Below are 144,179 nucleotides of genomic sequence, written 5' to 3'. Positions count from 1 at the left end.
TTCAACTAATGAAGTGACAGAATTGCAACCCATATCTCAGTCTTATGTTCCACCCAGGCCTTATTCCCATAATCCTATATATTTATCCTGTTATTCCCCCTGACAACATTGCCAACCTCGCTCTCACATCTTTGGACTGTGGATGGAAACCGGAGCACCTGGAGGAAAGACACGGGGAGAATGTGCAAACTCGACACAGACAGAGACCCGTGGCCGGAATTGAAGCCGGATCCCTGGCGTTGGAAGGCAGCAGTGTTAGCCACCCTGCCACCGTGACGCCGTTTATATGTGCACTTTCTCTTGGCCACTTTCAACGAATGAAGTGACAAAATTGCAACCCATATCTCAGTGTTGTGTTCTCTATCTGTATGTCTGTCTCTCGGTTTCCCGCTCCTTGCTCATGGTATAATAAAGGATTCTTCCAATCGGGCTGGTGAATTACTCAAGGAATGTTCCCATAATCAGTAATCTCCTCAGCAGTTAGCAATCCCTGTACCTCAGCATTTAATAGATTGTGCCCTCCCTACCCTTTGGGATGGATTGATTAAATGATTCACCAGACTCTGAATGAATAAATGTGTCCCCGTTACTCATTATTCTAAATGGCAGCGTGTACGCACTCATTTCACTTAAGATTTCCGCATAATCCAGGAATGAACCTGTGGATCACACTCATATATGAACATGTTTTACCATCTCAAACGGAAGTATTCCTCCTCTGGTTAAAACGTCGAAAACGAGTCTTATATGCTTCCTTAAAAGAAATATCGGTCTCAAATACGAGATACCACACACAATATTCAACATGTGCTCTTGCCAATGCTAACTGAAGCATGACATTCTTACTTTAATCTTCAGTTCCTCTCGAAATACATTAACCTTCTTGATGTGACATTTGAAAATAGATTGCGGATGTATCGGTGTATGTATCTGGAGGGTTGTGTGTGCACCGATGTGTTGCTTCTCGATCTTTTAGCGTTTTTGGAGTATTGAAATACTAGAGAAAAATACATAGGAAGAACAAATAAAACACTTCAAATAAAATCTGGCCCAGCCAAATCAATGAACGAGCAATAGGGATGCTGTTAAATCGAAATGTAAGTAGAGAAAGGCTTGAAATGAATTTACATCCATCACACAAAATCAGAAGTATATCTAAATTACTTTTAGCCCGTTCATTACATTTATCATGCTCTCTTAAGTTTCCCTCATCATCCCTTTGTGGTCCAGTGGTTAGGACTTAGTGTTTGCATCACCCTGCCCCGTGTTTCGTTTAGGGAATTACATTTTACAATATTTTTGATCAATTACGAGTTTTCGGTTAAACTCAGAGAAACTGCTTCCTCGGGCGGGAAGAATGGATTGGAATTTTAGTGGGTTTTTCACGACTGATCCGCAGTTAAAATACTAACCAAGTGTGAAGATACATTACACACAAAGACAAGTTGCAAATCTAGAAATAATCCTTAAACTGATTGTGATCATTGTACGGCAATTTGGAGGAGTTGGAACTATTCGCAAAGGGAGGAAATAACTAATTCAGGAAGCATCTGTGAAGGCAGTCTGACTGAGTGAACGATTCCGGCCGATGGCTTTTCCTGAAAAAGGAAGAAAGGTATAAACCGAATATTCAAACCAGCGGATTTCGGGAGAAAACGGGTTGTACGAAAATGTAGCTCGATGAGGGAGGAGGAAAGAAGATAAATTGATTTATAATGCAAAATCCAAACAGAGTTGTAATGTTTATAGCGAAGAAACAAAAAAAGGTATCCAGATGAGGTTCTGAATGTTTGCATTGCAACCGCCGCAATGTAACATGAAGGAGTACAGAAAATACAAAACGTGGCAAAAGCCGAAATCCGTAAAGAAAAGCAAGAAAATACATGAAGACAGCTGTTTTGAAGTTTAAATCAAAGTAACAAAGTCGAACTAAAACTCTGGATTGACATTCCACTATACAGAAACCAGACTGGATCATTAATACCTTTGGCTGGTGATGCTTATGGAAGCGCTTTGAATTATTGCCGCCGATCGCTGAGGACAAGTGAACGAATTGGCTAATAACACCATGATACTGCGGATGCAGCAATCTGAAACAGTTGCAGAAAATGCTGAGAAATCGTGTCAGGTCTGACAGCATCTCTGGAAAGCGAAGAAAGCCAAGCTTACGTGTCAGGATAACTTTTCGTCAGACCTCCAGACATTTTTCATCATTTTCTGTTTTTATTAAGGAATTGGCTGATTGGTGTTACTCGACATTACACAGGAAAGAGTGACGAGGGACAAATGGGATCGCACTTTACTACGACAAGCCAAATATTCAATAATTTTGCAATTCGTGAAACCAATATCTGACCATTTTATCCTTCCCACTAATATTTCTACAATACAGTATGTACCATCAATAAAGGCAAAATTCAAAGCAATCCAAAACTTTTCAGTTACAAGCTGCGACTTTACGTTGGCGCTGTGGCTTAGTTGGTTAAAGCGCCTATCGAGTAAATTGGTCGATTCTGAGTTGAAATTTCAGCGGTGCCTTTTCAAATTTATTCGAAGAATGGCGTCAGATCAAAACAGCGACGTCGAGAAAGACAGGAAATGCAGCATCAAGGCTCTGGGGGCCCATAATCGGTTAGTATCAAATCTGTTAGTTACTCCGTTACTTTTTGAATCAATTTGGTCCCAATGCTGCCCCTTCCCCACAAGTACATCTGTCGCTTGTTCTTATGTGTTGCTTTCACAGAGCTCTAACCTTTCTTCTCCTATTCACACATTCTCTTACATTTACACTGCTAACATAAACTTCAGTTTTTAATACTATCATCAAAACTCCCTTTGGCTTTTGTTCCGTGACATATTTGTTAAAGCTTGGTTAGCTGCCATCTATGACTGCACATCTATTTTGCTCTCTGACTCCACACGCTCTTAAACAATATAACATCCAGCACGTTTCTCCCTCGCTTTAACGCTGCAGCAGTCATGAGGACGTGTATCGTGAAATATTTTCTTGCACCACAGATATGCTTCAGACTTGCTGAGATGTTTTATCCCAGCACTTTTTTTTATTGACAATTTCCAGCATCCTTATTATTTTGTTTTTATTGCAGGTTTTTTGTAAATGCAGAGTCAACATGTTGAATGGTTGCAGCGATAACTGTGTGAAAGGATGCAACAACTTATGTTACTGTACATTAGGCAGGAAAGACTCGGGAGGGATAAATGGCGGAATTTATTTGATTAAGACCTCGGACTGATGGATCTAATTACACCCCTACACTTTGCGATTCACACAATTTAGAACTTTACCAAATACATTTTCTTGCATTGACACTCAACCCCATCGAAAACCAAATAAAAACCTTTGCGACACGCGCAATCCATCTCTGATTCTTTGTCACTTCCCAGCAATATCTCCCCAAAATTAATGCAACCTTCAAATCCTTTGAAGATCCAGTGCACATAATGGGTAACAGCAATTGTCACATCACACGCTACTGGCAAGGAGAACGTCAGAGAATTCTGAAATGAAGCCAAAGGGAGGCTGCCAGTCTGTCTGTGAGGGAAATGCGCTGGAGAGGGTAAATTATCAAAGAACGGAATGCGAAAATAAAAGAGGGAGTCATGCCTTTAGTCAAACAGTGAAGGCAACCATGATGCTTTACATTGGCCGGAAAACATTTAGCCTGAGGGTCCAATGTTGCACTCATTGCATGGGCTTTCAATTTCAGGAAGCCACAAAAAATGAGGAATTTATTGGGTCATAACTTCCGTACAGAATCGCGCCGTACGGAGATTGTGCGTCGCACATGCGCGTCTTGACAATGTGGAAGTCCCATTGTGTGCTGTAAGGGCGCCAAGTTCAAACCTCCGGGTGGCTTGATTTAATAGCTCTCAGGATTGGACCGCTCCGCTGAAGTGCCTGAAAAAAAGTGATGGGACAGCGCGAACTTCTCTTACTGAAGGAAAAGTGATAGATGAGTATTTATGCCTGTTAATTTGCACTTTTATCTGCTCTAGCTGAAGCGCACGGCGACAGCACACATGTTTCAGGTCAAATTCTTTTGGTACATGTGTTCAAAGGAAGTTTGAAATATCCCCTCCCCTCCTTTCCCTACCCTAATTTCACTCGCCTCCATGGCCTCGGCATGGAGAGACCAGAAGAGATTGTTGATGATCTGGTCACCTCGGAACTTGAAAATCACGACAATTTCCAGTTCGTCCCCGTTGATGTGGACAGCGGCATGTCCTGCATTATGCTCCCTGAAGTGGGTGATTATCTTCTTCGTTTTGTTGACATTGAGGGAGTGATTATTAGTCGCAACAGTTCACCAGATTCATAGAAACATGGAATCACTACAATGCCGAAGAAAGCCATTCGCCCAATTGAGCCTACAATGACAACAATCCCACCCAGGTCCTTTCCCTTTGTCCCCATGTATTTAACCTGCTCGTCCCCCTGATACTAATCTTTGGAACGTGCGAGCAAACCCGAGCACCCGGAGGAAACACACGGAGACACAGGGAGATCATTCAAACTCCACACAGTCAGTGACCGAAGGCTGAAATTGAAACTGGGTCCCTGGCGCTGTGAGGCAGCAGTGCAAGCCACTGTGCCGCCCAACTCCATCTTTTACCTGTACTCTATCTCATTATTGTTCGAGATCCAACACAATACGGTGATATCATCAGCAAATTTGAAAATCGAGTTGGAGGGGAATTTGGCCACACTGTCATCGATCAATAAGGAGTATAGAAAGGGGCTGAAGATACAGCCTTGTCGGGCACGAGTTGAGGATGATCGTGGAGGAGATGCCGTTGCTTATTCTTACTGATTGTGGTCTGTTGCAGTCTTGGATCCAATAGCAGAGGTAGAAACCGAGTGCCAGGCCACGGAGTTTGAAGATGAATTTCGTCGGTATAATGGTGTTGAAGTCAATAAATAGGAGTTTGACATAGGTGTATTTGTTATCCTGTTGTTGCAGGGTAATGTGTAGGATCAGGGAGATCGCGTCTGCTTGAACCTGTTGTGGTGATGGGCGAACTGTGTGGATCCAGATAATCTGGGAGGGTGGAACTGATTCGTCCCATGACAATCCTTATTGAAACATTAAATCAAAACATTTAGATATTTGATCATCATAATGGAAGCAAACACGGCCAACGTATACGAATGATAAGCATATGGTGGTTTAGATTTTCGAAATCCCAAAATGTGACTTTCCTTTTGTCAAATACATTACACCAACTTCCTACAAGTAAAAGATCGAAACTGTTCGTTAATTTCTAGTCATTTGGAACAAAATTTTCGTTAATTTCTCGTCATTTGGAACAAAGGTTGCTCAGAAGACAGAGAGAGAGAGAGAGATGCATCTCTCTCTCTCTCCTGGAGAGAAGGGACACTGGATAGGTGCAATCAATTACAACACCTTGTAAAAGCAGAAATGTGAATTGACGAAGGAAAATATAAGTAAAAAGCAGAACGCAACAAATTTAACAATCTGAAGTAAAAACAGAAATGTATCAACTGGAATAAACTCAGTGTCTTCCTGGCATTATCAGAGACCGCTGATCTTCCCGATCCAGGACATAAAATGAGAAATATCATAAAGGAGTATATAAGAAAAAATACGGACCCAGCTGGGTATGTGTAATCGAGCAGCAAATGTGGCAATGCAGTGGATTGTTGCACAATATTTGAGAGATTTTTAAAAATCCTGAACAGCAGCCTCTTGTTTGCACGCCTCAGAATTGCGATTATATAATTATTTTCTGTTCATGTCTACGAGAATGTACCGAGCTTTGTACTTGAAGACCAATTGCCCTTTGCTCCACTGGTCCTTGTTCCTCACTTCCGAGAAAATATTCGTTTGTTTATTAGCCACTGCCTGCAGTACCTGTTCTTTTTGTGAACCCCACATTCTTACTGACGGGCTCTGTTTCAACTTTTCAATGTGCTTCCCTTTCGGCCCCTGTGTCCAATACAGCGACAGTTCCAGGAAAGTATTTTTTCCACACACCCGAGAGAATCCTCCAGCCTTCTTTCTTTCTAACTTCTTCAATTCAAATGGCACAACAAATGAGGGTAATTATCGAAAAGAATAAAATGATTCTCTTCTTGTTTTCAGGAACAATAATTGACATTTAGACAACGCTTTTAACGGAGCTGATGTGGCGCCTCAGTATTACTATTAAATCAATTTCGAAATCTATGTACATCCAAATGGAAGAAATCGGAGCTGGAGTGGCAATTGGCCCTATCTCGCCTTTCAATTAAAACATGGATGATCTGTTTCTGTTGCCTACCTCCAATAAACTTTCGCTCATTTGTTCAAGAAGATCCTATATACCTCCGCCTTAAAAATATTCAGTGAGCCCGCGTCCAACGCCTTCAGAAAAGAGTTGCAAAGTCACACAATGCTCAATGAAAACGAAAACTCCTCATCGCTATTCTATAAGGACGTCTCCTCATTCTGTGCCTCCAGATCTGAAGTCACCCACATGTGGCCACATTCCTGCAACGTCCACTTTGTTAACGCCGTTCAGGATTTTACATACTTAAACAAGTCATGACTCATTCTTCTAAACTGGATTGGAAAGAAATCCAGTCTTTCCTAATGAACCTCATAAGATTCGCCCGGCCATTCCTGGTACGAATCTAATAAACGTGATCTGAACTGTCTCCAACATATTTGTATCGTTCATTCAATAAGGAGACGATTGCTGCACTCAATATTTGAGATAGAGTCTCGCTAATGCGCTTCATAAATGAAGAATAGCATCCTTACTTTTATTTTCAATCCTACGTGTCATGAATTAGACTTCTTTGTGAAAAAAAATGTTATACTTACAATTGGATTCTCTATGCATCAACATAGTCTTCTAAAGAGCGACATGAGCACGTGTGCATATCTGCCTGTTAGTTCTCGTTGCACTTGTGTTTTTGGTGTATTGAAATACTCCATATTTTTTTCATATGAAGGACATACGTCTATTTCAGGACATCGATCCAGAGATCTCAGACAAGAATAATAAATTTTCCAAGGACATGTAATCTGTCTGTCAGAAGAGAGAAGCAATGATATTGAAATTAAGACACAACTTAATTTTGGCTTACGTATTAAATTGGTAGAACTAAGGGGAGTGCTGTGTGACAAACGATTATCACTGAAAGTGGAAGGGAAAATCTTCAACACATTTGTGAGCCGAATTCGTCTTATTCTCCACAAACTTGTGTGACAGCAAAACACAGGGACCATAATTGGATAGTAATACGATTTGGATGCTGTGTGAGATGAGAAAAAAAATGAATAAGACCAGGAACCAATGTACCAGATGTTTATTATAAGTATGAACATATCAGAGAATCAAGCTAAGAAGACATTGAAATTGTATGGTGATATCTGCTAAGAAAGAAAGGGAAATTTAATTTGGTGCTTTTATCAAGTATATTCGATAAATGATTGCAACTAATTTCAGTGATGATTAAAACTGTACAACTCCTTGGAGGGTTGAGGCGTGCATAAATATAGATTCCCTTCAATTGCTTCACCATTGCATCAGTCATCCACTCTCACAGAAAATGAGGAAACCAGCCATTCTGCTGGTGAAAGAGATTTACTACCCCATTCTCGCAGCCGTCGGTCTTCCCGGTGAGCCATTGTAACCCGTTTGTTGTGAATCAATGTAATCTGTTTCTTTAATTATATCACTTGTTGGATAGGCTCCTATTTTGATAATCCCATGGAATGAATTCAACCAGTTTCAGCGGGCATCTCCATGTCTATTTCAATCAGGCACTGAACTATTATTTACCTTATCTCGTTCTGTCTTACAGCCAACCTAATGACAATTGTGATCCTTTCTCGAAGCAACTGCGGCATGTCCAAATGCCTCTCTACTTATATGCTAGCTATGGCGACATCAGATCTACTCACCGTTATCATCAATGTAATGTTATATTATATTTTCAGTTATCACTTTCCACTATCATTCTTGTCCCACACTCCTGTGTGCAGGATCATTCTATATATGACTGCTGTCAACCTTGATTGCTCTGTTTGGTTTACTGTCTCCTTCACATTTGACCGATTTGTGGCACTCTGTTGCCAGAAGTTGAAAACAAAGTGCTGCACTAAAAGATTTGCAATAGCGGTAGTAACAACCGCCTCAGCCCTGATCTTGTTAAGAGACATTCCAGTTTTGTTTGCATATGAACATGAGCAGATAATTAATAAGATGCAATGGGGCTGCCGATCAAGTGTGACTTTCTTTTCGTCATCACCAGGTATAGCATTCCTCTGGCTTTACAGCGCCTGGGTCGTTTGGCTTCCTTTTGCTCTAATTTTCATGTTTAATTTTTTAACAATCCGGCGTATTTTAGTAGCCAATAGAATCCGTGCTGGACTCCGGGGTCACAGGAGTGAGAACCGCAGCGATTCGGAGACGGAGAACAGAAGGAAATCTATCATTTTATTGTTCACTGTATCGGTCACTTTTATATTGCTCTGGTTGACATATGCCGTGAGTTTAGTAACTACCAGACTGACAAACAGTATCTATTACCGAGCCGACCGCACAGACCCTGCATATATCGCGACTGAAACCGGAGCTTTCCTGAAGTTGCTGAGTTGCTTTCAAAATCCATGCATTTACGCAGCGACACAGAGAAAATTCAGAGAGGAGCTGAAGAATGTGGTAAAATCTCCATGGATACGAATTCTGAGATTAGTTGAAAAAGTGCAAATAAATCATTAATGAATAAGTTTTTTTTAAATCAATCTTCTCATTAATCTGCCAGGAATATCAAACAATTGGAACAAATACTCAATGAAAAATAAATGAGTGGTGGATCTCAACATCCAATACTAAGGTTCCATATTCGATGCCCAGAAAGTTCATCTGCAAGTGGATCATTCTGTAACAAGCAAAGACTTAAGGGGTGTTTTATAAACATGTCCATAGATCATAAGTTTAAGCAAGTGGTATTACATCTTTTCAAGTCATCATTAAGGCCAGTGATGAAATATCACATACAGCTCGGACTCCCCTGCTGTCAAATGACAGAGGAAATAAATGGATAATCAGATCTTTCGTCACCGCGACAGGGACAAAATTCTCCCAGAAACGCTGGAGAACAATTTGCCCAGCGAAATCCAGGAACAGAAATAAATTAGCGTAAGCACTGGAGAAATAAATGGGACTGAACGTTGATTAATCCCCTTGACCTAATGATCTACCTCCTGGAGTGTTGAATTAAGTGGCTTTTTTGACATATTGGTGGGCATATTACACAATTCTGTACTTTGTGAAACAGTTCCTGCAGATTTTCAGGTAAAAATGTAACCCGTTAGTTAAGAAAAAAGTTGGAGAAAAAATGAAATTGCAACCTGACATTAGTATATGGGGAAAATGCTGGAATCTGTAATAAAGAACCTGAAAATTGAGCACTTAGAATGTAATGGGAGGATTGGGCAGTCAAAATGGATTCATGCATGCAAAATTATGTGCGACAAACTTTGCTGTTTTTCTGAAGGATGCAGCTACCTGCATAGATAAGTAAAGACCATTGGATGTGGCTATTTTGATTGACAGATGGCTTCGGGTAGGGTGTCACACAAGAGTTTGGAAAGAAAATATGAGGTAATGAACGGGAATCAACTGAGAATTGGTGGGGGACAGAAAACGTAGAGTAGAATTGAACAGGTCATTCTCAGTTTGGTGGCCTGTGATTAGTGGGGAACTGCAAGATCAGTGCTGGGGCCTGAGCTATTCACAATTTATATCCGTGATATGAGTTTGGGTGTCAAATATAATATTTTCAGGTTTGCAGATGACCCAGAAACTTTGTGGGAATTTGAGTTGTGCGGAGGATGACAAAGATATGTGGGTCAGGTTCATTGGCCATGTTAAATAAATGGGACTGAAATCAGCATTAGTAGAAACATGGTTTTTGAGATAGTGATGGGATTGTAGGCGGATTGATCTCCAGGTCCTGATAATTTTCATCTCAGAGTACTTAAGGAAGTGGCCGTGGAAAAAGTAGATCCAGTGCTGGTTATTTTCCAAAATTCTTTGGACTCTGGACTTGTTCCTACAGATTGGAGGGTAGCTAATATAAGCCCGCTATTCAAAAAAGGGATGCAGAGAGAAAACAGGGAATGATAGACCGTAAGCCGAACGTCGGTGCTGGGGAAGTAGCTAGAATCCATTCTCAATGATTTCATAACTCAGCATTTGGAAGGCAATGACATTAGCAGACAAAGTCAGCATGGATTTACAGAGGGAAAATCATGCTTCACGAATCTTTTGGGACTTTTGAGGATTTAACTGGTACAGTTGAACGAGGAGAACCAGTCGATTGTGGTTTATTTAGATTTTCAGAAGGCTTTCGACAAGGTATCGTATGACAAACTACTATGTAAAGTTTAAACACATGGGATTGCAGGTAATGTGCTGAGATGGACAGAATGCTGCTTGGCAGGTATGAAGCAAAGTGCTGGCATAACGAGATCCTTTCCTCATTGGCAGCCATTGACTAGTGGAGTCCTGTCGGGATCTGTGCTCGTACCTCAACTGTTTAACATTAGATATGATAGATCTGGAAGAGGGAGCTGAATGTACTCTCTCCCAATTTGAAGATGACACCAAGTTGGATGGGAGGCTGAGCTGTGATGAATCTGCAGAGATGCTTCAGCGTGATTTGGACAGGTTGGATGTGTTTGCATCTGCATGGCAGATGCAGTATAATGTGGATCAATTTGATTTGATGAATTTATTTATTATTGTCACATGTATTTGCATACAGTGACAGGGATTGTTTCTTGTGTACTATACAGACAAATCATAGCATTCATAGAGAAGGAAACGAGAGAGTGCAGAGTGCAGTGTTATAGTAATAGCTAGGGTGTAGAGAACGATCAACTTCGTGCAAGGTAGGTCCATTCAAAAGTCCGATAGCAGCAGGGACGAAGCTGTTCTTGAGTCGGATGGTGCGTAGCCTCAGACTTTTGTACCTTTTTCCCGATGGAAGAAGATGTAAGAGAGAATGTCTAGGGTATGTGGGGTCCTTACTTACGCTGGCTGCTTTTCTGAGGCAGCGGAAACGTAGAGCGTCAAAGGATGGGAGGCTGGTTTGCATGATGGATTGGGCTACATTCACGACATTTCGTAGTTTCTTGCGGTCTTGGGCAGAGCAGGAGCCATATCAAGGCTTGATACAACCAGAAAGGATGCTTTCTATGGTGCATTCTGTAACAGCTGGTGAGAGTCGCAGCTGAAATGCCAAATTTTCTTTGTGTTCTGAGAAAGTAGAGGCGTTAGCGGGCTTTCTTAACTACAGCGTCAGAGAGGTTGTTGGTGATCTGGATACCTAAAACCTTGAAGCTCTCGACCCTCTCCACTTCGCCCTCGTTGACGTAGACAGGGGCATCATCTCCTCGACGCTTCCTGAAGTCGTTGGCAATCTCCTTCCTTTTGTTGACTTTGAGTGAGAGATTATTGTCGCAGCACCAGTTAACCAGGTTATTCTTCTCATTCCTGCACCCTGTCTTGTCATTGTTTGTGATCCGACCCACAATGCTGATGTCGTCAGCAAACTTGAAAATCGATTTGGAGGGGAATTTCGCCACACAGCCATAGGTGTACAATGATTATAACAGGGGGCTGAGAACTTAACCTTTCGGGGCACCAGTGTTGAGGATGATCGCGGAGGAGGTGTGGTAACTGTAGGGTTATCCCCTTTGGAAACAATAATAGGAAGACAGATTATTACTAAAATGGGTGTAAATTGGGAGAGTTGGATACTCAGCGAGACCTTGGTGTCCTCGTGTATCAGTCACTGAAAGTAAGCACGCAGGTACCGCAGGTAGAAAATAAGGCAAATGATATGTTGGCCTCCATAGCGAGAGGATTTGAGCATCTGGATAAGGATGCACTGCCAAAATTATATCGAGCATTGGTGAGGCTACATCTGGATTATTGCGTGCAGTTTGGTGTCCTTATCTGTAGGAGGGATGTGTCCTTTCTTTAGAGAGAGTACAGCCAAAGTTTACCAGGCTGATTCCTGGCATGGAAAGTCTTTCATATGAGGAGTGACTGAATCAGTTACGGTTACATTCACTGCAGTTGAGAAGAGTGAGGGGGGTCTAATAGAAATGTTTTATATTCTAAGAGGATTAGACAGGAAAGATTCAGAAAGTGGGAGTCCAGAACTAGGGGTCATAGTTTGAGGATAAGGGGTTAATCTTTTAGAACTGAGGTGAGGAAAAATGTCTTCACCCCGAGGGAGGTGAATGTGCAGAGTAGTTGAGGCCGAAACGCTGTCTGAGTTCAAGAAGAAACTAGATATAGCTCTCGGGGCTAAATGGATTAAGGGATATGGGGAAGGCGTGATCAGGATTTTGAATTCGATGATCAGCCATGATCAAAATGAACGTTGGAGCAGGCTCTGAGGGTTGAATGGCCTCCTGCTTCTCGTTTCTAAATTGCTCCTTAATGTCAGGGAGATTATCATGCAAAATAGGTGGGGTTACAGTGATAGGGCATGGATGGTATTGATATCGTTGCAGGCTCGATGGGCCGCATGAACTCTTTCTGCAGTGTAGGGATTCTAAAATTCTATGATTCTTTGAGGATTCAGTGAAATGTAGGCAAGGATGGGCAAGGACATTTCAGTTGGATTGTATTCTACAAATATAAAAATACCCAAGTTAGTAGGCAAAAATAAATTCACAGTATTTCTTCAACGCTGAGAGATTGGGAGCAATTGACCTCCAAAGTTATGTCACTCACATCATTCATGATTCATTTAAATCTAATATGCAGATACAAAAAACGAATTAAGAAGTGAAATTGCATTTTTGCCTTCATTGCAAGGAGATTTGAGTACAGGAATAAAGAAATGTTGCTGCAGTTTTTCAGAACCTTGATGTGACCGCAGCTGATGTATTGTTTACAATTTCGCTCACATTAGTCAAGAAAGGATATACTTGCCACAGACGGAGTGTCACGAATGTCCAGCAGCCTCTTTCCGTTCTCCGTGGAGCAATCCAGTCAGGCTCATTTCCCTTCTCCATCACAGTATGAATTCCTTTGGTAAATTCCTTTGATTAATTCCTTCAACTGCCTACGTAATTTCTGTTTCAAAATAATCACTGCTCTTCAGACCGAACACATAAACATCGTCTTCCTGGTCGTTCGCATTCAAGATCGAAAAAAAAACACCGTCATGTTTGAAGCAGGTGACGAGGCTAGCTCATTGCGCTTGCGATGAGCTCGCACCCGTGTGAATGATCAGGGTAACTCAAGAAGTTGCACTGAGGTTTCACCTGATGTAGTTTTTCAAAGCCATCTCCGCCTTTTGACGAAAATGAAGCATTTGATCAAGCCCGGAAGGGAGTGTAATGCTTCATTTCGTCAGCTTGGATCTTGCTTGATCAAGCCCAAGATGGGGTGCAAGGCCTCGCTTTGTCGGATTGGATCTTGTTCGACCTTCTGGTGTGGACCATGAATTGGATTCAATTTGATTTTTTTTGACGGAATCAAAATGCTTAAATAAAAGTGGTTCGCCCAGGACGAGGCTAGCCCAACGCACTTCGAATGTGCCGTCGCCTCTGGTGTTCCTGAATGCGAGATACGTGATTGCAGAATGAAAAGAAGCATCATGGAGTTTGTTATGTCAAAGAAATTAGTACAGGTAGAAGGGATAGAATGACCCAGCTTGCAATCTTCAGGCTAAAATCGTCTTTGGACAAGTGAAAATGATCGGACAGACGAACTAGCTAGGAAGTTCGTGACTCCAGTAATAGTCAAGAGTTTTATATCTTTGCAGAGCCTGGGAAGTGAAGTTGAAATTAAATATCTAATTTCAAACATGCCGATGTGGAGTTTGAAGACCCCTGGTTTAAAACAATTCAGGCTGCCTTCAAAGTTAATGGTTCAAGGATACATGAAATAGTAAGGGCGATTTTGAGCCACAGGGGAAAAAATATATACTTCATCTGAACGAATGGTTAGCACCGCAGTCGCTTTCTAATGCTTATGGACAAATTAGGATCACAGTCAGGTACAAAGACACGTACAACAGATGTTGAGACCGCGTATGGATCATACCGTGAATGCTATTATTATGCCAGTCTCGCAGTGTTCTGTGTGATTTCATGTTCAGTGCTAAAATGTCCCAGGCTTTATCCTGCACCTCATGGCCCGTGATTACACTGGCTCGTTTCAGAGGACTTGGAAATGTAGCAACACACTCCGGTGATAATTAACTTTTTTCTCTGCACAAAATGGAAAAGTATTTATTAAGTACATTTCCCGTCATTGAGAACTGCTACAGAAAACCAGCTCTGGTCTATGGATTTACTTCGCTGGTTAGACATTAAGAAGTACGTTATCTCCTGGACACGTAGCAAAAATGTGCTATAATCAGGGAACAAAGAAGAGGAGGTCGAATATTTGAAACTCCCGGCCTGGGCGAATAAATGAAAACGATCAAAAACACAAAGAAAATGCTTGGGCTTGGAGATGTCACCAGCTCCAGAAGCAATAAATGTTGGAATATCACGAGGGCTATAAATAAACATTTCTCTAAGACAAAACAGCGAAGTAGGAGTTATCGCATTGTCCAGTTTATAGACACCACGTCTGACATCCAACAACATATTAATAGGCAGCAGCAGTCTTTGTGCCTGTATTTTTTTTTACCGCCCTGTGTAACTTTCTACCCCCGAGACAGCAGGACGTTTCCTCTCTGAATTTTCTCAGGTGAAGTCTTAATGAAGGACAACATGGAATGATATTGCAACGTTTGTTAGTTTAGCCATTTGTAAGGACTCCTGAATGTTCTTCTCAGAATATCGCTTAAGTTCGAACCCTTATGCTGAACTTAACATGGAAAAGTGACTACAAATTATGTTAAAACAACAATGTTATTGTCAGACCGGATTAAACCTGTGCTGGACATATGACAGAATTTGGTCGTTCTGCTTGATTTTGCGACAATGCCGCGACTCTCTCTGTCCGAGTGCTGATTACAGTGAAAGTGCTCTGAATCCGGTTCCATTGCTTGAGAATAGTCATTGTGTTGCAACCCTCTGTCCTCGTGTTGATTTCAATGTATGTGTTGTTAAACCGGTTTGGATTCCTTCCTAGGATCAAACAGTAAACTATGAGGATCAGAGACTCAATATCATGAATTGAATCAATTACCACTCATTCGATCGTATCATTTTAAGTAGACTGAACTATTCAAATTACGTTGTAGAGTGATGGACTGGGATAGATTATTGTGACTGCAGATTGCAACTTTCAGTTCCATCATATTTAAGCTCAGAAAACGCTCTTTGTAGCGTCACATCAGTGTAACCGGACAAATAAGAATACAGAGCCAATTAGTGACGAACTCTGACTCGTGAGCAGATGTTGCTTTTATTGATGGTTTTAAAGGAGACGGGACAGATTTTGAGATAATTAGATAATTAGAGATTATAGATCCCAGACAACTGAAGACCATCAATGGTGAAGTGAAAACGATTGGGAAAAAACAGGAGGCCGGAATATGAGGATTACAGAATTCGCTGACAGTTGTAGGGAAGTACAAGATTGGAGACGATGACAGGGGCATGCCCGTGGATGGGTATGAATATGAGTATGAAAAAAAATGAGACTTTGTTGAACTGAGAGGAAATGCTAATAGAAATTGTCGTTGTGTGAATGGGGTTCAATGCCAGTTGTGTTATAAGCAGCACAGTTTGTCTTATATTACGTTTTTGAAGATTGGTCGATGGAAACCGGTCAGGATAGCAATATATAAGACAAGTGGCACGGTGACACAGTGCGTAGCGCTGCTGCCTCACAGTAACAGAGACTGGGGTTCAATTCCAACCTTGGGTGACCGTCTGCAAGGTGTTTGTACGTTCTCCCTGTGTGGTTTACTCCCACGGTCCAAATATGTACAGGTTAGACGGATTGTCCGTGCACAAATGCCCCTTAGTGTCCCAAGATGTGTAGGTTAGGTGGATTAATCGGATAATGCTTCGGGGTATGGGGATAGTGTGGGATTGGGTCTGCGTAAGATGCTCGGCCAGAATGTCGGTGCAGACTCAGTGGACAAATATCCTTCCTCTGCACTGTATGAATTGTGTGCTTCTATGAAGTCTGCTGTTGATGGAAACACAACAGTTGTTTGTGGTTAGCAAAGGAGATACGGAGCTGGGTGACATTGTCATCCATGCATTCGAGATTATATGTGTTTAGGCGCTCATTCATGCTAAAGTGTTCTACAGTGTGACTTCCACAAACACATCATTTCATTGTTGTGGGGCTGCGTTCTCCAACTACATAATGCAGAACCACAAGCACAAGAAATTTAATTTTGAGGAAGCTCAACATGAAGGCGCTCAGGAGCATGAGATGTTCATATAATCTACAGTGCAGAAGGAGGCCATTCGGCCCATCGAGCCTGCACCGGCAACAGTCCCAACCAACTCCTACCCCCCGCAACACCACATATGTACCCTGATACTCGGGTCAATTTAGCATGGTCAATTAACTTCACCGGTCCATCTTTGGGCTGTGGGAGGAAATCAGAATCCCCAGAGAAAATCCACAAAGTCACGGGGAGAAAGAAAATATTGTCGCGAGAAGAAATGCTTCTTTCGTAACAAGTCGGACCCAAATTTGCGCTCGAACAAAGACTTGAACCCTGGACATATCAGATTAAAAGTCTGATGCTCTACCGAGTGAGCTACCCAGCCCCGGATTCGCCTGCTATCAGTTACCAGTTACCGGGATAACCATGTTACCAGTTACTCTCAGATAATAAATGAAACACATTGAAAATGCCACTCCGGGTGCTTCAGTCAGCGTACTGAGCATTGGGGTGAATCATTTTTTATTCATCATCTATCGCGTGCTATTATACATAACCATGCAGTTAACAAGGCACGTATTACAGACACACTCATGATTATTGTATGTTTTTTGTAACTGATGCGTGTAAATTACAATTAGAATATATAAACAGTTCATTGTTACGCAGAGCCCTGTCTCACGCTTCGCCAGCAAAAACATAGTTTTGAACAACATAATTACGTCATTCTAAAAGTGTACTTCATGTTGTGTTCTCTTTTCCCATATTGAAAATTTGCTTGAGTCAACAAATTATTGTATTCCCATTTGACAAACGAATTAATTTGTTGCTCGAAAGATATTTTAACTTTTGATTAATATGATTACAATTGAACCAAGTGTTGTGCTCTGAATCTTGCTCTTCTCCTTTATCGTTGCTGTCAATTAAACTTGTTTTTGTAAATCATTTACTTTGCAGAAATTATCAAACGATTAAGTTTCTATTTATGAAGTGCATGCATCAGTACGAAATGCCATATCTTTGAATACTGAACTTTGATGCGCTGAACTTTGATGCACTGTTCGCTCTGTATCCTGTTGATTTAAAGTGAATCTTCTTCGCTATTTAGGCGAAAAAGGTGAACGACTAACAATACCACAAATTGAAGAAAAAGCAATAGGCATGTTATTGGTAAGTTTTAGGAGTTCTGTTTTGCACTTGGCATAATAGAATTGTAATTCAGTAATAGTAATCCAGAAATCAAGTGCATATTGTGGGGTGCTGAGTTTGAACACTGTCAGCTTGCGGACTTCGAAATCAGTAATTTTTCAAAAGTGACCTAACTGGATATTCGTAAATACCCGTCTGGTTCATGATGATGCCATGTACGGAAATCATAGAAACCCTACAGTGCAGAAGGAGGCCATTCGGCCCATCGAGTCTGCACCGACCACAATCCCACCCAGGCCCTACCCCCACATATTTACCCACTCATCCCTCTAACCTACGCATCCCAGGACTCTAAGGGGCAATTTTTAACCTGGCCAATCAACCTAACCCGCACATCTTTGGACTGTGGGAGGAAACCGGGAGGAAACCCACGCAGACACGAGGAGAATGTGCAAACTCCACACAGACAGTGACCCGAGCCGGGAATCGAACCCGGGACCCTGGAGCTGTGAAGTAGCAGTGCTAACCACTGTGCTACCGTGCCGCCCCACTGTGCTACCGTGCCGAAAGAAACATGCCAGCCTCACCTGTTCTGGTATCCATGCCATTCTTGACCCACAGCAATCTGGTTGACTCTCAAATGCTATCTGAGGGAGGATTTCGGATGAGTCGTAAATTAGCAGCGCCCCCATCCGAGAAATGAATAAAAACGGTTCCCCTTGTTATACGAATGAACCTTCGTATATATATATATATATATATATATATATATATATAACACGTGGCTCTTCCTGCGGGGTTGATGTATGTACTCACCCTTTTACCGATATTAATGATTTCTTGCAGTGATGTTGCCCACATGACTGAACATGTTTTTGAGCAGTTGTTGAGGACATCATCATAAATATCATATGTTGGTTCTTCATGTGAAGCTCAGGAATTAAATACGCACAAACGGTTAGGTTGCCCCGGTATGCAACATTTAATATAAGGCATTTATGCATTTTTAGGCGAGCTATTCCATATGGAGGAGTCCCAGATGTTTGACTGGTATCTATCCTGGATTATCATTGTGATTACTGCAGCTTCCAGCCATATAAAAACAAGCATTCTCTTCTGCTCAATAAATGTAAATACACAACAATCTCGTACAGGAAGCTTTTAATCAGCTGGTTGAACTTCAGCTCTTTGACATTTACTGAATTCTGAATAGATATCAGGCTTATTAATTTCGGCAAGTTGTTACCAACTGATACTATACAAGAAGAAGTGGAAAAGGATCGGTAATGCACAGTACTTCGATGAATTTGCGCATTCAAGACAAATGGCCGCAGAGAGAATGATCAAGGACATTTTGAATTCTTACATTTGGCATTAAAAAAGGGGGTCACATTACACCACATTAAGCAGCAGGCAGTACCTGCCATGTACGCCAGCATCTGCAGTTGGGGGCCAACTGCGGTGAAATGCGGCAATTGTGGTGTAAGGAAATAGCTGCTATGTTACGCCACAACTATGGTTTAAGTCGATACCCCTGACATAATGCAGCACCTGTGGTGCAGGGCAATTCTTGCCGTTTAAGAGAAAACCGTCGTGCAAGTTAGTATCTGCGTTGTAATGTAGTAGCTGCGGTGAAAGGTACAACCTGTGGTGTAAGGCAGCACTTTAATTTAAGGGGAAACCAGCAGTTTCAGAACAGAACTGTGATATAAGGCAGAACGTGCGGTGTACGGCAGTATCAATGGTGCATGGCACAACCTTTGGTGTAAGGCAGCACCTACGATGCAAGGCACATATTTCAGTGTAAGGTACTACCTTCCGTGTAAGACAGCATACATTGTGTAAGGTGGTACCAGCTAGATAAGCCATAGCCTGTGGTATTATGCAGCACCTGTAATGTAAGGTACTTCCTTCATTGAAGGCAGTTCCTGTGGTGAAGGCAGTACCTGTGGTGTAAGGCATTATCGAAGGTGAAGTCAAGTCTACACTTCTGTGTACACTTCCCGCTGCCTCTGCAAAGCAGCCAGCATAATTGAGGACCCCGCGCACCCCGGACATTGTCTCTTCCACCGCTTTCCGTCGGGTAAAAAATGCAAAAGTCTGAGGCCATGTACCAACCGAATCAAGGACAGCTTCTTCCCTGCTGCCATCAGATTTTTGGAAGGACTTACCTTGCATGAAGTTGATCTTCATCGACACAGCTACGACTGTAACATTACATTCTGCACTCTCTCGTTTCCTTCTCTAAGAACGGTATGCTTTGTCTGTACAGCGTGCAAGAAACTATACTTTTGACTGTATCCCAGTACATGTGATGTAAATCAAATCAAATCAAATTAATTCCCTATGGTGTAAAGCATTACCTTTGGTGTTACATCATTACTGCGCTGTAAGGCAGTTGCTGCAGAGAAGACATACAAGCGTTTGGAGACAGTACCTGCAATGTAAGCCAGTGCTTCCAGTGTAAAGACGTGTGTACGTTACAACACAATGCCATTGGTGCAATCAGTATCTGCGTTTTAAGAAGCTACAGTTGCATAAGGCAGTACTTGCTGTGAAGGCAGTACCTGTGGCGTGAGGCAGCACTTACGGTGAAAGAAGTAACTGCGGTGGAAGCATATAATTGGTGCTATGCAGTAGCTGCAGTGTAACAAGCTCTTGTGGAGTAAGGAGGTATCTGCGGTCCAACGCAGTGCATACATTGCAATGCTGTATCTGTGGTGTAAGAAATTGGTTTCAGTCTAAAACGTGTAGTGTAATGTAACATCTGTGGTTCAAGGTAGTACCTGCGATGTATGCAATTTTAAGCCAATACCTGCAGTGTAAGTTAGAACCTTTGATGTCAGGCATAATTCTTTGTGGGCAGAAAATGTGGGGAATGTCTGTGCCTGTGCTGTAGTCCAGCACCTCTGTTGTAAGGCAGAAACTTTGGTGTAAGACAACACTTGCAATGTGTTGCAGTATCTGCGGTTTCAGGCAGTAGCTGGTTTGATTCATTGACCCGAACAGGCGTCGGGGTGTGGCGACTAAGGGATTTTCACAGTTACTTTACTGCAGTGTGAATGAAGGCCTTACTTGTGACTAATAAATAAACTTTAGCGGCAGTGTAAGCCGTCACCTGTGGAGTGCGGCAGTATCTGTAGTGTAAGGAAGTAGCTTCAGTGTCAAACAGCGCCATTGTGTAAGACAACATCTGTGGTGTAATGTAGCCTCTTGTAGTTCAGCGCAGTACCTGCGGAGTAAGGCAGTACCTACGGTGTAAGGAAGCAAACATGGTTTAAGGGAGAACATATGGTGTAAGGCATTTCCTGCAATGTATTGGCCATCTCCGTGATGTGTTAGGAAATGCCTGCAGTTTCAGGCAGGAACAGCAGTATAAGACAGTAGCTGTGGTGCAAGGTTGTGCCTGCAGTGAAGGGCGGTACCTGTGGTTCAAGGAAGTCCCTCTCGTGTAAGTCAGTATGTACGGTATAGTCAGTACCTGTGGTGTAGGCAGTACTTATGACGTAACATTGTTCCTCGGGTTTAAGTGAGTACTTGCGGCGCACGGTAGTATCTGCGATGTAAGATAGCACCTGCAATGTAACGCATTTCCTGCAGCATGAGGCAGTGGTTGCGATGAAAGGCAGCACGTGCGATTTATGGTGATACTTGCTGTGTAAGAGCGTCCCTGCACTTTAAAGCAGTTAACGCTAATATACATCTATTTTAATCCACTGTTAGAAATACATCATGCCTGTTCTATGTGGACACCGATTGGGAGTGCGCCGCGACAGAAGGAATCACCGAGAATTGCTCGTGAAAGAAATAGGCAACAAAAGATACAACAACGAGTGGAAGAGAGTTTCTGATGTCTGTTATTAAAAGAAAAGCAGTACATTTTCTTGTTGCAGGAAGGCCGGCATTTAAACTCGTACTTCACCGTAGCCTGAACAGGAAGTCACGAATTCATTTTGCATATTTTTGCAATATCAGAATTATTGTCCAAGGAGATTTCATTATCTTCTTCAGCTCCTTCCTTAATTTAGTTTTAGTAGCTGCATGAACTGAAATGGATGAGCAGTGTTCCGGTTTCAGTGGCGACATGTTCAGGAGATTTATAATCCGTTCGGACATGAATTACCATACTGGATAGTAAATATCCTTGAGCTGCATAATTTATGAGTGGGCCATTGTAATTTTTGAGAGGAATGCTGGAGTTCTCCTATATTATCTGTTTCATCTAAGATTCGGAAATTATCCCCTTAGTACTTCAATTCGTTCCCTGGAGCGAAAATCGAGCTACGCACTAATTGCGCCAGTTCCAGCCATCTAACGCACAAGGAGTCCCTTTCCCCTGCAGGGAATCAAGGTTGGCCAGTAGAGACCATGGCAGGACATGAAGCTCCGTCAATAGACGTTATTGATCAGAAAGGATATCGGAGAGAATGTGTTCTGAGCAGGTTCCCTGAAGATAGAAAGGGACATCCTCATTGGCACAATGTTGGATTCTTCCGGCTTCATCATGCTCTTTTGCAAACTCACGCATCCAACGCATAATTTAAGTGTATTTGCCGCATACTTCCATAACTTGTCATTGTTTGTGTATTGTGATATTTAGTCGTAACTCGCCGATTTTATTACTGGCGATTATCCTGCACACCATGTTTACTCCAACCAGAATTGTAGCAACTATATTATTAAGTTATCATTGTTGTTCATCTTCCATTATCAATGGTAGATCCACTGACATGTTTTTGGTGTCCTACTGAATCATTACCGGAGGTGACACTATTTCAGAGTGTCCCGTGACGGCCCGTGAAATTTTATGTTGTTAATGGGAATCTGTCTTTATTGACACCAACCTGATTGTGGGATAGCTTGCCTGGCTTCCACTGAACTCAAAAAAGGTAAAAATACCACATTCCTGGCTCGGAAATTGCATCGTCAGATGTCCCTCGATTTCAAGATTGACGCCTATTCGTGTCGATTAGGCTATTCATGTCTTTCTGCCATGATCCTTCATGTGACTGAACAGGCCCATCTGATCCGCAGATATCTGCGCACAAATGACAAGAGGTAGTGGAGCTCAGAAGCACAGATTGGTTCAGTTTCTTTCTGACATATCAGTAACACATTTAGAATCAGAGCTTGACGCAGCTTGATGGACACCGTACGCCATTTTGAACGAATGGCAGGAAGCTACTGCTGGCTACTGATCTCAATGCATCCGAGCTTCAAAGAGAACAACAGAGCACTTTGAAGCATTTTCTTGATCTGATCTGGAACATTGCCTATTTGAGATTTCAGATAAGGAGCGAGCGTAGAAAATAGCTTCCAACCATTTGGACACGGAATTCCATCCAGTGGAACTCATTTGACATGAATCTTGTCTGATCATTTGGTCTGTTTTCCATTTAACCCAATGTTTGCTGACACTGGACTGGGAATTCCTCCAATTTAACCTCCTCATCCATTAATTGAAATTCCCCCCATGGCTTCGCTGCTGCATTTCTTCATAATACCTTCCACCCAATGAATCTTGTTCAGCTCTACTATTTTGTTATTTTGGAACGTTTGGATTTTTCAGGAAATTGACATCGGGGATTTCAGCTGACTTGTCCTAAAATTCTTCATCACGAGCTCCCTCGACCCCTTAAGGTCCTATCTTAAGCATTCATCTTTCACAGAGGCTTTGTCGTGGGACCGGATATCTCCTTCCGTGGGTCAGAGTCAGCGTTTTTACAATGTTTTCTATTGAAAACACTCTTAGCAGGAAGGTTGGACAGTTCATTACTTTAAATCGCTTCAAAGGCAAGTTGCTCTTGTGAAAAGTAATACCAGTTATGATTTAACTCTAATTAATGACTACATGCGAAAAAACGAATTGAGACCCGGAGTAGGCCAATCGGCCCCTCGAGTGTGCCCCGCCATTTAATAAGATCATCAGAACATAAGAAATAGGAGCAGGAGTGGGCCATCTAGCCACTCGAGCCTGCCCCGCCATTCAATAAGATTATGGCTGATCAGAAGTGGATCAGTTCCACTTACCTGCCTGATCCCCATAACCCCTAATTCCCTTACCGATCAGGAATCCATCTATCCGTGATTTAAACATATTCAACGAGGTAGCCTGCACCACTTCAGTGGGCAGAGAATTCCAGAGATTCACCACCCTCTGAGAGAAGACGTTCCTCCTCAACTCTGTCCTAAACTGACCCCCCTTTATTTTGAGGCTGTGCCCTCCATTTTCAGCTTCCTTTCTAAGTGGAAAGAATCTCTCCACCTCTACCCTATGCAGCTCCTTCATTATCTTATAGGTCGCTATAAGATCCCCCCTCAGCCTTCTAAATTCCAACGAGTACAAACCCAATCTGCTCAGTCTCTCCTCATAATCAACACCCCTCATCTCTGGTATCAACCTGGTGAACCTTCTCTGCACTCCCTCCAAGGCCAATATATCCTTCCGCAAATAAGGGGACCAATACTGCACACAGTATTCCAGCTGCGGCCTCACCAATGCCCTGTACAGATGCAGCAAGACATCTCTGCTTTTATATTCTATCCCCCTTGCGATATAGGCCAACATCCCATTTGCCTTCTTGATCACCTGTTGCACCTGCAGACTGGGTTTTTGCATCTCATGCACAAGGACCACCAGGTCCCTCTGCACAGCAGCATGGTGTATTTTTTTTTCCATTTAGATAATAATCCAATTTGCTATTATTTCCTCCAAAGTGAATAACCTCGCATTTGTCAACGTTATACTCCATCTGCCAGATCCTCGCCCACTCACTCAGCCTTTTCAAATCTCCCTGCAGACCTTCTACGCCCTCCACACGATTCACTTTTCCACTTATCTTTGCGTCATCTGCAAACTTTGTGACCCTACACTCAGTCCCCTCCTCCAGATCGTCTATATAAATGGTAAATAGTTGAGGTCCCAGTACCGATCCCTGCGGCACGCCACTAGTTACCATCTGCCAACCAGAAAAGCACCCATTTATTCCGACTCTCTGCTTCCTGTCGGAAAGCCAATCCCCAATTCACGCTAACACCCTACCCCCAAAACCGTGTGACCCAATCCACTTCAGCAACCTTTTGTGAGACACGTTATCAGGCTGAATTGATTGTAACTACAACTCCACATTCCTCCCTGCACCTAATTACCATTTGCCCCCTTGTTAATCAAGAATCTATCCCGCTCTGCTTTAAAACTATTCAAAGACTCTATTTTCTTTTGGACTTGGAGGAAAAGAGTTCGAGGGAGTCACGGTCCACTGAGAGAAAAAGAAATCTCATCTCAGTCTCCAATCAGCAACCAGTTATTTTTAGTTATTGGCCCTTTGTTCCAGATTATCCAACAATAAGAAATATCCTCTCCACATCTACTCATTAGTGCCCCTCAAGATGTTAAAGGTTTCGATCTTGTCATTACTTACCTTTCTAAACTCTAATGGATAGAAAGCTAACCGCTCCAATCTTCCAAATTGGAACAAACTGACCATTCCTCGAATTAGTATAAATTCGTTCATCCTTCAGCATAGAAGATCATTTTCATTCTGCATCCAGGCGTTGCGCTGACTGGGCGCGAATATCGCCAATTAATCCTATCTTAGCGCGTAAGGTCCTAGTGCAGCGAGGACAGGGTAATTTGGCTGGCCTGTCGTTGGGCATACTATCCTCATGTTTTTCGATGTGCTTTGCCTTTGGCACTATCTATTGCTCCCCGCATGCGAATGTGCCTTTGACAATTGCACTCGGCCAAGCTGAGCGGTCCTGGGCAATTGTCTCGCATGATGCAGTGTCAGTTTCGACTTCTGCAGCGCGGCTTTCAAGGCATCTTCGAAGCGTTTCTTCTGGGCACCACGGGAGGTGCTCCATGCCGCAGTTCAGCGAGAAGATTCGGTTAGGGAGTCAGTTGTCAAGCATTCTGGTGGTCAGCGCATCTGGGTAGGTATTCTCATAGCATTGTGAACATGTTGACCACACTGAGGACCTTTGTTTCTCGGAATTTGTTTTTCCTCCTGATTTTGAGGTGCTTGCGGAGGCAACAATGTTGGAATGCTTGATTTTCTCTGTTTGTCAGTTGGAGCCAGTCCAGATCTCACTCGTGCAGAGAAGAGTGGAGAATCCGGTTGTTCATTAGACTTTGAGCTTGACATTTAGCCTCACCCCTTTACATTCCCATAATGAGTTGCAAAGGGTTCAGATGGACATGCTGATCTTGCCAATTACGGCAGCGTTATCGTCATTAATATGAAGACAATGTGAGAGAGTTCTGCCATGGAGAACTTGTCCATAACTGTCAGCGGTTGAAGAGCCAACCTTTTTGACGGTAATTGGTGTCTATATCTGGGTCTTCATCCTGGAAGGCATCAGTGCACATGGCTGAGAACATGATGCTGAAGAGCGCCGTGCTCTGTAACATTCGATTCGTGACATGAAATGTGGCTGAACTCTCATTGCCATCAAAGAGGCGGGCCTGCATGCCATTGTGGAATTGTCGAACCATCTGAATTTGTCTCGACACGCAAACTTGCTCAAAATCTTCCAGAGCCATTCACTGCTGACAATATCGAAGGCTTATTTAGATTGACAAAGGTAGTTTATAAGTTAGCATTTTGTTTCGGGCACTTCTCCTGGAGTTGCCGAGCAGGAAAGGTCATGCCGATGTTTCCACTCCCTATGTTATGAAGCAGACTGGCTCTCCTGAAGAAGACACTGCTCAGGATGTAATTTGACTGGTTTAGAAGTATTCGGAAAAGGACCCTTCCAGCAATACACAGGAGGTACATTTCCCTGTGCTTGTCACAGGACTGGCGGTTGCCTTAAGTTTCTAGATTTGACCAACGAACCCGTTTTTGAAGTATCGTGGCAGGAACCCATGCTCTCAAGTGAACAGGAAGAGCTCGGTTAACTTTCTGAGCAGCTGTGATCCACCAGATTTATCGATTTTCGCTGAACTTCGATCGGTTCCAGAGGATTTGCCACCTGATATTTGCTCTACAGAGTCCTCTGCTTCGAGCAGTTTGGTGGAGGGACTAGAGAAGTGGTGCTGTAGATCTGGTGCCGTCTATGTATAGCTTCTTCAGTAATATGGGATGGTCTGTTGAGGACGTTGTTGATATGCACAACCATCCCCTGCATCTGAATTTTCACTGTGAGTAGCATCGTCCCAATAGCACTGAGTAGCTGAGAGGAACAGGCTGGTTGAACACCAATGAACTTCCTGACAGAGTCCAAGGACCGCTTCATTTCACTTGCGTAAGCATAGGCTTGAATTCCATCTGTCTTTTGTTTCAGCCAATTGTCCAGTTCTCACGCATCTGCGTTAGAATCTCCTGCAAATGTTGTTATCAGCAACTTTCATTTGGCTGTGAAATTGGCTGTGAATTTGTCATTTAGATGTTCTGTGTGTAGTTTGTTTTTGTTTTCAAAAAGTGCTGAATTTCCGCACTCTTGGTGACATCAGTAACCCTTAACCTGTGGCGTACGCAGTATCCCGTCGGGGACCCGAATTTCCTCGATCCTTTCTGCGGGGGAATTGGAGGTCACTTCACCTGTTTAGATCGTCAGTGAACTGCTGTTGCCTCTGTTCGATCTTCAATATTTAGATATTCAGGTGTTGAAGATTCTTGTTCCCTTGAGGGCGTCGCGTTGACTGAATGTTCAGACGCATGTTAGAGGGAACCAGTCTGTGCTTAGTCCAATAGTCACTGCCACATATGTCCTTCGCCACACTTAGATCATGTCTATCGTTCTTCCTGACATTGACCTAGTTAAGGACCGAGAGCGATGGTGCTTCCAGCACACCATAATTCAGCATTGGAGCCGAAAGACTGCGATGTTGAGAAGGTGCTCATACTCAGCGTAGCCTGCAGGGGTAGAAGACCATTGCTGTTGCGTTTCCCAAATCCGTTTTTTATTATTGCACCTCCCTAAGTTCAGCTATCTGTACTGACTCTGGGGTTAAAGACACTAACTATGTTCAGTTTGTCTGACTTTGATATCGCTGTAGTCAGGGAGTGGAGACTTCATACAATTTCTCCTCGATGACTCCAGGATTGGTCATAGTGGGGGAATATGCGAATGATGGCAGCTTGCTTCTTGTCTGTCAATGTGATATCGAGTTTCATTTAAACACTTTGGAAGGCTGATTAGCTTGTTCACCAGTTCATGTTTGACTGTGAAGTCTAAACCAACCTCGCACCTGTCCTCTTTCGTTCATATACTCCAGAAGAAAACCTGTGCAGTTCCTATTTCGCTCAGTTGACTTTCCTCTGAGGCGCGTTTCGCTGAGTCCGGCAATGTCAATTTTGTTTCAGGCTAGCTCTCTGCCCAATAGAACAATTTTCTGTTCTGCACTATCATTCTGGGCGTTGTCCATGCAGCAAAAGTGAAATTTATCACGTTTATTTTATTTATTTTTGATATTGCTGCCACAAAATTAGGAAACGTGAGCTGCGGTTTTGGTGAATCGGGCAACATTTGGGGCATTTTTCTAACCCCTTCATCAAATGTGAGCAGTACGATCCTGAAAAGGGCTGCTTCGGTTCCGTGAAAGACCATTCATGGACTGAGCCGCCGGCGTGCAGTTTCGAGGCGACAGATACCAGTGAGTCATTCCTGCTGCTTCGTCGCTCACTCATCGCCACAAGACTCGAGTATTGGATGACAGATATATGAAGCTGACTTGCGCGTGATTTGGATTTAAGTGAAGGGGAGTTACGCACCATCAGCCTCGCTTTCTATTTCCACGCCCACCTGTATCCAGTGGCAGGACAGAGTTCAGATGGCTGGAGGTGAAATAGGGCACAGTCGGTGAACAGGGATCTTCTTGTGTCTTGTTCTGCTCTTCGTGCTCGTTATGGAGCACTTTGCTGATTCTGCCTTCCAGTCTGCTGAACATGATAGTCGTTGCCTGCACGCAGTCGGACAGGCTTCTTACGGTCGGGAAGGATAGCTCTGTCTCACAGAGGGCTTCGACTCATGGGTCACTCTCATCTGGTTCAGCTCACCCGCAGAGATAGCCGACCGAGGTGTTGCGGCTGTCACATGCAAATAGCTGCTTGCAGCCTCAGGTGAGAGCTGAGTGTCCGATGGCGTCCAATGCAAGTGAACTGCTCTGAGAATAGCACGTGTTCTCCTGACAAAGGTATTAACCACTGTCAAAAAAACCATACAGCCCGTACGGAATTAGAGTAGTAAACCTTCTTTAAACCGCTTCTAATGTATTCATGTTTTCCTTAAATAAGGACACCAATATACACCATAATTGCGAACTGATTCTGAGCTGCAGGAAGTTCTGTACAAAGTCCATTTAGTAAACCATTTCTGTTCCGCCCAAGTTGTTTCTTGTCGGATTTTGCAGGTGAGGGTTTTGTCGCTTTTCTTTTTTTATTCCTTCATGTTACATTGGGACGATTTCTCTGCAGCCATTCAAAACCTTATCTGGACACAACTTTTAATTCTTTCCTACAAATATTTGGATTTTGTTTCATCCAACATTCTCGTGTTCTCCCCTTCAGCCTCAAAAATTTTCGCTTTTGTGCATGTTCTTCTTTTCAGCATTCCATTGCTTTAAAATCTTATATTCTGATATCTTTCTTCAGTGCGGCCTGAAGTGTTCGCTCTGTTTGGCCTACCAGGTGTTCCCTGACGACAGAATATTTCCAGGATTTATTTCTCCGTCTGAAATTTGCGTCATTCTACTTTCCTTGGATGTTTGAATAAGGCTGAAAGAGAAGTATGTACACGGTGACGAGGCAATACTCCGCCGTCTGCTTTTAGCATAGCCGATGCACCTAACCAATACGTCTTGCGGACTGTGGGAGGAAACTGGAGCGGCCAGAGGAAACCCACACAGACAGGGGAAGAATGTGCTGAATCCGCTCAGAGAGTGATCTATGTCGTGAATCGAACGTGTGTCCCTGGCGCTGTGGGGGCAGTGATAATCACTGGGCCACTGTGTCGTCATGTAGCCTGTACTCCTGAATACTACAATTTAAATTCCCTTTGTCTTGTATTCCACGACATATTTGTCACATCTTTCTGAGCTGCCACCTATCATTGAACTTAACTTTTGCTCACCTCGTCTTAAATAGTTTGAAATCCAGCATATTTCTCTCTCTCTTTAACTCAGAGCAAGAGTCATACGGACTCGAAACATTAGCTCTGTTTCTCGCTTGACAGATATCCTCATACTTATTGAGATTTGTTTTCCAGCATTTCTAGATTTCTACCAGATTTCCAGCATCCGCTGTTATTTTCCTACTAATGCAGGATAAGATTAACATCTGGAATTGCAAAAGAAACATTTTAATGTTTGCAGCGATAACTGTGACAAAGGATTAATTGATTGATGTTGCTCCACGTTAGTCAGAGAAAAAATAATGGGGTGGCGGGACGGACTGGCGAACATTAATGGTGGTGTCTTACTGAGGACCAATTCAGCCCCTCGAACGTGCTCTGCCGTTCAATATGATAATCGTTGATTCCCATCTCCGTCTCAACTCCACTTTCTTGTCTTTTCTCTGGAAAACTTCAAACCATAATTAATTAAAAATCAGTCTGCTTCCTCTTTAATTTACTCAACGATTCGAAATCCACCACACTCTTGGGTAATGAATACCACAGATTCACGATCCTTTGAGAGAATAGAATGCACCTCATCTCTGTTTAGCTTTGCTACCCCTGATTCTAAAGCTACGACCTCTCGTTCTCGATTGCCCCAAGTGGTAACCTCCTCTCCACGTCTACTTTGTACATCCCCTTGATAATCTTGTATACCTCAATTTGGTCTTCTTTGATTTTTCTACACTCTCGAGAGTGTAGAAAAATATCCCTCCATATGACAAACCTCTCATCTCTGCAATTAATCGAGTGAAGCACCTCTGAACTGCTTCTCATGCAATTACATATCTCATCAAATAAGGGGATCAAAACTTTGTATAATACTCCAGTTATGGTCTCACTCATGCCGTATCAAGTGACCTCAGAACTTCCCTCCTTCGATATTCTATTCCTTTAACAATGAGTTCCAAAATTCCATTTGTTTTCCTTTTTGCCTGCTGTACCTGCACTCTGGCTTTCTGTGATTCACGCATAACGGCCCCTAAATGCCTCTCCATTGAAGCACTCCGAAGTTTCTCTCCACTTTAATAATATGTTGCCTTTCTATTTTTATGACCCAAGTGGATAACCCCACACTTATCCACGTCAAAATTCATCTACAAAAGTTTAGCCGGTTCACTTAATCTATGCACATCCAAATCGATATATAGTTTTTAAGTTATCGAAAATTAATAGCCCAGATATTTCAATGTCATCTACAAACGTGATTCTCGTACCTTAAGGGCATCCGAGTCATGAATGTATATTTATAACAGTTGGGATCCGAGGAATGGACGCTTTGGCACTCGACGAGCTACATCATGCAAAGCAAAATCAGACCTACTTGTCCCAAGTCTTTGATTTCGATTGGCTAGCTAGATGTCCATCCAAGCTAGTAATTTACCCCTAACCACATATGATCTAACCTTGTGTTTTAACCTTTACGTGGCACCTTACCAAAAGACATCTGGAAGTCCAGATTATCCAACATTTACAGGATCCCCAAAATACAATTAGATTGTTACATCTTCGAAGAATTTAAGAAATTAGATTTACCCTACTTAAACAATGCTGACTCTGCTGGACTGCGTTTTGACTTTCCAAATTTCCTGTTATTACTTCCTTCATCATGGATTCTAATAAGTGTTCATCAACATATGTTAAACGAACTTCTATGACCTTTCTCCGATCCTCCCTCTTTGAATAAAGGTGTTATGTTCGCATTTTTCCGATCCACTGGAATCTTTTGCGCATCGAGAGCATTGTGGAATATAATAACAAACGGATCCCCAATTTGTGTTGACACTTCCTTCAAGACACGTGTCTGTTGGCCATCAGCCTCGTTGACTTGTCTGCCTTCAAGGTGAACTGTTTGCTCACCATTTGTTCCCTATTGATGATGTTTGTTCGAAGTTCCTTCCTTTCTATTACCTCTGTAGCTATTGAGATTATACTTATGTCCTCCACCATACGGCAACATACTCATTAGCTTCTCCATGATTTCTGCATTCCCCACAATTAACTCCGCATTCTATTCTCCAAGGATCCAACATTCAATTTAGCTGCTCTCTTTGCTTTTATACACATTAAACCCCATGAATTGGATGATTGTGGGACCCCTGATCAGAGAGGTGTGAGTAGTGCTGGACAAATGTCTCGTCATGCGACAGGGAAACCTGAAATTTTGTTACTTGTCAGGTAGTGTTGATATGAACCATCTACCAGAGATTCACCAGAAGGGATACTAGGATCTTGGACTAGTTGTTTATTTTGCAATTTGTTTCAGCGAAATTATAGAGGATGGCTAATATCATTAACAACTGGAAATAGATACCCTTGAAATAAATCAGCTGGTATGATTAAATGGATCTGATAACAATAACAAGAGAAAATTTATTTTATTGATCGTAGTTCGAAATGTTTAGCAGGCCCTGCTTGGAGTGAGGACATTGGGAGTGGGTATATGCCATAGTATGACCATCAGGCAAAGTAGACTCTGGGCATGACAAGTGGCAACGCCTTTGAGGCGCTGGAGCAAACTAAGAAACGATGAAACAAGAGCTGAATTCCTTTGCATCTTCATCCCTGAAGGGATTTTTTGGGATGGTTCAGTTCTTCTGGAAATTGAATTGGGGTCACTACAAACGCAGCGGTCAATTATATCAATCAAATTGTCAAACATGGGGTCGGGATATTGGGAACTGATTCAATGAAGACACACAACATTGTAGAAAAATCTTGTGGACACTGTCTGTGGAGCATTTACATAAGGGAAATGAATTTTTGCTCCACCACTCGTAATACATAAGCAGAAGGGAGAGATTGGAAGTTTGTGATCATACAAGTTGACCAAGCCATTTGATTCCCCTCATCTTAGTTTTCAGGAGAAAATAAGAAATAATGGAAAAGCTTGAGCCCACAACCAAATGGTTTGTGGGCTAACTCAAGGGATAGAAGCTGGAATTGATGGAAAGTCCCATGTCATGACCTTAAATACAATTTAATTTCCCACGGGAGGCAGCGGCAGATCTGACTACGATGTTCGTTTTGTTAATACAACAAACAGCATTGGGAAAAAATAGTCAGGTATCGCAATTCTATTTAGCCTGCTACATTATGGATAGTGACGGAGGATTATACAGCGTTTAATAAGATCAAGATCCTTTCTGCCTCGCACCCACGGTAGCTACTTTGGCCGATTTGATGGCAGTCATAACCCCAACAACCATCGTGTTTTCTGTGCGGGACAGTTGTGATGAAATTCCTTACTTGGGGAACATGAAATTCACCTTCATCAACAATAGGCAACATTATACATGGCCACGCCTTCATCAGAATTTCAAGAGTCGTCCCTCCATATTCCATCAATGTATAGGACACGAATTATGTCTTCAGCCCTGCTCAGTACTTGGTTGAATATGGCGATTATCTATTAATGCTCACAAAGAATGAGTAGAAACATGCCGCCCTATTAACAGGGCTTGTACATTTGCTGGACACAACTCGGCTGCAGGTGCCCTGCAACTATTACCTTTTGTAATGCTCTATTTTCCATTTCATTTTTGCTCTCTTCTCGACTTTAAGCCAATAGTGAACATTGAAGTCATTTGATACTAAATTGTACCTGGTAGATATTGACCTCAACCTCCCAGTGATTGTGAAATTGGTTACTGAATCAATAATTGCCAGTTGTGATGTGTTTTTCCACAGCTAGTTTCTTTAAATAAAAGGCAAACACACCCGGATTTTAGACTGCATCTTTGTTTTCAATTTCGCAATCTAGAATACTACAGATAAGCTGCCTTTAATTAGAAGGCCGTTTTGTCCAGCCTTCAGTTTCCCTTGGGCGACAGGCGAGGACAATCCGTGTATATGGTGGTCACTTATTATGCAAGATAGGAAAATGAATTCTGGCTGATGGATGTAACACCTGATTGACGGCAGATGAGAAGACACCTGCAAGCATGCGTAAAAAAATTGGATATTAAGCAGCCTACATTGCCATACAGTGCGTGCAGGGAAGAAATATTAAAACATGTGATTTCTTTTCAGTGTGCATGCAACAAGCGTCCAACGGAAGGAACAGAGACCAAACTCGGGATGAAAAGGGCGTTGCTAAGAGGTTTCGATGCTGCAGACATAGTGGAGGCACTACCAGTGAATCCAAGAAGAAGAACCAGGAATGGAGTGACTGGACGTCGTCCACCCCGGCGCCGCACCAGCCTCCAGCGGCAGAACATTATTAAACCACTTGATAACGTAAGTGCCAAAGGCACGGTAACCCATGTGTCAATTTTGGGAACAGTTGTGGAAAGAGCAGATTAATGTTATTGTTTGGTCGCTCATTACCGAACATCAGTGAGACCCCAAAAGGGATTCACGCAACTCGGTACAACACTATCATTAACCGTTTCACCATTACCTCCATGGCTTTGTTATACTTCTGGTGCATTGTACTCAGTAACCGAACCGCTTCCGTATTTGCCCTGCCTTAAGTGCGATTTCAATCTGTCAATTTAATCAGTTGATGAGTTGACGGGGAATTTATCCTGTTCAATGTAATAGGTTGCTCAGACAAGAAGATTTTTCCCTCCTTTGCAAACGTATCACGCATATATTATAATTTATTGCACAATATGAGCTAATCGTCCTTTCCCCAATGTCCAATTTGAGTTTTGCCCCAAAGGTGCATAATTTCATACTTTTCATTATTGTTATTCATTAAAATCGGAACGACATGAGTCTACTCACTGCTCTTGTCACTTGGCTGCCCAGGTAGTTTCAGAATCCCATCTGACTTTATTAAAATTGAATAAATATTGCTGCCACGGTACAAAACACCGATGTCTAATTTTATTATAATGTCTACCATCCAGCATTAGTGCTTCCCTAATTTCTAAATAACTTAATCTATCCTCCGATTATCTGACAGTACTTGCGCAAGGAATGGTTGTCTCGTTCCAATTCTGTTCATGATTTATTTCAAGCTGAAATTAGAGAGAATAATGCGTGGTATTAAGAGTTGCTTGATTAACACAGTTACCAATGCCAATTGTATCTGCAACTGCTGCACGTTACGATGAACTGGGACCACAGTTTTAACTCCCAATGTTTATCTCCGTTTCTAGAACTATACAAAGGCAAGGTGAATGATTTCAAAGTACAACACTTCATGTTTCGTGTCATCCATGTTACATTGTTCAATCGAATTTTGTGATTATTCATATGAGCTGAGTATTGGGCCTTCTGCAGTGGTTAATTACTTACGTTGATCCTATCCGTACAGCTCTCAGGACTGACACGCATGCCTCCCTGACAGGGACAACTGGCATGACAGATTGGTCACCACCCCATTCTCAGGAGGTCACAAATGCAATTTCCATGGCAAGAATCATATCACCGTCTGCATCTGTTATGTCAATCAGTATTGGGGTTCATTTGATCGACCAAATTAGAATATTTTTCTTTTGCTATCAACTTCGGGACTCGCGACCACTACCATCTCAAAACAAAGGGCAGCAGGTGCATCAGGAAACCAACACCTGTACGTTCCCCACAAAGTCACACACCATCCAGACTTGGAAGTATATCGCAGTTCATTCACTGTCGCTGGTGCATAATCCTGGAACTCCCTCCCCATCAGCACTGTAGTTCAAGAAGGCTGCTCACCACTATCTTCTCAACGGCAATTAGGGATGGGCAGCGCCGACCACGTCCTGCGTTTTTGCTTGTTTTAAATTCCTTCTGCTTATAGTTGAGACCTAGACTATGGTTCATCAATATCTTCTTCCGTCCTCCAGAAGGAATCCAGAATAAACCAAACATTGTGATATTTGGCAGATCCGTTCTTGATCCAAGTAAACACGATCAAATTGACCACTAATTATTCAGGCAACCGACGCATTGTTTTTCATCGGTTTTACTCTAAACATGTATTGTCCGGAAATACAAATCAAATAGACTTCGATAACTGGTGCCCGTTGATTTGACTAACCAAACCGAGCAGTCCAGTAATAAATCCGAGGAAAATTATTGTGCATCTCAGCAGACGGCCCAAGGCCTTTGGAAGCAAAGATCACTTGAAGCTAGTTCTCAACCAGCCGCTTCCTGTCAAAGCAGAATATTGTTCGTGCTGTAGGTGCTGACACTGACTGCGGGAGACGTGTCTGAACTACAAATGAAGTGAATCTTTCGCTAAACATCAGGAAATGTGCCCGTTATTGTTTCACACAATAGCTCAGGTATTGCTGCCCGGCGTTTACAGAAAGAGCCATCGAAAGTCCAGAAAAGCCATCCATCGAGAAAGAACTAGGATTCCCTCCAGCAATCTTTTTTTGAAGACAAAGGCTGTCAGTGTGGCGCCAAGGACGCAGCTGCATAGCAGGCGACACGGTGGCAAGGTGGTTCGGACTGCTACCTCATAGCCCCCACGTGGGTTTCCTCCGGCTGCTCCGGTTTCCTGCCACACTCCAAAGATGTGTAGATCAGGTGGATTGGCCATATAAAATCGACCATTAATATCAGTGGGAATTGCAGGATAAACATATGGGGTTGCAGGGATAGTACCTGGATGGGATTGATGTCGTTACAGACTCGGTGGGCCGAATGGCCTCTTTCTGCACTGTAACGAGTCCGTGATTTTATGAACACCATTGCCAAGAGAACGCGTTGCTGCTCTGCATAACAGAGCTTTAAAGATTTGCCACGAATGTTAAATTGTTCATTGTGGTTGCAGTCGCTGGAAACACTATAAGATAGGCAGATTGTGTTAAACCAGCCAGAAAGGATATGCACTTGTGGACAGCCCTCTTCCGTTTACTCCTGCTGCTTATATCACCCTCTTCCGACTTCTCCTCCGCATCGTCGCCCTACTTTTCCACCTTTTCCTTTCCCTCAGTTGCACACCATATCTGGTTCGCAGGTCGTTCACGGTGGCGGGGCCGAACAGCGTGCAGAACACCAAAATAAATCGTGGGACGTGTTCTGGGATGCTCCGCAAGAGTCGTTCAGAGCTTTTCTGAGACCAGAAGGGTACATTATGCATAGGATTGGATATTTTATTTTCCAAAACGGCTGAGAATGGGACAGAATTCCACTGCTGTAATTGGTTCGCCTTTCTTTGCCACGAATGCAACACCCAGAATGCACCACACTGGCAAATCTCTGTACATGTTTCACCTTGATCTGGAAAGAGGAAGAACAATTTCCATCTGCTTGGAAACAGCGTGTCTGTCACCTCCCTTCGTTTTACAGTACTGAACAGTGAGCTGCGAAATTTTGAAAATATCTCCAATCATCCGTTAGGAATCCCAAAGCACTTCACAGTAATATCATCACGGGAACTACTGGGAAAGAAGGCAGCTAATTTTTGTACTGCAGTCATTCACAAACAGCAATCAAAAAAGAAATGACAGTTCACCTGTGTTAGTGAGGTTTATCTTGAAGAATGAGTATTTGTACTTACACCATGGAGACGTTCCCCAACCTTCGTGAAACAGCTATGTGCAGTCCATCGTGTTCATCTGAGAGGGCACATGAAACTTTAATTTAATATTTGATCTAGAAGGCAATTTTATTTTTTTTAATTTGTCATTATCAGAACAAAAATAATTGAAATTAGAGTTGATAGCTGTAGACAAGGGAACGTTTTGGACAGTAGGCTGGATGGTTTGAGGGAATATGGAAATATGTGAACGAGATGAATCGAAAAATCAAAGTTAGATAATGGGGCTAGAAAGATTAGAGAGACCATTGTGGATACAGGGCTAAGCAGCCTAAATGGACATAATGCGTACGGGCTAGATGGGTTTTGTGCCTGTGATTAACTTGGATCGATTACCTTTGTGGTATGCTCCAGATAGCTGGGCGAGATGGGCTGAGTGAATCACTGTGGGTAATTGAGTTATGATGTGGAGATGCCAGCGTTGGACTGGGGTAAGCACAGTAAGTCTCAGAACACCAGGTTAAAGTCCAACAGGTGTATTTGGTAGCACAAGCCACAAACTTTCGGAGCACTGCCCCTTCATCACGTGAGTGGGAGTTATGTTTACAAACAGGGCAGTTGGACTTTAACCTGATGTTGTGAGACTCCTTATTGTTAATTGAGATAGACATGAAGACGGACTCATTTTGGATAATCGGGCTACATGGGAACACAACAGATCTACGGGTTGCATGGAATGCAGAAAACAACTTGATATATGAGATGTACACATAAGGAACACTGTAGACTGGTGGGCTGGAAGGTCTGAAGAGCATACATGGAAAACTGGAATCGATGAACTGACCGACAAAGTGAGTTTCCTGGACAAGTGGATCAAAGGAATATTGGGGATACATAATTTGGATGGCTTAAGGTGTTACTACACGTATTTAGGCTACGGAAGCATAAGGGATAACTATTGGTTGTTTGAACACATTGACTAAAGGAAAGATTATGGATTTTTAACTAAATGGCCTGAAGGAAAGCCAGTGAACAGGAAAACAACTGGGCTGACGACAGCATTAATGGTGAGTGATCACTGGACTTGAAGGGAAAGCTATAGTAAAGAGGTTTGATATCCTGAATGGAAGAATTGTGTCGGTGGGCTCGGTAACTTCATGCAAATACAGAGGGTCACTGCCTAGATGATGTGCAAGGCATTTTATGGAATATTATGCAGAGGGTCTAGACGTGCTGAATACAATTTTTTGGTTGAGGACCAGATGGCCTGCAGTGGAAATTGCGTTTATTTTATCTAAGCAGGCTAAAAGGAACAGAATGAATAATGCACATACGACGTAAAAATGGATGGGTAGAAGGGTATTATAGGCTGAATAATGCAAATAACAGGGCTAGATGGGGTGGGAGGATCACTGATGATGGGGAAGTGGGGTTGATTAGAATAGAGAAATTTCATGGTGTGCGACTCAGCTCTTGACTCATCAAAGCATCTGCAATCACAGGAGCCTAGTGGGGTTCTCTCCCGTTCCCTGGGTGAGTGCAATTTCAACAACATTCAAGAAGCTCTACACAATCCAAGACAAAGGAGCCGCTTGTTAAACATTCTCCCACTACCTTATACCTTCACTCCCTTAACCATCGATACACATTACCAGCACTGTGTACAGTGTATCAGGGATGCATTGCAAAAAGCCTCCTTGAAAAACATCTTCAACACCGCCTAACTCTATCAAATAAAATGGGAGGTACATCAGGTTAGTCGGAAAACCTGCATGTTCACCTCCAAGCCACACAATATCCTGACCTGAAGGTATGCCACCGTTCCATCACGGTCGCATGGCAGAATTCCTACAACTCCCTCCCTAGTAGCTCCGAAGATATTTGCGAAACACACGGACAGCATAGATTGAAAAAGGCAGAACACCACCAACTTCTCAAGGATGGATAATTTCAATGCTGGCGTAAACAGCGCAGCCTACATCCCATGAACAAACATTCAATACTTCGACATGATGGGCTTCAGTTGTTACAATGGATAACAGATGAGATGGGCAAAATGTCACGTTGTTAATGTGTGTGATCGATGAGCGACAGTGATAATTCTGGATGGAGGTGCTCAAGGTGAAGTTAACACAAATTCTGCCTTTTCAAGAAAATATTGTAATCATCATGCTTGGAGGGGTGAAAGGAAAGTTGCAGCAAGCTGCAAAAATTGACTGGCGGAATTTCTTTGGGTCAGTGGACGAGGTGTATTGAAGACATTTCTGTGTATATCAGGCAAGCTGTGCTGAAAGGCACACTGAGAAGTGGGATTAAATGGATTGAAGATACCGGTACTTCGTTATCCATTTAAACTTAAAGGAACAACCAGATAATGGTAACAGATGAGTCAAAGTTATCACGGTGGATTTAATTTTTAGAGGGATTGATGGAACACAGTGGGCAGGTGGGCGAGATTAACTGAATGAAATGGGTTGGAATTGTTGATGAATATACATGACTCGCTGGGCGGTATTGGCTAGTTATATCTGCTGAACGGAATGAAATTTGTTGCCGGGAGACGAGCTGAACAGAATTTTGTGGATAGTCGATACGAAAGGCTATGGATACAATAGATGTTTTGTATGGAAGGCTGAAGGTAATGCTGTGGTTAACTGACATGACTGGTGAAGCGAATAGCTTGGCAAGATTGCATGATAGACTGTAGCAAATACTGTGGTTGGGTGGTACGAATGGGTGAAGGGAGTACTTTGAATAGGTGAACACGACAGGCTGACTTTAAGACTGGTAAGGTGATATGCCTGCTGAAGGGAATATTTGCAAAGGTGATACAGCAATTTGAAGGGAAAACAATGGATCTAGATGAAAGAGTGACGTTCACCTTCCTAAAACAACGTTGGAGCTCTGCCACCAGTTGCGATACAATCACTCTCTTAAATGGCAAACTGTGGCCAAACTAATTTTGCATGCCTGGATGTTCACTTGCTCAGACTCTAATTTTGAAACCTTTCACCAACTTTAATGAGTTATAATCATTTCAAAAAGCAGGAACCAGTTTCCGTAGTGTTCATGTCAAAGTTCTTCTGTTAAGCTGTTTAACGTGGTGTGCACGGACCTCCTACAGCATTACGAGTGCTCGCTGCTATTCTCAATTAAAATTGAAAAGGTGAAATATTCGTGCTCTTCCTAAACACCCGTCTATGTGTGCTCAGGTGGCTGCCTTATGGGGAAGGAGTACAAACCCTCAAAAATTCCCCTGTGACCGGGCAGCATTTATTGTTTCTTCTTGTTTCATCTGCTGAAGTTCTAATGCTCCAAATTCGTGTTAAAAATTATTTCAAGACATTTGTCCTGAAACGGTGAAGGAACTACGATAGATTTTCATGTCAAAATGATGTTAAATATGATACTCCAATTTGTTTCAAGGGCCCAAATTATTAATGAACTGTTAAATGTTCATATATCAACGTAGAGAGTTGTGTTATCGAGTAGGACCTTCGTCCGGTTTCTACTCACTCAACAGTGCGCCTCTCACAACGGTTGTGTTACTACCAGCACATTTGTTTTATTTTTTTAATAATTGTGAAACAATATCATCATCGTTAACTTCGTTTTTTTCTCCCTAGGCTGTTTGTTAAATCACTGTAACTAATCCTTTTTAAATTATGTTACAATTGAAACAGTCTCACCGGGGCGTTCTCTCTCATTTAACTATTGGCTCATTCGAACACGCAATGATATTTAATCAGTTGGAGCCACCATTATCCTTACCTCACAGATAATGGGATACTCACTGATATTTCAGATAGAATGCATCTACTACCCTGTTCTCGCAGCCATTGGCATTATTGGTAAGGCGTTAATTCTAGTCGTAATGTTGTTAACCAATGTTGATTTCTTATTTACTGTTCCTCCCTGCCTTGTACCTCAACATTTTTCTGTTTTTCTCTGAGTGATGAAGATGTAATTCCGTGCTAACGTTTAAACGAGGAGTAATTTTATTTACAAGGATTTTATTTTCTTCAGTCTTCAATAGTTTCAATCTTGTGAGAGCCTTCCCCTTCATTGATTCTTATCCATTTTCACCTGAAGAGCAAATGCTACAATCGGTATCTAAATATCGGTGGATGATTTAATTTCCCCGTCATATGCGGCAGCTGATATTTACGACCATTGCTGCGAATGCGAATAAATGGCGGGTATTGTTTGCAATGGACAACTGACACGAAACTACCCTTGTTGTGCTATTATTTGATGATTCTCTACTCGCCATTTAACACCACAGTAAATATATATCCTTACTGTTTAAATAGAGAAAAGACAAGTCAATAGTAAATTGTGTAAATAAGGGTACTCTACATAGGATTATAGAACCATAGAATCCCTACAGTACAGAAGGAGCACATTCGGCCCATTGACGCTGCACCGACTGCAATCCCACCCAGGCCAAATTCCCGTAACCCCACGTATTTACTCTGCTTATCCTCCTGACACTAGGATCAATTTAGCATGGCTAATCAAATTAACTAGCACATCTTTGGTCTGTGGGAGGAAACCGGAGCATCCGGAGGAAGCCCACGCAGACAAGGAAAGAATGTGCAAACTCCACACAGGCAGTGACCCGAGGCTGGATTTAAAACCGGGTCCCTGGCGCTGTGCGGCAGCAGTATGAACCATAGTGCCACCGTGCTCCCCATACAGAGTATATTTTCTGCCTTAACGTCAGAAAGATTCAGTGCACATCATAGAAAAGGTTATAGGATAAAACCACTCAAGATATTAACTAATAACCACAAGTCAACTAACGGTAAGACCTGTAGTCAGCTATTTTTCAAATGCAATTTACTTTGAAAACTTTCTCCACATTTCAACACCGGAGAACGGATAATTGACAACACACCTCTTATTTTTAACACTGTTAATAGTCTTGCTGAATTATTACTTGAGTTTCGTTCATTTGTAAAGCATTTCATGACTCAAGCGTTACTGTTAAATAAGTCAACTGTACCTCAGCTGGTCACACTACCGTCCCTGTGTCGAAACTTTATATACTTAAGTCAGACTTCAGATTTCGGACGCAACAGGAAGGGCCGACGCAATATTGCAGCGTGGAGGCAGGTGACGCAAAATTTCAATTTCGACAAATTGAGCCCCTTCTGCTTTGCCAATTGTGCTTTCGCATCGTATTCCAATATTTCATAGAAATAAACAGCGTTAGCCTGGATGTTCGGGCCGAAACCTACACCCAATTAACATTAGAAGGATATACATTACCTTGACAGTTATATATTGATGTTTGCAAGAGCTTGTTCTGTGCAAATCAGCTGTTCCTAACACACAGCAGTGGCAACGCTCCATTCGTGGTGAAAAAGTTTGTAATGTCTTGTGGTCGTGAAAATGTTTATTGAACTAAAAATGTTCAGGTTTCTATTTTACCAAAATTCATCAACTTTAATTAATACTTGATATTACTAGGTATGATTTAGAAGATAAACTGGGTTCACAAACAACAATTATTGTTGTTATATCTTAATTGAATAAAGCAATTTGAAAAATAATTCATTTTCCTATTCGATGTCGGGACATGCGCACCACAGACAAGCTGATAATTAATGTATGTTAACGTCGTTATTTCATTATCACAGTCCATGGGATGAACCGACTGCTTTTTTACTGTTTGTTGTCTAGGTACTCAACTGAATCGATTACGAGACAAGTTCAGACACTAAGTAAGAGTCGGCACGCTGGCACAGCGGTTAACACGGTTGGGTTGCAGCTACAGAGGCCTGGGTGCGATTCCCGGCTTGGGTCACTGACTGTGTGAAATTTGCACATTCTCCCTGTAGCTGTGTAGGTTTCCACCCACATCCAGAGATGTGTGGGTTAGGTTAATTGGCCATGCTAAATTGCTCTTCTGTGTCCCTTAGTGTACAGGTGAGAGGGATTAGCGGGGTAAATATGTGGGATTACGGGAATAAGGCCCGGGGGTGGGGGGGGGGGGGGCGCTGTTGGTGGTGCAGACTCGATGGGCCGAATGGCTTCCTTCTGCATTGTAGGGATTCTATGAGTCACCCAGACTCGACTACCTTCTCTTTTTCAAAAGAAGACTCGTGAATCTATCGTGCAAAATTGGACACCAGTGTACGTTGCCTTTGTAAGTGATAGCAGTTGTTGATTTCATGAAATCATACAGAAGAGAAAGAAATAAATCTTCGGATGGACATAAAACATAGTTCCATGCTCCTGATTTTTCCTGTCACCTGAACGTTTTTCTTTTTTAAGTAGAGATTCAGTTCACTTTGGGAAAGTTACGGCAGAACCTGTTTCCTTCCCCAAATCATGCAAGTTCCATAGCATGTTCTATGTAAATAGAAACAAACATGTTTGATCTTTGTCGTTCTTTAATATCTGCCTGTTCTGATCAAACAACGTCATTTGCTTACTGACCCTCGAACCAGCCAAATTCAATATCGAAGCATGTTGTGATTTTAATGACTTATTTCTACTTTAGCTTTTCCATCCGTGAAGAAGCAACGCCAACATTTCCAGGCACGCAACAAAAAATTATGTCCATAGGCCCTGTTGAAGCTCCAATGCCCCTCATCTTCATCCTTTCCTTGGATGTCAATTGTTAAGCAATTTCCGGAATGTCAAAGAGTGCTCCAGCTCATATCGAATCATTATTTAGAAAGGTTCCCTAGTGTTTCTTCTCTGTCTCTATTTAACGAAGTCTCCGTGCATTGTTTAGCATATTCTTAACTAGAGCTCCCACATTCAGAAATGTGTGTAAGTGCATCATAGTACATCCTCAGTCTGTTTCACAATTGTACCATAAATTAGTATAGTTTCTCAGAATGTATTTTCCAAGATGAATCAGTGCATTGTCCATATTGAGATTCATGTGCCCTGCTTTTCCAAGTTTTCTCTCTCAGTTTGTGTCTCCTGTTTCTTTTGTCATCTTCCTCCAGCCCAGTTACGATAGCTTCCTGCCTGTGCAATTTTTACATTTTGAAAGTATTCTCTGTATATCTAAGTCCAACTCATTTGTTTCTCCGAACACGTTCTGATAGCATGGGTGGCATAATGTTGTGCATCCTTGCAGTTAAAAAGCTCAGAATTTACTGCTATTGCAAGCTGTCATCAGTTTCCATTCTGAGAGCAGGAATTATTTTTGCTGACAAATCAACTGTGAGAGTATCATAAGCTCTCATAGTACAAATTCCAGATTACCTTCCGCATTGCAAACAATCAACTATCACCTGTCCTCTAACAATTATACCGAACATAAACAAATCTAATTCCAACGTACATTACCTGCCCCCTGTTAAATAGTAATGCACTGGCACTTGAAGAGGACGGCTAATAGTAGGGGGGAGGGGGGAGACACAAAGGAAGGATTTGCGATAAAGAGGAAGGTTGGAGATAATAAATGACAAAAGGAGATGGTGAATCAAGGCAAAGAAGAGGTTTCTGCTTTTTAAACATCTCAATCAGACCCATCTTATTATCAACTTGCTCATTTACCTGCCTTTTGTAAGTAACATTGTCCGACTGTTTGTTGCACGGTGGCACAGTGATTGGACAGCTGCCTCACAGCACCTGGGAACCGGGTTCGATTCCCGGCTTGGTCACTGTCTGTATGTAGTTTGCACGTTCTCCCCGTGTCTGCGTGGTTTTCATCCGAGTTCGACAGTTTCCTCCTCCAGTCGGAAAAACGTGCTAAATTCTCCCGTTTTTCTGAAACAGGCGCTGGAGTGTGTCGAGAAGGGAATTTTTACAGTAACTTTAGTGCATTGTTAATGCAAGGCCACTTGCGACACTAATAAATAAATTTGAAAGATTATGGTCCCCCCACCCCAGCCCCTTCCTCCCCCCCCCCCCCCCCCCCGACCCCCGCACCCCCGCCACATACACACACTACCCGCTACGATTTCCGTGGTGGGCGGGCCATCCCTTCGTCTGTCAGTGCATTTGCTTTTCACGTATTGCGCCTCTAACTTGGTTAAAGGGAGAATCATTATATTCGTTCAGATGGTAGATATGTATGTTTGAATTCATTGCCTCAGAGCATAACTGAATATAACAAAAGGTGAGTGGGAAAGATTTTCGATTCAAATTGGAATCGAGAGTCCTGGGGGTCAAAAGGCGAAGTCCAGTTTCGGCCACGATTAGATCAGTCAAGATGTCATTAACTGTCAGCGCAGGCGAGAAGGGTCGGGTGCCTATTCTTTCCCCTCTTTCTTATTTTTCTCCATTCATCCGGCTCTGATGGTCGTCCATTTACTCTTGTCTATAGATAATTTACGCAAATCATTTGCTTAAGACTGCCGGTTCTGGTAAAAGTGACCGTTTCCTCTCCTGCGGACAAACGGAACGAGATTTCTTATTGATGTCAAGCTATCATTTCTCAAGATTAGATCCGGTTCCATGTGATACATGTCAGCATTACTGCCGTTCTTTTTACACTTTGAGATTTGGAAGTATGACCACGATGTTGCCAAATATTCAGCAATACCATACTCAAACAAAATAACCAGTGTCATGATAGGTCGTTGTGACATTTTTTTCGATTCACTATTAACAACTATTAATAGTGGTTTTTTATCTTCTGTTCAATTCATTGAAGTTTTGTACTCTTTGCTATTTTGTTTAATTAATTATGACTGCGTGGCAAACTTCCATTTTAATTGCATTTCTGAAGTTTGCTGTTGATACCACTGGAGTGGTCGAATCTCAATCAATGAGGTCACGCAGGAAACGAAAAAGATAGAGAACCTGCCCAAACGGTACAATAGCAAAAATCTCTCCTCAAATGCCAGTAAAACGAAGGAGATAGCCATTGACTTCAAGAAACGCAGTGGAGGATCTGCATCTGTCTACATCAACGGTGATGAAATGGAGATGGTCGAGAACTTCACGTTTCTGGGTGTCCAGATCACCAACAATCTGTCCTGGCCACTCCAAGACGACTTTGTCGTTAAGAAAGCCCACCACCGTCTCTGAACATCAATGGTCCTCTGTTTAAGAAAGGGAATAGAAATGACCCTGGTAATTATAAACCGGTTAGTCTTACTTCGGTGGTTGGTAAATTGATGGAAAAGGTCCTTAGTGATGGGATGCACGACCATTTAGAAAGATGTGGATTAATCCGGGATAGTCAGCACGGATTCGTGAAGGGCAAGTCGTGCCTCACAAATTTGATTGAATTTTTTGAGGAGGTAACTAAGTGTGTTGATGAAGGTAGGGCAGTTGATGTCATACACATAGATTTTAGTAAGGCGTTTGATAAGGTCCCCCATGGTAGGCTTATGATGAAAGTAAGGAGGTGTGGGATAGAGGGAAAGTTGGCAGATTGGATAGGTAACTGGCTATCTGATCGAAGACAGATGCTGGTGGTGGATGGAAAATTTGCGGACTGGAGACAGGTTGCTAGCGGGTGCCACAGGGATCAGTGCTTGGTCCTCTGCTCTTTGTGATTTTTATTAATGACTTAGAGGAGGGGGCTGAAGGGTGGATCAGTAAATTTGCTGATGACACCAAGATTGGTGGAGTGGTGGATGAGGTGGAGGGCTGTTGTAGGCTGCAAAGAGACATAGATAGGATGCAAAGCTGGGCTGAAAAATGGCAAATGGAGTTTAACCCTGATAAATGTGAGGTGATTCATTTTGGTAGGACTAATTTAAATGTGAATTACAGGGTCAAAGGTAGGGTTCTGAAGACTGTGGGGGAACAGAGAGATCTTGGGGTCCATATCGACAGATCTCTAAACGTTGCCAATCAAGTGGATAGAGCTGTGAGGAAGGCCTATAGTGTGTTAGCTTTTATTAACAGAGGGTTGGAGTTTAACAGCCGTGGGGTTATGCTGCAACTGTACAGGATCATGGTGAGACCACATTTGGAATATTGTGTGCAGTTCTGGTCACCTCACTATAAGAAGGATGTGGAAACGCTGGAAAGAGTGCAGAGGAGATTTACCAGGATGCTGCCTGATTTGGAGGGTAGGTCTTATGAGGGAGCTAGGGCTGTTCTCTCTGGAGCGGAGGAGGCTGAGGGGAGACTTAATAGAGGTTTATAAAATGATGAAGGTGATAGATAGAGTGAACGTTCAAAGACTATTTCCTCGGGTGGATGGAGCTATTACAAGGGGGCATTACTATAGGGTTCATGGTGGGAGATATAGGAAGGATATCAGAGGTAGGTTCTTTATGCAGAGAGTGGTTGGGGGTGTGGAATGGACTGCCTGCGGTGATAGTGGAGTCAGACACTTTAGGAACATTTAAGCGGTTATTGGATAGGCACATGGAGCACACCAGGATGATAGGGATTGGGATAGCTTGATCTTGGTTTCAGATAAAGCTCGGCACAACATCGTGGGCCGAAGGGCCTGTTCTGTGCTCTACTGTTCTATGTTCTACGTTCTATGTCTCTACTTTCTCGCAAGGCAAAGGAAGTTTGGCCTGTCCACGATGACACTTCCCAATATTTACAGATGCGCCATAGAAAGCATACTCCCCGGATGTCATATGGTTATAACTGCTTATATGGTTGCTGCTCTGATCAAGACCGCAAGGAACGACAAAGGGTTTTGAGCGTAGCCCGGTCGATCAGGCAAACCATCTATTGATTCCGTTTACTCATTCTACTTCTTCTGGAAAGCCGTCAGCATAATCGAGGACCTCAGGCATCGCGGGAATGCTATCTACCACATCATTCATTCGGGAAAATAAGATACACACGTCTGAAAACACGTACCAACCGGCTCAAGAACACTTTCTTCCAGAAATTAAATGGCCATATCATACATTGAATTGATCTATCTCTTCGCCACATGTGCAACTGAAAAACTGTATTCCGCACCCTAACGTTTTGTTTTCCTCGACGTGCTCAATGGACGGTATATCCGGTCTATAAAATGCACAAGAAACAATTTTCACTCTATCCCAATGCATGTGTCAATAAGTCACATCAGTTCATCGTATTCTTCTGCAGAAAGGCAATCAATTTGTTGCAATGGATTTCATTTGCTTTGCTTTTTACATTTAATCTTATTCAATTGATAATATATTTACCTGTCAATTTGCTTCCTAAAATGTTGATGTTTAATTTCATTTGTTACAGTTAACGCAGTGGCAATTGTGATCCTGAAACGAGGGAAATGTGGCCTCTCCAAATGTATCACTCAGTACCTAATGGCAATGACATCAGCAGATCTACTACTCGTCGTCACTGATGTTATGTTGAATCGACTTAATAATATGTATTTCCCTGTCAATTTCTTATTTATTACTCCAGTGTGTGCGCTGAAAGCAGCTTTATTTCTTTCAGCAACGAATTGTTCCGTTTGGTTCACAGTGGTTTTTACCTTTGATCGGTTTGTAGCCATTTCTTGCCAGACACTGAAACAAAGATATTGCATCAAGAGAACTGCGGTTGTGGTTGTCATAACAGTGGCTGTTTTGAGTTGTGTAAGGTGCATTCCCTGGTACTTTGCCTTTAGCCCTTCAATAGTTATTGACAATGTACCATGGTTTTGCATTGAGAAAGATCTCTATTATACCTCAACCTTTTATCTCGTGTATGAGCGGATTGATATTATACTAACACCATTGCTTCCATTTGCCCTGATTTTGGTTTTCAACACTCTGACTGCTAGGAATATTATAATGGTCACTAAGCTGCGGAGGAGCCTCAGGGGACAATCAGAGAACCTGATTGACCCAGAAGTGGAGAGCCGAAGGAAATCCATTATATTACTCTTTGCTTTGTCTGCCAATTTTATACTGTTGTGGATTCCATATATTGTGCACTCGTTAACCTGGAGAATTGTAAACTACAATTACACAGACAAAAGCTTTACCAATCCAGTATATGTCGCTCAGCAATGTGGATACATGCTGCAGCTTCTGAGTTCATGCACCAACACCTGCATTTATGCACTAACCCAGAGAAAATTCAGAGAGGAGTTAAAGAACGGGATTAAATATCCATTTATTCTAATTTCAAAATTATTCGAACAACAAAGTAAAACAGATCTGCAATAAGAGGTTCTAGCGTGACAGACCACTCCCCTTTCAAACTCTAACACCACTGTCACTTTTCTATCATTGCGATAAAGTATATTCTATTACACTTGTGCCAATGGTAGATTTTTTCATTCACATCTTGCAAATTCTTGCAGTCTGAACAGTCATTACCACTGCGCCCACCTGAATCGACTTAATTGTCTTGCTCAGCGAGATTTCAATCGCCAGTCCATTCCTACATATAATTACATGGTCAGAGCATATATGCCAGAAACATCTCGTCTGGTCCCTGTGGCTGCGGATTCAGCCGAGGGTCACGGTGGCATATTGGTTAGCTCTGTTGATTCACAGCGCGAGGGCGCCAGGTTCGATTCCAACCTTGTGTCCTTGTCTGTCTGCTCGTGTCTGCGTGGGTTTCCTTCGGGTCCTGAGGTTTCATCTCACAGTGACAAAGATGTGCACATTAGGTGCATTGACCATGCTAAACTGCACCTGAGTATTCATTTGCGGGTTAGCTGAATTCGTCATATAAAATGCATGGGGTTACGGTGATCGTGCATGGAGATGGGCTTGGGTAAGATACTCTTTCCGAGAGACAGTACACACTTGATGGGCTGAATGGCAGCCAAATATAGAATGGTTCTATATTTGGAGCCCTTTTCTTTAGCTGCAATGAGGCTACATCAACATAATTCAGGGAACAGATACAGTGCTGGGTCCCGGATTTACATCTGCATCGCCTTTCTCAACGTGACCTGCCTTTGGGTTGTCGAGCTGTTTGTTTGATATTGAATGCTGGATCTTATGCAATTTAATCTGGTGCAACATTTAACTGGGAACGACTTTCAAAATCGCTGCTAACGCACTTCTCTTGCCGTGGATTCCGTATTATCTATGGTGTCTGTCGTATGCTGCAAATGATTGTTTATAATTTTGCATCTGGGATGCAAGCCCGTTGGCATCTCGTCTTCTTATCCTCTTCGTTACATAGGCAAGCATATTTCTCCTCTCTATTCTAACGTACTTCCTTGTCAGTCCGTGTGTGGCTTGGTACCCCATCCCCTCAATGTCTTCAACAAACTTTGTGTTTATTACACAAAATGTTGCAGGCTAACCAGTCCGACAGAATGTACAGATACATCAGGAATTTGCTGTCCCTTCCAGTGCAGCTACTTACCCTTGGCCATTGACCCAGGCCCGTTCACCATTGTTGTGGCCGCGTTCAGGTAGACCCAACCTACACATGGTTCACTCCCTACCCATACAGCTTCCTTTAAAATTCTTTGTTAAATCTCACGTTTGCAAACCAGTTTTATATTGACAATTTTTTTCTTTGGCTTTGCATTCATCTTTGATGTAACATGCATTTATGAAGGTCAGAGATTCTGGGGTGTCTATTTCCACTTTGAAAATTCTCTTGTAAGGTATTAAAATAAAGAAAAAGGAAATACTGCGGATGCTGAAAGTCTAAAATTAATACAAAAAGTGTTGTAAATGCTCATAGGTCTCGTAGCATCTGTGGAGAATGAGGCAGAGTTAACGTTTGGGTTCCCACAGAACACTTCTGCAGCGCTAAAAAAAAGAGTGATAAATGTGTTGCATTGTGTAGCGTGCAGAGGGGTGGAGCAGCTGGAGAAGAGTAAAATGTCAACGATTAGTGAGAGTAAAGAGAGCTTACAATAAAAAAAGTGAAAGGCAAAGGTTAAAGGTGTGTTGATGGAAAGAGCGAGGGCTATGGAATTTGCAAATCGGAGCACAAACGTGTGACAACAGAATGCGCACAGTGCTCAGTGAAGCAAAATCCTAAGGACGTCTGACACATGGCCAAGAACGGGGAGTTGCGACAAAAAATGTTCAAATATGTCCACGATAGAGGGAGAATACTGCATTATTAAGTTGTTGAAACGCAATGTTGAGTGCAGTTATTGGAAGATGAGGTTCCACTCATTCAGTTTGTGCTGGGTTTCACTGAAACATTTCAACAGGCCAAGGACGGACATCTGAGCATGAGAATAAGATGTTGAGTTGAATTTATAAGCAGCAGGAAGATTGGGATCATGGTTGCATGCTTAGCGATCGTCTTGCATGAAGCATTCACCCAGCCTGTTTTGTGCCTCCATCGTATCGAGGTGAATGCATTGGGAGCAGCGAATACTGTTGGCAAAATTGTTGGCGGTGTAAATGAAATGGTGCTTCAGTTGTAAAAAGTGGTTGGATTTTGATTGGTGAAGAAAGAGGAAATAAAGGGACAGATGCTGCATCTTCGGTGACGGCAGGACAAGGTTCCCTGAGAAAGTGGTGAGGGCTTAGGGTGATGGAGAAAGGGGTATGACTGAAGGGATCGCCACTGAAGAATACTTTCGTAGAACGATGGGGAGTTGCGAGGGGAATACTTGTTTAATGATGGCATCTCGGTGGAGTTGGGGGAAGAGTGGAGAATGATCTTCTGAATGCGAAGGCCAGTGGAATGAAATGTGAGGAAAATGGGGGACTCCATCATCGTTCCAGTCAGGCAGTACATACTCCAGGTTACACTCCTTGGAGCAGAAAGTGATGTGCATGTGTTTCTTCTTTCAATAGTTACAGAATTATAGCTCTGTTGGCAGCAGCCTGGAGGAAGGAAATGATTCAATAAAGTCATCACTCTCTGGAATTTTCTAGATCAACAAATCATTTTACGCTGCCATGTCTGACGTGAGCTCAAATTTCTCCTGACCTCGATCACGGAGCTCTGAGATGAGAGTACATAGGAGACTCTGGACAAAACGAATTGGATGATCAGTTGAACACAAATATTAGTGCCACAGTTTCAATCAATGGGTGGTTGGTATAAAGCTTTTCAGTTAATTGTGGAGTGTCGTGGGGAATTTTGATTCCGTGGCCGAATATCTTTCGAAGTATTTGAGAAAATATAAACTTTTCAGACGTAAAATGGCTCACTTTAAAAGTGTAAATTAAATTTATTTAAAAAGACTAATTAATTAAAACGTTGAAAATTTAAACTTGACTTACAAAAAGACGGAACTTAACATACAATAAGACATAACAATAACTTCGGCTGAAGGGAAATCTCAGCTATGCCAGGCAGCACAACAGTACCACAGGGCTTTCTAAAAAGATTGTGTGTTCATGCCAAAATGTAAGTTAATTATACTCTTTTGTTATCAATAGTTCAATCGATTAATTAGCTAAGTATTATTACATTTATTATTCAATATGTCAATCAAATCATGACAGTTTTTATTAAATCAATTAAAATCTGCCACCTTAAATAATGTTATTTCATTACTTCTTTCCGATTAGCGGAAGTCCGCCTTGGCATAAATCACTTTCTTGTTGCTATGGTATCCAAGAAAACATATTTTGCTTGTCAGCACTGGCTAAATGCCAAGACTTGGTCTAATGCCAAATGGGGACCCATCACTCGACATTATTACTGGCCTGAGCGGCTTGAATCATATAAAATGTGCCGGAAGATGTTCCTTCATACCGATATATTTTGAATATGTTTGTTTGCATCCATTCTTTTCTTAATGCAAGTTACACCATTTTATATCAAAATGTTGCCGAATCTTGTATTCTTCGTTAATGTTACAGATATCATTAGTCAAAGTAAAGATAAACTGCATGTGTCTGCCCTACAATCTTAATTAATACAATTCAATTTTAAATACATCAGGTTATTTCAAAGTCGTCCATTTATATAAAGCATATACCTCATGATTCAATTTCATTTCAAATCCTTGCACATATAATCAATTGTTCATAACCCTCACGCAGGGTATGATTGATTATAAGTTTCTCTCTATCCCATCTGTTCGCTGCTAATGTTTATTAGCCCCTTCCACAGTTTCAATAAATATATGGTTGTTGCAAAGCTTTTCAATTAATTCTGGAGTAAGACAAGATGGCCTATTCCATCCTGTGTTGTCCTTGCGTTCCAAAGACACACCCCTCAGTCGGGTCCATTTGGAAGGTTTGGAGAATTAGTGGACTGACAATCGCAAACAATAGATGCACACGCGTCAAAACTGCCACGCATATCCATAACGTAAGCTCATTTACATGGATCCACAATCTGATGTACATTTGTGACCAACTCAAACAGCCCTCAAGAGTCAAGCTCAATCAGGAAGAAAGAGGAGTTGGGGGTCACATTCTTTGGGACCAGGTTCAACAGATCATGTGTCTGCCTCATCACCGAGTAAGTCATGAAGGTACTATGCAGGCATTCAAAACCTCATCTGGACACATTGCTTTATGTATAAAGATCGAAACTCTCTCTGAGGTTGCACCGTGAAGCATTTTCTCACCTTTGTTCCTCCATTGCAAGAGTTTCGCTTTTATACAACATTCCCCTCCCGCAATCCAACCGTTTGCAATCTGCCATATTCACAGTCAGTTCTGAGGATAAGCCATCGTTTGAACCGTTCACTCCGTTTGTCTGCACAGAATTTCCCAGATCTGCCGAGCATTTCCAACGTCACGACAATGTTGTTTTAATTCTCGATCTTAAAGCAGAGTATATTGTCATGAGTTTCAAGGTCAAATTAAGTAAATTGGATTGGGTACAGATCTTTCCAAGATGAGATGGGTCGGGGGGCCACTTTCGGAATTGTGTTTTATTTATGATTCAGGAGTTTCATTACTACTGAACGGGAAGATTAGAAAATGGCTAAAGAGGTGAAGATGATCAATGATTCATCCAGGGCAAATGCTGAATGTTCAGTTCCGACCATTTGGTTCAGGCAGAAAAGCGACATTTGTCCAGCTGTGCGAGCAGGTGGTTAATGTGTTGTATGTGAGTACTGCACATGTGATTCGGTGTGAGCGTTCAAACGCTGTTCGAAGCCTCCATGATTGAAATGATTCTCTTCTTTCATCAGCTCCCTGGCTTGAAATGCATTAATTAATCCACTGTTCCAATGCTTTGGGGAAAAAATAGAATTGCCAGAAAATTGGTTACTGACTGTTAGAAACACACTAACTTTAAAAAAAGAATGACAATTTAACTCAGAAAACATGTTGCAATATGTTATACAACGCCATATGTTTTAACCTCCGTAGCGGATGAGGACACAAAGTCGACTTTAAATACTTAAACGCAATTTCATTCATTCAGCAGCTTTTGAAACAACAGTAAATACTTGCTATACATACATGCTCACTATCTGTTACGTTACCTAACTTATGGTTGATTCCCAGTTGCAATTAAAACTTGGCGAGGATGTTGTCTCTCCTTGTGAGCTTGGTCGCTGTATTATTCACATTGCCTTGCTAAAAAGCTCTTTGTGTCACCAGAGCTAAATTCTAAAAGTTCCTTGGTAGCCAGCCAATGAATAGATCAGAAACCCGATTTGCATCATTTAGTTAGTTCAATCAAATGGAGCCAGAGTATTGTTATTGGTAATTCCAGACCACATCATATTTAATCCCTTAAATTCATATAGTTTACATTCCAATGTCCAGATAAGGAAAAGTGGCTCCAAAGGTATGTAAATAATTCCTCCAAGGACCAGCTGTTACATCTGATACATTGCGTCCTTCGATAGGGCACACTTAGCCACAAGAAATCCCAGCACAGTGAAAAAGAAGAACTTTAAAGAAACATCAGCTTTGCTTGATTGAAGACCTTTCAGCATATTAAAATTGAATCTCTGCAGAACGTTCAGCCACAAATTGATACATAGAAAACATCGAAAATCGGTGCAGCATTCGGTCATTCAGCCATTCGAACTTGCTCTGCCATTGATTATCATCATGGCAGAACATATCAATCTCATACATTTGCGCCCTGTCACACTCATGTCACCTTTCCCCAATTAATCTAGTTCGTTTTGAGCTATGTTCAGTCATTGGCCTCGCCAATATTATAAAGTAAATAATTCCACTGGCTCAGTAAACTCTGAGATAAAAAAATCTCCCCTCCTCAGACCTTAATGGCCTATCACTTAACCTCATACTGTCATATCTTGATCTAGAACCTCGCAGCCAGAGAAAACATCATTGGTGCATCCAATTTATTCAGCCCTGGTTTATGCTTATGTTTCAATATGACCAGTTTTGTTCTTCCAAATTCCATTGAACACAGACCCAGTCATTCCAATCACTCTTCATGTAAAAAACCTGCTATCCCAAAAGTTAATATGGCGGGTCTTCGCTGTAATCTCGCGATGAAAAGTGAATCCTTTTGTAGAGAAGGAGATGGAACCTTCAAGAGTACTCGAAGTTCTTTCCCACCAACACCCTGTCCAGACATCCTTTTTTTCCAGTTGGAAATCCTGTTGCAATGACGGCTAACATGTCACTTGCCTTCCAATTGATTTGGTTTTGCTGTTTCCGTTTTCAATTATTTTTGTTTCATCTATTGCCTGTATCATAATCTACCAGATCCCAAAAGGTAATTTTCGGGAAGAAAATTTGCTGTCGGAAACTTGGTGGTTGGGTAGGGAAGTGGATAAGAGAAGTTAGATTGGAGAGAGGAAGAATTATTTAGATAGGGAGATTGCTTGTGGCGTCTTAAAGAGCGAGTTGAACCAGGTCCGAGACGACAGCAATCCGAGAAGACAGCGCAAGAAGACTGGCAGTCTTGATCAGTGATGGCGATGAGTATTTCTACGGTCCTTTATATTCTCTAGGCTAGAGGCACTGAGAGTAAATGGAGCAGTTTAGGGTAAGTCATAGCAGCGGAGCTGAGCCACATGGAATGACCTCATGTGAGGTGGGAGAAGTCAGGGACACTTTCAATGTCCAGGGGGACCACGTGTTCAGGAAATGTTTCCAGCTGCAGCAATTTGAAATCGACAACGCTGGAGCTGGAGCTGTGGCTGCCATCAGTGTTGACCATCCACAAGGATGAGATCTTCGTAGATGACAGATATAATAAAGTAGTCACACCGCAGGTGAAGAATGCGCTGGCAGACAGGGAATATGTGACCTGCAGAACAAACAGAAACACTGGGCAGAAAGTGGAGGAATTCACCCTTCCCATTTTCCTCTCTGACATACTTTCCGTTTGACACAATGATAGCGGAATGGTTTCTCAGTGTAATGCAGCAAGAGCTAGGTGTCTCGCAGAACGGGATCTGGGATTGGGGAAGGGTAGGTAGGAGAGACTAAAAGAGCGTGAGACTGATAGCGACAAGAGATTCTCTTGAAAGGGAAACAGGTAAATGTTTTTTTTGCTCCACATATGACAGCGCGGTTATATGTTGCCTCTCTGGTGCGTGAGTAAATGATGTCAGGGACCGACTGCTGACCATTCAGCAGCCGAAGGGCGAACAGTCAGAGGTTGTGGTCCATATTGATACTAACAGCATGGTTAAACGATGGATGTGATTCTGCAAGCAAAATATGGAGGGCTAGGAAATAAAGAGGGCTAGAAAATAACTGAAAATGTTGAACATCAAAGGTGGAAATCTCAGGCTTACGCCCACGTCCATGTTCTAGCTCGATCAGAAATAGCGGAACAGGTCAGATGAATGCATGGCTGAAGAAATGGGAGAGGAGGGAGATCATTGGGTTCCTGAGTATTCGGATGAATTTTGTGGAAAATGGGACCGATAAAATGTTGCACCCAAGAAGGACTGGGACAAACATCATCAAAGGGTATTCACTCATACCGTTGGAGGGAGCCCAGCAGGGGATTGGAATTGAAGACGGGAATGGGTTAATGAATTCTAATACTCAAAGTGTCAAAGTGAATTCTGTGCTATTTCGAGATTGTGTGAGAAACACTTTAGAATGAATGTTTACGTTTTGGTGTTTTCATGCTCATGCATCCAAGAACAGATAAGGGTAGCAGCTGTGGTATACAAGAATATGTTGTGCCGGCTAATCTGTTCCGGAATGTGGCTAACCCCGTCATTTTGTATTCTTTAATATGCATCGCTGTGTAAGAGTAGAAGCCTACATAAAGGGCTTCTGTGACTGGATAATGATACATTCATATATATTCATCATCACCTGTACCGATATACATTATACAAGTACCGACGAACATATATAAATTGTTGTATGCCAGTTAACTTGTTTGTCCGAGACTATAACCTTGTGCGTTAGTAAGATACCCCATATGTGTTCAGAGAACAACAGTCATGGCCTTGAAACAACCGTGAAGAAACTGCCAAGGCAGCAAGGTTCACAGGATGGAAGACAAGCCACAGCCTGGGAAACTGTGAGGCCTGGAAAACTGAAAGTGACGGGGCGGGGGGGGGGGGGGGGGGGGTATAAATATATGTTTTTAACCTGTATTTGCTGAGACGTCTGAGGCCATGTTAGGCATCGGACGGTCTCCCACAATTGTGCAAATAACCACCGTATTTTGACCGACGAATAGACTCAGAGGTATTTTTACCGACAACAAATGGTGCCGAAACCCGGGAAATTTGATCACGGGTCCGGTCGAATGGCCACGGCCGGGACACCAGAATAGATTACTGAACTTGATGAAGTGGGTCAAAATATAGTGGGTGATCATCTGTGATGAGAGAGTGTCTGAATTGATGAAAGACGTCTGAAACTGAGCGCATACGGACAAGGGGGCAATTGACTCTGGCACTCTGCCTTAAACTGATTGTTAAGAGGAGAAGTCTCCCACGCTGATGCTAGGAACTTGAAATGGGTGTCAGGTTGCCTGAGGTGTGATGTTCAGATGTGAGTGATAGATAGAGACTGTCTGAGTGATCGCATGAGTTAAACGACAAGCCTTCATGTGAAAGCTGGCTTAATAAAAATATTGTGTAAGTGGTGGTACAGAGGAATCTGATCACCCCTGACAGGTATCATTGAACTCGGATAAGAGAAACCGAGAACGGGGAGAGCGAGAAAGGAGATTTGAAGACTCCAAGGTGGTGAGTATAACCTTATCAATGATATGGCGGGACAAGTGGGGCCCGGTGTCCCTGGTAAATGAATATATGGTTAAGAGGGACAAACTCATGAAACAGATGAACAAAGGGGGGTGGACCAACAATGAAAATGGTTGGAAAAAGAAAAGAAAGACAGAACCAAGAAAATTGGAGTTCTCTTAGTTCATCAATTGCCCACTAAATCAAAAGGGACCTGTTGCAATTGTGAGAAACCAGGCCACTTCGCCCAAGATTGTAGGGCTCCGAAGCGGGGTAGTGAAGTCTGCGAAATGGCAGATAATGAAGTAATGGGGGGAATCTGCAGATACTCTCATTAGAGTGTACATGTAAAAAAAAAACATTAATAAAGAGGATGCAAAAGGATGGGTGGGATACGACACAGACCTTAGAGCAGCAGAAAACGTGGATAGATAAAGAAAAGAGAAACAAGGCAAAAAAGATGGTAGTGTTAATACATCAGTTAGCTGGACAAATTGAGCAAGATAACGCAAACATTAGAGAGTTAGAATCCAGGATAAGAGAATTGGAGAAATGAAACCAAGTCTTAGAAGAAAAACAATGGGGAGGGGAAACTGTTCCTCTACCTCCGAATGAGTCCACACAATAGGGACCAACCGCTCCTCCAGAGGAGTGGGAAGCGCTGGAATACAACCTAGCGCCAGTAACCCGGAGGAGAACTGGTGCGCGGCCAAAAGCTAATTATAAACCCTTCACCCAGTGTAAAACAGATACTCATAGGGGAGATGCAGAGAGTATTAGGGAATGCTCCCACTTATTGGAGCAGAATTACCATAGCAAAACAATTAAGAGGGGGAAGAATGCACACAGAAGAGGGATCAGTCTATGTGCTAATGAGGGCAATCCTAAGACTTGGGTAAGGTTGAAGTGGGAATGTGAGAGGTATGAGAAAGAGAAAAGAGTTAGAGCAGAACAGGAAAGACTGCAAAGGAAAGGTGAGACCGAGGGGAAAGGATTAATATGGCAAGCCGAACAAAGGAAAGATAAAGAGGTATCTGGCTTGCCAGTGTCGTTCCAAAATACTGATACAGGTGAACAGGAGTGGTGTAATCGACCCAGTGCAGATAATCACCAGAAATCTAAGGTAGCCGTCATTGCCCCGATCAATATGACAGACACCAGTGTCAGTGCTGCTGCAAAGGCAGAAGGAACTCAAATCAGGCTCACTTGGTTAGTTTGAAGCGTGATAGTAAAGGGTTAAACACCAGCAGGTTGTAAGTTTCTCTCCCTCACTCTCTTGACAAAGGAAAAGAGAGAGAGAGAGCGGTGAAAGTGTGCGATCGAGAGCCTCATGTGGTGGAATAGGGTATAGCAGATCAAAGTTGAAATTTTACGATCGTGCATCGGACAGAGATTTGGGGAATGCGGGGAAAAAATAGCGTTACATTACATCTGAAGAGCCGTAAGGAGAGTTAACCATTTAAGCACACAGTAGATTCGATCTTGTATCTGCCTGTGTTGATTACAAAGGCTGATCTGCAGAACTAATTAATTATGCACCTTTGGAGCTTTGACCGGAGAGTCTGGAAGACAATGTAAATGTCTTAATTTAGTGGGGATATTTAAAAGTGATAAAAATAAATGGATTATTTGGATCAGGTTTTTTGTGAGATTTGAACATGCATTCTTGATAGCACTGAAACTGAAAAGATAAATGGAAATAATTATTCTGCGTATTTGAAGTGATGATTAATCACTTGTTTATGTTCAGCTGAGTGAACATCCCCCTCCGCCTCTCTGCGGAACCAAGCAGAGAACTAATCCATCCTGTCCTCGACAGGATAGGTCTTCGTGTTATAAGACTTGCAGTAATTTTAAGATATAGAGTCAAAACTTAACAGAGAAGGGAGTTACATAAGTTAGAATGGGAGTGTGTGTGCAATGCTGGGAATTATTATACTGCCATAATGCATTCTAATTAAAATGCGTCACATGGATCAACCATGAAACTGTATTAAATGCCAGACGGGCTAAAAGGGAGTGCCCGCCTATAATACCAAATTGACAAATCAATATAATTAGAGTGAAGGGAAATAATGCAGTGGAATAAATGAGATAAGAAAAGGCTGGGGAAGTGTTCGTTACGAACTATTCGGGATTAAAGTGATACGATTTCTTGAATTGAATTACTGTTTGACAAAAAGTTAGTTTTACAGAATTTACGTTTTGGAAAACAGCAGAATAAAACCGACTGTTAATCAACGTTCTGTATTCTCAAGCGTTTTACTTTCATCCCAGTTTAAGATGTTAAGTCTGAATAAATGTTGGAAGCTTTCATGTCTATCTGTGTGTTTAACAAAATGGTTGCGTGACTTTTTTTGTCGTTCGCTTCACTGTTTCAATGTTAAGAAAGGAGTTAGACCTTGGAAGGACCATGTGCTCTTTCCGTGCCTTGAAGTTGAAATGATAAAAGTGTAGTTGAGAAGTTAAAAATAAGTAATTTTGTGGAAAAAAAAAGCAGGAACAAAAGAAGGAGGTGAATATACTGTCGCTGAGTCAGTTTAAAGTATAGCAAAGTAGTGAAATGCATCGTCGCTCTGATTACTCCAAGTTACAGCAGGGATTAATCAGTTAAAACCTCAGTTCTTAATACAGATACAGATGTTGTCCTTGAATATTTTTAATCTGCATTAGTTGCAAGCCAATCGACACCATGAATTGTTGGAAATTGTGTTGCCAGTTAGTTTTAAATAACCTGATAAAAATTTGACATTCAAGACTTGTCTGATGTTCAAATTATATATGACCGTTGGGATTGCATATTGTTCAAGGTTTTAGCACCTAGCCAGCTAGGAATCAAACCAAAACATTTCTAATGAAGTAACTATTGTCATTGTCATATTTATTGTGTTTGTTATTGTTCTAAAATGCAGGGATTCTGATCTGGAGCAGTTTCAACATGGGAACGGCTTAAACTAAGAGAGTTTGGATATACCCGAGAAAATCAAATCCTGAAGAGTCTTAACGAAGTTTATATATTGATATATATTGTGTATTGATAAAACATAGTAGGAGAAAAGGCTATTTATTCCAAACATCCAGCCATTCTTCGCCATAATTTGTAATAACTTGCACAATTAACATTAACATGACAGGAAGTGAAACCGGATTACTTGAGAGAGAGAGAGAGAAAGAGTTGGAAACGGCCTTTGCAGCCAGACTCAAAAATCTTGCAGCATTCGACTGAACACAACAGATAGCTCATTCGGTTATCTGTGTTTTTAAAGAGCTGTGACTGGCAGCATACACATCTGTGACTACGAAACACTGTTGTTTACCTTATGAGACAATCGGTCTATAGGAGAATCATTTCTGCTTAAACAGCGCACTTTCAAATGTGGGCAAACAAATGACCAAATTAGATATATTGTAAGAATGCATCATATAAAATCGGAGCTGTATGGCATGTGATTGTAATGAGGAAAGCGACGTCTTTTGATAGAATTATATCCAAATGAATGGATGTGCAAAGTGTTATTTGATTTACACTGAGCTTTCTATGCAAGGGGGGTATGTCGTTAAATGTATAATGCACTGGCTTTTGTGGCCAAAAGTATTGCCCACCATACTAATGAGATTAAGGGTTACCACAAACCGAACAACCGGATTAACCCCTTAAGAGCTAATAACAGGACAGGTCAGACACCATCATAACAGGTGGGACAGATGTAGGTCCACGAACAGATAAAATCAGGAGATATGTTTTGGAACTAAGCACTCAACTAAAAGGGATGCGCAAATTGGTAAAAGACAATCAGGAAATAACAGACTGTGAAAGAGCTTGAAATGCGCCCTGACATCCCAACAGTGGGACGTCCAAGTGAAAACACTACCTGACAAATCAGGGGTTGTACAAAAATGGGATGGGCCGTATGAAGTCATAATTAGTGGAGATACCTGTGTCTGTATAGACATCCGAGGGAAATGTATATGGCAATATTAAGCATTAACCTCATTTGAAAGAATACGCTGAAACTAATTGGGAAAATCAGTGATATACTCCCATTGCAGGAATGTACAGACAACGACTGACCTCCAAGCAAGCTGAATGGGTTCACGGAACGTTGCGCGCGGATGGTATAGCCTTTGGACCATTGTATAATGGTCGCGCGGGTTATTAGTAAGAGGTAAGATGCTTTTCATGCTGCTTCTCACGACTCTGGCCCTGTTAGCCATAGCGGGAAAGTATAGATGGAACTATGAGAATTTAAGGGTGGGACAGAGTGACCATCTCTGTAATGATGACTCTGTCTATTGTATGAACACCTTTGTGTATATGCCTTATCTGTATGCATCACAATCGAATCTGAGCAAGTGCTGAGTCTGTTCACACATTCCCACGCACGGAGGAAAAGGAGGAAACCTTTATTCCCTATCCCTTTATCAGCTGCGGAAGTAATTGAATGGTATTTAAATCAGAATGGAACCCAGAAAGGTACAAGGAAACTGACATTCAAAACCCCATTGGGTACCACTATGCAGGGTACGTTTAATATTAGCAACAGTGATGTTGTGTTAAAGCGAGGGGGCAGAGGGTGCACTTTATCGACCTTTAAGAAACATTATCAGCCCAGCTATGACAGATCAGGTTCCCCACCCTACTTCGTTATGAAAAATAAACAAAGGGGATCGATCTGACTGATTTGAAATGGAACCATACCTGTTGGCAGTAGCTACTGTATAGAGCAGATTGATATCAATAATGACGCTTGGGCCATGATACAGGTAAAAATCCAGTGCCACAAAACAACCATCCCAGTTAGCCTCTCCGCCGCTTATGTAAGCGAAATGACTGCATATAATGGTACCTATTTTATCTGTGGAAGCAATGCCTATTCATGGTTTCCCTGGAATTGGGCAGGATCGTGTTATTTGGCATATGTGGTGCCTTATATTCACCATTGCACTGACTTACGGGACCACCTCAAGATACACCTGCTTAGGGCTAAGCGAGCCATTCGTGAAACAGAACGGTTCTTCATGATAGCCTACCCACTTTATGGTACAGCAAAGGCAGCACAAGAACTTATACGGATGGCCTCGACCCTAGAGAGAATTGCGCATGAGACTAAGGAACGTGCTTGAGAAGGCGAACACGGCCGTCTCTGAGATATCAGCAGGGGCCGTAGCTATTCGGACTGTGGCGTTACAGAACCGATTGGCACTCGATTATGTGATAGCCTCTCAGGGAGGAACATGTGCAATAGTTAGCTCAGAATGCTGTACGTATATTCCCGATGCTTTGGAGAATATAACTCGCTTAACAGATTATATTAAACACGTGGCGAAAACAATACAGGATGATGGGAGCCAGTATCATAATTATAATCCTCCGGGATGGTTGGGGCAATGGTTTGGGTCGTGGGGTGCAGACCTGATGCATGGATTGACTGGATTAATTGTAACTGTAATTGCTTGCTGTGTTTGTATGGCATTATGGAACACCTGCTGTAAAACGGCAACTGCCCGAATTATGCCGGGTGCAACTGTACAGGCAGTGGGGGCAGACCTCCTGACAAAGGAGATGTGCCGATATGCTGGTAAACCTTGGTTCCGAATTGGTCATGGGGCCATGTGTGGACCACCTGACACCCGACCAAAAGGGGGGAGTGAAGACGGGAATGGGTTAATGAATTCTAATACTCAAAGTGTCAAAGTGAATTATGTGCTATTTCGAGATTGTGTGAGAAACACTGTAGAACGAATGTTTACGTTGGGTGTTTTCATGCTCATGTATCCAAGAACAGATAAGGGTAGCAGCTGTGGTATACAAGAATATGTTGTGCCGGCTAATCTGTTCCGGAATGTGGCCAACCCCGCCATTTTGCATTCTTTAATATGTACCGCTGTGTAACAGTAGAAGCCTACATGTCGGCCTTCTGTGACTGTATAATGATACATTCATATATATTCATCATCACCTGTACCGATGTGTATTATACAAGTACGTACGAACATAATTAAGTTGTTGTATGCGAGTTAACTTGTTTGTACGAGACTGGAACCTTGTACGTTATAAGATACCCCACCTGTGTTCAGAGAACAACAGTCATGGCCTTGAAATAACCATGAATAAACCGCCAGGGCAGCAAGGTTCACACGATGGAAGAAAAGCCACAGCCTGGGAACCTGTGAGGCCTGGAAAACTGAACGTGACGGGGGGGTATAAATACATGATTTTAACCTGTATTTGCTGAGAAGTCTGAGGCCATGTTAGGCATCGGACGATCTCCCACAATTGTTCAATTAAACCACTGTATTTTGACCGACGAATAGACTGAGAGGTATTTTTAGCTACAACAGGATCTAAATTGGAAGACACAGGAGATGAAGCATAGATTAAAAACTGATATACAGACAAGTATAAAACACAAGTGGAAATGTACGGAAACAAAGTCGTGCTGCGAATTGGACCAGAGTGAAGAAATGTGTTCCAAAAGTATGGCTAACGGCACAGTATCGAACGAATAGAGCATTCTCTATAAGGTACACACATTAACAGCACAAACAAATGTAAACTGGTAGCATATGTTTTTGCTTACGGAAACATGACTGGAAGCGTGACCAAGGCAGCGAACTGTCTATCCAACGTCATTAGAATTAGAAGGTCAGGTAAAAATAAAAATGTGATGTTGGCATTAAGATTAAACTCACAGCAAGAGTGAGGAAGGATATTTTGTGACGATAGTGTTTCTTTAAGAATTTTCCTTAAAAGGTATTCACTGTAACTCACAGGCATAGCTGATGTCATTGTTTTCGGGCTGTCTACGAGAGTCCTTTTGTTGCTCCTTAAGTGGCATAAATGGGGCCTCAGGTACTTTCTGAGATTAGTTTTTATGACCCTGCATTGTTCGGAGGAAAACTGATTGGAAGGTTATGTGACAGGATCTCTTTAATTTTCAATTCTGAGCTGCATGTTGGAGTTTTTTGAAGGGACAGCAAGCTGAAAAGAAGTGTTTCTCTCTCCCAGTTTTATTTGGAAATTCTACTGGCTATCTGAAAACAAGTTCTTGCCTTTCTGAAGGGGAGGATCTGCTGTTGGTGGCTTGACTAGAGTCCGCCTGGGATTCTGGGGAGCTGTTCTGAATACTATCAGAATGTTGAAGACTGAGAGGTTTCCATTCTCCAACCAAAGGAATCAAAGCCACTATCGTGTGATCATCAGAGTTTGTTGTGTTGAACGTCTTTGAAGGGTTTTGCCGACGGAAGGTTTTTGTTTGATCAGAACACATTTAATATATTTGTTAAGGGTTATTCATGATCATCATTGTTTTGTTCTTATTTGTAATTGACTCAAGTTCTTGCTATTTTTTTCTTTCCATACATGTTAACTATATGTTTAATGTTTGTTTGCTGAAAGTTTCCCAGTGGGTCATTTGACTCATATCTGGAGTGAAGCATATGCTAATCTTAGCCAAATTCAATGTGCAAAACTTATGATCTAGGCGGGCTTCATAAAACACTTGGGATTTCTGACCTGGAACAGAACAATTCGCAAAAAAGTTTCAATGCAGAATCAGGTTAGGTGGAGCATCGAGGGACGGGAAACATTAAAGGGACATGTCTAAACGCCTCCAAACAGTGGTGCAAGGTCAATGTAAACATTAAGCAGGAAATGAGAGGTGTAAGTCACCCGGGTCCTACAGTAATCATGTGTGTCTTAACTCTGCAACTTGATTGAGCACATCAAATTAGCAACAACACTGTGCAAGATTATACCCTGGGGTGAGTAGGGGATTATTTTTAGACCACTATGGGGAACAGTGACCGTGATGTGTCAAAATTCTTCATTAGGATGGAAAGTGAATTAATCCAATCCGAAACAATGCTGCTAAATCAAAGCAAAAATTCAACGAAGGTTGGAGGAGAGCATTGACTTCGACAGATTTGGGAAATTGATTAAAAGGCACCCACGGATAGAAAATTGCGAATATTTAAAGAACGAATGCATGCATTGCAACTGTTACACATTGCTTTCTGTCGCCAATACAACAAGAAAAGTGCCAAACACATAACTTCCCAAAGAAATTAAGGACTGTTTGGATCCAGAGTGCAGTTATAGGATGTTGCTGGGGAAAGTAGAAGGTCTGAGGATTGGAGGCAGTTTATGATTCACGAAATGAGGATCGAGGGATCGATTAAGGGGGGGGGGGGTAGAATGTGAGAGTAAACTTGCAAATAACGTTTAAAAAATGAACTGTAAAGATTTCCAACATTAAACAAAAAGAAAAGAAAAGCAATGACTTACAGTCCAAAACGGGATAATTTATAACAGAGAACGAAGAAGTGATAGAGCAATTAAACCACTTTTTTAGGTGCTGTCTTCACAGAGAGAAACGCAAATAACTTATCGAAAAAGTTGGAACCCAATAGTCCAGTGAGAAGGGTGAATTGAAGCAATAGTGCTGGAGAACTTAATTGGACCGAAAGCCAATCTTTCCCCAAGGCCTGATCAAAGACATCTCATTGAACTGACCATCGAAATAATGGATTTGTTGGTTGCTATCGTCCCAGTTATGTAGATGTTGGAACATTCTCAGAAGATTTAGGAGCGGCAACTATACCCCAACTATTTAAAAATGGATGGCGATAAATCGGATAGCATAGGAATCACTGCTTGGATATTAGCTGTTCACAATATTTTGGGAAATTTGCGGATTGAGTTCATCCAGGTAAAACTACACTCAAGAATGTCTATGGCCAATATGGTTGAGTCGAGATCTTTAATATTTTCTTCCTCAGAATCTAATGTTGGAAACTATCATCGTATTTAATGAATTACCAGCATTTTGAAGGAGCATCCCCCACATTGTTCATGTCAAGGTTTAACTTTTAAGTTTCTTCTCAAGGTGTGGGAGATGTTTTATCAAGATGGTGAGTGAAGTAGTTGATTCGAAGACTCGGGTGCTGAATCTTAACAAAGGACATTCTGAGGATATGAGGCGTGAGTTGATCTACATAGTTTGGGGAGAGTAACTTAAATGGCAAACATTCAAGGAACACCATGGGGGAACTCCAGCACCTGTTTATTCCTGTCTGGCACAAAATCATGACTGGTAAGAGGGCCAATCCATGCTTTGCAAAGGAAATTCGAGAGAGTATCCGATCCAAGATAGAAGCATACAGACTGGCCATGAAAAATAATAGGTCTACGGATTGGGAGCAGTTTAGAATTCAGCAAAGAAGGACCAAGGGGTTGATTAAGAATGGGAAAATACTGTACGAAAGGAAACTTGCAGGGAGCATAAAGACTGACACGAGAATTTTCTATGGATTAGTGAAGAGAAAGAGGTTGGTGAAGACAAATGAAGGTCCCCTGCAGACAGAAACGAGGTTATTTATAATAGGGCACAAATAAATGGTTGAGCAACTGAATACGTACTTTTTTTCTGTCTTCACAAAAGAAGACACAGGCCAGATGCCAGAAATGTTGGAGAATGCAAGATTTAGTGAGAGGGAAAAACTGAGGGAGATCAATCTGAGTAGAGAAATGATGCTCGGAACATTGATGGGAATGAAGGCGGATAAAACCCCAGGGCCTGAAAATCTACACCCTCGAGTGCTTAAGGAAATGGCTCCAGAAATAGTGGATGCATTGGTGATCATCTTCCAGGATTCTATGGACTCGGGAACAGTTCCTGCAGATTGAAGGGTGGTTACTGTCACTGTAATATTCAAAAGCGGATGTGGAGAGAAAACAGGGAATTATAGCCCAGTAAGTTTAACATCGGTAGTGGGGAAAATTCTCGAATGCATCATCAAGGATTTTATAGCGGCGCATTTAGAAAGCATTGGCAGGATCAGTCAGAGTGCGCAAGTATTTATGAAGGGGAAATCATGCTTGACAGATCTGTTAGAATGCTTTGAAGATGTAACTAGTAGATTTCACAGGGGGGAGCCTGTCGGTGTAGTAGGTTTGGACTTTCGGAAAGCGTTTGACAAAGTGCCGCATAAGAGATTATTTTGCAAGATTAAAGCACGTGAAATTGGAGGAAATATATTGAGATGGATAGAAAATTGGTTGGCACAGACGAAACAAAGAGTAGGAATTAATGGGTACTTTTCAAATTGGCAGGCGGTAACTCGTGGTGTGCCAAGGGGTCGGTGCTGGGAACCTAGCAATTCACAATATATATTAATGATTTGGATGAGGGAAACAAAATGTAACAACTCAAATTTTGCAGATGAAAGCAAGTTGGGTGGGAGGGTGAACTGTGACGAGGATGCAGAGCTCCTTCAAAATGATATGGACAGTTTTGGTGAGTGGGCAAATCAATGGCCGATGCAGTATAATTTGGATAATTGTGAGGTTATTCACTTTGGAAGCAAAAACAAGAAGGCAGATCACTACCTGAATTGCTGTAAATTGGGAGAGGAGAGTGTGCAGCGGGACATGGGTGTCCTTGCCCAAGAGTCACTGAAAGTAAGCACGCAGGTGCAGCAGGCGGTAAAGAAGGCAAATAGTATGTTGGCCTTCATTGCGAGAGGTTTCAAGTACAGGAGCAGAGATGCGTGGTTGCACTTAAACAGGGCCTTGGTGCGGATTTCTGAGGATCGCTGTGCAGCAAAGGTTTACCAGGCTGCTTCCGGGGATGGCGGGACTGATGTATGAGGACAGATTGACTCGGTTAGGATTATTTTAGCTGGAGTTCAGACGAATGAGGGGAGATATCATAGAGACTTATAAAATGTTAACAGGACGAGACAGGGTAGATGCAGGGTGGATATTCCCGATGGTGGGGGTGTCCAGAACCAGGGGTGGGCCATTTAGCACTAAGGTGAGGAGACATTTCTTCACCCAAAGAGTGGTGAACCTGTGGATTTCATTACCACAGGAAGTGGTTGATGCCAAAAAAACTGAATGTATTCTGGAGGGGGCTCGATATGTCACTTGGGGCGAATGGGATCAAAGGTTTGGGGAAAAAGGCAGGATTAGGTTATTGAGTTGGACGATCAGCCATGATCGTAATGAATGGGGGAGCAGGCTCGAAGGGCCACATGACATCCTTCTGCTCCTATCTTCTATGTGTCTATGTTTCAACGTTTGCCAGATGATGATTATTACCCCCATCAGCCCTCATTGGTATGCAGCATTTGCTTTTTCTACTAGAACTGTCACAACCGCTAAAATTCTGCTGCTCAGAAATCATGTTAGCAATGACTTCCAGACATTAGCCTGGAGATGATGAAAGAGAACGACATTTATTCCATGGGAGGATGATGAATGATTTGGAAATGAATACTGAAATTAATTTGAAAAGCATAGACCCACCCCGACCTCCAACCCCTCGGTTATATGTTCCTACACCTGCATGCAAAATATCTGCATCTGATTAGAAGCTGAGTAGTGTGTATGCTCAGTTAATAATAGCAGTATAACTGTAGCTGCATTACTGCCAGAACATCAATAGTTTTTAACAAATATATATTTTAAAAAGAAAAACAACATCATCTTCATTATCTTTGATCTATCATTTTTCCTTTCCCATTTGCTCAATAACTATAACGGATTATTTTTCTTTCTCAACCAGTATAATTATCTCACTGTAGGCTGCTCCCCAATATAAATAATTGTTTTTTCGAACACGCAATGATGGGTAATCAGTCAGAACTCACAGAAGATGGAATATCTGGTGCCTTTCAGATAGAATGCATCTACTATCCTGTTCTTGCAGCTATTGGCGTTACTGGTAAGGTTTTGACTCATTGATGGTGTTAACCAGTATTGAAATGTTACCTTTCTTGATCCGTCCCTTGCTTTGTAATATTCTTACATGTCTCTTGCGTTCTGGAATCACATTCAGTGTTTCCTGTTCAAACAAGACTCGTTTCACTGTTTGCTGTGAGATGATTATTTTTAAAACATATTTATTTTCTTCAGTTTTCAATGCAGTTAGCTTTGCAGATTTTTCCCCCTTTGTTTTGACTTTTGTGCAATCTCACTTCCAGAAATAATGTTGGAAATATTGTGTAAATATTAATGAAGGTCACTTTAATTCTAACATGCCGTTAAATGGATCACGCCAAATGGCGTCACTGAAATTTATATTTCAGTTGTATATTTATTTTCAATTTTATTTTACCGCATGTTATACATATATTAATGCTGAATTTGGTTTTCCAGCAACATGTGATCAAGTGAATTACTTGCATTCTTGCAATACGTCTGTGGGATGTGGGCGCCTCTGTCTAGACACGCATTTATTGCCCATCCCTAGTTGAGATTTACAAGATGCCTTCCTGAACAGCTGCAGTCCCTGTGGTTTGGATACACCGATAGTTCTATTAATGAGGGAATACGAGGATTTTGACCCAGCGACAGTGAATGAATGGCGATAGATTTCCAGGTCAAGATGGTGAATGACTTGGAGGAGAAAAAACATGTGGTGTTGCCAGCTAACTGATGCTCCTCTTCTTCTGGATGGCAGTGGTCAAATATGTCAATCGTATCTCAGTTGGCAGTACTGCCGCCTTTGTACCAGTAAGTTATGTTTTGGGTTTTACTGCAGATCTTGGACAAAACTATAGGGGCTCATACTTCAGTGCAGTACTGAGGGAACACTATTCTGTCAGCATTCCCGCCTTTCAAGCTCGTTGGTAAACTAACTCCCCTCCTGGTGTCTCAGATGGATCTTCAAAATCGCATGACAATATTTCATTAGCAAGTAGATTGGTGTTCTGGCCACAACGTATGGCACAAAAAGCGCTACAGTGAGGGAGATTATTTTGAGATTCGAACATTGTTGTTGTCTGTATTTGTTATGCCTGAATTCGTGCTGCGTTTCCCAAAATACTGCAGCGATAAACTATTTCAAGTATTTCATTAGCTGCGAAGATCTATGTGAATCCTGTGGTTGTGAAAGCAGTTATGTCAGTATAGGTATTTCCATGTTGTTTTTTAAAATATTTATCAGGCATAATGAGTGTTTAGTATGCTAAGGAGGGTCAATCGCTATTGAGAAAATAATATGGATTTACAACTACAAAATGGTGCATGCATTTCTGAATTGAAATAAAAATTAGTTATTAATTTTAAAGCTGATCTTTGGATTCAATTTTGGATTATACGAAATGTTACGAGAGCAGATAATGATTACATATCACTTGTGACACGCATTCTTCAACTGACAGTCGCTGCTTCCACATTGCTGCTTGTTCATCATTGCCACAACTAAGTGCATCATTGGAACACTTCCGAAATTCTATAAGGGTTAACTAGAATGAATTATTATCGCGTTACCTAAAGGGCATTAGTGAATCTATTGGGTCTTTCCAACAATACAAAAGCGAAATGTTCACTCTAAACCCTTTGTGCCTTTGAGTCATAGAGCCATTGTCAGAGAGTCATAGAGGTTTACAGCATGGAAACAGGCCCTTTGGCCCAATTTGTCCATGCCGCCCTTCTTTTTTTTAAAACCCTGAAGCTAGTCACAATTGTCCGCATTTGGCCCATATCCCTCGATACCCATCTTACCCATGTAACTGTTTAAATGCTTTTTAAAAGACAAAATTGTACCCGCCTCTACTCCTACCTCTGACAGCTTGTTCAAGACACTCACCGCCCTCTGTATGAACAAATTTCCCCTCTGGACACCCTCTAGTTTTAACCTCCCCTACCTTTGGGTAAAGATATTGACTATCGAGCTGACATATGCCCCTCGTTATTTTATAGAGCTCGGTAAGCTCGCCCCTCAGCCTCTATGCTCCAGAGAAAAACGTCCCAGTCTATACAGCCTCTCCTCATAACTCAAACGATCAAGTCCCGGTAGCATCCTTTTAAATATTTTCTGCACTCGTTCTAGCTTATTAAAAGCCATTCTATAATGGGGTGACCAGAACTGTACACTGTATTCAAAGTGTAACCTTACCAATGTCTTGTACAACTTCAACAGGACGTCCCAACTCTTGTATTCAATGTTCTGACCAGTGAATCCAAGCATGCTGATTGCTTCTTTCACCACTCTGTCCACCTGTGACTCCACTTTCAAGGAGTTACGAACCTGTAGCCCTAAATCTCTTTGCCCTGTAACACTCCCCAACGTCTGACCATTGACTGAGTAAGTCCTGCCGTGGTTCAATCTACCAAAATGCAACTCCTTGCATATGTCTCAATTGAACTCCATCTGCCATTCGTCAGCCTACTGGCCCAACTGATCAAGATCCCATTGCAAATCGGAGATACCGTTCCTCACTGTCCACTATGCCAGAAATCTTTGTGTCATCTGCAAACTTACGAACCATGCCTCCTATATTCTCATCCAAATCATTAATATAAATGACAAATAACAGTGCACCCAGCACTGATCCCTGAGGCACACCTCTGGTCACAGGCCTCCAGTTTGAAAACGAACCCTCTGCAAGCATCCTCTGGCTTCTGTCAAGAAGCCAATTTTGTCTCCATATAGATTCCTCACCCTGGATCGCGTTAGATTTAACCTTATGCAACAACCTAGCATGCGGTACCTTTTCAAAGGCCTTGCTGAAGTCCATGCATCAACTGCACTGCCCTCATCTAACTTCTTGGTTACCCCTTCAAAAAAGCTCAATCAAATTTGTGAGACATGATTTTCCACTCACAAAGCCATGCTGATTGCTCAGAATCCGTCCTTGCATCTCTGAATGCCTGTCAATCCTGTCTCTCAAAACACCTTCCAACAACTTTCCCACCACAGATGTGAGACTCAATGGACTGTACTTCCCAGGCTTTTCCCTGCAGCCCTTTTTAAACACAGGCACAACATTTGCCACTCTCCAATATTCAGGCACCTCATCCGTGACTATCGATGATTCAAATATTGTGGCTCGGGGACGCGCAATTTCCTCCCTAGCCTCCCACAATGTCCTGGGATACACTTTATCAGATCCTGGGGATTTATTTAACTTGACGCGCTTTAAGACTTCCAGCACCTCATTTTCTGTAATATGTACACTCCTCAAGATATCAATATTTATTTCCCCAAGTTCCCTAACATCCATGCTTTTCTGGATCTAGTAAATGCTGATGAGAAATATTCATCTAGGATCTCACCCATCTCTTGTGGATCCGCACATAGATGACCTTGTTGATCCTCAAGAGGCCCTACCCTCTCCCTTGTTACTCTTTTGCACTTTATGTATTTGTCGAAGCTCTTTGGATTCCCTTTTGCTTTCTCTGCCAAAAAAATCTCGTTTGCCCTTTTTGCCCTCCTGATTTATCTCTTAACTCGACTCCTACACCCCCTATACTCTTCAAGAGATTCACTTGATCCCAGCTATTTTATCTAAGTAACTGAATTACATGATCATTTTAAATATGTTTTAAGATTTTTTTTTAAAGAGGTTTCTTGTTATTAAGAAATTGTTATAAATGCTGGATATCCCATTCAAGACCAAGGTGCAAGATAAATCCTAACTGAAATGAAAGATGTAGCGAATTAGTCAACAGGCTAAAAATGACAGTTTCGGTGAAGAAACTGAATATTATGACATAAAGTTTGAAATATTCTGGGATGAAAGCCAGTCAGCAGGGTAATATCAGATATAAATAAACCAATTTTGACTAGAAAATTGCGAACATATAATAAAAGATAACGCCTCATGCTAACAAAAAGAAGCCATCATTAATGAGGCACAGATTTAATCTGTATGAATTAACGAATAACAAATCTGTATTCTAAATTGTCAAAGTATAAGTGAATAATGGACATGTAATTGTTAGATTGACAGAACTGTGAGTGAATACAATTGATTTTAATTCGGAGATGAGCTCTAAAATATGATATAGGAAAAGTGTAATTGATCTACTTTTTTGGCATGAAAACGGAAAAAGACTTGTGAGAAAGCCTGAGAGCGCATTAGTTGTGTCGGTGGAACCATAGATCTACCTTTCGGCAGAAATGAGATTTTTCTCGTCCTAAATGAGTTTTTTTTTGTATTTTTTCTTAATATTAATTTGTAATGTTGTTTTATTCCAACATTTCTATTTTTTAAATAAAACTAGATTAATTGAAGAATGTCACTGAGTTGAATGATTTTTTTTGCCTTTGTGAAAGTAAAATGTTTCATGAAAAAAAATAGTCTTTAAATTAATCAAGCCATCGAGAAGAATTCCCACATAAAATCTATTGAACTTCCCCCTTTCACCTTAATTACATGCCCACTGGTATTTGATTTTTCAAAAAATGGTAAAATGATTCTGAAAGTCAAACTTATCTGTATAGATAAATCATAGATTTGTCGAATTCTATCAAGTCTCCCCTCAGCTTCTGTCGCTCCAGCGAAAACAACCCTAATTTGTTCAGCCTTTCCTTATAGCTCATACCTTCTAATCTTTAGCATCCTGCTAAACCTCTTCTGCGCCCTCTCCAAGGGCTCCACCTCCTTCCTGTAATGTGGCGAACTGAATTGAACGCAATGCTCTAAGTGTGGCCTGAACAAAGTTTTATAGATCTGCAGCAAAACATCCTGACTCTTGTACTCAATGCACCGACCAATAAAGTCAAGCATGCCTTACGCCTTCTTTACCACCCTATGTAAATGTGTGACCACTTTCAGGAAGTATTGTACTTGAAACTCAAGTTACCCCTGTACATCAATAGATTCTTGGGCTCGATGTAAAAAGGGAAATTTTGCCCAGAGTAACTCAGTTTCTGCCTTCACAATGCCAATCCATCATCTACAAGGCACAGTCCGAGAGTTTGAAGGCATTCTCACCACTTCCCTGGATGGTTGTCATGGTGACCCAGTGGTGGGCACTACTGCCTCACGACGCCAGGCACTAAGGTTGAATTCCGGCCTCGGCTCACTGTCTGTGCAGAGTTTGCATGTTGTCTCCCTGTCTGCGTGAGTTTCCTCCGGATGGTCCAGTTTCCTCCTCCATTCCAGAGATATGCGTTTACACTGATTGGCCATGCAAAACGGTGATGGGACCTAGGTCGGATTGTTGTCAATGCAGGCTCGATTAACTCAATGGCCTCCTCCTGCACTGCATGGATTCTATGACTCTGTGAATACAACTCCAACAATACTCAAGAAGCTCAGCACAATCCAAAGAGCTGCTTGATTGATATCCTATCCAGCCACTGCCTTATTGACTCACTCTCTTAATCAATATACATTACCAGCCCTGCGTGCCATGTGCAATATGGACTGAGCAATTCACTCAGTCTCTTTCAACAACATCTTCCAAACACGAGAACTCGATCAACTGGGAGGAGAATGGCAGCATATGCATCAGAAAATCAGAACTTACAAATTCACCTAACACACGGTCCTGACTTTGAGATATATTTCAGCTCCATCAGGGTGCCTTAGTGAAAATCCGACAACTCCCTTCCCCGTTGCACTGTGGGTGTTCCTAGAACATATGGACTTCATAGATTCAAAAATGCAATATTGCACCAACTTCTCATGGCTAATTAGGATGGAACAGTGAATTGTTGGCCTAGCCAGCAGGACCAAAATAATTGAAGGAATATTCCAAAAACATGTGCATGTGGGCTGCATTCCTTACTATGGAAAGCATGAGATGGGCTAAAAGTTATGATCTCAACAGGTATGATGGCTGGGCTAAAGGGGCTATAATTCATATGTACGCTAAAATCAGGAAAGGCAAAGTTGGTCGAAGATTAGACATGTGCAAGTGAATATTATATCTACCATGCCAGGTGGACAGAAAGTAATCCTACAAAAATTTGGATCCACGGAATGGTTGAGGTGAAGACATTTCCGTGGATATCCAGCCAGGTGCGCTGAAAGGATCGCTGAGGAGAGGTGGAGTGAGAGGATTGAATAACATACTATTGGCTTATTCAGTTTGACACAAAATAACATTGTGATCGTTAGATAAAATGGGCAGAAGATATCATAATGGATAGAACATTTAGAAACTGAATGGAACAGTGTGGGAATGTGGGCTGGATGCGCTGAATGAAGCAATGTGAATAAGTAGGCTTCAGTCGTGATGGGTGTACATCACCATCTTGGCAATATTGGCTAGTTATATCTGCTGAATGGTATACAATTTGTCGCTGGGCTAAATGAACGGAAGGGAATACTGTGCATCGATGGTCGGCAAGACGAAAAGGATACTGTGAATGGGTGATACGACAAGCATAAAGGATATTGTTGATACGTGATATGCCATGCAAAAAGAGTACTGTGGATCAGCGATACAACAGGCACACGTTCATATTGTGGATTGATAATGTGAATGGCTGAGAAGTAATGCTGTCATCAGGTAATATGACAGGCTGAAGGGAATACTTTGGATCGATGATTTTTTAAAAAGGCTTAAAGGAATACAGTGAATATCGATGAATGGATGCTGTTCAGCTGCCTGCAACAATGCAGGATTTTTCTCACAAAATGCCATGTATCCATCCTGTTAAATATATTCCAAGGGCAAACTCTGAATAAGCTATTTGTGCAACTTCTGAATGTTGATTTCCTCAGATTCTGATTTTGAGAGCTATAATTAACGGTAATGAATCAGAACACCAAAAGACATAAGACCATAACACATAGGAGCACATTTAGGCCACTCGGTCCATCGAGTCTGCTCCAACATTCAGTCCTGGTTGATATTTCTCATCCCCATTCTCCTGCCTTTTCCCCATAATTTCTGCTCCCCTTAATCAAAGACCTACCTATCTCTGGCTGAGAGACAGTCAATGACCTAGCCTCCACAGTCTTCTGTGGCAAAGAGTTCCACAGATTCACTCCTCTCTGGCTGAAGAAATTCCCCCTCATCTCTGTTTTAAAGGATCGGCCCTTTAGCCTGAGGTTGTGCCAGCTGATTCTAACTTTCCCGACTAGTGGAAACATCCTCTCCACGTCCATTCTATCCAGGCCTCGGAGTATCCTGTAAGTTTCAATAAGATTCCCCCTCATTTTCTAAACTCCAACGAGTACAGACCCAGAGTCCTCAACCGTTCCTCACACAACAAGATATACATTCCAGGGGTCATTCTTGTGATCTTCCTCTGGGCCCTTTCCGAGACCAGTACATCCTTCCTCAGGTACGGGGCCCAAAACTGCTCGCAATAATCCAAATGGGTTCTGACCAGAGCCTTGGACAGCCTCAGAAGTGCATGCCTGCTCTTGTATTCTAGCCCTCTCGACATGAATGCTAACATTGCATTTGCCTTCATAACTGCCGACTGAACCTGCACGTGAACCTTAAGGGAATCTTGAACAAGGACTGCCATGGCTCTTTTGTGTTTCTGATTTCCTCAGCATTTCCCCATTTAGAAAATTGTCTCTGCCTCCAATCCTCCTTCCAAAATGCATAACCTCACACTCTTCCACATTGTTTTCCATCCGCCACTTATATGCCCACTCTCCTAGCCTGTCCAGTCCTTCTGTAGCCCCCCTGCTTCTTCAATACTACCTGTCCCTCTCCATATATTTGTATAATCTGCAAACTTCGCCTTCAGTTCCATCTTCCAAATCGTTAATGTATACTGTGAAATGTGCTCCCAGCACCAACCCCTGAGGCACACCACTAGTCACCGGCTGCTGAAAAAGACCACTTATCCCCATTTTTTTACTTCTGCCAGTCAGTCAATCCTCTATCCATGCCAGTATCTTACCAGTAGCACGATGGGCTCTTAACATATTTAATAGGCTCCGATGTGGCACCTTGTCAAAGGACTTTTGGAAATCTAAATAAATTACGTCCACTGGTTCTCCTTTACCTAACTTCCTTCTTATCTCCTCAAAGAACCCCAACAGATTTGTCAGAAATGACCTCCCCTTGACGAAGCCATGCTGACTCAATCCTATCTTATCATGCACTTCCAAGTACTCCACAATCTCATCTTTATTAATGGAATCTAAAATCTTGCCAATGACTGAAGACTGGCTAACAGGCCTATAATTTCCCATATGCTGCCCCCCTCCCTTCTTAAACAGCGGTGTTACATTAGCTCCTTTCCAGTTCTCTGGGACCCTCCCTGCCTCCAGTCATTGCTAAAATATCATCACCAATGCCTCCACAATTTCCTCAGCTATCTCTTTTTGAACCCTGGGGTGTAGTCCATCCGGTCCAGGTGACTTGTCCACCTTCAGACCTTTCGGTTTCCCCAGAACCTTTTCCTTAGTGATGGCCACTGCACTCATCTGTACCCTCTGATTCTCCTCGTGCTCTGACATCCCATTGGTGTCTTCAATAGTGAAGACTGATGCAAAGTAACTATTCTGTTCTTCTCCATTTCTTTGTTTCCTATAATTACTTCTCCAGTCTCATTTTCCAGTGGTCCAATATCTATTTTTGCCTCTCCCTTACCTTTTATATATTGGGGAAAAAAAAATACTCCCACCTTCTTTTTTATTACAAGCTGGTTTACACTCATATGTCATCTTCTCCCTCCTCATTGCTTTTTTTAGTTGTCCGCTGCTCGCTTTTAAAGGCTTCCCAATCCTTTGATTTCCCACTCATTCCCGCCACTTTTTATGCTTTCCCGTTTGCTTTTATGCTGTCCTTGACGTCCCTCATCAGCCATGGATGTCTCGTCCTCCCCTTAGCATGTTTCTTCCTCCTTGGGATGAATTTCTGTTGTGCCTCCCGAATAACTCCCCAAAACTCCTTCCATTGCTGTTCCACTGTCTTTCCTGCTAGGCTCCCTTTCCAATCCACTCTGGCCAGCTCCTCGCTCATTTCTTTGTAGTGACCTTTATTTAATTGTACTACCGTTACATCTGATTCAATCTTATCCCTCTCAAACTGCAGGGTAAATTCTATCACATTGTGGTCACTGCTCCCTAAGCGTTCCTTCATATTAAGTTTCCCAATCAAGTCTGCCTCATCACAAATCACCAAATCCAGAATTGCCTGTTCCCCAGTAGGCTCTATCACAACTGCTCCAAAAGAAAAGTTATTATACATTCCATAAATTCCTTTTCTTGGGATCCACTACCTACCTGATTTTCACAGTCCACTGCATCTTGAAGTCCCCCATGATTATTGTAACATTACCTTTCAAATGCCTTTTCTATCTTCTGATTTATTTTCTGCCCCACATCCTGACTACAGCTGGGTGGGCCTTTATGCAACTCCCATCAGGATCTTTTTACCTTTGGGGTTCCTGAACTCTAGCCACAGAGATTCTATGCCTTCTGATCTTCTATCACTTCTTGCTATCGATTTAACTTCATTCCTTATGAACAATGCAATCCCACCCCCTTTGCCTAGCTGCCTGCCCTTTCGATAGGACACGTATCCTTGGTTATTTAGATCCCAGCCCTCATCCCCTTGCAGCCCTGTCTCTGTGATGCCCATGGTATCGTACCGGGCAATTGCAATGTGTGCAACAAACTCATTTACCTTGTTCTGTATACTACACGCATTTAGGTACAACACCCTCAGTCCTGCATTGACCACCTCCCGTCTCATACTTGTCACCTTTGTAGCTCTGCCTGAGTTTAGATTCCTGATACCTTCTATATTCTGTACTCGATTACATGCTCTTGAAACTTTGCGAACTTCTCCTGAGCCCTCGGACCCTTTAACTGGTTGAAAATTCCCAACATTACCCTGCACTTCTACCCTCGCCTTTAACTTTGATTTCCTAATTCTCCATACAACTGACCACCCACTATTTGGTTTAATAATCATTTACAATAAACATAAGCCAGTTCTGCACTATTAATGTCAAAGATCACGTGTTAAGCTGTTCTCAGGCTGTGCAAGATTTTGACAAGGGCACACTTAGTACCCAGCGCTCGTCACCTGGCAGCAGGCATTTTTAATCCTGAATCGTTGCAGCTGGTAACGTTCTGATGCTCATAATATAGTATTAGGAATTACATCAAGAGATTTGTCCTGAAGCGGTAAAGGAGCAATGATAGATATTCATGTCAGAGTAATGCAAGTATTGAAACTTAATACTTGAATTCATTTCAAAAGCCTCACGCAATTAAATGTTCGATATATCTGCTTAGAGAGTCTCTTTACTGAGTAGGAGCTGAGGGTTTTCTGTACTCATTTAATAGTACTTCTATAATATTGACCGTATTACTATCAGCACATTTTCTAAATAAATTGCTAAACAATATCATTATCATTGACTTTTTTTCCCTTCCTTGACTGTTTGTTAAATCACTGAAACTAATATGTGTTTCTGATGTAACCTGTAAAATTGTCTCTCCGGGGAGTTTTCTCTCATATAAATAGCGGCTCCTTCGAACATGCAATTATATTTAATCAGTCAGACTGACCGTCATACTTACCTCAGAGAAAATGGAATACTCAGTGATCTTTCAGATTGAACGCATCTACTACCCTGTTCTCGCAGCTGTTGGCATTATTGGTAAGGCTTTGAATCCAGCCGTAATGGTGTTAATCAATGCTGAGGTGTTACTTACTTTTGCTTCCTGCATTGTATTGCAAGATTTTCAGGTTGTTCTCTGTGTTATGAAGTTGCAAATTCACTACTACCTGCTGGCATATTACTGTTTGTTGTCAGAGGCTTATTGATAAAAGAGACATGTTTTCTTCGGTGTTCAATGCAGTCAATGTTGGGGAAACTTGCAATTTATTTAATCTTGAACATTTTCACTTTCATAGCAAATGCTATAATCAGAGTTTAAATGTACGTGAATGCTTTCATGCCGTTTTAAAGACTTGCTTAATGGCAAGTGGATCGCATATCAAAATAGATCAATGAACTTTCCGATCAATTAGGTTTTTGTTCTGTTTCTCTTATAAATTAATAGTTAGCTTGTTTTGATGGCAGAGTGTGTTCGATTGACCTTCCTCTCATTTGGTGTTGTTTGATTGATTAAATTCCTGGAACAATGATCTATAAAATACTTCAATATTGTCATGTATCGTCATGCATGGTGACGTAAAACTGGTGTAAACCTTTACTTAAAGTTTAGAAAAGCATGTTAGAATTTCTAGTGTATTTATATATCACAAGTAAAATATCACAAGATGTGAATTGTTGGAATAAATGCTATGCTTTGCATATTTTGTCAATGTACTGTTCAATGTTTGACTCTGAGTGACAGAGCCCTATCTCAGAAAGTCGTACATAAGTCACGATGTTGTATCAGGCGGCTGTCATACGTAGCACCTGATGATTAGGTCCACTGCCATGTATTAAATGAATAGAATTGTTTGCAAAGGACGATTGACGTGGATTTATTAATTTTGTGCTACTTTTTGATTTGGATCTCTCCTCCTCACTTTCCTACAAGGCATGAAAGTATGGGACTCGATGGGCCAAATGGCCTCTGTCTGCACTGTAGGGTTTCTATGATTTCTATGATTTCTATGCATGTTGGTAGTAAAGCACGTAAGTAAAAGTACTCAACTCTATATTGTGTACATTGTCAGTAGAAGCAGGAGAAAAGTAGCAGTGTACATCACAGAGCAAAATATGGTATGGAATCACTCTTAATATCAACTAATATCTACCAGTCAACTCAAGTTGTAGCCGAAAGTCAGCTGTTTAGAATACAATGGAGATTGAACGTTTTCTCCTCATTTTCAGACGAGAACTGACATACTTTCAACACCACGGATGGCTTTTGCTGAACTATTACTCGAACTTAGTTTATTTGGGTTTTTTTTCACGCTGCAAGCATTGCAATTAATATGTCAGCCGATACCACTGACATATTAATTAGAATTAGCCAGAATTAGCTGATACCACCTTGCCTTTGTGCCGGAAGTTAATGCACTTAAGTCTAACTTCAGGGCTCGGGCACAAAAATAATAGCCCACACTTCAGTGCGATGTGGAGAGAGTGTTAGACTGTCTTTCGAATGAGTTGCGAAGTTGAGTCCGGTTTGCCAATTGTGCTTCCAGTATTGCATTCCGATGTTTCATAAAAAGCAGAGTTATCCCAAATATTCTGGCCAAACCTATCCCGCATAAACACCGAGGGACACACGTCATCTTGATATTTTAGCTCTGATGTTTGTGAGAGGTTTTTCTGTGAAAATCTGCTGGTGTAGGGCGTTGAGGCGGGTTATAGAAAAAAGAGATCTGGGTACATGTTTATGACTACCTGAAAGTGGAGTCACAGGTGAACAGAGTGGTGAGGAAGGCATTCGGCATGCTTGGTTTCGTTGGTCAGAAAATTGAACACAGGAGTTGGGACATCTTGTTGAAGCTGTACAAGACACTTGTAAGGCGACACTTGGAATACTGTTAACAGTTCTGGTCACACTATTATAGCAAGAATATTATTAATCGAGAAATAGGGCAGAAAACATTTACTAGGACGCTACCCGGACTTGATGGTTTGCGTTATAAGAAGAGGCTGGATAGATTCGGATCTTTTTTCTCTGGAGCGTAGGATGCTGAGGAGCGATCTTATAGAGATCGATAAAATAATGAGGGGCATGGATTCGCTGGATAGTCAATATATGTTACCAAACGTATGGGAGTCTAAAACAAAAGGGCATAATTTTAAGGTGAGAGGGGAGAGATACAAAAGGGTCCAGAGGGGCACATTTTTCACAAAGAGGCTGGTGAGTGTCTGGAACAAACTGCCAGAATTGTTCGTAAAGGCGGGTACAATTTTGTCTTTTGAAAAGCGTTTAGACAGTAACATGAGTAAAATGGGTATAGAGGGGTATGGGCCAAAAGCTGGCAATTGGAACTGTTTTAGGGGTTAAAAAAAGGAGGGGCATGGACAAGTTGGGCCGAAGGGCCTGTTTCCATACTGTAAACCTCTATGAATCTATGCCAGCTTCCCCAGACACTCCACAACACTGGGTCCTGACAAAGTTCCAGTGCACTTCCTCTTCTCCCACTTTTTGAAAGCCTCGCGATCTTTCCATGAACACATTTAAAGAATTTCACAAAATTATCCTGCTCATGTCTCCCAGGTATTTAGATTTGTTTTTCAGGAAACATCCTTACATTTCTCCTCTGTCTCCATTATAAAGTCTGCGTGCCTTGTACGCCACTTTCTCAACTAGAACTCCCACATTCAAAGATGCTTGTAACGCTACCACAGTATTTTCTTAGCCTCATTTACAATGGTGTCACGAAGTTTGTACATTCTCTCAGAATGTATCATCCATGACAAATCACCATACTTTTTCTTTCCAAATTAATGTTGGTGTCCTATGTTTCCCTCAGTTGGTGTCCTCGTCATTTTTCGTCGTATTCCTCTTTGCTAAGTAATCTCGGTTCCTGTCTGTGACATTTTTAAATTTTTAAATTATTTTCTGTATATCGAAATTCAACTCACTAATCTATACAAACATTTTCTGATACCTTGAGTGACGCCATGGTGTAGAGTCTTACAGTTTAAAAGCACTGGATATACTGCTCTGGTCAATTTTCTGACTCAAATCTAACTTTCTGCCCACCAGGCGCCAGGCTCCTGCGCCTTTGAAGTCATCAGCTTCCATTGTGGGAGTAGGATTTATTTTTAACCGCACTTCAATTGTGGAACTAACATAAAGTCCCAGAGTACATACCTCAGATTACCTTCTCAATTGTAAATTATCAACTATCTCGTACCCTCTAATAGTAATATCAAACATCTCCAACTCTAAATCCCACATCTATCATCCGCTCTTTGCTCCAAAGTTTACATAGTAAACCATCAGCACTGGAATAGGATGAGTAAGGGCGGACAGAAACACAATGAGGATTTGTGATATAGATGAAGGCAGGGGAGAATACATGACCAAACGGATGGTGAACCATGGCAAAAGTAGTTTCTGCCGATGTTGCCTTTTTCTGTTTGGACACCTCATCTGGATCCAACTTATTGTTTACTTGCAACATTATCTGACTTTCGTAAGTCGTATGATCCCAAATATGCTTCCTAATTTCCCTTGTGTTCACACCCGCTCATCCCTTCGCCTGGTAGTTTATTTACTAAAAACGTGCTGCGTCTCTAACTTGGTTAAGGAGAGGATGATTGTATTCTTCAGAAGGCAATTACGTCTATTTTATTTAATTTCCTAACAGCATAATTGAATATACCGAAAGCTCAGTGAAAGAGCGTTTCGATTCAAATAGTTGCCGCACATTCTGCTTTGTCAGACAGGGAAGTCAAGCTGGGATCACAGTTTGGGCAGACAAGATTTCCTTGACTGACAGCCCAGCCTAGAAGGTCAGAGAAGCCTATTGTTCCCTGTTTCTTAGATTCTTCGATTCACCCAGTTCAAATGAGAATCCATTTACTTTTGTTTGCGCATTATTCACGCAAATAATTTCTTTGAGTCTGTCATTTCAGATAACAGGGACTGCTTCCTTGTCCCGGAGACATACAGAAACACCTTTTTTTGTCATTTTCCAAAATCGAGTCGACTACGACTGATACATTCCAACTTTACTGAACTTATCGTTTTACATTGAGATTTGAAATTACGACCTCGAGATACAAATTGTATTGCAATGTCATACTTAAAACGATATCATCAGTTTCATTACAGAATAATGTGACATGACTTTATTATACTTTGTCGATTCATTGGTAACATTTGTTACTGATTGATCTTTTTTGTTCTGTTCATTTCATAGAATTTTTGCGTTACTTTCTCTTTTGTTATATTACGATGAATTGCATTGTTCTGTAGAAAGTCAATCAATTTGTTCAATTGATATTTGCTTGTTTTTCGATTACATCGTGTCCAATTGATAAAATGTTTCCCTGTTAGTTTACCTACTAAAATTTCGTTGATTAATTCTATTCGTTACAGTTAACTCAGTGGCGATTGTGATCCTGAAAAGAGGGAAATGTGGCCTCTCCAAATGTATCACTCAGTACCTAATGGCAATGACATCCGCAGATCTACTACTTGTCATCACTGATGTCATATTGAATCGACTTAATAATATGTATTTCCCAGTTAATTTCTTATTTATTACTCCAGTCTGTGCGCTGAAAATATCTCTGTTTCTTGCAGCCACGAATTGTTCCGTTTGGTTCACTGTGGTTTTTACCTTTGATCGGTTTGTAGCAATTTCATGCCAGAAGTTGAAACAAAGATATTGCACAAAGAAAACGGCGGTCGTGGTTGTCATCATCGTGACCATTTTTAGCGGTGTGAGGTGCATTCCCTGGTACTTTGTCTTTACTTCTTCAATAATTATCGACAATGTACCATGGTTTTGCATTGAGAAAGATCTCTATTATACCTCACCCTTTTATATTGTTTATGAGTGGATTGACAGTATACTAACACCATTGCTTCCATTTGCCTTAATTTTGTTGTTCAATTCTCTGACTGCCAGGAATATTATAATTGTCAATAGACTCCGGAAGAATCTTAGGGGACAAGGCAAATCAGAGGATTATGTTGACCCCGAAGTGGAGAGCCGAAGGAAATCCATTATTTTACTCTTTGCTTTGTCTGCCAATTTTATACTATTGTGGATTCCATATGTTGTACACTCGTTAACCTGGAGAATTGTAAACTACAATTACACAGACAAAAGTTTTACCAATCCAGTGTATGTCGCTCAGCAATGTGGATTTATGCTGCAGCTTCTGAGTTCGTGCACCAACACCTGCATTTATGCACTCACCCAGAGGAAGTTCAGAGAGGAGTTGAAGAACGGGTTTAAATATCCATTTTATTTAATTGCTCAATTATTTGAAAGATAATGTAAACTGAACTGCAATAAAAGCTGCACGATTGGTTTTACAGCTCAATTCTCTTTCAAACTTCATCACTACCGTCACTTTACAGTCGTTGCAATGAAACACATTCTCTAATAATTGTGACCATGGTCGAATTTTTCTTTCTCACCTTGCACAGCCTTGCTGTCTTAAAATTCATTACCACGCCATTCACCTGAAATAGCTCTTCTCCATTGACTAGTTCAGTGAGATTGCACTGGCCAATCCATTCTTGCATACACTGCAGCCTCACAATGCCAGGGACCTCGATCGATTTTGGTCATAGACCACTGTCCTGTCTAATTGTATTTGCATGTTCTCCCCATGTCTGCATGGGTTTCGTCTGCGTGCTCCAGTTCTGCACACAGTCCAAAGTTGTGACGTTAGATGGATTGGCCATGCTAATTTGCCCCTTAATGTCCATGTTCACATTAGCTGGAGAAGTCATGGGAAAGGATGGGGTGACGAGGATAGGGCTGGGAGGTGGAGCAGGGAAAGATCCTCTTTCAGAGTGTCAGTACAGACAGGATGGGCGAATGGCCGCCTTCCGAAATGTTGAGATTCTATGATTCTATACTTGTAGCCCTCCTTTTCCTTATCTGCAAGCTGCAACGCGGTGATGACAACCCAATTTAGAAAGCAGCAAAGCTGCTGGGACCTGCTCTAAATCTTCAGCACCTTTCTCAACTGATCTGTCTTTGGGTTGTCGAGCTGCCTGTTTGATATTGAAAGCTGGATTTTTGCAATTTATCCTAATTAATAACGGTGGTGACAACAGCTTTCTAAATTGGCTTCTCCTGCAAACTCGCTATCCTTTCCTCGGATTCTATCTGCTCCATGGTGACTGTTGCATGCTGCACGAGATTGTTTATAATGTTGGTATCTACAATGCTGATCCGCTAGCATTCTGGTCTTCTTATCCTCTTCATCACATAGGCAACCTTCTTTCTCCTCTCTATTACCACGTGTCCTGTATGAGTCCTTCTGCTGCTTGCTAACCAATTTCCACAAGCATTTTAATTGCTCGCTGTCATCATTGTGTTTAATACACGAAATGTTGCAAAGGACTCTTGCCCGACAGTCCGTACAGCTACTTTAGGAATTTGCTGTTGCTTCCAGAGTAGCCACTTGCCTCTTGCCCTTTTGTCATTGACGCACTGTTGCCAGGCATGTAATCAATGCTTTCGCCGCGTTCTGAAAGACTCATCTTAACCCTATTTCCCCGTCGTCCTATCCTGTTTCTTTTAAAACTGTTTGTTAAACGTCTCGTTTCGCCTTCAAACTTTTTTTGACAAATCTGTTAGCCCTTGCTCCTTTAATGTGGCATTCATCTTTGTTGGATCATGTATCAATCAAGATGAACGGATTCCGCTCTACTTTAAAGCTGTACTAGTCGTGCATTAAAAGAAAACACAAACAAAATATTGCGGATGCTGGAAATCGAAAATAAATACAGAAAATGCTGGAAAAGCTCAGCAGGTCTGGCATCATCTGTGAACAGAGAGGCAGAGTTTACATTCTGGTTTGCATACGACCCTCCTTCAGAGCTAAAAAGACACAGAAATGTGATGGGTTATGTCGTGTATAGAGGTTGGAGAAGAGCAGACAGTCAACGATGAGTGGGAAAAAGTAGATTTGCAATAATAATAATTAAGGCACAAGATAGAGAAGTACTGACTGAATTCCAGAGGACAATGACATTTGCAGATAGTGGAGTGATTTTTTTCGGAGAACAGGTTTGCTGCTCAGTGAAAGCAAAACATAAGAACAAATGGTGGATGACCGGGCAGGGAATGTTGCATCAATAATCTGTAAAAAGCTCCAGGATGGAGGGGAAACAGTGCAATATTAGTTTGTTAACAGAATTGTTGAGTTGAATGCCTTGCAAAGGGTCTTAAAGGAGATACGATGCTGTTCCTCCAGTGCCCTCGGCTTCACTGAAACAATCCAACAGGCCAACATCAGACAACTGAACATGAGAGAAAGATGCTGAATTAAAATGGGAAGCAACAGGAAGGTTGGGCTCATGCTTGCATGCTTAGCGAATGTCTTATGCAAAGAGCTCACCCAGTAGGTATTTAGTCTCCCCATTGCAGAGCTGGCAGCATTGGAAGCAGTGAATACAGCATACAAAATTGGTGGTGGTGGAAGTGAAATGCTGCATCACGTGAAAAAAGACTTGGGCCTTGCAAGTTGAGGGGGGAGGAGTGAAAGGGGAAGGTGATTGTGTTTGCAAGTGAAGGTTTGCTGGAAAAGGGGTGAGGGCTTGTATTTGTTGAAAAATGGCCTGGTTTATCACAAAAGGAACCTGTGGGACGTTGCCGTGGAATAATGGGAAATTGTGAGGGGAAGATGTATTTCATGGTGAATTTTACCGAGGGTTGGGGGAATGGCAGAGGATAAGGCTTTGAATGCAGAGGCTCATGAGTTGACAAGGGGCATTCTATGATCGTGAAATCATCGGGCAACACAGTTTGCCCACATCAGTGGTCTGTTTGCCCACAATGGTCTGCGGCCACCCCGCCACCCCCCCCCCCCCCGACCCCCACCGCACAATCTCAAACAGACCATTGTCCGCAGCAAACTATCCAGCCTTCAGGAGAGCAGTGACCACGACACCACACAACCCTGCCACAGTAACCTCTGCAAGACGTGCCGGATCATCGACACAGATGCCTTCATCTCACGTGAGAACGCCGTCTACCAGGTACGCGGTACCTACTCTTGCAACTCGGCCAATGTTGCCCACCTGAAACGCTGCAGGAAAGGGTGTCCCGAGGCACAGTACATTGGGGAAACCATGCAGACGCTACGACAACGGATGGATGAACACGGCTCGACAATCACCAGGCAAGAGTGTTCTCTTCCTGTGGGGGAGCACTTCAACGGTCACGGGCATTCAACCTCTGATCTTCGGCTAAGCGTTCTCCAAAGTGGCCTTCACGACACACGACAGCGCAGAGTCGCTGAGCAGAAACTGATAGCCAAGTTCCGCACACATGAGGATGGCCTAAACCGGGATCTTGGGTTCATGTCACACTATCGGTAACCCCCACAGCTTGCCTCCTGGAATTGAAGAATCTCACTGGCTCCCCTGTCTGGAGACAATAGACATTTCTTTAACCTGTGCCTAATGCTCCCTCCACTCACATTGTCTGTATCTTTAAGACCTGATTAGCTGTAAAGATTCGCATTCTAATCAGTATTCCATAACTTGATTTTGTGTCTCTGTATGCCCTGTCTGAGAGGAGATATCCACTCCATCTGACGAAGGATCAGTGCTCCGAAAGCTAATGGTATTTGCTACCAAATAAAGCTGTTGGACTTTAACCTGGTGCTGTTGAAACTCTTAACTGGCATCCATAACTCCGGCGCCACTGCTGAACTGTAGCATTGTTATCATTGATTCGCAAACTTAAAGTATGTGATTCCATTACAATTTATATTGTTGTAGCTCCCATTCACATAAAAAACATGGATCCCACAATGATTGTACTCATTTTATCCGAAATTTCTGGATAATCTCAGCATTGCTGTCCAAGGAGATTTTACCACATTCTTCATTTCTTCTCTAAATTTCCGTTGGGTCACTGCATAAATACACGGATTTTGCAAACAAGTCAGGAACTTCAGGAAGCTCCGGTTTGAGTGGCAATATATGCAGAGTCTATGCGATCGCCTCGATAATAAGCATCGCTTGTCCACCTAGTTGTTACAAAGCTCATGGCAGCTGTCAACCATAACATTATAAAACTACCTGATATTGAGAAGAGTAAAATATTGGATTTCTTTCTGCTCTCCATTTCTTTGTCACTGTGACCCTCACCTTTGCGAACCTGTTGTTTCCTGCGAGCTCGATTGGCCATTGAAATGTGTCGAACTATTAACGAATTAAACAAAACAATTAGAATAAAAGGAAGCCAAATAACCCAGGCACTGTGAAACCAGACGGACGCTGTGCCCAGTTGTGAGTTGAAAAACGCCACACTTGACCGGCAACCCCAATGCGTCTTGTTAATTATTTGCTGGGTTTCATATGCAAACAGAAAGATTATGTCCTTGAAAAGGCTAAATACAGACAACGCTGCTATAACTATGGCCATAATTCTCTGAATGCAATATCTTGTACTAAATCTCCGACAGCAGACAGTGACAAAATGATCAAATGTGAAGGAGACGGTGAACCAAACCGACAAGTCGAAGGTGATGATGGTCTTGTATAGAATGAACTTGCATACGTGAGTGAGGGTGAGAAAAAAAATGGAAAACGATCGCTGAAAACGTGATAAATTAATACATTGATGATCATGACCAGTAGATCTGCTGTTGCCATCGCCACCATATAGACCATGATGCATTTGGAAAGGCCGCAGCTTCATTGATTGAGAATCAGAATTGTCAGCAGGTGAGCTGAAAGGAAGAGAAGACATTGGTTATGTCACAGTGTCAGATTCAAATATATAAGATGTGAGCACAATTTATTCCTTTCGTGTTTTCTCGGTTGAAATATGAATGCAACACAATATAAGAACAGGAAACACTTTGGAGCCGTTGTCTGGGAAACTTGCTCGTAATTTTAACAAGGGCTGCAACACAAACTGATCAGGATGACAAGGCGATCAAAGATTCCTTTAAAATCCTTACATTGGCTCTTCAAAAACTTGTAAATCAGAAAGGCTATCGGATTAAAAGGAAAGAGGAAACGTCTTTCTGTAGACATCAGGGAAATATGACGCCTTATCCATCATGCAACATGACGGTTCGGGGCAAAGGTTAATACCAATGAAAACAACTAGATTATAATGGCTTATCCAGGACACCAACAGATGCAAGATCTGGATAGTAAAACTCTTCTACAGTAGAATAACTGTTCGCCCCATTTCTGCAGAAATTAATTAATTCTACATGAACTGAAAGCCTGGCATAACTCGGAGGCAATGGAAAGGGGCAGATATTTATACTCATATCATCCTCCAGGGAGTCAAACAGATTACGTCTTAATTAGCATCAGTTACAGTTAGCAAACAAATATCTGCTTTGGATCACTCAAGGAGGTAGGGTTGCTGTAGCAACTTTCAATTTTACATGTATATTGCTGCTTGAAGCTTTTGGAAACTGATGGTTGAGGCGCCAATACTCCATTCCAAATGACTGACCTGGAATCTCTGCCACTCTTGCCATCTGCCTTAAGAATGCATTGGAATGGTTTGCAGGGTGTTAAACGAACTGTTTGACACCCTAAAAATGCAAGTTCAGTCGCCATCTAGTCCTGAACTGCAATTGAAACCCAGACGTTCACGGTCAAAGGTATTATGCACTTTCCCCAAGACCTCGTTAAAATAACTTTCTGATAAGTGTGTCTTTGCATGAATTAGTTACAGGTCTGAAGTGAAATATTCCAATACAGATACTGATGACATACCTACAAGAGTGGTAAACATTGTTCCCAGTTAGTAATTGTCCTTCCTAATCCTTGACACATTCCTGGTGCTTCAACTCCTTCAGAGAAAGCAGTTACAAATCAGCATGATGACCGTGGAACTGCAGAGTTGAACGCGATTTTTCATTCAACACAAGTTTGATTGTTTCACTTAAATTAAAAGTGAATAAGTTCTTTCACGATAGTGGCCATCCTCCTCTGGTCTGGATTATGACCTTGTTGGAGATGTGAACGTGCTTCACTGCCATTCATAGTGCAACTATAAATAAATGTATTATTGTTTTGCTTCTCTATTCCTCGAGTGCGCTTCATGGCACATTAGCACAGTGGTTAGCATTGCTGCCTTAGAGCGCCAGGGAACTAAATTCTATTCACAGCTTGGGTCACTGTCTGTGCAGAGTCTGCATGTAGTCCTCGTGTCTGTGTGGGTTTCCTCCGGGTGCTTTGCATTCCTCCCACAGTCCAAAAGACATACTGGTTAGGTGCCTTGGCCATATTAAATTCTCCTACAGTGTGGCGGCGAGGGGATTTTCACAGTTAATCCTTTGCAGCGTTATTGCAAACCTATTTGTGACATTAATGAATAAACTTAAAAATATATATTTCAGCCAGATGTAACAATGCTTTCCCTCTCGGATAGCTGATTTTATTGATTTTCAATGCCAGGCGCTCCACCGATAGTCACTTCTGTGAAAACGCTAATACATTTTTTGTCTGAAAAGCAGAGCAAACTCTGTTCTTGCACGTACCTACTGCTGAGAGACAAATGCTTATTCTGATTTAACAACGATCTTGATTAATTGCTTTTGCAATCATCTCCTACAGACAGCGTTCGATCATACAACAACGATCATTTAACGTTCCGCACTGCTAACTCATGCACAACGCAATAATTAATTATTTAATTTGTCCCTGGCACTGCATATCACATCTCAGTGAGAATTTGATTGGACATTTCATTGTATTTCTAATGAACAGTGAGGTTTAGTTCTTTGGGCTATTATACGTCTTACATCGTATTCCCTTACATCAAATTCATTGGAAATGACATTGCAGACATTTCACAAACGGGCAATCGATATGCAGCAAAGGTTTTGAAGTTGTGTATTAAGGAAATTCGTTTGAAAGCCCCGGGGGAGACATTTCCCTCCAGCTCGCTAGTAACCTGAAGCTTTGAATTTGCAAATCCGCAGTTCTCATGTTCCAGGTTCGTCAGCAAAGAAGAATACTGCATCTTCAACTCACTGAATTTGTGAAGTACATGATCAATGAAATGGTGGAAAACTCAAAATGTCTGGCAGTATCTGTGGAGAGAAACGGAGCTTGTGTTCCAATTCCTTCCGAATCTTCTTCAGAGCTGCTGCCAGACATGCTGAGATTTTCCAGTAAATCTACACAACTGTGTTGTCACTGGACCAGTATTCCAGAGACCCGGGAAAATGCATCGTGTTCAAGTCCCACGAAAGATGGTAAAATGGGAATTGAAAAAAATCTGTAATTAAAAATCTAATGGAAACATGAAACTATTGTCAATTTTCTTAAAAGCCATCTGGTTCGCTAATGTCCTTTAGGTAAGAATATCTGCCATCCTTACCTGGTCTGGCCTACATGTGACTCCAGAACACAGCAATGTAGTTGAATCTTAACTGCCCCATCAAGGACAATTGGGGATGAAGACTAAATGCTGGCCAACCAGTGACGCCCACAACACATGGAAGTTTTTTTAAAATTCTATCAGTTGCTGTGGGTTACTACTTTGAGTTTGATACTTTGCCTTTCAGTATCATCATAGATATAACCCTGTCAGCAGGCATCAGTTGGAGCGAAATTTATTTCTCTCCTGCTCTGTTTAATGGATAGATTAAAAATATGTCTCTGGAATGTTGTTTCAGAGTGGGACTGAATGCGTCTGCTGACTGAGGCAGTAATAGAGTCAAAGAGTTTTACAGCACATAAAGAGATATTTTGACCCATCATGCCTGTCCCAGCCACCTATTTGTTCTAGTCCTATTTCCAGTACTTGGTCCCCTTTGTGTTATATGGCCTTCCAAGTGCTCATCTAAATGCTTCTTAAATGCTGTGAGGGTACCCGCCTTCGCCACCTTTCAGGCAGTGAGTTCGAAATTCTCACCACCCTCTGGCTGAAATATCTTTCCTCCAACACATCTAAATCTCCTGTTCCTTACCGTAATCCGCGGTCCGCTGTTTATTGACCCAGGTGAAGAGACGCGAGGGCTTTGAGCATGTTGTGGAGATGTTGGACTGGTGTGGGCACAGTAAGAAGTACTCAAGAACTTCTTACTTGAGCATGTTGATCTAAAAAGCGAATAGGGCTTTGACTGACTTAAAAATGGACAAATCCCAAGTCTGAATGAAATGAATCCCAAGCTGCTGCGAGAGGCGAGGCACGAAATGTCAGGGACACTGATGCAATTTCTGATTGCTCGCTGGCCACCCGGGAAGTGCCAGCGGATTTGAGGACGCCTAATGTGGTTCCTCTTTTCAAGAACGTGGTAGAGATGAAACAGGGAATTACAGACCATTGAGTTTCACGTCGGTGGTAGCTCAGAAACATAGAAAATAGAATCAGGGGTATGCCAATGGGCACTCAAGCCTGCCCCGCCATTAATTTTGACCATGGCTGACCATGAAATTCAACGTCCTGACAACACACCCGCCATCCACAAATCTCCTCATTTAGGCCCAAGAAATATATCTAATTTCTAAATCAAACTTTTTTTTGGTCTCAACTATTTTCCATTGCAGTTTATTCCGCAGATTTACCACTCTCTGGATGAAGAGATTTCTCCTCGCCTTAGTTCTAAAAGGTTCAGCCTTTATCCTCGAATTCTGATCCCTCGTTCTCGATGCTGCACTACCAGGCTTATTTTTTGTCTAAAACTACCCTGTCTAATTCTGCTGTAATTTTCAAAGGATCTTTGAGAACTCTTCTAAACTCCAATGAATACAATCATAACCGAACTAGTCTCCTCATTTGACAGACTTGCCATCCCAGGAGTCAACCTGGAAAACCTTAAGTGCACTCCCTCGAAAGCAAGGAAATCCTTCTTCAAATAAGGCCATCAAAGCTACACACAATACTTCGCATATGGCCTCACCAACGTCCTGTTTAATTGCAATAAAACATTCCTAGTCCGACACTCAAATCCTCTCGCTTTGAAGGCCAAAATACAATTTGCCTTCATTGATTCACGTTTTACCTGCATGCGTGCTTTCAATCACTGCTGCAGGAGGACACCAATGTCTCACAGCTTGCTGAAGTCCAGGTCTGAGGCGTTCAATTCAGGCGACACTGACCTATGCAAGAAGTCCATATCCGATCTGAGGAGATCCATCAAAGATGCCAAAAGACAGTACCAGACCAAGCTAGAGTCCCAGGCTAGCCACATCGACCCCCACCGACTATGGCAAGGTCTGCAAGACATAACTGGCTCCAAGATAAAGACATGTAAAATCACCGGCTCCAACGCACTCCTTCCTGATGAGCTCACTGCATTCTACACTCGTTTAAGTGAGAGGTCTGCGAGAGCATGACTCCCTCCCTGGAAGCCCTGGATGAACCTGTATCTGGAGGTCACCATTGCAGATGTCAGAGCAGCTTTCCTAAAGGTCGACACATGGAAAGCGACTGGCCCGAATGGGGTGCCCGAACGTGCACTCAGATCCTGCGCGGATCTGCTGGCGGGGGTATTCACAGACATCTTTAACCTCTGTTTACAACGATCTGAGGTGCCTATCTGATTCAAGAAGACGAACATCATTCTGGCACCTCAGAAAAGCCATGTAGCGTGCCTTAATGACTGTCGGCTGGTGGCTCTGATATCCATCATTATGAAGTGCTTCAAAAGGATAGTCATGGCACGAATGAATTCCAGCTTCCTGGACTACCTGAATCCACTGCAGCTTGCCTACTGCCGCAACAGGTGCACAGCAGACGCCACTTCCCCGCCCCTAAACTGAACCCAGGAATACCTAAGTAACAAGGACACCTATGTCACACTCCTCTTTATTGACTACAACTCACCCTTCAACACTATTATTCCCACGAAACTCATCTCCAAACTCCGTGGCTTGGGCCTCAGCACATCCCTCTGCGACTGGATCCGAACTTCTGAACTCATAGATCACAATCAGGAAGCATAGGCACCTCCTCCACGATCATCCTCAACACCGCTGCCCCACAAGGCTGTGTTCTCAGCCCCCTACTCTGCTCCTTATACACCGATGACTGTGTGGCCAAATTCCCCTCCAATTCGATTTTCAAGTTTACTGACGACACTACAGTAGTGGGTCGGATCTCAAACAATTACGAGACAGAGTACAGGAATGAGATGGAGAATCTGGTGAACTGGTGCGGCAACAATAATCTCTCCCTCAATGTCAACAAAATGAAGGAGATTGTCATCGACTTCAGGAAGGGTAAAGGAGAACATGTCCCTGTCTACATCAACGAGGACAATGTAGAAAGAGTCGAGAGCTCTCAATTTCTAGGTGTCCAGATCAACAACAACCTTCCTGGTCCCCTCATGCCGACACTGTAGTTAAGAAAGACCACCAACGCATCTACTTTCTGAGAAAACGAAGGAAATGTGGCATGTCAGCGACGACTGTCAGCAAGTTTTACAGATGCACCATAGAAAGCATTCTTTCTGGTTGTATCACAACTTGGCATGGCTCCTGCTTTGCCCAAGACCGCAAGGAACTACAAAAGATCGTGAATGTTGCCCAATCCATCACGCAAACCCAGCCTCTCATCCATTGACTCTGTCTACACTTTCCGCTGCCTCGGCAAAGCAGCCAGCATAATTAAAGACCCCAAGGACCCCGGACATTCTCTCTTCCATCATCTTCCTTCGAGAAAATGATATAACAGTCTGATGTCACATATCAACCGACTCAAGAACAACTTCTTCCCTGCTGCTGTCAGAATGGGCTTACCTTGCATTAAGTTGACTTTTCTCTACACCCTAGCTATGACTGTAACACTACATTCTACACTCTTCCGTTTCCTTCTCTATGAACGGTATGTTTTGTCTTTATAGCGCACAAGAAAAAGCACTTTTCACTGTGTTAATACATGTGACAATATTAAATCAAATCAAATCAAATCACAGAGTATCCACTTTTCTCAATTTACCGCCACTCAGATACAAATCTACCTTCATATTATTTCTACCAAAATGGACAACCTCGCACTTGTCCACTTTCTACTTAATGTTGCCAGTCACACAGCCTGTCCAAATCAAGTGGAGGCATTTATGCATTCTCCTCACAGCTCACAATCCCACCCAATTTTTTATCATCTGTAAATTTGAAGAAAATATATTTGGTTCGTTTTTCCAGATCATTAATATATACTGTGCACAGGTGAGGTCGTAGCACGGATTCCTGCAGTATTCCACTAGTAACTGTCTGCCAATCAAAAAAGACCCATTTCTGGCAACAATTTGCTTCCAAACTGCTAAACCAGCTTTCTGTCCATTCAAGACATAACCTGCAATCCCACGTGCTTTAACTTTACATTGTAGTCTGCTATGTGAGACCCTGTCGAAAGTCCTCTTAAACTCTCAATTTCCCACATCCACTGGTTCGCCTCGGTCACATCAACTAGTTACATCCTCAAACCATTCCAGTAGCTTCGTGAAACATGATTAACCCTGTGCAGATCCATGTTGACATGAGACATGAGAACAAAGACAAAGAAAATTACACCACAGGAACAGTGTCCTCAAGCCTGCACCGAACATGTTGCCCGGCTTAACTGAAACATCTGACCTTTCCGGGGACCATATCCCTCTATTCCCATCCTATTCGTGTATTTGACTGAAAGCCCCTTTCTCTGATTAAAATGCGGCTATCCAATTGCTGAGGTTTGAAATCCTTCAAAGTTTATTTATTAGTGTCACAAGTCGGCTTTTATTAACACTGCAATAAAGTTCCGGTGAAAATCCCCCAATCGACTCAATCGAGCACCTGCTCAGTTACAATGAGTGTGAATTTAGAATGGCCAATACAACTAACCAGCACGTCCTTGCGACAGTGGAATGAAATCGGAGCAAACCCATACAGCCATGGGAAGATCGTGCAGACTCCGCATAGACAGTGATCCAGGCAAGGATTCCAACCAGGTCGCTGGCGCTGTGTGCCGTCCACAGACATTTGTTTGTTCCCCGTTATGGATTTTTTTTGCTTTTCTGACTGTAAGGCGCCTTTTTGAATAGTGGGCTTACATTAGCTCCCCTCCATTCTGTAGGAATCAGTCCTGACGGGAAAGTATTTTGGAAACTGACCGCCAATAGATTTATTATTTCCAGGGTCACTTCTGTAAGTACCCTGGGATGAAGATTCTAAAGCCCTGGAGGTTTATCCATCGTCAATCCCATCAATTTGCCCAAAATGATGATTTCCTTCAGCTCCTCACGAAAACTTGTATCTCCCAGAACTTCTGGTACATTATCCATGTCTTCCTATGCGAAGACAGAAGAAAATTACAAATTTTAGTTCCACAGACATTTGTTTGTTCCCCGTTATGGATTTGTTTGCTTTTCTGACTGTAAGGCGCCTGCATTCGCTTCTGTCAATCTTTTTCTCTTTAGACACGAATGGAAACTTTTAGAGTCAGTTTTTATGTTCCCCACTCGCTTGATTTCATATTTCATTTCCTCCTCCTTAATCAATTACTTGGTACTCTTTTCCTGAATTTCAAGCTGCTCTCAAACCTCAGTTCTATTTCTTTTTCTTGTCAATTTCTCTCGCAGGGAAGCCATTTTTAAAAATCTGAAGGCGAGAATTAATCTCCACTTGGAAAGGCATGATTAGACATAGTCAGCATGGCTTTGGCAGAGCAAGCTCATGACTAACGAAGTAGATTTTTTTTTAAGAAGTGGTCGAGAGTGCGGATGAGGAAAGGGCAGCTGATGTAGTTTCTGTGGATTTAGCGAATTCTTTGAGAAGGTCCCATATCCGAAACCGATTGGGAAGGTTTAAGCACTTGGAATTCAGGTAAAGGCAGAGAGATGGATGCGAATTTTGCTCAGTAACAAGAAATAATTGGTGGTTCTAGGAGACTGAAATGACTGCAGGTCGGTGTTCAGCGGCGTATCACAGCATTCACTGCAGGGTCCCTTAATGTTTGTTACTTTCATAAATATATTGATGAGAATGTGATGCTAGTGCCAGGAGGAGGGGGGTTATGCCAATGTTTGTAGAAAACCTCAGGATTTTCGCATGCTTATTAATGAAGTACAATGTCGTAGCTTTCTAGAAAATATAAACAGGTTGGTGAGGTGGGCAAAGCAGTGACAGATGGTACTCAAACATGATAAGTGCGAGGGGATACACTTTGGAGGAAATAACAAGACAAGGGGGTAATTTGTGAATGACAGGACAGTGAGAAGCTCAGAGGGACAGATGGATCCTGGGGTTTTTATTCACAGATCCTTGAAGATGGCAGAACAGGTGAATAGTATAGTTAAGGAGGCTTATGGAACACCTCCTACTATCGGTCGTGGCATAGATTATAAGAGCAAGGACTTTATGCTGGAACGTTGGTTAGTCCACAACTGGTGTACTGTGTGCAGTTTGGTCACCTATTTATGGGTAGTATGTGATTCCACCAGAGGGGATACATTAACAGGGATGTTGCCTCGGATGGGGCATGTGGGCTATAAGGAGAGACTGGATGGGCTTGGATTGCTTTCTGTCGAACAGAGAGGTCTGAAGGAGTGACAGGATTGATGTGTAAACGATTATGAAGGGTTTGGACTGGGTGAATAGGAAGCAGCATTTCCCATAGCTTATGGGGTCAATCATGAGAGAACTTATTTTTTTACGGTCCGGGCCAAGTGATTCAAAGGGGAGTTGAGAAATAAAACATTTCATTCTGATGGTGGTAGGAATTGGATTGCACTGCGTGGGAAGGTACTGGAGACCAGAAACCATATCACATTTCAAATGTACTTGGAAGAGTACTTGAAATATCATAACATTCAAGGATAAAGTCAAAATACTGCAGATTTCGGTATCTGAATCAAAAACAGGCAATACCAGAACATCTCAACCAGTCTGACAGCATCTATGGAGAGAAAATCAAGCCAATGATGTCCCTTCCTCTCTCGCAACGTTGACTCTCTGTTCTCTCCTCAGATGCTTGTCAGACTTGCTGAGTGTTGACAGCATTTTCTGCTTTATAATATTCAATGATATGAGACAAGTGCTGGAAAATGAGTTTTGTGGGACTTCAGGTGTAGTCATTGACGGTGCAGAGTCGAAGGGCCGAATGACCTTTCCTATGCTGTACGACTTCATGAATCTATGATAATTTCAAGAATAATTTCAAAAGGGGAATTGGTGCAGAATTTAATGACAAACATCTTACGTACACATGATAAACCAAAATAAAACAAGAATACACAAACAAACAGCTCACGCAGGTCCAAACACAACCTCACACAAACATGTAAATATCCACCTGCGCAAACAGACATAGTACGTATATAATTTCAGAGATTGACTCAGTCAAAGGGGCCGATGGCCAGAAGAAAACTGTCACTAATTTGGCAGGCTTTCTCCAAATTGAGAGCTGAAATTCTGCGAATATGATTTTTCTTCTTCAAAAATCTCTTGTTGAAAGTTGTAGGATAACATTCCGTGTCAGACAGAAGTGGTCCCAAAGTAACCTGGTGAAACTTGGAACTGAATGAGAAACAAGAATCAGGAAAAAAGTAACCAGCAGGATTTAAACATCCGCCAGGGACCTCGGGTCATAGAATCCTGGATTCCCTACAGCGCAGAAGCAGGCCATCCAGCGTGCACCGACAATAATCCTCCCCAGTCCCGATCCTCATAACCCTCATTTATATACCCTGCTGGTCCCCTGACATTGAGGGGCAATTTAGCATGGCGAATCACGCTAAGCCGCACCCACATCTTTGGATTTTCAGTCCATCGCCTGAGCCACCCCGCCATTAAAAATGACACGAATCGCTGCTCAAAACAAGTCTATGAAACATCCGCCCCTTGATGTGGTTTTCATTTCTTGCGCTGGATGTAAATTTCTCTGTTGGTTGCACGGATTTGCATTCTTTCCTCATACCAGTTCGGTGAGCTAACGGGCAAAGTTCCATTTGCAATTTCACAGTGTCAATCCTAAACATTCAGAACCTGGGGCAATCTAAAACGGGGATGATACAATAGAAAGACTGAAGATAAAAAATCATTTGTAATGAAAGACAGCATTCAGTGTAAATTCGGAACTGTTTTTTGTACCGACACGTGCTTGCTTTCAGCGACTGCGCGCAAGGGCCCACATGGTCCCTTTGCAGATGAACATTCCCCAAACTATCACCATTTAAATTATAGTCTGCCGTTCTGTTTCTCCATCCGAAGTACTAACCATCAAAATTTTCAACATTATACTGCCAAGTTTTTGTCCCCAATCATTCAACTTTCTGAGAGGGCGGGGCGGGGGGGGGGGGGGCGGAGGGGGAGAGGAAAGGGACGTTGACGTGGTTTTCACAGAAAAAAAAACAATGGTAAAAAGCTGAATCGTCACTGACCAATACTGGAACGAAACCAGCGACTTTTGCATATTAGCACCACGCTCTAATCACCTGAGCTAACTGACCACAACGATAAAGCCCGTTTTGAATAAAAACATCAAATGAGCATCAGAACGTGCCTCGAAATAAGATTGGAAGCAGGCTCTCCGATTTAAAAACAGGAGAGAACAGCTAACGATTTTGCATCGACGGCAGTGAAGTCAGAGAGTCACTGAGCAGCACACGGTGGGAGAGCAATATCAAATCTGCTGGCTTCAGAAAGCGGACTAAGCCAGAAAGCAATGACTGAAGAATGCTGAAACTTTCTGAATGACTGATCAGTACCCAGCTGGAATATTGTCAAAAGCTGCTTTGTGCTGAAGTCAATGAGAAGAAGCTGTTTCAGATCTATCGAAGGTTTAAGGATTACACTGAAGGCAACAATGGGAAAAAGGCTCAGCTTTAAAGAGAGGCTGGATAAGCTGAGGTAGTTTTTTCAGAGCAAAGATGGCTGAGAGGGGAATCAAATCGAAGTGAACAAAATTTTGAAAGACATCGAGTAGATTAAAAAAAAACGCTTCCCTTCCCTGAGGCGTCAATAAGCAGGGGGAGCATGGATTTTAGCAAAGGAGCAGGAGACTTAGAGGGCATTTGAAAAAAAATAGCATGTTCGCCCAGAGGGTGATGGGAATCTAAATTTCACAACATTTAAAAGGCTTTTCGATTAGAACTTGAAACGTCATAACAAAGAAGACTATGGACCAAATGGTAGAAAATGGGTGTCGAATAGATTGCTGTTTGATGGCCGGGAATAAGTCAATGGGCCGAGGGGCCTCTGACAACGCGGTAAAATTCTGTGACGAGGATTCAATCACGAGTGAACATAGACCTCAGTCGGCCGTGGCTATGAGGAGGCGTTACATTTTGGCTCAAGTTGTTAAACTTCAGTGAAAACAAAAAAGCTACAAATTTCAATTGAATTCTCCTGTTTTGTTGAGTGAAGTGAATTGAAGAAGTTGATTCTTCAGTTTCAGAAACTGTCAATTTCCTCGTAATTACAGTGCAGTAATCACAACCATTTAAGAATTATTTCTCTGAAGTATTTCCGGACTTTTAGAACATAGAACATTACAGTGCAGTACAGGCCCTTCGGCCCTCGATGTTGCGCCGACCAGTGGTACCAATCTAAAGCCCCTCTAATCTACACTATTCCAATATCATCCATATGTTTATCCAATAATCACTTGAACGCTCTCAACGTTCACGAGTCCACCACTGCTGCAGGCAGGGCATTCCACGCCCTTACTACTCTACCTCTAACCTACCTCTGACATCTGTCCTATATCTCTCACCACGCAATTTAAAGCTATGTCCCCTCGTCCTAGCCAACACCATCCGAGGATGGCATTTTAGCTGCTGATTAATGGCAACAATCCACCACCGCGGGAAACAGTCTCTCTTTGTTTAACCTAACAAATGTCATTGATCTCAACGATTGGCAATTTTTTCCCCTAACTAGGAGTCGAACTAGGCCGCGGCGCTGGAATCGCCACATCCAAACAACGAGACCACCAGGCAATGGCTATACCAATTTAAGGGAACATTAGGAATATTATTGAACTGGACGAACTGGCGAAATTATCTCGTGCGTTTTTAATTTTAATTTTAGGACAATGACTTGGGGAGATGCAAGTTCACGGAATTGGAGTATATTTCCGAGCGCTGTCAATTAACGTCTTTTGGCGTTTTGAGCAATTTAGGGAAGAATGTAAAGGCAGAGCAACTAGATTTAAATGTCCACCTTTTTCCGAGTTCATTGTTCATCTTTTTCAAATTACTTTATAAGAATCAACTTTATCTACTTGATCCTGATGAATTATTTGTGTTTCCAAGATTTGAGTTAGAGAAACAATTTTTATACATTTCAGGTCAGGGAGCTGATGGAAGAAGGGAATCATTTCAATCATGGAGGATGTGAGCAGTGATTGAACGTTCACATCGAACCCCATGTATAACACGCTAACATCTCGTTCACGACAGCTGGACAAATAGAGCCTTGTTCCTTGGAATAAATAATTGGTACGAAACATCAAAGATCGTTCGTTTATCACCTTCACATGTTTAGCCGTTTTCTAAGCTCCCAGTCCATTTGTCACGACGTCAGGGGACAGTTAGAGTCATAGAGTCATAGAGGTTTACAGCATGGGAACAGGCCCTTCGGCCCAACTTGTCCACGCCGCCCTTGTTTTTTTTAACCCCTATGCTAATCCCAATTGCCCGCTTTTGGCCAATATCCCTCCATACCTATCGTACCCATGTAACTATCTAAATGCTTTTCAAAAGATAAAATTAGACCCGCCTCTACTACTACCTCTGGCAGTTTGTTCCAGACACTCACCACCCTCTGTGTGAAACAATTGCCCCTCTGGACACTTTTGTATCTCTCCCCTCTCACCTTAAACCTATGCCCTCTGGTTTTAGATTCCCCTACCTTTGAGAAAAGATATTGACTATCTACCTTGTCTATGACCCTCATTATTTTATAGACCTCGATAAGGTCACCCCTCAGCCTCTCTCGCTTCAGAGAAAAAAGTTCCAGTCTATTCAGCCTCTCCTTATAACTCAACGCATCAAGTCCGGGTAGCATCCTAGTAAATCTTTTCTGCACTCTTTCTAGTTAATAATATCCTTTCTATAATAGGGTGACCAGAATTGCACACAGTATTCCAAGTGTGGCCTTACCAATGTCCTGTACAACTTCAACAAGACGTCCCAACTCCTGTATTCAATGTTCTGACCGATGAAACCAAGCATGCCGAATGCCTTCTTCGCCACTCTGTCAACCTGTGACTCCACTTTCAAGGAGCTATGCACATGTACCCCGAGATCTCTTTGTTCTGTAACTCTCCCCAACGCCCTGCCATTAACTGAGAAAGTCCTCTCCTGGTTCAATCTACCAAAATGCATTACCTCGCATTTGTCTAAATTAAATTCCATCTGCCATTCGTCAGCCCACTGGCCTAATTGATCAAGATCCTGCTGCAATTGGAGATTACCTTCCTCACTGTCCACCATGCCACCAATCTTGGTGTCATCTGCAAACTTACTAACCATGCCCCCTATATTCTCATCCAAATCATTAATATAAATGACAAATAACAGTGGGCCCAGCACTGATCCCTGAGGCACACCGCTGGTCACAGGCCTCCAGTTTGAAAAACAACTCTCTACAAGCACCCTCTGGCTTCTGTCAAGAAGCCAATTTTGTATCCATTTAGATACCTCACCCTGGATCCCGTGAGATTTAACTTTATGCAGCAACCTACCATGCGGTACCTTGTCAAACGCCCTTGCTAAAGTCCATGTCGACAACATCAACGTCACTGCCCTCATCCACTTTCCTGGATACCCCTTCAAAAACTCAATTAAAGTTACACGAGGTGTGGAGTACAGTTTGTTTTCTTGTGTGTGAGCGCAATTGGTAAGGTCACCATTTAATGTCAACATTTACTGTACTTGATGAAGTAGTTTGGAGCCAACGGTATAAGCCACGATAGCCCCTGTGATGGTCCCTGTGACGTAGGTCCATCCACTGTGATGCTCAGAGATGTTTCCAGGCTTTGAAGAGAGAGAATGGCGACACAGTTCCAAGGCAGTAAAGTGTGGGTCTTGGAGAGTAAATCGCCGCTGCTGGTTTTCCAATGTATTGCCTGTCCTTGTCCTTCCAGGTGATGAAGGCTTGTTTATGGAAGATGTTGCAGAATTGGGCTTGGCGAGAAATGCTAGTGCATCTTATATGTGGTATATATCTTTGTCACTGTGTTGCAGTTTTCAAAAGCATGCATGCTCAAGGCGTCGGAGAAGGGGGTCGGGTGAGTGTGCGCGCGGGCTGGGGGGAAGTAGGTATGGTAGTGCCGGACAAGTGCTTATTCTTTCTGGATGCTATCTTTTGTTGGGCCTGCACTCATCCCGCATAGTATATGTGCAAATCTGCAAGGAATGGATACATTCTTGCGTCTGAATATGAACCGATTTATAGGTTTAGAATAAAGTTCAGAATGTTGTTAATACATTCGGCAAATTTCAGTTCTGACGAGAAGTTACCGACCTGAATTGATAAAATGAAAGCAAAATAACATATTTAACTCTGAAGAAGACTAATGCTGACCCGAAATGTTCAATCAGTATCTCTGTCCACTGATGATGCCAGACCACTGCCCCTCCCCAGACGTTTTGGTGACTTTGGAGTTTTTCTGAATAATTAAGTATCCCACACAATTGCATTGTTTATTGTGATATCTGTTGGCGGCTTATTTGCCTGGTGATCAATAACGAAAATGTAGAGAGTGGGAAATTTTGAATTCAATCTAGCATCTACATTGGCGTTTTAGGGATATCAGATGTAACTACCATGTGGGAAAGCCGGATTCGCTTCCTGAGTCATACATATTCTATTTCAACCTCACATTGCCGAATTCAACGCAAAAGTGCGTTCCTGTAGTGCGTTTACTGCTTCTATTGTCGCATCTCGGGTGAGGATTACCAGAGGTTCTGAATATTTAGGATTAACACTGTGAAAAATCAAATGGATAACTGCATTTGTCTCTTATTTCCAAAAATGATAAATTTTGTCCGTCAAGTCAAACTCAGCTGAAATGAGAGAAAATAAAAATGCAGATCCGTGTAACCACCAGAGAGATGTAACACATTTATATCCAGCCAACAGCACGTTAAGGGGAAGCTGTTTATTAGAATTGTTCTGAGCTCTGTTTGTCCAGCGAATACGATTAAAATTATATTTCCGAATATGGTGGCCAGGTCAAACACATTTGCTGCTTGGAATTATCTTTAAAAATGCTGCAAGCCCGTCTCCTCGTGTGTTGATAATACAGTGAATCATGCCCGGAATGACACAAAACGCCAAAAGGCGGGCCTTAAACTTCATTCCATACTCCAAGCGAATATCCCTGCAACGCTCTGTCCCGCTACTATAAGATATCTTTGCTCCTGTACAAAATCATTTTGTAATGAAGTACAGCAACAGTCAACATTTTACCTGTTGTATCTGCACGCCTGCTTCCACTAACTGGGCTGTCAAAATCTAGCATATCGGAGGCATTCAATTGTAGGTTGATGTGAATGCAGGACCGGCAAGTTCCTGTGAGGATGGAGGAAAAGTATGGCACGTTGCGGGAACTTTGGATAACGAGAGATATTGTGAGCTCAGTCAAAAAGAAAAAAAAGAAGGATTTGTCATGGCTGGGAGGTTGGCAACACATGAAGCAAGCGTGAAATACAAGGAAAGTAGAAATAAACTTTAGCCTGGAGTCAGATGGGCTAAAAGTGGTCACGCAATATTTAGTGGTCAGCAGGATTAAGAAGTATCCCAAGGCTTTTTATACATATGTGAAGAGCAGGATGGTAGCCAGGGAGTGGTTTGGAGCACTCAAGGAAGGGGGAGGGAATCTACACGTGGAGCCAGAGGAAATGGGTGTTGTATTAAATGGGCACTTTGCGTCAGTATTCACCAAAGAGATTAACTTGATGGATGATGAGTCTGCAGAAGGGTGTGTGAATAGTTTGGGCCCTCTTAAAATCAAAAAGAAGGAGAATTTGGGGGCCTTGAAAAAACATTAAGGTCAACAAGTCGCCAGCGCCTGATGGGATGTACCCCAGAATACTGATCGTGTTCTGGGGTATGATTGATCAGGGTAGAACAGTGGATGCTGTCTACATGGACGTCAGTATGGCATTTGGCAAGCTCCCTCATGGCAGAGTCGTACAGAAGGTGAAGTTTCACTGGATCAAAGGTGAGCTGGCAACAATGATACAGAACTGGTTCGGTCATAGAAGACAGAGGGTAGCAATGGAACGGTGGGTTTCTGAATAGAGGGCTGTTTCTCGTGGCGCACTTCAGGGATCAGTGCTGGGAGTTTGCTGTTTGTAATGTATAGACAATATTTGGAGGAAAACGTAACTGGATTATTTTTTTTAAAGTTGCGGATGACACAAAGGTTGGTCCAACTGCAGATAGTAATGACGACCATCAAAGGATAAAACAGGATATACACCGGTTGGAAACTTCGGTGGAGAGATGGCAGATGGAGTTTAATCTGGACAAATGTGAGGACATGCATTTTGGAAGATCTAATGCAAATGGGAAACATGCGGGAAATGGCAAAACCGTTAAAATTTAAAAGTTTTGATAGGCAGAGGGAGCTGGTTGTAGAGGTACACAGGTCACTGCAAGCGGCAACGTAGGTGGAGAAGGTGGTCAAGAAGGCATACGGCATGCTGGTCTTCATTGTCCGGGGCATTGAGTTTAAAATTCGACAAGTCATTTTGCAGCTTTATGGAACCTTGGTTAGGCCGCACTTGGAATACAGAGTTCAATTCTGGTCTCCGCACAAACAAAAGGATGAAGAAGCTTTGGAGAGGGCACAGAAAAGATTTACCAGGATGTTGCCTGGTATGGCGGGCATTCGCTATCAGAAGAGGCTGAAGAAACTTGGTTTGTTCTCGCTGGAACGACAGAGGATAAGGGGGCGACCTGATGGAAATCTGCAACATTATGAGAGGCAAGGCCAAATTGGATAGTTAGAAGCTTTTTCCCAGGGCGGAAGAGTCAATTACAATGAGGCATAGGTGAAAGGTGCGAAGGGCAAGGTTTGAAGGAGATGCAGGAGTCATGTTTTTACACACAAAGGGTGGTGAGTGCCTGATACTCGCTACCGGGAGACATAGTGGCAGCAGATACTACAGTGACTTTTAAGGGGCATCTTGACAAGTACATGAATAGGATGGGAATAGAGGGATAAGGGGTTTTAGTTCAGACTGGCAGCATGGTCGTGCAGGCTTGGAGGGCCGAAGGGCCTGTTCAGTGCTCTAATTTTCTTTGTTCTTTGTTCTTATTATAGTCTGACGTTCTGCTTTTCCAACCGAAGTATTAAACTGCAATATTTTTAACATTCATCTGCCAGTTTTTATTCCTCCCAATCACTCAACTTGCTGAAGGCCGGGGACAAAAGGGATGAGAAGTTGGCTTGCAGAGGGCAAACAAACATATAAAGCAGAAAACCTGGAGCATCGTTGGCCAGTTAGGCGATCGAACCGACGGTCTTGGTGTTACTTGTACCATACCGTAATCATGTGAGCCAACTGGCCACGGTAATGCTGCTGCTTTTAGATAGAGCCATCAAATGAGCATCTCAATGTGACTCGAAATGAGTTGCACCTTTCCGTGAGTCCTACTCAGAAACATATTTCTCAACATTCACACACTGCGAGCCGGGACAACATATCCAATGCTCCGAAATTTAAAACAGACGCAATACGGTCTCCTAATTATTGCAAATTACAATGAAGCACGCCTGGAACGGGACGAAATACCTTAAGCTGTATCATTTTCCACCATCAATGTCCGTGAGGGAAATCTGTTGCAGAGGGTGAATTACCAAAGAATGAATGCCTTCAGTCAGACAGTGAAGCCATCCATGGTGCTCTCTGGAGGCCGGGTCTGTAGAGCGTAAGATTTTAATTAGAGTTTACAAAGTTCCAATCACTGTGTGGGCGCTGCTTCTAAATCCACGAAACCAGTAAAAAAAATAACTTTATTCGGTCATATCTTCCGTACAGAATCCCGCCATAAGGAGTTTGTGCGTCCCACATGCGCGTCAGGCTAATGTTGAAGTCCCAATCCATGGACACCCGTGCTGAAAGCATGTCAAGTTCAAACCTCCGGGTGGCTTTGTTTTAAGAGCTCTCAGGGTTGGGGCGCTGCGCTGAAGTGACAGAAAGAACAGTAACGGGACAGTGCTAACTTCGCTTCCTGAAGGTGATCACCCGATGACAGGTGAGTATTTACGCCTATTTATTCGCACGCTTTTTTTCTGTTCTAGCTGCAGCGAGTGGAGGCAACACGCATGTGTTAGGTCGAATCATTTTTTTGTAAATGTGTTTCAAAAAAGTTTGAAATGTCCCCTCCCCTCCCTTCCCCCCCTTACTTTCCCTCCCTTCCTTTCCATTTACTTCTCCATTCTTTCACCTCCTACATCCCTCCATCCTTCATTTCCTTATTTACAGAAGGATAGCAGAACCGTTATGTCAAATGAAAAAAAAATATTGATCGCTGTGGTAAATGAAAAAAAACATTGTGTTTGCGATAAGTTTTGTAAAGACGACGCAATTAAACAAAATGTCGTACAGAAGCTGCTAAAGCTAAATGTTTATTTAAATGTTAATATAACATCAACATTTAATATTTATTACATTTTTGGTAATACATGTTCTCCATTAAAATTTATAAAATTCTACAGATGCTTTGTAGAAACAGGACAGGATTGTCGACGGTGCAGTCTCGATGGTTTGCACAACCTTTTGTGTGGACTGCAGGGATTCTCTGATTCTATAAGAGTTCAATGAAATTGAGGGAAGAATGGGCAAGAGCATGGCAGCTGGATTATAAGCTGCAAAATATAAAGTTTCCCGATTTAGTGGGCCAAAGGAAGTTCAGAGTATTTCTTAAACGGTAAGAGATTGGAAGGAAACAGCAACAGAAAATGCTGGAAAATCGCAGCACGTCTGACAACATCTGTGGGGAAAGAATAGTGCCCCCCCCCTCCCCGCTCCCCCTCCCTTCAGTGCATCTGCCACATTGCTCAGGCAGTGCTTTAGCAATGTGTATCGGTGTTCTGCCATTGTCGCATTCTGATCACTTAATGCACATTTTTAGCACCTTTTGGGCCTTCTGTATCGTCATTTACCTCCCCTATATCCAATTCCACAATCCCTACCTCCACCACCCCAATATTCTCTACCTGATTCCCTTTGCTCTCAGCTCTGACAAAGGGTTATCCAGCCTTGAAACGTTGGCAATTTCAGTCACATTAGCCTAGGAAGGATATTTCTGCCATAGACAGAGTGGAGCGAATACCAGGCAGGTTGTTTCGGTTCTCCATTTAGCAATCCAGTCAGGCTGATTTCACGACTCCGTCATTGTAGGCCTGTTGGCTTAAGTCATTCAACTGCCCACGCAATTTATGTTTGATCACAGCTCTTTAGACCAAACACATAAACATAGTTTTCGTGGCCGGTCGCATTCAAGATCGAAATAAAAAACACCCTCAATGATCAAGCATATGACTAGGCTAGCCCATTGCACTTGGGGTGTGCGGACACCTGTGATGGTGGTTCGCCTAGGCTAGTGTAAAGTAAGTGATCAGGGTAGCTGACGAGGTTGCGCCGAGACTTTACCTGATGCATTTTTTTTTCAAAGCACCTCGGACTTTTGGCTAAGATGAAATATTAGATAAAGCCCACGATGGGGCGTAATGTCTCATCTTGTCAGCTTGGAGTTTGTTTGATCGGGCACAAGATGGGGTGCAATGTCTTGCCTTGTCAGAGATAATCTGGTTAGTACCTCCCGGGGTGAGGATTAAATGGCTTGAATTTGAATTTATTTTTCTTAATGGAATCGAAATGGTGCAGAAGATGTTTCACCCCGGACGACGCGAGCCCATTGCACTTCTGGTGTGCTGACACATGTGATGTCCCCGAATGCTGGATACTCGATTGCAGAAAAAGAAAGAAGGACTATGCAGATTATTTTTTGTTATATCTAAGAAATCGGTACAGATAGAAGACGTTGAATGACCTAAGACTACGTGGGAATTCGACTTGTGAGTAGGATGACAACGATTTTCGGATTAGGTTAATACCTTTTAATTGTCCCTTAGTGTCAGGGAAATTAGCGGGGTAAATAGGTGGGGTTAGGGGATAAGGCCATGGTCGGATTGTGTTCGGTGCAGGCTCGATGTGTGGCATAAAGTCTTTCTGCACTGTAGGGAGTCTATGATTCTCTGAGGATTCAATGAAATTCCAGCTAAAACTGATCATTCTGCCAGTGAGAATGGTGAGACATGGTAAGACATCTGTGCTCGCCAGGACGCTTATGACCGCTGTAGTAGTCAGCTTTTCACCTCTTTGTAAATCGAATATCCCCTTTCAATCCTACAGAAGTGAAGTTTCAAGAAAGCAGGGTTAAATCAATTAAGGCTGCCTTCGAAGATAATGGTTCAAGGTTTCTGAAAATCTAAGTGCGATTTTGAACGGCAGACAACAAAATATATCTTATCAGAACAATTGGGTAGCACCGCAGTAACTTTTTAATGTTAATAGGCACCAAAGGAAGACGGTCAGGTACAAAGCCAAGTACAGCAGATGTTGAGACCGTGTATGGATCGTAACCTTGAATGCCATTTTTATAATGACAGTGTCACAGTGTTCCCTGTGATCGCATGTTCAGAACTAAAATGTCCCAGGCACGTCGCGACATCTCATGGACAGTCAAATAAAAATGAAGTGATTACATTGGTTCATTATTAGAGGACTGGGGAAGGTAGCAAATCACCTCGACGATAATTGATTATTTGTCTGCACGAAATTCAAAGATATTTATTGAGTAAGATTCCCATAATTGAGGACTGACACAGAAAACTGACTCCGATCTATATATTTAGTTCACTGGTCATAACATTAAGAGTATGTTATCTCCAGAAAACTGAGCTAAAATACATGGAAAAGAGGAGAGCATTTTGAAGAGATCAACATTGGAATATCAAAGAGGGCTGGAAACAAACATTTCTCTCCGCCAGTATAGCGAAGTGGGAGTCATCACATTTTCCAATTTATATACAGCATACCTGACATCCAGCATCATGAACGTCAATGGGCACCAACATTCATTGTGTGTGTTTTGTTAGCGCCTAGGATGACTTTCTACCTCTGGGACTGCTGGACGCTTTCCCCCTGAATTTTCGCAGGTAAAACGTTTAATGATATTGCAACGTTGATTAGTTAATCAGTTTGTAAGCCGTAATGAACGTTCCTTTCAGAGTATAATTTACGTTCGAAGCCATACTCCGAACGTAACAGGAAAAAAGTGACTATGGCAAGTGTTATGTTAAAACAGCAATTTTATCGTCAGACCGGATTCAGCCTGCGCTGGAGATTTGAAAAAATCTGTGCGCTTTGGTTGATTTTGCGACAGTGCTGCGATTCTCTCTCCCTTCCAGTGCTGATTACAATGCATGTGCTGTGAATCTGGATGGGATTCCTTTCTTAGACAAAAACAGTAAATGATGATGATCAGAGACTCTGTCGCACGAATCGAATCAAAACAAATCATTAATCATTTCAAATACACTGAGCCACTTAGATTGTTGGAGGGCGAAAGTGCAAGTACGAGTGCTTCAGCCCGCTTCGTGAGCATTGATGTTTTTTTATTGTTTATCGACTACTTGCTTTGAAATGTAGACATTCAGTTACACGGCATCGATTACAGACATACTTCACAGTTATTGTTTGGGGTCTTGGAAGTAGTGCATGTTAAGATCAATTGAAATATCATGGACATTCATTGCTACACATATTCCTCATTCATGATTCGCCGACTCCCACATATTTTAGTATGAAATAATTATATAATTCTTAAAATTCACTTCATATAATGCCAATTTGTGATCCTTTTTTCAATATCGAAAATTTGCTTCAGCTAACATCCTCTTATATACCCATTTGCCAAACGGATTAACTTGTTGCTTGAAAACATATTTTCAGTTTTGTTTAATATAATTGTAATTCAGTCAATTGTTGCGTTATAAATTATTATCTTCTCCTTTATCGTTGCTGCGACTTAAAATTGTGTTTTACAAATTACTAACTTTGCAGAAGTTATGAAAAATTATGTTTCTCATTCTGAAGTTTATGTATGAGTATATCTCGAAATAAACTGCTTGTTAATCCTGACACTGATCCTTGATGCATTGTCCGCTCTGGCCAGTCCTGATTTAAAATGACTGTTCAACGCTACGAAGTCTGGAAAGTTGAACGAAGAAGAATACCACAAAATGAAGAAAAACAATAAGCATAACATTGGCAATTTTTAGGACACTTCTATTTGCAATTGGCATTGTGGCATTTTAAACCAGTAATAGCAATCCAGAAACCGATCCTATAATGTGAGTTCGGGTTCGAATACCTTCATGTTGTGGAATTTTTCAAAAACTCTTTGATGCCATGGATGGATTGTCGAAAATACCCATCTCGTTCATGTATGCCCAGTAGGGAAAGAAACATACCATCCACACCTGTTCATAGAAATCATAGAAACCCTACAATGTAGAAGGAGGCCATTCGGCCCATCGAGTCTGCACCGACCACAATCCCACCCAGGCCCTACCCCCATATATTTTACCCACTAATCCCTCTAACCTACGCATCTCAGGACACTAAGGGGCAATTTTTAGCATGGCCAATCAACCTAACCCGCACATCTTTGGACTGCGGGAGGAAACCGGAGCACCCGGAGGAAACCCACACAGACACGAGGAGAATGTGCAAACTCCACACAGACAGTGACCCGAGCCGGGAATCGAACCCGGGATCCTGGAGCTGTGAAGCAGCAGTGCTAACCACTGTGCTACCGTGCCGCCCGTGCCATTGTGGTATCCATTCCACTCCTGACCCATAGGAATCTCGTTGACTGTTCAATACTCTCTCAACATCGATTTGAGATGAACACTTTTTTATGACCTAGGCCAGCAGGTTCCCATCGCATAAATGGATAAAACTGTTGGGCTTAGTCTATTTCATGAACAATCCTCAGAACACGTGACTCTTCCTGTTGGGTCGGGTACATGTACTCACTCTCTTACCGATGTTAAGGACTTCTTGAAGTAATGTTGCCCACATGACTGAGCATGTTTAAGAGCAATTGTTTAGGACATCGTCATGCATATCACATGTTGGTTGCTTCATGTGTAGCTCAGCAATTCTACACACAGCCACTGTGAAGTTCACTTGGTATGCAACCATTAACAGAAGGTATTCATGCATTTTCTAGCGAGCTATTCCAGAGGGATGGGACCTAGATGTTGGACTGTTATCTATCCTGCATTATCCCTGTGATTGCTGCAGTTGCGAAGCTATAAAAAAAATTCTCCTCTGCTCAGTAAGCGTTGTAAGCCAGATCCTGCGTTTTCAGGTGATACCTTTGATTGAATACAGGTCAGAAACTTTAAGATGTTTCATGCAGTCACCCTACACCATACGTTTTGCAATTCGAATTTAGCGTAGGTATACATAAGATGTTTCACTCCATTCAAGCTTTTAACATAGAATCATAGAACCCGTAGAGTGCAGAAAGAGGCCATTTAGCCCATCGAGTCTGCAGCAACCACAATCCCACCCAGGCCCTATCCCCGTATCCCTACATATTTACCCACTAATCCCTCTAACCTCCGCATCTCGGGACACTAAGGGGCAATTTAGCTTGGCCAAACAACCTAATCCGCACATCTCAGGACTATCACACAGATTTTATTGAAGAATGCAGATAACACGTAGAGAGGAAATTTGCAATCATTCTTAACAATTACAAACAATAAAAAACATGATATTATATAATCTTAACTCTCAACGTACTGTTCCAACACAACATTCGTACCAAGATATACCTCCAGTTTCAGTATAGCACAGACAATACGAATGTTTCAGTGATGTTTCAGCTTTGAAACATCTGCTATGACTTTGTCCTTTGGACGGAGAATTGAAAAACTGGATCTTCCGTTCTGGAACTCCCAGCACCTCGAAGTCGAGATATTGTCACTGCTTGCCTCTTGCTAGCAAAGAACCAACAGGAAAATTTTAACTGCAGAAAGGTAAGAAAGAGTGATTCCAACTAGCCAGATGACTTTCCAGGGATACCAGGGATTACCAGGGATAGCCATTACACTTCATCGATCCTGCTCTCCAAACATCTTGTAACTAGCCAGCAACTAAAACTGAAAGTAAAATAACTCCTGTGACGAAAAGTAAACTTTCCAATCTGACCTGTCAAACATTCTTCCCCCAGCAAATCCAAAATGGTCGTAAACACCAAGGTTTACGCCCAGCTTACGCCCAGTTTAAAAATAAAGAAAAAACAATAATGTAATTTAAGAAGCAAGAAAAGAACATCTAGTCAGCTCCATGCCTGCATATAACTTCAGAGGACATGGATGAAAATATAAACATTCGCTAAAGGCACAGCAGCAACTCACCTGCCGTGGAAGACGGTATGTGAGATGTTAGTTAGTATCTGGTGCAAAGTGTTATCTGACGCGTAATACAGAACATGTAGCTCTGGTGGAAGACCGTAACTACGATGTAAGGGAGCACCTGTGGTGTAAGGCAGCAGCTGTGGTGTAAGACAATGCTTGCAGTACAGGGCACTACTTGTGGTGTAAGGCAGTAGCTATGGTGTAAGGAAGTAACGTCAGTGTAAGACAGCACCTGTGGTGTAAGGCACATTGTAACACCCTGAAAGATTGGCAGACAGCTATAGCTAGCTATTGATCTCAATGCAATCGATCTGCAAAGAAAGCTTCGGAATGCTTTGAACCATTTTATTGACCTCAAATAGAACACTGCCTATTTGAGATTTCAGCCAAAGACCTATTATATATTGTATATATATATAGTTTCTCGGCATGTGGACACGATGTTCCATCCATTGAAAGTGATTTTACAGGAGTCTTGGCTGATCACTTGGCCAGTTTTCCATTTAACCCATGTTTGTTGACACTGGACCAGCAATGCCTGCATTTTAACCTCCTCATCCTTAAATTCAAATCCCCCCATGGCTTTGCTGCTGCACTTCTCTGTAATGCATTCCACCCAATGAACCTTGCCGAGCTCTACTGTTCTCCTATCCTGGATATTTTGGATTTTAATCTCTAGAACGTTGACATTCGGTATTTGAACTGCATTTACTACAGATTCTTTACCTAAAGTTCTCTCTCCCCTTTAGGATCCTTCTTTAAAACTTTAACTTTGACTAAGGCTTTGTTGCGAAACCTAATATCACTTTCCGTGGGTCAGAGTCAGCGCTTTTACAATGTTTTGTATTTCGAGCACTCTTCGTGAGATCGTTGGACAGTAAGGCGCTTCAAAGGCAAGTTGAAGAGTACTACCAGTTGAACTAGCTCTACTTAATGGGTCCAAGCGAAGAAACGAATTTGGTTCAGTAGTAGGCCACTGTGCCCCTCGAGTCTGCTCCGCCATTCATCATGATCCAGGCTCAACTGATTGTAAGAACAACCCTAAATTCCTCCCTACCCCGGATTGCCTTTCACCTCCATTGTTAATCAAGAATCTATCTGGCTTTGACTTACAACTATTCAAAAACGTTGCTTCCAGTGGATTGGGAGGAAGTGTCTTCCAGAGACTCACGAACCACTCAGAGAAAAGAAGACCTCCTCATCTCAGTCTTCAATTAGCGACCAGTTATTTAAGCTGCTGTCCCAAGTTCCAGATTCTCCAACAACGAGACATATCCTCTCCACTCCATTCTTGTAATACCCTTCCAAATCTTGAAGGTTTCGATCAAGTCATCGCACCACAGTTTGGCAGACTTACACTTTGTATGGCCTCGCGCTCACTTTCAAATCTGCTTCCCCCGCCCCCACCCCCACCGCCCTGCCCCACCACCCCCGCCGCCACCCTTGCTGCAGTGACACCATGCCCATCATCCCAATGATGTCATGCCCGTCCACCATCACCCCACAGAACAGAAAAGCACAAGTCGCAAAATATGCAAGTTGAACACTTTTGAACTGCTTTAGTTCTTTTAAATTTGTAAAAAACAAATGCCTCTGATTGCTGAATTGAAATCCACGCCTACCTCCTGTGAGAACGCCAGGGAGGATGATTAATATTGCGATCTGTGTCTTGAAATTAGCATATATGGAAATTACTGATGGGCAATGAGAGTGAAAAATTAGTCAATTACATCACTGCAGCACCGGCCAGTCCTTTACACAGTGAGGCAGTCCAGTGCCGCAGCAAATTCTCCTACAAACATCATGCATATGCTGCAATTCGGTATATTTGAGTCTCATTCAGTTTCAAATGTCAACTTATTTACTTCCTCACAAAAAGTCAAGGATGTTATTTGCGAAAAGGTACATTAGCAGAGTGTCCAGTGAGTCCAAATCCAACATGAGTGACTCCCATCAGTAAACTCCACTAGTGTAACTGGCAGCAATATTTTGGCATTAATTTCTTACTTCAGTAGCCTTTAGTGTTCCCATCCAACCATCTGTCCAAATGCACAAAAAATAAAACAAAGTTTTCTTCAGAACTCCCCTTCCATTTTGCAATTGCATCATTATTTTGTCACAAATTACACTGATAATCTCAGTGATGATCGTCTCTTTCCGTTCTGGAAATAATGCCATTGTCTCTAATTACATCAAGAAGTAACTTCCTGAGTATTGTACGCTTTTCATCTTCAGTGGGAGCTGAATTTTTTGCTAATGTTAGTGCCTTTGCTTCCACTGAACTGGTGTCATTTTGAACATCCATGACAAAACTTTTAACTGATACTAACAATTGTGGAGCGTTCAATAGAGTTGTATCAACGTTTAGCAGTAGTTTCTTGATGGCATTAGTTTTTGAAGCAAATAGTTCCACAAAACGGGAAAAACTGCAATGTCATACTTCTCAAACTTCTCTAATAAAGATTTTGCTTCAGCTTTCACACTTATTAAAAAAAACATGATGTTGGTATGTCTGAGTTGGCTTCTTTTCCATCAACAAAGTTTATTTTCAAAACCAAAACGGCATCTGCACGAGCGGACCACCCGGCGTCCCAAACTCTTTTGACTCAAATATTTTCAATTTCCCTGCTCCATGAGTGATTGCTACATATTCCATCGATGCATGGCAATCGAAATGAAGCATACATGTTTTGAACAAGTCAAAGAATATATACAGCTGTTGCACATGATCTGCCGCAGTGTTGCAGATTCAATTCCAGAGGAGACTGGAACATGGTACAGGCGCTCGAAGTTTTCAGGCTTGCTTGTAGAACTGAATATTTTCCTGCCATACTCATGGCATGATCGAATCGCTGACCACAACAAATGTCCAAACCTAAGTATGCAATGAGTTCCAAAATGATTGCCTCCAGACAATCAGAAGAATGGGACTGTAGCTGGAAACAAAACTCACTCTCCAACTCCACCGTTGTGGGTCACATACCTCAAAACTAATCTCAATTTATCCAAATGGCTCACATCTAGTGTTGAAGTAACTAATATGGAATGGTATTTAGCATCGTTTAAGTCTTGAGAGAATTGAAATCAACTATGAGAACACTATCGGATATCGTTCGAATTCGGGTGGCTTAGTAGGTAACACATCAGACTTTTGCTCTCAGGTTCAAGACCGTGTGGGGTCGCTGCTTCTCTTCGGACCACCCGAAATATCTAAATAAAGTAACGTCTGCTGAGCATTTCAAAGCGACTGGCTAAAACGGCGACTCTGATTTTCAAAGATAAAGATTTCTTCTCGAAATTGTGACAGACTCGAGCATTTTATTGCGGGTGGCACAGCAGTCGTGCTTATCCCTGCTGCCTCACAGGGTCAAGGATCTGGGTTCAATTCTAGCCTCGGGTGACTGATTGGAGTGTTCACATTTTCCCAAACCTGTATGGGTTTCCTCTGGGCGCCCCTGTTTCCTACTACAATCCAAAGGTGTGCAGGTTCAGTTGATTAGCCATGCTAAATTGACACTTCGAATCCGGAGGATTTGCAGAGGAAATACGTGGGGTTATGGGGATAGACCATGTGTGCCATTTTTGTCAGTGCAAACTCGATGGGAGGAATGGCCTCCTCCTGCACTGCACAGATTCTATGATTTCTCTCGATTTCCAACTTCCCCCAGTGCGGAAAATACATCCAGAACTTTGCCTGGCCACCATCGCTGTGAATCAGTCGGAAACACCTGGTAAGATTCAGCTGCAGCAGATCAGCCAAGATCTTCCAGAATGGTGAGGCAGGCTCGAGTTGCAGAAGGCTTTACTCTGGCTCGTATCTTATGCCCCTGTGATCCCGTGTGTTCCGATATTCTTCTTAACAATTCAAAACCTGGAGCAAATAACTCCTTCACTCACAAGGGAGGGCATAGGTGACTTTAACGTTGTGACTGAGCTTTGTTTTAATGTGCGGAATTGAGGAGTCTTTGGATAGAGTTCAAGAGTTAAAGCGATTTTCTGAGGACAGATAACTGGAATTTTGTTGAGGACAAAGAGCAAGGATTTGGGAACGATTTCACATCGCTTTCTGATAAGGGGTTGCTGATTGGAGGAAATAGATGTGAAAGAAAATCATGATGTTTACTTACTCACTTGTGACATCAGGGTTAGGATTTCTTGGTCGCATGGCCTGATGGATAAGCTGTCTGACTTCGATGTGAATCGTCATGTCATCAGAAGATTGTAACTGAGAGCTCTTAAAAAAGTTCAAACCCCGGGTGGCATTTTTTAAGAGCTCTCAGGATTGGACTATGATGCTGAAGTGTCTGAAGAAAAGTGACGGGCAGCGTGAATTCCGCTTACTGAAGTTCCTCACCCGATGATACGTTATTATTTACGCCGATGTTTTTGCACACCTTTTTGTGCTCTTGCTGCATCGAGTAGATGCAACAGACATATTTTACGTCGGTCAATTTTTATTGTGAATGTGTTTAAGGAAAATGTGAAATATCTCCTCCCTTCTGTGACCCTTTCCTATTTTCCCTCACCACCTTTCCCATCCCATCTCCATCCTTTCCTCTCCTGCATCCATCCATCCCTTATCAGTAAGCTTGCACAGGACCAGTCACCCGGAGTGAGGGTATCGGGAATTTGGAGCTGAGTGGGAATTCGGTGCTGAAGGAAAGAGGTGCTCAAATGTGGGCGGAGCAGAGAGGCGGACCTTTGAGGGAGACTCAAGAGCAAGTGAGAGGGAGAAGAAAATAGAACCGTGCCGTCACAGCGAGCACGTAAACGATTGTCTGGTGACTGCTGAGTAGATTTTTCTTTTCATTTTTCTCTTGGCATTGTAGTAGTTGTTGTACACTACAATAGTGTTTCTGTGTAATTTCTGCCGTTTATAGTTTGTAAAGTTTATATTCGGTAGTAACGAGGAGCAGAAAAGAAGGGCCCGAGAGAATTGAATATAATCAGAAACAAAACATCTTTCAAATTTTTAATTTAAAAGGGTAAGAAATGACAGGAAGCTCCAAACAGTGGTTTGCTCCTCTTGCTCCATGTGGCTGGTTGGGGACAGTTCTAGTCCCCTGGGTCAGCGTGTGTGCAGAAAGACCCTCCATCTACAGCTCCTGGATGCTCGAGTTTCAGAGCTGGAGCAGTCGCTGATGACAATGTGGAGCATCTGCAAGTCAGAGAGTATTGTGGATAGCACATACAGAGAGGTGGTCACATCATAGGCTCAGACTCCACAGGCAGGAATGGATGGGTGACCACCAGACAGAGCAAGAGAGATAGGCAGGTAGTGCGGTCAGTCCTGTGGCCATTCCCCTGCAAACCAGATATATTGTTTTGGCCACTGTTGGGGGGATGTTGAATACTGTTGGAAACTGTTGGATACTTTTGGGGGGAATGACTTGTCAGGGGAAAGCAGGAGCAGCCAAAAGTGTTGCACCACGGTTTTTTCTGCTGCAGAGTGGAGGCATAAAAAATGTGTCAGTGCAATAGTTACAGGGGAATCAATTGTCAGGAGAATAGACAGGCGTTTCTGTGGTCGCAAACGAAACTCCAGGATGGTATATTGCCTCCCTTGTGCTTGGGTCAAGGACGTCTCGGAGCGGGTACAGGACATCTTGGATGTGGAGCGTGAACAGCCACTGATCGTCGTATACATCCGTACAACAATACCTGTCAAAAAAAGGACGAGGTTCTAAAAGAAAAATACAAGGAGCTGGGAAGAAAGTTAAGAAATCGGACCTCAAAGGTAGTGCTCTCAGGATTACTACTGGTGCCACGTGCTAGCCAGGGTAGAAATGACAGGATATTTGGGATGAATACGTTGCTGCAGTGATGGTGTCAGTGGGGAAGGTTTCAGGTTCGTGGGGCATTGGGATCGGTTCTTGGGTAGGTGGGACCTGTACAAATCTGACGGGTTACACCTGCGCAGGACTGGGACTGAGTTCTGTGGGGACTGTTTGCTAGAGCGATTAAGGAAGGTTTAAAGTCATATGCCAGGGGCATGGGAACCTATGTAAGGAGTCAGAGGAGGAGGGAGCCTGGACAAAAACAAAAAATAGAAAAGGGAATAAGGGAAGTGACAGGCAGAGAAACCAAGGACAAAATTCAAATAGGGCTATAGAGAAAAATATTGTGAGTGAGACAAACAATGTTAAAAATACAAGCACAAAGGCTCTGTGCATTAATGTGCAGAGCATTTGCAATAAAGTGGATGAACCAATGACGCAGATAGATGTAAACGTACATGATATAATTGGGATTACGGAAACATTGCTGCAGGGTGCCCAGGAAGTGGAACTGACTGTCTCAAGGTATTCAGTATTTAGGAAGGATAGGCATAAAGCAAAAGGTGGAGGAGTGAGTGTGCTGTTTGAAGAGGAAATTAACACAATAGTGAGAAAGGATGTAGCTCTGACAATGTGGAGTCTGTATGGGTAGATTTGAGAAATCCCAATGTGCAGAAAATATTAGTGGGTGTCATTTGTAGCCCAAACTGTAGTGGTGATGTTGGAAATGGCATTAAACACGAAATTCGAGATGCATGTGGTGAGAGGATATTAGTGATAATGGGTGATTGTAGTCTGCACATAGAGTGGGCAAATCAAATTTGCCACAATGCAATAGAGGAGGAATTCCTGGAGTGTACACTGGATGGTTTTTCTGACCACTATGTTGAGGAACCAACAGCACAGCCGGCCATCTTAGACTGACTATTAAGTAATGAGAAGGGAATCATTGCTAATCTCGCTGTGCAAGACCCCTTGTGGATGAGCGACCATAACATGATAGAATGTTTTACAAAAATGGAGTGTGAAGTAGTTGATTCAGAGACTAGGGTGCTGAATCTTAATAAAGGAACTATGAACTTAATAAAGGAACCACGAATATATGAGGCATCAGTTGGCCTTGATAGATTGGAGAGAGTGACTTAAAAGGATGATAGTGGATAGGCAATGGCAAACATTAAAGGAAGGCATAGGGGAACTGCAACAACTGTTTATTCCATGGACAAGCTCTTTTCTCTCCTTACAGATGCTGTCAAAGCTGCTGGGACTTTCCAGCATTTTCTCCTTTGGTTTCAGATTTCAGCATCCGCAGTAATTTGCTTTCAACTGTTTACTCCAGTCATGCCCAAAAGCCAAGTGGGTAAGAGGGCCAATCCATGGCTTACAAAGGAAATTAGAGATAGTATCCGATCCAAGAAAGAAGCATCCCGATTGGCCAAGAAAAATAATAGGTCTGAGGATTGCGAGCAATTTAGAATTCAGCAAAGAAGGACGAAGGGATTGATTAAAATGGGTTAATTAAAATTCAGTAGGGCGGCACGGTAGCACAGTGGTTAGCACTGCTGCTTCACAGCTCCAGGGACCTGGGTTCGATTCCCGGCTTGGGTCACTGTCTGTGTGGAGTTTGCACATTCTCCTCACGTCTGCGTGTGTTTCCTCTGGGTGCTCCGGTTTCCTCGCACAGTCCAGACGATGTGCGGGTTAGGTTGATTGGCCGTGCTAAAATTGTCCCTTAGTGTCTTGAGATGGGTAGGTTAGAGGGATTAGCGGGTATATATGTAGGGATATGGGGGTAGGGCCTGGGTGGGATTGTGGTCGGTGTAGACTCGATCGGCCGAATGGCCTCTTTCTACATTGTAGGGTTTCTATGATTAATATGAAAGTAAGCTTGCAAGGAACATAAAGACTGACACTAAGAGTTTCTATAGATACGTGAAAAGAAAGAGGTTAGTGAAGGCAAATGTCGGTCCCCTCGAGTCAGAAACGAGGGAATGTATAACAAGGGACAAAGAAATGTCTGAGCAACTGAATGCATACTTTGGTTCTGTTTTCACAAAAGAGGACACAAATCAGATACCAGAAATCGTGGAGAATGCAAGATTCAGTGAGAGGGAAGAACTGGGGGAGAGCAACATTATTAGAGAAATGGTGCTGGGAAAATTGAGGATTGAAGGCGGATAAATCTCCAGGGCCTGAAAATCTACACCCCAGAATACTTAAGGCACGAGCTCTGGAAATAGTGGATGCATAGATGGTCACCTTCCAGGATTCTGTGGATTCTGGAACAGTCCCTTAAGATTGGAGGTAGCTAAGGTTACTCCAATATTCAAAAAGCGAGGTAGAGAGAAAACATGGAATTATAGACCAGTAATGCTGACATCGGTGGTGGGGAAATTTCTCGAATCAATTATCAAGGACTTTATCGCGGAGCATTTAGAAAGCAATTGCAGGATCAGACAGAGTCAGCATGGATTATGATGGGAAAATCATGCTTGACAAATCAGTTGGAATTCTTTGAAGATGTAACTCGTAGAGTTGATAAGGGAGAGTCTGGGAGTCTCCTTGGACATTCAGAAAGCGTTTCACAAAGTCATGCATACGAGATTATCATTATCAAGATTGAAGCGCATGGAATTGGGGGAAGTGTGTTGAGCTGGATAGACAACTGTTTGGCAGAGAGGAAGTAAATAGTAGGAATCAATGAGTCCTTTTCAATTTGGCAGGCAGTAACTACTGGGGTGCCAAAGGTATCTGTGCTGGAACCCCAGCTATTCACAATATGTAGTTATGATTTGGATGAGGGAACAAACTGTAACAACTCAAAGTTTGCAGATGATACCAAATTGTGTGGGAGGGTGAACTGTGACGACGATGAAGAGATCATACCGTATGATCTGGGCAAGTTGGATGATTGGGCAAATAATTAGCAGATGCTACTGATAATTTTGATTATGTATAATTCTGAAAAATGTTTGTTAATTCCCTATGGAAGCAAAAACAAGAAGGTAGATTACTACATGAATGGCTGTGAATTGGGAGAGGGGACTGTGCAACGGTAACAGGGTGTCTTTGTGTACCAGTTGCTGAAGTTAAGCATGCAGCTGCAGCAGGCAGTAAAGAAGACAAATCGTATTTTGGCCTTCACGGCGAGATGTTTCGAGTACAGGAGGAGGGATCTGTTTTTGCAATTTAACAGGGCCTTGGCGAGGCCACACCTAAAATTTCCTGTGCAGTTTTGGTCCCCTTTTTTGAGGAAGAATGTAATTGCTCTCGAGGGAGTGCAGCGAAGGTTTACCAGGTTGAATTCGGGGATGGCGGAACTGATGCATGAGGAGAGATTGACTAAGTTAGGATCGTTTTCGCTGGAGTTTAGACGAATGAGGGGGATGTCATAGAGACTTACAAAATTCTCACAGGACGAGACCGGATAGATGCAGGGGAGACATTTCCGATGGTGGGGGAGTGCAGAGCCAAGGTTCACAGTCTGAGGATTCGGGGTAGATCATTTAGGACGGTGATGAGGTGACATTTCGTCACACAAAGAGTCGTGAGCCTGTGGGATTCATCACCACAGAAACTTGATGCCAAAACATTGAATGTATTCAAGAAGCGGTTAGATATAGCACTTGGGGCGAATGGGATCAAAGGTTATGGGGAGAAAGCAGGATTAGACGACTGAGTTGGACGATCAGCCATCATCATGATTAATGGCGGAGCAGGATTGAAGGGCCGAAGGGCCTCTTCCTGCTCCTATTTACTACCTTTCTATTTCTCTATCTCCTTATACAGAAGGAGAACAGAACTGTTATGTTAATGGGAAAAAAACATAATAATCGCCATGGTCAATAAAAAAAACATTTTATTACAATAAGCTTTGAAAAGCCGAGGCAATGAAACAAAATAGCATACAGCAGCTGCTAAAGCTAAACGTTTATATAACGTTAGGATGATATCAACGTTTAATATTTATTACATTTTTGGAAATCAATGTTTTCCATTTAACTTTATAAACTTTTTCAGATGCTTTTTTCACACATCGGAAAGGATTATTGTTAGTCCTGGATCCATGGGTGGCATAACCACATTCTGCATTTAGGGTATCCAAAATATGGAGATGCCGGCGTTGGACTGGGGTCGGCACGGAGCAGTGCGCCGAAGGCTCGTGATTCGAAATAAACCTGTTGGACTTTAATCTGGTGTTGTGACACTTCTTGCTGTGCACTGTAGAGATTCTATGGTTGTATGAGGATTCAGTGAAATTACGGTAAGAATTGGCTGGACTATAACCTGCGAAATATGAAGTTTCCCAAGTTAGTAGGCAAAAATAAGTTCAGAGTATTTCTTAAACGGTGAGAGATTGGGAGGCATTGTTATCCGAAGGGATCTCAGTCACATCATTCGTGATTCACTTAAATCTAACATGCAGATTTAACGAACAATTAATAAGGGAAATTGCATTCTGTCCTTTATTGCAAGAGGATTTGAGTACAGGAATGAAGCAATGTTGTTCCAGTTGTTCAGAGCATTGATTTGACCGTAACTGGAGTATTGTTTACAATTTCGGTCACATTAGCTTACGAAGGATATAGTTGCCACGGACGGAGTGCAGCCAATGTCCATCCAACTCTTTCGGTTTTCCGTGGAGCAACCCAGCCAGGCTCATTTCCCTTCTCCATCACTGCAGGTGTGTTGGTTGAAGTGCGTCGGCTGACAACGCAATTTCTGTTTTAAATTAATCACCACTCTTTAGACCAAACACGTCAACATCGTGTTCCTGGACGTTATCATGTACCATCGGGGGGGGGGGGGGGGGGGACACATTGTTAATGATCAAGCAAGTGGCGAGGCTAGCCCATTGCACTTGGGGTCTGCTGACACATTTGACAGTCCAAAGGGCGTGTGGTTCGGTGCATTAGCCATGCTAAATTCACCCTCAGTGTACTTAGCAGGCGCCGGAGTGTGGCAAAGAAATCAAATCAAAGAAATCAAAGAAACCCTACAGTGCAGAAGGAGGCCATTCGGCCCATCGAGCCTGCACCGACCACAATCCCACCCAGGCCCTACCCCCACATATTTACCCGCTAATCCCTCTAACCTACGCAACTCAGGACTCTCAGGGGCAATTTTTAAACTGGCCAATCAACCTAACCCGCACATCTTTGGACTGTGGGAGGAAACCGGAGCACCTGGAGAATACCCACGCAGACACAAGGAAAATGTGCAAACTCCACACAGACAGTGACCCAAGCCGGGAATTGAACCCAGGTCCCTGGAGCTGTGAAGCAGCAGTGCTAACCACTGTGCTACCGTGCCGCCCGCAACTAGGGGATTTTGACAGTAATTTCATTGCAGTGTTAATGTAAGCCTACTTGTGACAAATAAATTTTAACCTTTGTTAGCCCAGGTTATTGTCGAGTAAATGATCAGGGTAGCTGATGAGGTTAAACAGAGAGTTTACTGGATCCATTTTCTTTAAAGCCATCTCGGCCATTTGGCTAAGATGAGGCTTTAGATCAATCCCGGGATGGGGTATAATGCCTCATCTTGTTAGCTTTGACCTTGTTTGATCGACCCCCAGATGGGGTGCAACGTCTTGTCTTGTCAGATTTGATCTTGTTTGTCCCTGTCGTGGGGTCAATTAAATGGCTTCAATTTGATTTTTTTAAATGGAATCTAAATGATGAAGAAGGTGGTTCGCCTCGGGCAAGGCGGGCCCATTGCAGATCAGGTGTGCTCACGCCTGCGATGTCCCCGAAGGCCGGATATTTAATTGAGAATAAAGAAAGGAGCGCGATGCAGATTATTTGTTGTTATATATAAGAAATCGGTACAGACAGAAAAGAGGAAAATGACCCAAACTACGTGGGAATTTGACAAATGAGGAGGATGATAACGGTTTCCAGATTAGATTAATTGCTTTTAATTGTCTCTTAGTGTCAGGGAAAATACCAGGGTGAATAGATGGGGTGACGAAGATAGGGTCTGGGTCGAATTATGGTCAGTGCAGGCTCGATGGGTGGCATAACCTCTTTCTGTACTGTAGACATGCTATGATTCGATGAGGTTTCAATTAAATTCCAGCTGAAATCGCCGATTGTGCCAGTGAGAGTGGTAAGACAGGTGAGCGAGCCAGGACGTTCATGATTGCTTTAGTAGTCAGCTTTACTTGTCACTGTAGAGCATGGGAAGTGAGGTTAACACGAAATATTCCCTTTCAATCTTGCAGGGGTGATATTTGAAGATCCCTGGATTAAATCAATTCTGGCTGCTTTCGAAGATAATGGTTCAAGGTCTCAACATAATTACAACATGCTACTGTGCAGAGGGACCTGGGGGTCCTTGTGCATGAATGCAAAAGCTCAGTTTGTAGGTGCAGCAGGTGACCAAGAAGGCAAATGGAATGTTGGCCTTTATCGCGAAGGAGATGGAGTATAAAAGCAGGGAGGTCTTGCTGCAATTGTCTAAGGTACTGGTGAGGCCGCAACTGGAGTACTGTGTGCAGCGTTGGTCCCCTTATTTGTGGAAGGATGTATTGGCCTTGGAGGGAGTACAGAGAAGGTTCACCAGGTTGATACCAGAGATGAGGGGGTTAGTTTATGAGGAGAGATTGAGTAGATTGGGCCTGTACTCGTTGGAGTTTAGAAGGCTGAGGAGAGATCTTATAGAGACAAATAACATAATGAAGGGGCTAGATGGGGTAGCGGCAGAGAGATTCTTTCCACTTAGAAAGGAAACAAGAACTAGAGGACACAGCCTCAAAATAAGGGGGAGTCAGTTTAGGACAGAGTTGAGGAGGAACTTCTTCTCTCAGAGGGTAGTGAATCTCTGGAATTCACTGCCCATTGAAGCAGTGGAGGCTACCTCGTTAAATATGTTTAAGTCACAGGTAGATAGATTTCTGATCAATAAGGGAATTAAGGGTTATGGGGAGCGGGCAGGTATTTGGAACTAAACCACTATCAGATCAACCATGATCTTATTGAATGGCGGGGCAGGCTCGAGGGGCTAGATGGCCTACTCCTGCTCCTATTTCTGATGTTCTTATGTGATCGCATGTTCAGAATTAAAATGTCCCACATATCGCATCGCCTGTCAAAACAATGAAATGATTACATTAGCTCATATCATGACTCAGAAAGGTAAAAACAATCTCGGCGATAACTGACCTTTGTACGACGAAATACAAAGATATTTATTGAGTAAGTTTCCCATAATTGAGGACTGATACAGAAAACTGACTCTGGTCTATATATTTGTTCACTAATCAGAACATTGAGGAGTGCAGTTGAACAGAGGGATCTGGGAATACAGGTACAGAATTCCCTAAAAGTGACGTCACAGGTGGATAGGGTCGTAAAGAGTGCCTTTGGTACATTGGCCTTTATAAATCGGAGTATCGAGTATAAATGTTGGAGTGTTATGGTAAGGTTATATAAGGCATTGGTGAGGCCGAATTTGGAGTATTGTGTACAGTTTTGGTCACCTCGTTACAGGAAGGATGTAAATAAGATTGAAAGAGTGCAGAGAAGGTTCACAAGGATGTTGCCGGGACTTGAGAAGCTGAGTTACAGAGAGAGATTGAATAGGTTGGGACTTTATTCCCTGGAGCGTAGAAGATTGAGGGGAGATTTGATAGAGGTGTATAAGATTTTGATGGGTATAGACAGAGTGAATGCAAGCAGGCTTTTTCCGCTGAGGCTAGGGGAGAAAAAAACCAGAGGGCATGGGTTAAGGGTGAAAGGAGAAAAGTTTAAAGGGAATATTAGGGGGGGCGTCTTCACGCAGAGAGTGGTGGGAGTGTGGAATGAGCTGCCGGATAAAGTGGTAAATGCGGGGTCACTTTGAACATTTAAGGAAAACTTGGACGGGTTCATGGATGAGAGGGGTGTGGAGGGATATGGTCCAAGTGCAGGTCAGTGGCACTAGGCATAAAATGGTTCGGCACAGACAAGAAGGGCCAAAAGGCCTGTTTCTGAGCTGTAATTTTCTATGGTTCTATGGTTCTACGCTATCTCCAGAAAACCGAACTAAATTACACTATAATCATGGAACAGAGACTAGGATTTCGAATAGATCAATAGTGGAACATCAAAGAGGGCTAGAAACAAACATTTCTCTTATGCAGTAGAGCGAGGTTATCAGATTGTCCAGTTTATAGAGAGCACACCTGACATCCAGCATCATGAATGTTAATGGGCAGCAACAGTCATTATGTGTGCTTTGTTATCGCCCAGTATGACTACCTGCCTCCAAAACTGCAGGATGCTTTCCCCCAGAATTTTCTCAGGGAAAGGCATAAGGAAGAAAAACACTGAATGATATTGCAACGTTGATTAGCTAAACAATTTGGAAGGAGTAATGAACGTTCCTTTCAGAGTGTCATTTAAGTTCGAAGACAGACCCTGAAGGTAACATGAAAGAAGTGACTATGACAAGTATGATGTTAAAACAGCAATATTATTCTCAGACCGGATTCAGCTGTGCTGGAGACATGAAAGATTTTGATTGATTTTGCGACAGTTCCGCAACTCTCTCTATTCCAATAGTGATTACAATGCACGTGCTGTGAATCTGTGTTGGATTCCTTTCTTACATTGAAACAGTGAACGAAGAAAATCAGTGGCTCAGTATCACGAATTGAATGAATACAAATTCTTAATTTTATCATTTTAAAGAGATTGAACCATTTAGATTATGTAGGAAAACGAGCATGCGAGCATGTCTGCTTCAGTCCGCTTTGTGAGCATTGATGTGATTTTCTTTATTGTTCAACCATTTCATGCTTTGAAATTCAAACATGCAGTTACAAGGCGTCTGTTGCAGACATATCTCACAGTTATAATTTGGGGTTTCGGAACTATTCCATGTTAAGATCAATTGAAATACAATGACAGTTCAATGCTACAATTAGCCCTCAGTCGTGCTTCGCCGACTTCCACATAGTTTTGTATACCATCATTATATAGTTCTTAAAATCCACTTCATATAATGCCAATTTGTGATCTCTTTTCCAATATCGAAAATTTGCTTCAGGCAAGAGCCAATTATATTTTCATCTGCCAAAAGGATTAGCTTGTTGCTTGAAAGATATCTTCGGTTTTGAACAATAAAATTGTAATTCAGCCAATTGTTGTGTTATAAATATTGTTCTTCTCCTTTATCGTTGCTTTCAAAGAACAAAGAACAATACAGCACAGGAACAGGCCCTTCGGCCCTCCAAGCCCGCGCCGCTCCCCGGTCCAGGATTGAATCCTGAATCCAGGATCCCCGCCCAATTTTCCAGCCTATCTACATCCTAATATCCTATCCACCGAGCTGTCCCTCACAGCTACGATGCTTTGTTCATCACAACCTATTAACTCACCCCCACCCCCCATTCCAGACCATGTGATCTCCAGGGAGAGGCGAAAACCCAGAGTGAAAACCCCAGGGCCAATATGGGGAAACAAAATCTGGGAAATTTCTCTCCGACCCCCTGAGGCGATCGAAACGAGTCCAGGAGATCACACTGGCCCAGATCAGAAAATGCTTTCAATTAAAATTGTGTTTGACAAAAAACTTACTTTTCAGAAGTTATCAAAAATCATGTTCCCTTTTCTGAAGTTTATATGTGAGTATTGAATGCTATATTTTAAAATAGGTCGCATGTTAATTCTGACACTGACCCTTGATGCAATGTCCACCGTGGTAACTGTTGATTTAAAGTGACTATTCTTCGCAACTTAGTCTGAAAAGTTGAACGAAGAAGAATATCACAAAAGGAAGAAAAAAACAATAGGCATACTACTTGCAAGTTTTTGGGTAGTTGTAGGCATTGGTACTGTGGTATTGTAAACCAGTAATAGAAATGCAAATACCGATGTTATGTTGTGGGATTCTGGGTTCGAATACCTTCATGTTGTGGAGTTTGAAATCAATAATTTTTCAAAACCTCTGTGATGACCATGAATGGATTGTCGTAAATAGCCGTCTAGTTCATGTATGCTCAATAGCAAAGGAAAAATGCCATCCTCACCTGTTGTGGTCTCCATTCCACTCCAGACCCGCAACAACCTAGTTGACTGCTAAATGCTCTCTCAGGGACGATTTGAGATGAACAGTAAATTATGTCCGAGGCCAGCAGCGCCCCCGTCCCATAAATAGATAAAAACTGTTGACCTTGGTCTATTTAATGTGCCAGCACACGTATATAACACGCGACTCTTCCCCTTGTATTTGATGCATGTACTCACTCTCTTACTCATATTAATGATTTCTTGCAGCGATGTTGCCCACATGACTGAGCATGGTTTTGAGCAGTTGTTTAGGACACAATCGCGCATATTACATGTTGGTTGCTTCATGGTCTAGCTCAGTAATTATACCCGCACACCTCTGTGAAGTTCAGCCTGTAGGCAACATTGAACATGAGGCATTCATTTACTTTCTGGCAAGCTATTCCAGATGGAGGAGTCCAAGAGGTTTGAGTGGTATCTGTCCTGCATTTTCCCTTTCATTGCTGCAGCTGCCAAACTATATCAGAAATTATGTGCTGCTCAGTAATGTAAAGACACAGCAATCTCCTGGATGAAGATATTAATCAACTGGTTAAAATGCACCTTTTGACATTCTGCAGGTTCTGAACTGATTTCAGGTGCATGCGTGTTGACGAATTCTGATCAGGTGATTTTATCGGAGAAGAAGTAGAACAGGATAGGTAAACGCACGGTGCTTGGATGAACTTGCGTATCAGAGATAAATGACCAAAAATGGAAAGATCAAAGGCATTTTAAACTCTTTCATTTGGCATTAAACTAGGGGTCACATTGTACCACATGAAGCATCAGGTGGTACCTGCCGGTATCTGAGTTGTGAAGCTGCCAGTGGTCAAACGCGGCAGTTGTATTGTAAGGCACTAACTCTGTGTTACACAGTAGCTATGGCGTAAGTCAACCCACAGCATAAGGCGGTGTCTGGCCTAAAACAATTCCTGCAGTTTAAGAAGAACTTACCTGACGAAGGGGCAGCGGTCCGAAAGCTAGTGGCTTTTGCTACCAAATAAACCTGTTGGACTTTAACCTGGTGTTGTGAAACCTCTTACTGTGTTTCAGAAGAAACCATGGTGCACGGTAGTACATGCGGTGCACTGCAGTAGCTGTGGTGTAAGGCATAATCAGGTAAGGCACACGTAATGTAAGGCGGATCCAGCAGTTTCAGAGGATAACTGCGGTGTAAGGCAGAACTTGTGGTATAAGGTATTAACTGTGGTGCAAGGGAGCACCTGTGATGTAAGGCAGTATCTGCGGTGCAAAAGACTACCTGTGATGTAAGTCACTTCCTGCAGTGTAAGGTACTACCTGCGGTGCAATACAGCATATCTGCTGTCAGGTGGTACCAGTTATCTAAACCTTAGGTATAATGCAGTACCTGAAATGTATACACTTCTGAAGTGAAGGCAGTTCCTGTGGTGAAGGCAGTACCTGTGGGATGAGGCATTATCTGAGGTGAAGCCATTCGCCGCGGTGTAAGACAGTATCTTTAGTGTAACATCGCTGCTGCGCTGTGAGGCAGTTTCTACAGTGAAAATACTGCACGCATTGGAAGGCTGTACCTGCGGTGTAAACCAATACCTGCAGTATAAGGACGTGAGTATGGAACAAAACAATACCTTTGGTGCAATCAGTCCATGCGGTGTCAAGAAGCTCCAGTGGTGGAAGGCAGAACCTATGATGTAAGCAAGTAGCTTCTGTGTAAGACAACACCTGTGGTGTAACACAGCAACTGCAGTGTAAGGCAGTATTTGCGGTTTCTGCTGGTTCCTGTGTTATAACCCAGATCAGAAATTTCAAGTGTTTTATTAAGTCAGCCTGTAGCATATGTTTTGCATGTTGAATTTGGCGCGGGTGAAGCATGAGATGTTTCACCTCAGGTATGAATTAAACGACAGACTGGTGAGTTTTTATCACACAAAATTAATTTCAGAATACAGTTAACACATGGAAAGAAAATTAGCAGTAACTTTTACCAATCACAAACAATAACGGAAACAACCAGGATAGTGTCAGCCTTAACAGCTCAATGTACTGTACCAACGCAACATACGTGCCAACATATGCTCCTAATTTCGATTTAGCGCAGAACATACATATGATCAGTGATTTTTCAGCTCTCCAAAGCCTGTGGTTATTAGTCCTTTGGATGGAGAAACGAAACGCTGTCTTCTCCATTCTGGAACCCCCAGGCACATCGAGGTGGAGATAGTGCCACTGCTTTCCTCCAGCTTGCAAATTCCAACAGCTAAACGTTCACTCCAGAAAAGTAAGAAAGGCTATTTCCAGTCCGCCAGCAGAATTTTTCATACCAGGTAGGGACAAAACACTGCATCCAACCTGGAGTCCAAGCGCCTTCTAACTAACCAGTAACCAAAACTGAAAGTGAAAGAACTCCTGCGAGGAAAAAACAAAACTCTTCAAAACGCACTGCATTGAAACTCACCGACTGTCAAATGTGACTTCTCACCTTTGCATTTCGGATAGTGACAAGCAATGGAATGGTACTCACCAGACTTACCGCACCGTGAATTTTGTTCTAATGTTTTTAATTTTATGTACTGTCTTGATATGTTTATTAGATGCCCCTACTGTGCGAAAAATGGTACTACAGGACATACAAAATAACGTGTCAATGAAAAATCACTGATCATATGTATTTTCTGTGCTAAATCGAAATTAGGAGCATATGTTGGCACGTATGTTGCGTTGGTACAGTACATTGAGCTGTTAAGGCTGACACTATCCTGGTTGTTTCCGTTATTGTTTGTGATTGGTAAAAGTTACTGCTAATTTTCTATTATTACCTCGTTAACCTCAGTTCGGTCCTGAGTTGGCTCTATACTAACAGTCTCGATAAAGGTACCAGTAGTACCAGCATCGCTTACAGTATTAGTGTTTATTTCTAAATTTCCCGAACCCATATCTGGGCTTTATCGGCCTTATTATAGAAGGTAACTGTAGTTATCTCAACCGTTGGATGGGCCGTCCAAACGGGCTCCTCTACGATAGGTTCAATGTCATCAACTATTGGGGTAGCTACCTCACCTGGACTGGGACCAGAGTATACCACTCAATAGTGCCAATAATTTAACTCGGGTCTCAAGACCGCCTCTTCTGTTTGAGTGGAGACGGAACTTGTCTCTAGCTTTTTAGAGCTAAATCTAGTATAGCCTAACTTTGTAAATTGTTCCCAAAGAGCGGCTATGGACTCATCTGGGGGGCTGTTGTTTAACCGGGACCCAACCCATCCGGATTCCCCTTTTTCGGGAGGACTATTCATTTTCGCTAACCGTCAATATCAAATCTCACAAATCTCTCTGCAGACTATCTATCTACGGTCGTTGCGTTGTTTTTAACAAAGTTGTTTAGCCCTTGGTAGCAAGCCACCAAGGTTTCCAGCGGGGCCACGATGAGGCACAACTTCACTGTGAACGCCAAAACATGCCAATAACATTCACAGAGGTACCTACCCAGAGATGACTCTCTCGTGAGACCCTTCGAAGAGAGTCATAGTTACTCCCGCCAGATGCGCTGTAATGTAGTGCAGTTCCTGAAGTAAAGACAATATACACATTGGAAGGCAGTACCTGCGGTATAAGGTAGTACGTGTGGTGTAAGGCAGTACTTGCAGTGAAGGCAGATACTACGCTAAAGGCAGTACTTGCGGTGGAAGGCATGCCATTGCTGCAGTGCATTGCCTGCAGTGTAAGGAAGCTGCTGCGGAGTACAGACGTACTTGCGGTATAAGGCAGTGCTTACAGTGCAAGGTGGTACCTATGGTGAAAGAAAGTAGCTTCAGTTTATATCCTGTGGTGTTATGCAGCATCTGAGTTTCAAGGCAGTACTTGCGGTTTACATAGACACCGCGGTTTTAAGGCAGTGCATGCAGTGTGATTTAGGACTTTTGGAGTAAGTCATCACCTGCAGTGTAAGGCAGAACCTGCGATATAAGGCAGTACCTGCAGCATCTGTAGTGTAAATCATTGGCTGCAGTGCAAGGCAGTACCTGGGATGCAATAAAATACCTTTGGCGTAAGGCGGTATCGTGGTTGCAAGGAAGTAGCTTCAGTGTAAAAATCTGTTGTACAATGCAGTACCTGTTGTTCAAGTCAGTAATAGTGGTGTAAGAAACCAACTGTGTTTTCAAGGAGAACTATTGCCGTGAGGCATTGGCTGCGGAGTTAGGCAGAAACTTGTGCTGTAACCCGAAACGTTTGTGTAAGGCAGTAACTGTGGCGTAAAGCAGAACCATTTGTGTAAGGTATTTGTGTTATATAAGGAAGAACATGAGAGGTATGGCACTACCTGTGCTGCGGTGCATCACCTGTGGCGTAAGGCAGAACCTGTGGTGCAAGACAGTGCTTGAAATGTAATGCAGTATCTACGATTTCTGGCGTTAGCTGCCGTGTAAGCTGTTCCCTGCGGTACCTGTTGTGTAAGGAATTAGTCTAAGTGTAAAACAGCATCTTTGGTGCAAGGCCGCGCCTGTGGTGTAATACAGCGTCCGCGGTTCAAGGCAATACCTGCGGTTTAAGGTGGTACCTGTGGTGTAAGGCAGTATGTGGTATAAGGCAGCCACTGCCGTTTAAGGGAGAAACTGTGGTGTATGGCATTGCTTGCGATGTAAGGCAATACGTGATGTCTGAAACAGTGCCTGCGGGAGTAGCCGCAGCATAAGGCAGGAGCTATGGTTAAAGCAGTACCTGCAGTGCAGGGCGGTACCTATGGTGGGAGAAAGTGCCTGTGTTGTAAGGTGGTACATCTGATTTAAGGCAGTTCCTGCGGTGAGCCTGCGCTGTAAGGTGGTCCCGGTGGTATAGGATAGTCGCTGCGGTGTAGGCAATATCTGCTGTGTAATGTTGTACCTGCAGTTCAGTCAGTACTTGCGGTGCAGGCAGTGCCTATGGTGCAACGCAGTTCCTGCGGTTTAAGTCAGTATTGCGGTGAAAGATGGATCCTGCGGTGTAAGATAGTACCTACAATGGAAGGCAATAGATGTGTTATTACTACGATTTATCGTGGTACATGTGCCATGAGACAGTACATACATTGGACGGCAGTTGGACTGATGCAAACCTATTTTACTCCATTGCTAGAAAGACATCATTGATGACATCACTGATTGGGAGTCAGACGCTCGGAAGGAAACACCAACAATTACTGGCAAATAGCAGTCGGCAACAAAAGTACAACAAAGAGTGGAAAAGTGCTTCTGATGTCAGCTATTTAAAGAGAAGCATTATATTTTTGTGGCAGGAAGGCCGGCATTCAAACTTGTACTTCACTATTGCCTGAACAGGAAGACGAGATTTCATTTTGCATATCTTTGCAACATCAGAATTATTGCCCATGGAGATTTCACGATCTTCTTCAGCTCTTCCCTTAATTTAGTTTGAGTAGCTGCATAAATGCACGTGTTTGTGCATGAACTTAAATGGATGAGCAGTGTTCCGGTTTCAGTGGCGATATATTTAGCAGATGTATAATCCGGCCAGATATGAACGACCATCCCACTGGCTAAAGAACTAACGACTCTTGTCAGCCACAACAATAGAAAGCTACTAGAAATGGTGAACAATAAAATAATGGACTTCCTTCGGTTCTGTATCTCTGGATCATTCTGATTCTCGCTGCTTTGACCCTGGAGGCCAGCACGGGCTTCGCTGGACAACAAAATCCGTCTGATTGTCAAATAATTAAATAACAATATCAAAATGAAGAGAATCCATGTCAGTAAGATATTTTGTAACCAACCGAACGCTATACCAGTGTGAGAAGTATAAAAATCCTGGCTGGGGAGGACACCCCATTGAACACCATTTATTGAGGTTCGTTGTTCATGTGCAAACCAAAGGTACAAGTTCTGTAAATAGGTGAGGACTGTGGCTGTTGTTAAAACTGCAGCCGCTGTTCTCACTGTGCAATAGATTGTTTTAAACTTCTGACTACATATAGCAATATATCGGTCAAACGTGAATCAGACTGTAAACCATACTGACATATATAGGTTATTACAAAGCATGTACATCATTAATTTGCAAACAACAGTGTAGGAGAGGAATGAATTTGGAAAACCTTTTCTCAAAACGTTGTACAAAATTACATTGATGAGCATCACCAATAAATCTGCTGTTGCCATGGCCATCATGTATGTAGAGACACATCTGGAAAGGCCGCAATTTCCTTTGGCGAGGATTACGATGGTCACGACATTCTCTGTAAGAACGAGGGAGAAGAGCCAAGTAATGGAAACAGTCTGGTAATACTCAAAGCATATTGTAGCGAAGTATTTCGACGAACGTTTGCTCAATTATTGACATGGACTCATTCTATTGTACAAGCGAGCAGAGGTGATATATTTATTGAAATAGATCACCATAAACTCAATATTTTGGTACTTGCGATGCTGTCCACATTGCAATAATTTAAGTCTGATCTTTTCCACATGTTGAGGGGAGGGTCGCCTGTTTCAGTCTACAGAATGTTAATGGAAAGTTCCCCTCAGCACCATCGATAACAAAACACCCAAGTCTCAAGTGGGATCAATTATGATTTCGGAGAATTAAATGAACGGGGAGATCTGGGATCAGCTTCCTTGCATCTATGCCGATTTAATTACGGTAAGCAACGCCTCTGACACTGGTCTGAGACTCCATTCATCCTAAGTCGAAATCACACCTCATACCGTGTCCCCTCAGGAAAATCCTCAGAAAGGAAATTCCGATTTGCTCAATAAATTGTATATTTTGTCACTTCCTCAGTGAGTGTCCGAGGCTCAAACCTCTTCAGCTGCTTCACCAATGACCTTTCTTCCACGATGAGGTCAGAATTGGGAATGTTCACTGATGACTGCACAATGTAGTGTCACACGCGGATCTTCAGATACTGAGGCAGCCCGTGTCCAAATGCAGCAAGATCTGGACCACATCCAGGCTTGGGCTGACAGGTGGCAAATAATGGGTGTGTCACACAAGTTTGAGCAATGACCGCCTACAACAATACATAATTTAACAATTTCCCCTTGACATTCAATGCCATCACTGAGTCGGCAACTACTAGCATCAACCATCAACACAACATGAACTGGACGATCCATATGAATAAAACAAAAGTTTGGAAATTCTCAGCAGGGCTGGCAGCTTCCGTCGGGGAAGAAAACAGTCCTTGTTTTTTCAGCATTCCCTACTTTTGTTTCATGTTCCAGCACCGACTGTAATTTGCGTATTTTAGCAAATAAATACTGAGTCCAAAAGAGCAGATCAGAGACTAGGAATCCTGCGGTGAGTAACTGACTTGTCTCCCCAAATCCTGTGCACCATTTCTAAGTTGATGGAGCCATGGAATACTCTCCATTTTCCTGCACGAGGGGAGCTCCAAAGACACTCAAGATGCTCGAACAATGCAGGACGAAGCAGATATGGATTGCGAACGCGTCCACAAAATGTTAACTACCTCTCCCGCAGACGCGCAGTAGCAGCCGTGTGCAGCATTTACAACAAGCACAACAGGGACTCACCAGACACTTTAGACAGTATTATAGAAAACCCACGACCACTACCATCTCGAAAATCAAGGGTATATGGGAACACCACCACCTTAACGCCCTCCGAAAGTCACTGACCAAACTGAGTTGAAAATATATCGCCGGTCCTTGACTGGAGTTGTGTCAAAATCCTGGAACTCTCTCTATCTGCCAGCACTGTGGATGCACCTACAACTTGGACAGCAGCGGATCAGGAAGGCAGCTCACCACCCGCATCCCAAGGGCAACGAGGAATGAACAATAAAGGACATCGATGCCCACATCGCATAAATGAACAAAATAAATGCAACGAAACAAATGATTCATTTCTATACAGAAATTCCCTGGCTGCAGCTTTGACAGCTAAAACGATCCACCACGAGGCTTGTATCAGGTGATGCAACGACCAATTGTATAAGTTAGCGCGGCGGCACGGTGGGGCAATCGATTGAATTTATTGTCTTAACTTTATTTGCAGATGGGATATCTCGGGAGCCGCATCGAATATCAGGGGTGCTTCATGTGATACTCCCACATTATGGAAATAATAGTCTTTCAAATAAATCAGTGAGATGAGAAAATAACGATTGAAAATAATTCGAGACGGTGGGATTCTGTTATCATCAGCGTAAGGGAGCTGTCGGGCACAGAAAGGAAAATAGCGGAACAGGAAAACAGAGGGGCAGCCTCCCTGAGCAGGAATGTTTACTTGAAATATCATCCAATGATTTTTGCTGTCCGGAGAGGCCGCATTTCGAGGTATTGTCATCTTAAAGGGGTAACAATACAGATTGTCACTGCAAATAAACCGCATGCAGATCTATGAACTGTTGGAAGGGCAGAGAATCAGCCTCGATCTCCGAAAATGTGGGGAGGGAAGTTTAATTCCAGGTGTCACATTCTTCTGAGTTGAACCGCGGTTAACAAGCCATGTGAACCGTTGAGACTCTCACTGATATTCAGCAACTTATCTCGGCAGGGAGAAAACATTGCAATAATGACCTTCTCGCATTCCGTTACTGAATCACTGAGCACTGAGATATTCCGCAACTACGAGACAACATAGTGCATTGAATTACCGGGAGCACCAAAAGCTGCCAGCACTGGATAATAAAGATCTGTGAACCGTAGAATCAATGGGCGGGCCATTGTGATTTCGGGAAGAATGCAGAAGTTTCGCGAGATGCACCATTGTACGTAAGATTCGTAAATTCTTCCCTTTTATATTGCAACACGTTCCCTGGGGAAAAAAAATCAGGCGACGCACTAATTGCGTAAGTTTCAGCAACTTAACGCAAAAGGTCCCTTTCCTCTGGAGGGAATCCGAGTTGGCCAATTGACACACTGTCAGTCCATGAAGCTCCATCAATTAACATCAGTGATCAGAAAGGAATCCCGGAGCGCATGCGTTCATGCGCTGGTTCCCGGAAGATAGTATGGAACATTCCCATTGACACAATGTTGGATTCTTCCAGCTTCATCATGCATTTGTGCAAACACACGCATAATCCACGGCTTAAGTGTATTTCGCTCCTATTTCCGTAACTTTTCATTGGATGTGCATTGTGAAATCTAGCGATGAATCGCTATTTTTATTTGTGACAATTATCTTACTTTCCTGTGTCTTTTCTACAATGTGAATTTGTACTACAAATTTGTACTACACATTTCTACAAGGTGAATTTGTACTACAAATTTATCATTAGTGTTAATCTATCATTGTCAATGGTAACTGAACTTTAATATGTGTGCCCTACTCAATCATTTCTTGAGGTGACACTATTTCAGAGTGCCCCGTGCCCACCCGTGAAATATAGATCAGGTTTGGTTTCATTCTTTGCCATCCCTCTGACGCACAATTAAGAATTTGAGACCCAGAGCTTGACACAGCTTGGTGGACACGTTGCACCACTCTGAACGAGTGGCAGCAAGCTACTGCTGGCTATTGATCTCAGTGCAGCCGAGCTTCCAAGAAAATTTCAGAGTGCTTTGAAGTATTTTATTGACATCACCTAAAGCTTTGCCTATTTGAGATTTCAGTCAATAAACAAGCGATGAAAATAGTTCCTTGCCATGTGGACACGATATTTCATCCATTGAAACTGTTTTTGCAGGAGTCTTCTCTGACCACTTGGCCAGTTTTCCATTTGACCCGATGTGTGTTGTCCCTGGACGAGCAATGCCTCCATTCTAAACTCCTGATCCTTAAATTCAAATCCCCCATGGCTTCGCTGCTGCACTTCTCCATCATGACTCCCCCCAAAAATTTACTAAGCTATTCTCTTACCCTTGATATTTTGGACTTTGCTCGAATTTGACATCCGGGATTTCAACTGAATTGGTCTAAAATTCCTAATCTCTAGTTCCCTTTCCCCCGGAAGAACATATATTAACCCTTCATCCTTCACCAAGGCTTTGTCGCGAGAGCTCATGTCTCCTTCCGTAGTCAGAATCAGTGTTTTTACCATGTTTTCTATTGATAACGCTCTTAGTAAGAAAGTTGGAAAGTTTGTTACTTTAATTGCGCTTCAATGACAAGCTGGCCTTGTGAAGAATAATACCAGTTATATTCAACTCTAATTAGTGGATCCATACGAACAAACGAATTGGGATCCGGAGTAGGCCCCTCGAGTCTGCTCGGCCATTTAATAAGTTTCGGGCTGATCTGATTGTAACTACAACCCCACATTTCTCCCAACCCACACTCCTTGGATTTGGAGGACGAGACTACGAGAGGCTCATGACCAAATGAGAGAGAGAAAAAAAAACTCTTCTCAATCTTCAATCAGCGATAAATTATTTTAAGCTTGTACTTCTCGTTCCAGATTTTCTGACAAGAAGAAATATCCTCTCCACGTTCACTCATTATTACCCCTCAGGATGTTAAAGCTTTTGATCAAGTCATCCATTACTCTTATCAATTCTAGTGGATACAAAGTTAACTTCTCCAATCTTCCATGATAGAAAAAGCCAATCATTCCGAGAATTCGTGTAGTCGTCGTTCATTCCTTCAGCATTGAAGAAGGTCATCTTCATTTGTCATACGCGTTGTGCTGACTGTGTGTGGAGGTCTCTAATGAGCCCTATCTTCGCAGGTTCCAGTGCTGTGAGACAGGACAATGCGGTTTTCAGGTCGTTAGCGACACTATTCTTATGGTTTTTATGTGCCTGGTGCTTGACACTATCCATTACTTCTCGAATGCTGATGCGATTTTGGCAATTACACTCTCCCCGGCTCAGAGGTCCTGGGAAATGTCTTGCATGATGCATTGTCATTTTTTAAGTCCTGAATGACAGCTTGCAAGGTATCCTTGAAGCATTTCTTCTGTACACCACCGAAGCATGCTCAATCCTTCAGTTCAGCACCGAAGATTCGCTTAGGGAATAGGTTGTCTGGCATTCTGGCGACAGGTTCAACCAGAGCAGTTTTTCTCATAACATTGTGAAGATCCTGACCATGCCGGGTGTTCCGAGGATCTCTGCATCTGGTAATTTGTCCTACGTCTTGATTTTGTGGTGCTTGCGGAGGCAGCAAAGGTAGAAGAGATGGAATTTCACTGTGTGTCAGTTGTAGCCGGTCCAGGTTTCATTCGTGCAGAGAAGAATGGGGAGTGTGGTTGTTCAGTCGACCTTGAGCTTGGCATTCAATCTCAACCCTCGATTTCCGGTAATGAATAGCAACGTCTTGGCAATTATGGCACTGGTCTCGTCACCCATTTGCACATAGTGTGTGGAAGTGCTGCCTAGGTGGGTGAACTTGTCCACAGGTCGCAGCCTCTGGTGGTTTACTCTCAGTGCCAACTCTTGAAAGAGCTTTCCTTCGAGCAGGTTGAAACATGACTTCTGTCTTCGTTGTACTGATGGTAAGACCAAAATTATTGCACGGAGCAGAAAACAGGTCAATTATGCGTTACTCTCTGAAAGCATTTAGTGCACACTCACCAGCAAATAGGAATTCATGCAGTCTACCATCGAGGAACTTGGTCTTGACTTGGAGGCGTCTCAAATTGAAAATCTGGCTGTCTATTCCGTAGCTGATTTCTATGCCTAATCCTTATCCTCGATGGCATCAGTGCGCATGGCTAAGAACATGATGCTGAAGAGGACCAGCGCCAGTACGCAGCACTGTTACACTGCATTGATGACAGGGAATGGGGCCGAAATCACATTGTCATGAAGGAGGCGTGCCTGCATGCCATTGTGCAACTGTCGAACCATCTGATTGAGTTAGTCTGGAAACCCAAACTTGCTCATAATCTTTCAGAGCCCTTCGCTGCTGACAATGTCGAAGACTTGGCTAGATCGACGATTTTGTTGCATTGGTCACCACTTTGTTCCGGGCACTTCTCCTGCGGTTGGCGAGCCACAAACGCCATGTTGATGGTTTCAATACCATTTATTTCCTGACCCACACTGGTTCTCCGTAAAGAAGTCTGCTCAGGGTGTAATGTGAGTCGGTTAGTAGGATTCTGGCAAATTCCTTTCCAGCTATAGTCAGGGCATACATTCAGTTGTGTTTGTCACAGGACTGGAGGTTGACTTTATGTTTGCAGATGTGAGCAAAGAAGCAGTCATGAAAGTATTGTGGAAGGACCCTTTGCTCCCATGTGAACTTGAAGAGCTGGGTGTGCTTTCTGACCCTCTGTGATGCATCATATTTGTAGATCTCTGCTGGAATTTAATCGGCTCCAGGGGCTTTGCCACTTAATAATTGCTCCACAGCTTTCTCACTTTCAAACAGTGCAGTGGAGTGCCGAGAAAAGCGCTGGTATTGACCTGAGGAAGTTTACTTCTAACTACATCAGTAATATTATTAAACTAGAAAGTGTGCAGGAAATATTTACTCGGATGCTACTGACACTCGGTGCCACACATGGTCTGAATCATCCTTACATCCTGTCTGCCATTTTGCTTGACAATTATGTAGTTCATTGGATTCCAATTCCCAGAGAATCGACGCTTTCCGGACGTCTGAATTTGGCATGTTAGCGAGAAGACTGCGCTGGTGAGACGATGCTCATGCTCAGCGTTTAATTGCAAGAGTAGCAGATCATTCCTGTTGCTTTTGCCAAATGCGTATTTCAGGATGACATCTCCCCTAGTTTGGTTATCCGTGCTGACTCTGGCATTAAAGTTATCAATTTTTGCTCAGCTTGTCTGACATGGATGTCGCTATATTCAGGGAGTGGAGTCTTCATAGAATCCACTTTTGATTAATTCAGGATTGGTCACTCTGCGGGTGAAAGCACTGATGATGTTTTTGTTTGCTTCTTGCCAGCCATTGGGATCTTGCATGATATCAGACAGTCATTTAAACTCTCTGGAAGGCTGGTCAACTTGTTCACCAGTTCACGTTTTTCATGCGAAACCCACACCAGCCTCGGGCCTGTCCTCTTTGGTTGAACAACTCCAGAATAAAGTGCATCCAACCACTCTTTCCCTGAATTGAAATTCCTCTGCCAGGCGCATTTCGCTCAGTGCGGCAATGCCAACTTTGAATTGGGATGGATCTCTGCTCAAGAGGCCAGTTTTTTGTTCTGGCCTACCATTCTGGCTGTTGTCCAAGAGAATGCATGCATTCCTTGCACCAAAAGTGAGATTTATCACATTTCCTTTCTTTCTCTTTTTGATATTGCAGCCGAAAAATTGGCAGGTACGCCAACGCGGTTGTTTTTTATCAGGCACTTTTTGGGGCACCCTTCCTAGCTCCTTCCTCAAACGACGTTTTTGAGCAGTGCTGTCTTAAAAAGGGCTGCTCAGTCTCTCAACGCTTTCAAAGCGAAGCTTCAGTGAAAGATCACCCCATGGGCTGAGCCATCTTTGTGCAGGTTCAGAGCTACAGTGTATCACTGGCGCTGCTTTGTCCCTCACTCATCTCCAGGGGACTTGACATTTGGATAATAGAAATATGGAGACGAATTGCGCGTTAATTTGATTTAAGTGAGGGGCAGTTGTCGCACTCGCTACTCCTGTACCCAGTGGCAGCACAGAGTCCAGATGGCTAGAGGTAAGCAGGGCGCTATGGGTGATCTTCTTCTGTCTCGTTTTGCTCATCGTGCGCCATAACACTTTGCTGTTTCTGCCTTTCATTCTGCTGAACCTGATAGTGGTTTACTCCACAGAGTCCGCAAGACTTGTCACGCTCAGGTAGGCTAGCCCTGTCTCACCGACGACCTCGGCACATCAGCGACCCTCACCTGCTTTCG

The sequence above is a fragment of the Mustelus asterias genome, chromosome 16, assembly GCF_964213995.1.
Source record: "Mustelus asterias chromosome 16, sMusAst1.hap1.1, whole genome shotgun sequence".
Taxonomy (NCBI): Eukaryota; Metazoa; Chordata; class Chondrichthyes; order Carcharhiniformes; family Triakidae; genus Mustelus; species Mustelus asterias.
Note: the sequence above shows the minus strand (reverse complement) of the source record.